Source organism: Magnolia sinica, chromosome 17 (genome assembly GCF_029962835.1).
Source record: "Magnolia sinica isolate HGM2019 chromosome 17, MsV1, whole genome shotgun sequence".
Lineage (NCBI taxonomy): Eukaryota > Viridiplantae > Streptophyta > Magnoliopsida > Magnoliales > Magnoliaceae > Magnolia > Magnolia sinica.
Window position 1 is genome coordinate 58,822,438 of NC_080589.1, and position 144,179 is coordinate 58,966,616.

The 144,179-nt window shown below is 39.3% G+C and overlaps 1 protein-coding gene across 3 annotated transcripts; it reads right to left on the bottom strand.

Moving 5' to 3' along the window:
- Positions 1–58,879: 58,879 nt before the first annotated feature.
- Positions 58,880–116,524, bottom strand: LOC131231886 (serine/threonine-protein phosphatase PP1 isozyme 3-like). 3 transcript variants are annotated; one of them, XM_058228232.1, is made up of 4 exons: positions 115,997–116,516; positions 77,155–77,735; positions 76,480–76,698; positions 58,880–59,218 (listed from the first exon to the last, which is right to left on the bottom strand). In XM_058228232.1, exons 1-4 carry the CDS (start codon positions 116,172–116,174, stop codon positions 59,195–59,197), a joined length of 1,002 nt encoding a protein of 333 aa, XP_058084215.1. In that variant the 5' UTR covers positions 116,175–116,516; the 3' UTR covers positions 58,880–59,194. The 3 variants fall into 3 exon arrangements, with proteins under 3 accessions (XP_058084215.1, XP_058084213.1, XP_058084214.1); XM_058228230.1 differs by lacking the exon at positions 58,880–59,218 and adding an exon at positions 65,228–65,290 and having other exon boundaries at positions 115,997–116,524; XM_058228231.1 differs by lacking the exon at positions 58,880–59,218 and adding an exon at positions 65,228–65,290 and having other exon boundaries at positions 77,176–77,735; positions 115,997–116,518.
- Between the last annotated feature and the right edge of the window lie 27,655 nt (positions 116,525–144,179).

Below are 144,179 nucleotides of genomic sequence, written 5' to 3' on the forward strand. Positions count from 1 at the left end.
ACCCTTTTATAAATTCCTTAATCGCTGTTACAACTGGTGGTTGAGAGGGTGATTGGATCCTTTAATTCAGTCTTAACCAGTCCATGTCAATGAAGGGGGCGCCAGTGTTTAATTAAACATTGAATCAAGTATATATGACTCTAGCACTCCCGCACATCCTAATTATACACGTTAACCAAATATAAGCCTTCACTCACATGTGTGCTCTCGTGTTTGATTGAATCGTGCAATCAGCATGATCCAAACAATGATATTTTTCCATAATTTATTAAGTCAAACGTGATCTATTAAATTTTATCTATTAAATGGTTCAAATTAAGCTACAAATATGGATAGTAATAATCACCAATTCAGTGAACGTTTCTTACTTAGGCCCATCTGGAGTAGAACCATAAATATTATCCACTCTGATCATATGAAAATCTCGTCATATGGGCTCAGTCGTGCAACACATGTTGATATTTTGAGATACACAATGTATGCAAAATGAACTATCAATGGATCCCTAACTATAAGGCCCACCGTGATGTATGTGACTTACATCTTCGCCGTCCATCCATTTTGATAGGTCATTTTAGGGCATGATCCAAAAAATGAAATGGATCTAATTCTCAGGTAGGCCACACCACATGGAAAAGTGATTATTGAATACCCACCATTAAAAACTTCTTAGGGGCCACCAGAATGTTTAATTTCCATCAACCTTTGATAAGGTCATAAAGACATGGATGAATAGACCACATAAATATCAACTTCGACCAAAACTTTTGTGGCCAACAAGAAGTTTTAATGGTCAATCACCATTATTTCCTATGGTATGGTCCAACCAAGATTTGGATCTACTTTCTTTTTGGCATGATGCCCCAAAATGATGTTGATTTAGGTTGGTGTCCTAAATTTGGCTACGATCTAATGGTCTGAAAGCCACAACTTTGGCAAAGATTGGATATAGAAAATTAACTGAAGTTCTTATTTAATTTCAGGAATATCCACACATCTCATGCACTAGCCTTGCGAGTCTAATTTGAGCGATCTGATATGCGATCTCGGCTCGATGTCCTGTGATGGACATCAAGCCCGCTAAGACGAATGTCTTTTTATAGCTTTGGGTTTAGTGGCCCACTAATGAGTGGTTTGGAGCTTATTTGGATAATCAATGAATTTTTAGAATGGATTAGGTAGCAATATTTCTTGTGCACGATGATTAGAGTTTAGATTAACTATGTTCATAGTGTGGCTTATTCGCAATTAGCAAAAATGGTTATTCGATCATAATCACCATAAATTATTGGTTCTTAGGCTAAGAGAGTAAATGGGTCAATTTGATTTATTAATTAAGATCCGGCCCCTATTTGTCTTAGCTTTAGGTAGGTCTTTATTTAGTTATGATTATCTTGTTAGTTAGTGATAGGTCGGCTAGATTTGGGCTCTAGATGAATAAATCAAGAGGCTGACTCGATATGTAAGTGATTAGGCGAATTTGTTACCATCTTACAATTAATTAATCAAATTTGTGTGATTGTGTGTGTAAAATCTTATTGATAATTTTGTTTCATGTGATCGTTTATCTTCATCTTTTTGTGACTTTCTTTCTTCTTTACCTTCTTCTACCCTACCTTCAGTAGATGATGCCTTAAAGGATCCTAAGTAGAAGGCTACCATTATTTATGAGATGCGTGCCTTTAAAAATAGTAAGGCACTTTGGAGTTGGTTCTTCTTCCTAAGGGGCACAATGTTGTTGGTTACAAGTGGTTTTATACCAACAAGTATAACCCTAATGAAACTATACTTGACATAAAACATGATTGGTTGCTAAATGTTTTACAAATATATATATATATGGAATTGATTATCATGATACATTCTTTCCTGTTGCAAAGATAAACTCTATCATAGTGAGGTTGCTCGATATATCCGTATCATCTTCATCTCTCAGAGGAAGTGCACTTTAAATCTCCTTGATAACATGACCATGTTAGCCTAGCTCCCCTCAAAGACTCTCATCGAAGTTGATTATCGATTGCTTGGTATTCAGTCATCTCCCCTCAATGATCATGATCAATATCAATGCCTAGCTGGAAAGCTTATTTATTTAGTTATCACTCGCCTAGATAGTGCTTATGTTATAAGTTTGTTAACCAATTCATGCAATAATCATGCTCACACCATCTTGAAGCAATCCACCACAATCTTAGTTACCGTGGGAGAGTTCCAAGATAGGGAATTCGGTATTATGATCATGGTCATCTTGACATTGATGCTTACCATGATGTTGATTGTGCTGGTTGTGCAAGTGATCACTGATCCATATCCGGCTTTTGTATGTTCGTCGGGATTAGCCCTTCATTTGCCGAAGCCAAGTATTGCTCTATGGGACATAGTACCATTAAGATTATCTGGCTTCATTCGTTTCTCCATAAACTAGGGATTGGAACCTCGTCTCCAATTCCTTTATTTTACGATAATTAAATTTCTATTCATATTAGCCTCAATCCCATGCTTCATAAAGGTAATAAGTACAATAAAGTTGATAGTCATTTTACGAGGGAAAAGTTAGCTAATAGTATAATTTGCACTCCTTACGTCTAGTTTAAAAATCATCTTGTGGACATTTTTACTAGGGATGTTATTGGTAGTACCAATTCAAAATCTACTTGAATATCCTCCCACCATTACAAATGGGGACCCTTCTGAATCGGCCGTCCGGGCCTATCAAGTGACTTCTTCGTAAAAAACTCCATAGGGCCAATGCTTCCTATCAACCAGTTATCCGAGTCTCAGCTGCAGTAGTAGTCTCGAGTGGCGGCATTTGGTTCTGGTGTTCGCGAATAGCCCAAAACTTCGATAGGCGAGAGGTGTAAGCACCACCAGGTGTGAAGCGATCTCGTACTAAACGAGACGTCGAACGTCAAATTGAAGCGAGCATATCTTTGTCAAGCGCCTAAGAGCGGGCCGGACATCTATTTGAAATATGTTATCTCCAAGTTGGCTTGTCTACATTCTTGCTCTAACTTAAGGAGTGTTGTTATATAAATTTGTGTGCTCCCGTGGACTATCTTTCATCTTTTATCATATTAGCTTTAGCTTGTATTCCACATTTGCTTGAATATTTACTAATTTTATGCACTTTTACTCTTCATAAATTAATGGGATATGAGAAATGAAGAAACCATTTCAAAATTATGAGAAACTCTAAGAGTTTACAAGACCAAAGATCCAACAGTTGAGATCGTAGGACAACATTTTAGGGCCTTCACCCATCCAAAGTGGGCCAACCATTCAATAAGCTGACCGTTTGAAATGGGGTGAAATTTTAAGGGTCAGTGCACCATCCAAGAGGTCCATCCATTATGAAATTGGGTCATCAGTCCGTTGATTTCCTGCTTTGGCCCAATCAAAAGGGTTTCCATTAACGGACGCTCTAGATCAGTGGGCTAGTGCACCTAAGAAACATTGGAGTTATTTAGATTTGATAATACATCTAAAAGACAAACAATTAATGCCGAGATCATTATCGAATCGATCATTTTTCTATAAAAAGAAATATTCATTGGAGGAAGCATTTGAATTTCAAACTATTAAACTGGGGCCACGGTTCGTTAATACAGACAAATGCACCGTTTCCCACTGGAGATGAATCATTCGCACAAAATCCTTTTCATAAGACAATCATAACCTTTCAATCTGTGGCCTATAGATCTGCAGTTAAGAAGAGAGCTGATATGAGTTCACTTTCAACTCAAAGTAGTACCAAGATCTGAGGATAAGATCATCCAACCTGGGAGATTTATGGGTTGTGGTTCATCCATGCTGGGACTCAACAAACCAATGGCCTGGATCGCTGTGACATTGGCCGCACGTGTCAAGCTTGCAGGTTGCGTATCAACTATCAACTAACGTCTGTTTTATCAAAGAGGGAGTGAAGTAAACGCATGAAGCTTTTGCTGTTTCTGTAGTTGTAATAATAATGTGAAATTGTGTTGATTCCTTCCACTTCTTATTTTAGAAAACCATATCTTTCACAAGATAATTTTCCTTTCAAGGCAGTATAGGCGCCAACAATGAAACCCTAGATAGAAGATCCAAGCCGTCCATCAGGTGGGTCCCACTTCAAGGATAGCTTGGACCATGAAACAAATGAATGGGTGAGAAAAAAATTTCTTTCTAGGTAAGCTGATTATTTCTAATATTGTGGCCCACCAGAAGGGTGCACAAACTTGATTTTTTGACCATATCCTTACACGTGGATGGACCCATTAAAAAATAGTAATAACTTTAAAAAAAAAAAAAAAAAAATTTTAAAAAGAACAACAAAAGCAATAAGATAATATAAGAATTCTTACTTTAAGTTCTGACCCTTGAAAATGCAAGCAGTGATTACAAGGAGTTGCCGTGTTTACCATGTAAAGGGAGGAAATGAAAAGGTGGGGAGGAGCTTGTCGCTTAGCAATTTTATTTGTAATTTATAGAAAATATGCATGATTGCCTTAGAGAATTAGTCCACCTTGAGGCAGAAACTTAGTTATTATATATTATATATTCTCCCCTACAAAACCTAGGTTGGGGTTGAATTTTGTATGAAAAAGATGAAAATGAGAGACTTAGATTGAATTTTCCATGAAAAAGATGACGAAATGGGTTAGGGTTTTCCTCTCCGTTGTTATTTATAATAATAAAATATTTTTAAAATATTTAATAATTTATTGGATCACCCAGTACAGTATACCCTCACTTTAATCATGATATAAGACTTTCGGAACCACAAGCTCGCCTGAAAGTAACAACTAAGAAGGAGGCAATGGACAGACCCTCTCTCTCTCTCTCTCTCTCTCTCTCTCTCTCTCTCTCTCTCTCTCTCTCTCTCTCTCTCTCTCTCTCTCTCTCTCTCTCTATATATATATATATATATATATATACACTTCTTTTTATTATATTCTCTATATATTATGGGGGAAGGTGGATGTATGTTGCAGTTTGAATATTGTGATTTATAACGCACCCAAACAGGCTAGCCACGCGTAGACATGGATAGCTACATACTTCCACATCCACCACTTTCTTTCCCGACGTTCAAACGCGCAAGAAATCAATTTTTTCCAAAAGGTGGGGAACACCATGAATATCACTAGGCATGAAATCATATATATATATATATATATATATATAGAGAGAGAGAGAGAGAGAGAGAGAGAGAGAGAGAGAGAGAGAGAGATGGCTCACACAAAACTAGTTGGACGCTTCATTTTCGTCCAACTAGCTGGGCATTTAATGAACAGTTAATGCTAGTAAAAATTTTCATATAAAAGTAATTTCAATTGATGAGAAAGGGTTGCTTATTTAAGTGGGCCCGACTGTAGTATTATGTAAAATCCACCCGGCCATTAGGTGAGCCACCTCAAGTTAGACCCAGTGCAAAACATCAGCCCCATCCCCTGCTCACATGAACCACATAATTGAAAAATGTGTGTAGAAAGCTCATCCTCCAAACTCTTTCACTTGGTGTGATTCACTTTAATCACTTATGTGCCAAATTTTTTAGTTCGAGTTCTAATTTTTGGTGTGGGAGCTAATGGTTGGAGTAGATTTTATATTCTCATCATGACAGGGCCTATCAAAATCAAGGGTGGAAGTCTCTCTCAATTATTTCAATTGATATGGTCCACTTAAATCATTGATTAACCTGATTTTTTTGGTCCTAGCCTAACATGGGATTATATAGCTAATGATTGAAGTGGATTTCTTAAAAAATGTCACAGTGGGGCCCTTAAAATTTTGAAGGGTGGGCGTCTGTCAAACTATTGTTGGTTCCGAGAAAAATCTTATGTTTCCCCTAAGTGGATTAGGTATTATCCGAGTAACACCTACGGGCATGTGTTTCCTTAACCGTGGGCTTACCATGATGTATGTGTCACATATCTGTGTCGTCCGTCAGTTTTTAAAAATCATTTGAGTACAACATCCTAAAAATGAGGCAGATCTAAATCTCAAGTGGACCACGCCACAAAAAACAGTAAACATTGAACGCCCACCATTAAAACATTCCTAGGGCCCACCATGATGTTTATTTACCATCCAACTTGTTCATAATGTCACATGGACCTGTATGGATGAATGGAAAATACAAATATCAGCTTGACCCAAAACTTCTACGCCCCCAATAAGTTTTCAATGGTAAGCATTCAATCCCCACTGTCCACTCGAGCATTGATCTGCCTCGTTTTTGGGCTCAATGATCTAAAAAATAATGATCTGGAAAAAAAAAATGGATGGACGGTTTGTATATGATATCATCGCGGGGCTTGCAAAATTTTTGCAACGTCAGTGCATGCATTACCGACTTGATCAACGTAGAGACACTTTATGAATTATTTTGAGAGCAGATTGTCTTTGAGACCTTACCCAACATGGTGAGTCCTTGACAGTGGGGACCACCTAGATGCATGTATTGTATATCCATGCCGTCCATCCATTATAACACATACTTTGGGCATGAATCCAAAAATCGAGTAGATAAAAATCTCAGACTGGTAGTATAAGAGTTTCACTAGCATGTGTCATTATCATCTCTGCTTCCTGTGATGTGGTCCACTTGAGCCTTGTATTTTCCTAATTTTTGGGCTTGTACCCTAAAATAATATGAAAAAATTAAATAGACAGTGTGGATAAAACTCATATGGCCCCTCTGAGCCCCTGCACATTCCTAGCTAAATGAGCGGGATTAGCAGTCCATCGGTGTTAAGCTTCTGTAGACATTCTCCATTGGTTTCCAATCACACAGGGTAGAGGCAGAGAGAGCATGATAATAAAAGAGTGTGCATTAAATGAGAAAGAGAAGGATTGTTTCAAAAGAAAATGGTATATGTACGTGTGTGATATATTCATGAGATACACAGCATGTGTAACAAATTCGATCAGTCAGTTAATTAGGTACAGTTTCTTATAAGCATGTGACGGATATAAAATATTATTTTTCTGTAATTAATAGCTAACTATTCTTTTATAAGAAAAGTGGGCAGTTAGAAATCTATTCTAATAATCTAGATTCAGCTTGCATATGTGTCTCTAATAACGAAGATCATTTACTAAATTTTGATAGATAAAATTAAATTAATAAGCCCAATTTGATAAACCAACTCGATCTATGATATGTATTTCTATCATATGGATATAAAACTGGGTGTCACAAAAATTCTGATAAGTGGATATTACATGTGAATAAAAAAGATATTCTTACCATTTAATTCGCAGCCAGTTTAACCAATATATTTTTTCTAAAATGAACTAGCAAAATATATATATATATATATATATATATATATATATATATATATATATATATATATATATATATATATATATATATATATATTGACCAAGAAATCAGTACAACTTGCAATCGATCTGGACCATCCAAATGATGGAACACAGATTAAGCGGACTCGCGATAGTGAGCCCTCCATTGCTGTATTGGGTGGTGGAAAAACTCCTTAGGTCCATCATGATGTATGTATTTTACCCACACCGTTCATCTATTTTCTCAGCTCACTTAATGGTGGGCATCATTATCGTCACTTCTTCCTATCTACCACTTTTTTCTGCTTATGCTCTGAAATGATCTGGCAAAATGGACGGCTTGGATTAAACACAAAAATCATGGTGGGGATAACTTTTCTGGGACCCGGATTTTCTTGAAAAGCCTTTCAAAGGAATTTCTTGTGACGGGCCACGGTGATGTTTGTGTGAAATTTACCTGTTCATACGTTTTTCTATACCATTTTAGACGTGGGCCCTACGATAGGAAATAATGAGGATTGAGCTAACAAGCTAACAAAAAAACAAAGAAGTGACGATTGAACATGCACGATTAAAACATTTCACAGGGCCATGGAAATTTTGGATCATGATAATAATTTTTTGCTTTCAGTTCATCTCAGTAGGAATAACCTTATGAACAGTATGAATGGCATACAAACATCACAGTGGACCCATGAAGGTTTCAACAGTACGCATTTCCCTACCCTCCGTTTCCTGTTACACACCTCGCCTGAGTTTTGGATCTACCTCATTTTTGTTGCCGTGTGCTAAAATGACTTATAAAAATGGATACATAAAGTAGATTTCTCACCAACATCACGGTGGACCCTACCTAGCTTCCCGTCACGTCGCGTCCTTTTGTCAGCACTGAGGGGTTACTACGGAATCCAAGTCCCCGACGAACCATTATCAGGAAAGTTTGTGGTTGAAGAGGAATTACAGGATGCGAGGTCCACGTACTTGTACACAGCATGCACGGGTTTCCGTTCTGACAAGTGGCCTCCATGGTATGGTGATCGCGACCATTGGTATGATGTATCCATTGGTGGGTGAACCATGCCTTAAAATCTACTTGATGGAGTTGTTGCTGCTATTTCTATGTCGGCCATTTGATTGAATGTATGCTCAATTCAAACCAAACAGCTATGACCCCAAGTGCTCATTTTTACTACTGTCATTCATACTTGTTTCAGATCTTCCAAAGCTAACGCGCACTCTTCAAGTACCACTTGTCTGGTGCAGATGATATTCATCCACATGTGCAGTGTTGTTTAAGATGATTAAAATGATAATCAAAAGATGGGGTTCATTATCTAAAAATGAGTCACACTTTTGCCTTCTCTATAAAAATAACCTTTTTTTATTATAAATAAAACAAAAGAAAAATTCTTACAAACTACCGTGAAAAACAAATGCAGAACGTCTTTCTGTATAGAGAATTTTGTTTGATATTTGAACAGAGTCTAGTGTATGAGCGTAACCTCGAATTACAGCTAAGATCAATGACTACTTAATTACCATTATAACTTACACTAAGGAATCTAGTAAAGGAATACACCACGAAATGTAAATAACAACTAAAGATAATGATTACACTAAAGAATGTAAATGACTGATAACGCAAAGGATAATTGAAAGATAAATTTAGTTTGGTTTGGCTGGTATGAGACCATTTTTCCTGCTGAATTCCTTTACTATTTGTAGCCTCAAACTGATTATCTGGATGCTTCCCACGTTGTAATAGTTGCTATAAATATTTCAACACTACTGATCTTCTGGAACCATCCTTCCAAGCCTACCACATGTACCAATAACCGCTACAAACCTCCGTGCTAACTCGACCACGTTCTGGTCGGTCACTAGTGCTTTATGGATGATGTAGCACCACTCAATAAATGCTAGCTATATACTCACAAATTCCTCTTTGGGTATATTAACAGATCTTAAAGACACTACGCATGTCAAGCAGCATTACATGCACTCTCTAATTGGTTTTTGAAGAAACAAATGGAAATAGGGTACAATATTGCCCCCACGCTGCTTCGCCTTTGGAGAAAAATGTGAAGGCAACGTGTGACCTCTCATAAATATGATCATTCTGTAGGACACCTAGCGACGCCTCAGTACCACGCATGACCGAGATATTTCTGAATGACGGTCGTGCTTTTCTTTTTTGGACAGATAACTATTCCCGTGACAATGCGTGTATGAGCATCATACCAAATGAGATCATGATTACATCCTCATTAATGCTCCCGATTTTGATTGATATATATATCTCATAATTTTAACACGTTCCCCATTTCTCAAGCTTTCTTCCATGTTTACTTACTCTTGAAACCCAAACATCCTCTTGCATTAGCGATGACAACTTCATCATCCTCGGTTTCTTCATCTTTCTAACAAGATGATTTGATTTATGCATTAGAAGGTCTTTCCAAAAAATTCACCAGCGACGCAATCTTCAAATCACCACTTGGCAATTTTCTCTACCTCGGCCCTGCTCTCTCAAAATTCACTCCATAGATCACTTCTTTCCAATCTGTTTAGGCGAGAACTTGTTAATTCAATCTTAGTCGCTCCTCGATCCTTTCAATGCTATTAGGGCTCCACGAACCTAGTTGAAACCTTTGCTGGGATGGCATGGCTGGTTCAAGAGTGTGGCTAGATAGAGTGAGATTTCTTAGAGAGAGTCTGACATCTATGAATGCATCAAGTTATCGTTGCAAGATTATTCATATGATCCCTGTCACACCCCAAACTCGAAAACCGGGCTCACAAAATTCCTGATCCTCAAATCCGGTGCCGACAGCCTCCGTAGTACCCCATTCTCGGCTCTCAACACAGCACGCGCCAGATTTCGATCCTGGGATCCTACAAGGAGGATTTTCAGAATGATTTTTTTTTTTTTTGTAATGGAGCATAACCACAAGTATACCCAATTCACAAAGGCAACATCATCATCATATATCCACTAATATAATCAATTGAATATAATGTTGAAAGGGAGATACATATATCAAAGCTCCAAAGACAGCTGCACACTCCAAGCTCAACGCTGCTGCAACCTAACGCCACCTGCACGCATCTATCGTGCATAAGCTTATAGAAAGCTTAGAGGGTGGTGAAAGTGTGTGTAAGGTAAGTGCTAAGTATACAATAAAGCTCATAAATCATACATCATCGAGATAAGCAGAAATACTGACAAGATCAGAAATCATACGATATCAGAGTAAGTGAAAATATACTGGTAGGTCCATGAATCATACAATAACAGAATACGCAATGCAGATCGGCTATGCAAATGTAGAAGCCAAATGTCAGATGCCGATGACGCAATGCAATATGCAAACCCTGACGAGTCACGAATACCATAAACCTCAGCTAGGCCATATAAGTACAAAAAATATAGTAACCCAAAATGCTAAGTACTGCGGATGTAATGTAATATGCGGTGCGAATGAAATGACCAAGCTGAAATGTGAAGTCGGGATGATAGTACGTAGTATCGCAGGCTACGGGGTCCACCATAAGGGTCTTCTATCTAAACCAGTCCCATACCTAAATTTGGATAGTCCGACGTAATGTGGTAAACTCCTGATCTCAGGTTAGTCGCGCACCCAACCGAAAATCCTGGCCATGCGATGGTACACGTAACAAATAGTTACGCACCACCGACCTGAGTGGATAGTGAATGAATGAATGAATGGATATGCAATTTTTGCTCAATAAGTCCACATATCAGTACGGTTGCTCTTTGGAAAAATCACCGGGGTCTATTACACTCGACACCGACTGCCTCCTCCCTAGCTGCACAGCCCAGCGAGCGGAATAGACCTCACTATCCGCCTAACCATTAGTTTGTCAATACCTACCCGGCTCGTCGATAGCGGACCCATTTACTAGCTGGTCATACTCAGCCTAGCTTATAGCCCCCTCACTCGGGCAGATAAGGCCACACTCCCTTCCAACCGACCACGACACAATGGGAGACACGACCTCATGGTATAGGCACCGGCGCTCATATTCCACCCGGTCTAGACGTTGGAGCATCTCCTGATACAAAGGAGGTTCTGGAATTTTCACCCAAGGACATCCTACGTACCCATAGTGCTAGAACCAAGCATTTTCGGTGTCCCATCTGACCATCCACGATGTGTCTGTGGAGGCCACGGCCCTGATGTCACTGGAGCATACAATGATCAAGTCACATATATGTGAGATGCATGAGTCACACTATCTAGTCATGCAGCAATCCTGTGCGTATTGCGCGATAATGTGGGCACTCCGTCTCATAAGGAGTCCCGTAAATAGTCTGCCCAATGACGTATGCTATGATCAAATATTCCTCATATCAGGCATACATATGATGCATATAAGCATGAATCATGGAGTTATACTAAGTATTTTATATAGTGATGAACTATCCTCACAACGAAGATGGGCCTTGATGGCCTACACACAACAAGTATGGGCCTATCAATGGGCCCTAGGGAGAGTTATAATACAGACATTTAACCAACATTATTCTTACAATGTGGACGTCAAACCAACATTGCTCTCAAGGCATGGCCCACCATAAAGGTCTACACACAAACCACGATTGAATCACATTCAATGGGTCTTATGTACATCCTATTGGGCCTTGACCCATGGGCCTCAAATACATCAAATGGTCCTCATACACATCATGGTGGGCCTCAATAATGGGCCTCATACACATTAAGGTGGGCCTTAATAACAGGCCTTGAATACATCACAATGGGCCCCAACCTATGAGCCCCAAATACATCACAATGGACCTCAACCCATGGGCCCTAATACACCACAATAGCCTCAACCCATGGGCCCTAATACATCATAATGGGCCTTAACCCACGGACCCCAAATACATCACAATGGGCCTCAGCCCACGGGCCCCGAATATAACTCAATGGGCCACGCCAAGAGGGGCCATAAATACACAACAGGTGGGCCCTACACATGGGTCTCATATGCATCAAACGGGATGCGCCAATGGGCCTCATGTACATCAAGTGGGCCGCATCAATGGACGGCATAGATATACAATACATTCATCACGGCAGTCTGCACAAAAGAACGGTCATGGATGTAAAACAGATGAGTGGCGTGGAATACACCACATAAATCAAGTGGGCGGCATCAATGGCCGCACCAATGCACAATAGGTGGGCCCCACACATGTAGCAAATGGGCCCCACCAGATGGTCGGCGTGGATATAGAATGCTTACATCAGGTGGGTCATACGTCCCACGGATAGTGTGGATCAAACATACATCGAGGCAGGCCCTGTATGATCTAGATGGTTAGGATATAACACATATCATGGTGGAGTCCTCACAGTCCCAACCTGAAGGACGGTGTAGATTAAATCATATGTCAGGGTGGACCACGTGCATAGGGTCCACGTCCAACACATGGATGGGACGGCGTGGATGAAACACTTACATCATGGCCGGTCCCACATACAGATGGACAGCATGGCTAGAACACATACACCAGGGCCCCAATTAGATAGATGGCTTGAATATATAATGCATGTATCATGATGGGGCCCACTGTCCACGTTGGACTGAATGGTGTGGATCAAAACATATATCACAGAGGTCCCATCTGGCAAAACAGGTGGATGGCTTAGGTAAAACACAAATATCAGGGTGGATTTCCATGTGATGGGCCATCTCACAGTCACATGTGTCACAGGTGTGGACAACACATAACTCAAGGTGGGTCCCACGTCAGTTGGATGGACTGTGGATACAAAACATACATCATTGGGGTCCCCTGCCGTCCAGCAGCCCAGCCAAGATGGCTGGACGGCATACATAAAACACATGCCTCATAATAGGTCCCACCGTCCACTGGTGTGGACGGTGTGGTTAAAACACATACACCGTAGTGGGTCCCACATGGGGCCCACCATAACGTTTGTTTGACATCCAACCGTTGATAAGGTCACACGGACTTGGATGAAAGGGAAAAACAAATTTCATATTAATCCAAAACTTCATTGACCAAAAAGGGTTTCAATGGCAGACGATTCAACCCCACTATTTCCTGTGATGTGGGCCACCTGAGTTCCAGATAGGGCTGAGTTTTAGGGGGCCCACTGTCCCAAAGGGGACCCAACAAATTCACGGTGTGGATGCTGCCACACATCACAGTGGGGCCCACGACTGGGACCCGTGGTCCCTGCCCGTCCGTCCACAGTGCAGCAGCGCCTGCTGCTGACGTCAGCGACAGCAGGTGCTGACCATTATTTTTTTTTTTGAAAAATTAGATTTTTCTGAGGTTTTTCATGCGTGGGGTCCACATCGGAAGAATCCACCCCACCCACTGGTTTCTACAGTCCATAACAAATCCATCAAGCCCAATATTGGACATATTTCGGTGTGTAGAAAAATTTAAGTAAATTTAAACGGTGAAAATCACTGTTTGCTAAGGTATGGCCCACCAGAAAGTTGGATTGGCCCCATTTTTCGGCTCAATGCCTAAAATGGTCTGCGGAAAGGGATGGACGGTGTGGATTGGGTTCATACATTAAGGTGGGGCTTACACAAGTGGCTCTCCCAAACACAAACCAAGCTAATAATATTTTTTTTTGCAAGGCACGTCCAGATGCTGACGCTGGAGTGCATCCCACTGTCTATTCACGCTTGACTTGGACCCACGTCCACTATGAATGTGTTTTCAAAGTGGGTCCCACATGGACGTGGTCCACTCAGTTTGGATCAATCTGAGATTTGTGTTTTCCCACCACCTTTTGGGTAGGGTCCACATGATTTGGACGGCCATGGGGTCCATTTGATGGACGATTTGGACATCACATCTATTCATTAAGTGGGCCACAAAATAAAGGAAGGAGAGGAAGAGAGAGAGAGTGAGAGAGACACGTGATGATGGAGGGCTCTGCCACTATGAGCCCTCCCTTTCCATGCATTCAATCATACATCAAGTGGATTCCATTACATGTGGGCCCACCAAAACAAAAATCAATGGTGGAGATCCCTTTTCCACCAAAATGGAAGGTCTAGATGACCCCTTTCAAACTAGAAAATAAACATCATGATGGGGTCCATGGAGAATGACCCCATCATGGAATGATAATGAGAATCAAGGTGGGCCATCGGCCACATCAAGGGTCCAAAGTGAGATCTATACCATCAATCGGTAGGCCTCACTTGGCCCATCATAAAAACATGAAAAATCTAGCCTATAGAAGCACCCACCGTTCGATCTTCTTGGTCCGTTGGAAAGCCAATCTCCTTGTGCTTCTCTTTGATGGAGGGTGATGAGGTTTGAATGACTAGGATGAGAGACCTTGGGATGGAAAGTAGGCCACACACATCTCACCTTCTCTCCTTAGAATGCATGGACGTCCATCACTCTTGCTAGCTTGGAAAATGTGTTGAGAAATGAGAGAGAGAGGGTTGTAAGGGAGAGAGAGTGATGAGTGATGTGAGGTTAGTGATGGATGTGAGGTGAGTGATGGGTGAGGTGAGAGGTTGGTTGACTTGGTGGTTGCTTGACTTGTGAAGAAAGGAAGTATGGGTGCTCTTGTACTTGACATGAGGTGATTGATTAATTGATTGATGGATTGATTGATGTGACATGTTGTAGAGATTCTCTTGGAGTTACAAACGCGCAGTGTTTTCTCGAAATAAAAGCCAGCTCACATCTTCTGACCTGGGTATCGGATCGGTATGCGAGTCGCGGCGTTGGAACCGCGGCAACGGTGCGGTCACAATGGTACAAGTATCAGATTAAGCCGACTCAAATCTACAGGATACGACTTAGGGTCATACGCAAACGTCGATTACAGGCGGTGGATTGCCGGAATTCAATGGGAAAGATCGCGGGAGCCGACGGAACAGTACGGGCTAGGATACGGGGCTTACAATACCCCTCTCCTCACCGAAGCATCCATCTTCTGGAACTCATCCATCAACACCTTCTTCGGTTGTGGCACTATGAGTCCAACAATCTTAGACATCCATGACCTCACCCAACTTAATCCCTTTGGCAAGGTGGTTTTCCCAACTTCACTAACAATGAAAAGAGATATTTTAGCAACAAGGTCAGCAAGGCCTATTCCCATTTCATGCTCGCCTATCAAAAACATAAAGACCCTATCAAGAATGAAGAACACACAACTTTCTTATTACTATGGATCTATTGGCATCTACTCTGTGTGAACGCGCTCCAGATTACCAACGAATATGTTCTATTGGCTGAGGCGGTCGCACAAGACAAAAAAATTAGCACTTGCACCCTTTGTGTTCGGCTACCTTTACAGAGGCATATACAAGATAACCACCAAAGGTCTTTACCATAATAGAGGACCACTATGGCTTCTCCAAATGTTGATCTGTGAATACTTCTAATCTACTCTTGTACATTCTCACACCTCCTTCGATGTTGTTTATATTTCTTATGGCCACCGTATTATTCATTCGCCCGAGGAGATCTGTATATTCTTTGGTTATATAAACTCATTATTCTTTCTTCTTAACGCTAACAAGTGGAACCTCACTTTCACCTCTTTTTCGCTAAAAGAATTTGGTCCAACCTGGTTCACTTGCGATTTTTGAAGAAACTGACTAGCAATCGGCTTCTCTGATGCTTCAAGGTTGGAAGAGTTACCTTATTGGTCGGGACCTCCCCTATGGCGGTACAGCGAAGACTAGCAATAATGCCAAGGCTGGAATCCAGCAATATTGTTCGAATTTGCTTGCTCGACAATTCAGTCTGGTTCAATGTATTCCATGTCCGTTTAATTAAAAGACTTGCAATCAACATCCTTACTCCTGGTCGATCATTAATAAGGTTGAGGTCTACCACTCCCTTCATTCTACTTTCCAGTCAGCCAACATGTCTTTTGAGCTACCCAAATTTCTGAATCGTTCCCAAGTGATGAACACATTTCTGGTATGGTGGGGGGAACATTATAAGCAGCTAGTCTCCACTTCTGCTGAACTTATCAGTGCTTATTTGTACTCCTTATTGGACTTGCGAGGAAATAGAAGAATTGCTCCTTAGTCGGCTATGACTTTTAGCTGACGAACAACTAGGTCGAGAGATACATCGATTGAAATAACAATAGTAAGAGTAACTCCAGTGATCAAGGCAGCTCCTAAACTGAAACACAAAAAAGTTTTAATGAAAGGACCTGCTCCTCAATCAACTTTAGTCCTCCAACCATCTCCTACTCCTACAAGGATTGCCGATCTAGGACCTTCTATCGGTCCAGCTCTTGAAGCTCCAATCCTCATCCTCGTCTGGCCTAACACACCAACGTAGTCAACAACAACAAGCTAACCATCCACAACTAGGACACGCAATTCACTATCGCTACAAATCTAGGTATTTATTCAACCGACGTTGTATCTTCTTTTGAAAAATATTTCCAAACTGAGTATTGGTGAGAGTTTTCCATTGAAGATTATGTCATAGAAATTGTGGATGGCCTCAAACGTCAGTTATCTCATCTCTGACTTTACTTTCTTTATTCGCAGTGACTCAAGAGATATCAGCTAATGAAACAGAGATTGTTCAAATAATCAATCAAGCTCAAATGCCCATAATTATCATAGACCAAGAAGACAGAGAGGACGATGCCGAAATGGACAATCCTCCCTTAACTGCCCCCCGAGCTCTCAGAAAGCATCCTCTTCCCAATCTACTCCGACATCTACTCAGAAAACATATCCAGTCTTGGAAGCTTACCTTAAAGAAGAACCACTTTAGTCGTGCATGGCACATATAGCCATCGTCTCTGACCAAACAACATTAGAAGTTTAAGTGGTCGATTTTTCAGCTCCTTACTCATAACCGACTCCTGATCCAGTGTGATAGTAGTCAATGATGCTCCAACATCTTCCATGACTACTGAAAATGCACTTCCAATCGAAGATATCCTCTCTTCTCTCCAACAAGCCCTTAGTAGTGACATTTCCATGGCCGAGTCTCCTATACCCTCAACCGAGCTATAACTTCTCAAAGAAGAAATCCAAACACTCATATGATTGAGGGTACTAGAAACTGCATCGATCGAACTGATTAAGAAACTTAATGAGTTGATCGACTGATATCAAGTCTTCTCTCATTCAGATAAGAGTTTTACAGCCAAACCTCCATCACTCAAGGATTTCCTAGACCTGATTAAGGAAAATCACAAGCTCCACATTATGATCGACTATCTTGAATCTAAGCATGCGAATGCAACTTCCAAAGTACCTACAGTTAGCGATGTTACTACAAAACTTTTGGCCGGACATGAAGAGCTGAAGAAATCTAAGGCCAAGTAAAAGGACATGAGTGTACAGATTGTCACTCTAAAAACACAATTGATGGTGCTGAAGAGGAATTTTAAGGAGAAGAGAGCTTAGCATGACTAGAAGAAGAAGGCAATCAGAGACCTGACAATTTTTTCCAAGGCCCAAACAGAGGAAATCGGCCAGGTTAGACTGTCAGCCTTGTGACATCAGACCATCTTGGCCAAGAAGAAGGGGAGACAGGAAGAAGTAAAAGCTACGATCGCAGGATTTTCAACCTTTAAATTTTAGTTTTCTGCGTGTACCTCTTTTTTTTTAATTCATTAATATAATAGGCCTTTGTGCCATTTTGTTTCCTTTGCTGTCTTTTCCTTGGTGTTTTTCTTACTTCTTGCAATCCATATAACTGACTGATGATGTGGTACGTAGAAAATGAAGAGTCATGCGCTGACTTGGATGAAATAATTGCCATGACGGCTACATGTTCCTTCTTTTTAAGAACATAAAGCATCACTACATGCCATAATTGCCCCTGATACTCCGATCATGGGGCTCCATTATGAAACTTACTGAAACCTAATTTTAGCCAAAATCGTCTACCCAGCCAATATGGCCCTCAGCCAACCCTCTCCCTCTTTCCTTAGTCAAGCTAAGTCCTACATGAAAGAGAGTTTCAACTACAGCCTTGTCGATTATGGTTAATCTCTCTACTATTTAACACTGGCCTCTTCATCAAGGATGCGTCTGAGGTTGCTGAATCTAATCCTCCTCTAAGGGAGATTTTAGAAGTGATGAGGAAGCTTCACTATCTCGAGAACTAATACTTTCAACTCGAATTCGAGTTCCAAAGGATTGTTCAATACTTGAGACAACAATCCGTTGCTTGGGAAGAGTCTTGTCCCATGGGTGATGCTTATGAGAGGGCGTGGAATAATAGTCTCTGATGGAGTAGAGTGCATTAGTTCAACTGCACCTTACTCTGAGTCCTTTAAGCAAAATGCATTGAGCTTATGGAGGACATCAAGGAGAAGGAACACGCTTATGCTGCAAAGGATTCTGCCATTCCGGAGGATCTCCTCTCTTTTCTAGATTTCCATATAATTGATTATCAGGGTCGATCGCAGGTGAGACTTGCTAGCAAGAAAGAGGCTAAGGGCAGAGTCTCCTCGACCGACATTCACGTCAACCAACTTCTGCACTTCCTAGCCATCTTCATGTAGTGCGGATCTAACTAGAAACTGCAAAAGGAGGCTATCAAGGTAGAGAAGTTGCACATCATTCAAGAATTTGAGGAAATAAAGGCGGCATATGCCTAAACTACGTCTCTCAACTAATGCTCGTTTGTCTCCCTTTTTTTTCTTTTAGCTTTGTTTTGTGTAAATTGGCCGATGACCCATTTTACTTTTCAAATTTATTTTTTATCATATCTTGCACACCACTCATACATTATTATTTGATTGTCTAGTTCTTAATATAGAATAACATTATTGCCCTTGGGATATCAGTACTTCGGAGAGTAAAATACCAAATAATTGTACCAGCATTGTGATCGGCTGCATTCAATTAGGAATACTTGGCCGATGAGGATCTTTTGGTCATGTGCATCATTAAATGAAAAGGAAAAAGATTTGCCGCTTAGATTGACCTCATGCAACGAAATATTATCGATCATGACGTTGGCCATCCTCATTCGATCACATCGACCGATGTCATCTTCTACACTCGGCCACAGAGAATACTTAGCATTTTTTCTTGTGTGTAATAATTGTTTGGCTGACAGGGTATGTGAAAGTAAGGGGGACGTATCCACTGTTTTCCAAGGAATCGACATTTATTTCAACCGCCCATTCCACTTTCCTTGGAATACAAATCGATGCCGCACTCTTTCAGTTATCCCACATGCCACATCTCATCACCTATGATCATCAAATGCCTCTGACGATGCTTATAAAATCATCATTCTTCTTCATTCTACAACCTACGTACATCTTGTTACTTCTGCTAACAGATCTCAAGCCTTCATGTCTTCTTTAATCTTCCGCTCGCAATTGCTGGTCCATTTGAAGGAAATCCTCACTATGGGGATTAAATATTTCTCCCATCCTTCATAACATTTACCCTTTCGTCAGAGATGCTATATAAGTATTTTGAGCTGACGAACCTCTCAAAGAACTTTTAAATGTTCTGATGAGACTATATCCCCTCAGGAATGTTTATTCCAATGCCGATATGGAGATATAAAAGAATGCCAGTCTGATAAGGAAGCGGTCTACCATCTACTCATAATCTAAAGCTCTCTCGGCCCGATATGATGCTTCATGGAGCCATCGCTTGTATTAGACCCATCAGCACCATTTCAACGAGGACATGCTGCACACGCTAGAAGCCCAGTGCAAAGAGTTGGTCAACGAACTCTCTGAGACTACATGTCTCCATATAGTCAAGGATCGGCTTGACTCCCATGAGCTCATGGCTTTCATTGATTCTAAGATAGACCTCCACTAGGTTTGATCGTGAGAGAGCAGCGCTCATAAGGATGAAGCTGACAACGAGGTTGCCACAATTGGCCACCGCATCGATGAAGTGAGAAGCTTCCTCGACCAATTCATGGCCGAGCGACCGACGTAGAGGGACCAACAGGCAATGGCAGAGAAGGCTAAAGCATCAGCACTAAAGGAGTTCTAGGAGATTCAAATGGCTAATGTTCGAATCCACGCAATTTCACATAAGCCTTAGAGTTTAGTGTTTTTGCGTTTTATAGTAGAGAATATGATGCTTTTAGACATACAGACATAGAGTTTGTCCTGCCATGTCCCCGGTAAGACGGAAGACTCTCACTGCACCAAGCACTAATTGGGTAACATAACCTAAAAGCCTTAACAATCTATTTAAAAACTTACATTCCATGTAGAGTGTGTATAAGGGCATGTGGTTGCCAGCCAATACAACACCCTACATGAACTCAGTACAAAATTCCAAAAACTGACATCCCATGCAGAGTATACCAGGGCATGTAGTTTCCAGCCAATACAATACCCTACATGAACTCAACACATATACGGTCTCAAAACAACAAAAAGCATGTAATATAATCAAATGTCAACCTCGAAGCGTTTGTTTAGACTGTGTTGTCCTCCCTCGTGCATTGTATTGAACATCCACATATGCCACCAGGGCATCGTTGATGTTTGTAAGGCCTCAAGACACAACTCACATCAACATCTGTGGGATTATCATCTAGGGTCTAACACGACCTATGAACCATCATAAATATAATATAGGGGCTGATTTGAGCAAAGTGCATGATTGTGCCTCCCATTAGTCAATATGGACTCTTGATGTGTTCCCCACATTAAACTTGGGCTAACCATCAAGTTACAGACCGATCCAATCTCTAACAGGTGAGATCAATCCACCAAGGATCCAATGGTCCAGATTCCACTCTAAACAAATCTGATGATCAAAAGTCATATCCTCAACATCTATAGACTTCCTCACAAGGAATAATACTTTCCCGTGGAATATGGGACCAAATGGCTAACTAGTGAGTGAGAACAATTCAAATAAGCACAAGTGATCAAAACCATCCAACATCCAAGGTCCGCACAAAAGAAAGATATAGGGTGATCCAATGACCAGATCACTCAGTGTCTAGGGTTAGATCATCACTCTATCAATCCACCCACATGTGCCCAAGCCCGTAACTGTAACCGGCCATTAAATAGAAATCTCACCAATCAAGCGGTTCTCATGATTGCTTGGGCAGGCTCATCAAAATGAGGCCCCACACGACCATCACGACTGTACATGTGATGTCATTATTCACCAAGGATGTGTGGGCCCATATATGCCACATGTATGGTCACTAATTGCAAATAAAAAAAGATCCAAACAATCATATACATGAATCATTAATTTTATATGAACTAACTGTCCAAAATGACTCCATGGACTAATCTAACCGGATCTCCATGATCAAGCACTCTATAAACTAGTCATTGGAGAAAACAATTTCATAAAAAAAGAAAAAATTTCTCATAGATTCATAGTAAAAAATCAGAAAATTAATCTATTTTAGAAAAAAGAATATTAAAAAAATATTTTCAGGTGAAATATAATAAGATAACATTATTTGGTTAAAGTTTTTTTTTTTTTTTTTTTAATAAATACCAAAAGAAGCCTTTAGAAAACCATCGGTTTCACAAGATTATTTTACTTTCAAACAAAAATTAAATCAATCAATGTCCATGAATATAACTTTTCTAAGTCTAGCTCATTTGTATGCCATCATGACCTTGACACCATGTGTGCATCTATGGCACATGGGCACAAGAACTAAGCCGTCCATTAGGTGGATCCCACAATAAAGATGCTTTGGCCTAAATCAGGCTAGTTCACTTGTCAACTTGGACATAGTTTTTGAATAAAATGGAAGGCTGAAAAGAACTTGGCAATTTTTTTTCTAAGAGATCTGGTGGTTTCTAACATTGTGGCCCAGCTATAGCTTGATTTTGGACCAGATCATTTACATGGTTTAGACCCATATGATGGATGGCTTAGATCTTACTCCAATATGTTACACTAGTGCATGTAATGTACCATTTCGAATTGCATTCATGAGATGTGATTTAAGTACTAGAGAGTTTAGTGACTTGCACATTTGAAAAGTGAAGTGGAATATGATATGCAATATTTCTTACTTTAAATCCAGACCCTTGAAAATGCTATTCATGAGTTCAAATCAAATGTCTACATTCAAAGGGTAGAATTGGAGAAGTGGGGAGGAGTCTGGAAGTTATGGCATTTCTTTTTGTAGAAAATATGATTACTTAAGAGCGTTAGGCCACCTAAATGCACTTAGTTATTATTCACCACGGAAAGTGTATGATGACCTAGCCATAAAAGGGTTATTCTGTATGAGGTCTCACACAACTAGTTGGACCCAGCTTATTACCATCCAACTTATCTGTAATTGCTTGCTTGTCACGAGTGTATTACATCCTACCCGTCAAATAGGTTGATCCAGATCCAACATGATGCAAAAATCAACCTGATCAGCTCATCATGTGGGGCCCATGTGTATTTTGGACCAAATTGGTATGTTGTTTACATATATATGGTACTGGACACATGATTTGTGGATCGTGTGCATGTGTATTTATTTGTTGTCTTTATTCTTAAAAAAATCATATATTCTTCGTGGTTAGGCCAGCCTCTCTGAGGTAGTTTGGATGTTTTATACAATTGATACATGGAGACTTAGTAGCTAGTTGGAGGATAGAACTAAGGTACAGCTAGTGTTTGAATTCTCGGAAATTTCGAAGTAGGTAATTCTAGGTTGTCTTTTATTTTCAGGAATATCCTTCAAACGGACGGAGACAGTCAGAGAGGCATTTAGTATTTGAAATACAAAGATGTCGGTTTCGATTTCATGCATACATGCCACGTGTTTAGAAATGATGTAAGGCACTAAAATGACATTTAAGGGTGACAATGGGCCGGGTAGCCACGCAACCCGGCCTTGGTCCGGGCTTGAACCTACTAGCTTGGCTTGTGAGTGGGGCTGGCCTTTGCTTGCATGGCCCGGTCGTACGTGTAAACCATTGGTTTCATTACATTAAAAAGTAGGAATATTCCATGTATAAACCATCTACTGTTTTTGTCATGGCTCACTTGATCAATGGATAAATTAGGAACTTCCGTGTAATATATATATATATATATATATATATATGTGTGTGTGTGTGAGAGAGAGAGAGAGAGAGAGAGAGAGAGAGAGAGATATGAGGTCGACAGTTCCCATGGGGTCGAACTGTGTGGGCCCCACCGTGGGGTGTATTGAACATCTACCCCATCAGTCAGATAAACCATTCCATGGTGGGCCACGGCCTTAAAAATCAAGTCAATCCATTGCTCAGGTGGGCCACACCACATACAACAGTTGAGAGGGGTTACTCTTCCATTAAAACATTCATAATCATTTCCTGGGTCCACCAAGATGTGGTTCACAAATCCAGGCCATCCATTTTGTGTATCCCACTTATATATATATATGTGTGTGTGTGTGTGTGTGTGTGTGTGTGTGTGTTTTGTAAAGTGGCACACGTGTCAAAGATACAGGTTATTCATCCGTTAAGATCCACTAAATAGAAATTATGTATCTAAAACTAAGAAACTACAATTCTAAGAAAAGTATGTATGCATGTTAAATCTAAATTGTTGGATTTTGATTAACAATTAACTCTTTTTATAAGTATTTGACATGCTTAATCAAAAGATTATCCAAAAAAAAAAATTGTCCCAAGCATGTTGATAATGTAATTTGTCTAATGCATGGATCTGATGTTGAGTTTGATGGTCCATCTATAATAAGTGTGTAGCCCATCCTACATTTACTCTCCCTTCATATGTCTCCTCTTCCCAAATATTTAGGATAAAGTTTGCATAGCCTTCCTTAGGCAGGGCATTGCTTTCCCAGACTTAGAAGGAAAGAGTTTGTGAGAGTAGATCTAACCTGTCCATCATGTGGGCCACCTCGTGTTTGGATAGGGGCATTTTTTTATTTTTTTTTTGTTAACTTGTTAGTACATCCACTGTCAGTTCAAAATTCACTGTTAGCCACCCCCACTAGGGAATTGACACCAAGACCTCATGGTTGAAATGAGGTATCTTTCACTCAGTCTACCACTTGAGCTATACATCAGAGTGTTTAGATAGGGGCTTAAAACTAAGGCTGATTCGACACTTGATTGGACTACACCAGGGTAAACAGTTAAGATAGAAAGTCCCACGGTTAAAATCATCTAAATTATGTGTGGCCTACCTATTGGAAGGGTTCAATGTCATATTTACATAAAAGGTTGGATGATATGTGTTGGCTGGACATTAAATGCTACTCTAACCCACTGAACTTAGACTTTCTTATTGGAAAAAAAAAAACTCTATCTTTTTTTTTAAAAAAAAATATTTTTATGGGGCTTACGTTGTGTCTATGAATGATCCACTCCAACCATTAGATGTGTAATCTTATGTCTGTCACAGAAACTAAAAGTCAAGCCCAACATGTGATTCGGGTGGACCACACCAAGGAAAATAGTTGGAATAAAGCCGTCCACCACTGATTTTTACAGGGCCCACCATGGAGATTATACCAAATCCACTCCAATCATGAGATGCCACACTACAACTTAGGCCTAGAGCCCAAAATTCAGGTCCATCCATCTTTCAAATAGGCCACATCAACGTAAATATTTTGGATGGTAAGCTTTTCTTTATCAACTATTTCCAGTCGTGTGGTCTACCTGAGCACGGATGGGCCTGCTTTTTCGGCCAGAAGTGTAACTTGAGGTGACCCATCTGATGTTCGGGGTAGATTTAAAATTAACACGATGATGAGCTAATTACCAAAATGATGCCACTTCTCTGCGGGCATTACGAGGATTAACTACCAAAATAATGCCACTTCTCTGCCGGCGTTATGAGCATTAATTACCACCTTAAATTAACCAAGTAGTAGTGTTCTTGGGAACAAGTACCACAGGACTCCCGCCTCTAACTTTTTATGGGCCCACTCTTACGTGTAAGTAAGATCCACTCAATCCATTAAATGTGTAATCCAATGATAGACCCAGATCCAAGAAATCAGGCTAACATATGATACAGATGGGCCACACTAATGAGAACAATTAGGAGAGATGAATCCATGCTTTATTTTTACAAGGCCCATCATGACGAAACTATGAAATCCATTCCATCCATTAGATGTTACACAAAAATTAAGCCTGTGTCCTAAAAATCAGGTCCATACATGATTCATGTAAGCCACACCAAGGAAAATATTTTAGAGGGTGAACCTTTCCTTGTACACTGTTTCCAATTGTGTGGTCCACCTAAACTAAGGATGGGGATGAAATCGGAGACCCTAATCTAACATGGGGTTAAATAGCTGATGGTTGGGGTTGATTTTACATTAACACAACGATGGCCCCACTCAAGCCGTGGCCCGTTTTACATGCCAAAATGAAATTAGTTTGCAGTGGAAGCATTTGCTTACATTAACTAAGAGATAATTTTTTCATTAAATGCATAGTTAATTGTATCAAAATGCAATGTCCAACTAATTGTGCGTGAGCACTTGAATTGCCTTGCTTGTATGCCAGGTGTACAATTTCTCAAGGCTTGCATACCATCCTCACAATCAACCAGAGTATCAAAGTTGGGTCCTTACTCTTACTCCATGGGTAGACTCTAGGAGTTTCAACGCCTGGTTGAGGGTTGAGTACCATAGGTGGTGAAATCCCACCATGGCGTGAGTGTGTGGTGGTGTGTGTGCGTACGTTAAAAAAAATAAAAATAAAAATAAAAAATCAGATTATCAAAGTTTTCAGCAGATTGCGTCCTGCCGCCGCTGGACCATAATCCCTCCAGGGGGGGATCTTCGGGGCCCACTGTGATGTATGGGTTTTATCCACTCCGTCCATCCACTTTTCCAGATCATTTTAGGGGATATACCCAAACATGAGGCAGATCCAAGGATCAAGTGCACCACTAATTGAGGATTGAACACCACCATTAAAAACTTTTTGGGAGCTGCAGAAGTTTTGGATCAAGCTGATATTTGTGTTTTCCTTCTTTCAGGTCTGTGTGACCTTATTAACAGGTTGCATGGAAAATAAACATCATGGTGGGCCGTAGAAAGGTTTCAACGGTGGTGGGCCTCATTGCTTCCACTGCCTTCTGTCATGTGGTCCACTTCAGCTTTGGACCTGCCTCAGTTTTTGGATCATAGCATAAAATGACCTGGAAAGGTGGATGAATGGAGTGGATAAAACCCATACATCACGGTGGGCCCCACAGAGTCCCTTCCTGGATGGATTATTGTCCGGGGCAGGACGCAATCCGCTTCAAGATAAGCAAGGTAGAGCACTGCCATTTAGAATACAAATAAACCATAATACTATCTATAAGACATTTTACCTGAAACTAACAATAAGTCTAAAGAATATTTTCTACAGATATCCGTTTACCTATTTTTTCCATTCTATATTAGAGGGTGAGGTGGAAGTAGATTGGATTTGAACATGAGAAAAGCTTTGATACTCTGGCAGAGTGTGATAGATGATACGCTGGCACTTAGAATTACTTAAGAATTGCATACATGGCATACAAATAATCAAATCAAACCATCTAATAGATTAAGAAAAAAATTAAGCTTATTTGATTATCTAACTACTACTGGATGAACATTTATTGGACGGTTAAAAATAGAAACATCCAACTGTACTATTTTCGCAAATAATCCACGATTTAGAGGTTGGGATTGTTAAACCAATCTGATCTTGGGATTTTGACTTGGAGACAATGAGACTGACAATTTAGTCAGTTTTATTTGAGTTAATACATAAAACGTGTGTATTTCCTGCGTCGTCATGCATAACCAGACTCTCAAATAACTCCAGCTTTAATATTGTAATTTACAAGGCATCCAAATAGGGCATCCAGGTGTAAAATAGTAAATATATATTTAATTTGTGATTAAGATATCCCGTTTGGGTCTTTATTTCCAAAATCATAATATAGAGGGGCAAGATTCCTATGATAGTTGACTACCATTTTAAAATTGAGGGAACTCTTATAAGGTTGGATGTTGTACAACTCAGCCAGAATTGATAATGGTGGATGGAGCCTAACCCCAAAATTACACTTGAATTCTGATAGTAAACATCTGACTGTCGTCCTTGGAATTCATATGGTGTTTCTAACCGGATGAAGAAGTTAAGATTGTTTGATTAGAGAGAACTTAGAGGTATGATCCGGAACATATTTCATATATTTCATGTAAGCCGAAATGCTAAAATATATGCTAATTTAAAATTACAATAACAAAATTACCTTGAATGTGTAATCATGATTATCTTTTTTGCATGAAGAAAATATGCATGGGGTGAAAGAAAGCCTACCATAAATATAGATTCTTAATCATGAAAAAAGAAAGCACTACATGTTACGGAATGTCTAAATTTGTTAAACTAGGATTTATAGGAATGAAGATATTTCTCCCTGAGTAAGGTCGAAGGGAAGATAGATAAAAATGCTTAAAAATAAAGCCTTATACACATATTTACAGACCTTCTTGCTAGAGAAATTTCAATTAGAAATTAACTCAACATATCTTTAGTTACAGCTATAATGAAGTGTATTGAATTGCCACACTTCTTTCTTATTAGAAAACTCAATCTATACCATCCAATCAAGTAAATCTAGTGTGAGACCCCTGAGAGTATAATCTTTAGGGAAATGACACCACACTAAATCCACAAGTTGACCAGAAATGATTTATTTCATCTCCAATTGATTGTCCTAGATCATTAATTTAATCACACTCAATTAGGCATGTTTGATTCCATATGTGTATGCGCAGAAAGCCTAATACTCCAATAACGATATATATTTTTCTACTTTTGAAATCGAACATTTTTTATTTTTGTAAACTTGATTGATCAAAGGTTGTTGAAAAAGTTAATATAATAACATATTTTCTTCAAACAGTTCGCAATAAAATCTATAGTAGCCCCACATTCTCCAAAGCCTTAAACCGTCGAACCTCTGTGAGCAAAGCCCTCTACTCCACCTCTCCTTTGGTGCAATGTAGCATGGCATCCCGATGATTTTCCGCATCAACTTCTTTGAAACCCCTTTCCATCTGTAATAGTGGTGTACCACCAATAGCATCGGTAGTGTCAATTAGTGTTGTGACAGCACAGCGCCTCCAATCGCCACCACCATCTTCCAGTCATGCCTCTGCCTCAATTGACACCACGAACACTCATCCCCTAGACCTACTTCCACTGAGAGCAGCTTCCCTACTCTGGCTCCTCCCTCTACTCCAATGTCGCTTAAATCCATCATGAGTAGACAGTTGTCCAAATGAAATGACCATCTTTGCCAATCACTTTGGCCATCTTTACCGACCGACTCTAATCCCTTCTGCCCTCTTCATAGTCTTCGGCTGCAGAATTTGAAATCGAATAGTAAATGAGGGTTCTGAGGCTCAAGTTTGAGATCCTCTGCTAACAGTAAATTTGGGGACTGAGCAACATCTCAAACCTATCTTATCAGTGGATTGATAGATTTTCAAACCCAAGTCGAACTCCTTAATTTACTTAAAGAGTTTGTCGATTGTTTTGCTTAGTAGTATCATGAGTTGCCTAGATTAGACCAACATCTGGTTGAACACAAGTTACCCATAAATGAGGGATATCAGCCACATAAGCAGCGACCTAGGTAGATGACGGCTGAAGTTACGCAAAATATCAAGGAGGAAATTGAGCAACTTTTGAAAGCAGGTTTCATTAAACCCAACAAATATGCTATATGGATTTCGAACATAATACTAATTATTAAGAAGAACGGTAAGCTTAGAGTGTGCATTGATTTTTAGAATTTAAATCTCGTTACACTAAAGGAGGAATATCCCATCACTACAGACAATTACTTGATCGATCAGGAAACTGAGCATCAAATGATATTCTTATGGACGACTATATAAGATATAATCAAATAAATATTAGAGTAGAGGATGTCCCAAAGACAACCTTTAGATGTCCTTGTCATTTAGGTATGTTTTGTTGGTTTGTAATGTCTTTTGGGCTTAAAAATGTTGAAGCTATTTATCAAAGATATATGGATGCCATTTTATATGATATGATTAGTCAATTCATTGAAATTTATATTAATGACGTAATGACTAAATCACCCAGCTTAGCTAAGCATATCGACCATTTATGAAAGTCATTCGAAAGAATAAATATTCATAAATTCAAAATGAACCATCTTAAATATGCTTTTGGTGTATTGCTTGAAATGTTTTGGATTTTATGGTACATTAGAGAGGAATCGAGATCAATCTGTATAAGATGGGTAATAGTAAAAGCTCGGCCACTAAAAATCAAAACCAATTGTGATGGAAAAACTAATGTGTTTTCTTCTTTGTTGAAGCTGAAACAAGGGAATGAGTTCAAATGGGAGGCAGAGCATCAATTGTATTTTGACGGCATTAAAGAGTATTTGTCCATGCCACCAGTAAAGAGTCGACTACTCAAATTGTATAACTTAACTTTCACAGAGTCAATTAAAGTTTTGTTAGCACAATACGACAATGACTGAAAAGAGAGTGTAGTTTATTATCTTAGTCAAACATTGTTAGATACCGAGATGGCATTCTACTATGAAAAAATTGTATTTATCATTGTACTTAACGGCTATAAAATAACGACATTATTTATTGGCCGAAACAGTCAATGTAGTTGCAGTAACTAATCTAATAAAATATATGTTAAATTGTCAATTTTGAATAGCTGAATTGGCAAATTGATTCTCATATTGTCCGAGTTTAATTTAGTTTATATGCCACAAAGGGCTTTAAAACGACAGGCTATAATATATTTTGTAGTCAATCATCATTCAACCATAGAAGGTTGACTTCCTTTAGAGGGCTTAGACTTGTATGTGGTATATCAGTCACCTTGGAAGCTGATTTTTTATAGTTCAACGATCGACAAATGATCAAGAGCAGGGATCATTCTGATTGATATAGTTGGTAGAAAATAAGAATTTACGTTTCAAATTGAGTTTAATTGTACCAATAATCAAGCTGAATACAAAGCTTTAATAATCGGTCTAAGATTGTTGACCAATTTAGGAGTAATAGAGTTATTGATTATGGGCAATTCTTTGTTGGTAATAAACTAACCCATTAATTTATTTAATTGTACAAATACATCTTTATAGTCATATTATCTATTTGTGATACAGTTGTTAAGTAGATTTGATGAGGATGAGTTAAGGCACATAATTCAAGAAAACAGCATTGATGCCAATAAAATGGCATAGTTTAATATCAGAGCTTCAAATCGCCTAAGAATTTGAAGAAACAATCGTGACTATTTAGAAGAAATCATTACCCTCAGTTTTTCAGAGGGAATCGACTAACAAAATTTGCCTAGTTGGGGCAAGTAACGATGATTAGAGAGTTCCAATTATATAATATCTTCGACCTTCATAGACAAATGTTGAACGAGATATTAGGAGGATGGTTGTATATTATATGATGATCGATAAGGAGTTATATCGAAAAGGGGCTAATAACATGTTATTACGATGTTTAAGCAAAACATAGTCTATTCTAGCCATGGATGAAGTATATAAAGGAATTTATAAAGTACACCAGGTCGGAAGGAAAATGAGACTTAAACTTTGATGTTGTAGGTATTCATTGCCAAACACATCTGTTGATTGTGACCAATTGCTAAAGGATGTGAAGTGTGTCAGAAACATGGGCTGATAAAACATGTATTTGTGACCGAGTTACATCCTATTATTAAACATTGGCCATTTCGAGGATGGACTATTGATTTGATTGAGAAGATTTATCCTTTATCATTTAAGGGACACAGTTTCATTATTGTGGCGATTGATTATTTCACTAAATGAGTAGAAGTGAAGCCGATGTTAGGAATAGATCATGAAGAAATTATTGAGTTCATTCATACTTATATAATTCATCAATTTGCAATTCCTGAATCGATCGCGATGGATTGTGGAGTAACATTTTCATCTAAGCAAGTTAAGGCGAATGTCGATGAGTATAAGATCAAATTGATGCATTCGTCACCTTATTATGCTCAGGAAAACGGCCAGGCCAAGGTAATTAATAATGTTATTAAGAATATTTTATAGAAAATGATTGATGAAAATCCTAAACAGTGACATGTTAAGTTGTCATAGGCTCTTTGGGCATATTGCAATTCGTTTCATACAAGTACAAGGATGAGTCCATTTAGATTAGTATATAGACATGATATTGTGTTACCATTAGAAGTAACTGTGCTATCATTACGGGTAACATATTAAGCTCATTTGATCCTGGCTGAGTTCACAAAAGCCATGTTAATTAAACTTGAAGGCTTAAATGAAATTCGGCTAAAGGCTTTAGATTCTATTGTGACAAACAAGGCTAGAGTTGCTCAAATATACAATAAAAATATGAAAAAAAAAAAAAAAAGCTTTCAGTAAGGACAATATGGTTTGAAAAGTAATATTGTCTATCGGGACTAAAAATATTGCATTCCATAATGGTTACCTACTTAGAATTGACCATACATAGTTGTAAAAGTTCTTTATGGAGGAGCATATGTTCTTCGTGACATGAATGGTAAAATTTTTAAAAATCTTATCAATGGACGATTTCTAAAAGCGTATCATTTCAGCTTATAGGAGATATGGAAAGATCAGGGCAAAAAGTGGTTAAAATAATCATAAATGGAAAGAAAAGATCGAAATCGGTTGAGATTCAAGAGTAAGAAAAAATATAAATGTTATACTAATGGCTAAAACTAGTAAAACATGGCCGACTGTCCTATTACATATATATTTTTTAAAAGAAGAATATTACATCTATATTTAAATATATATATATATATATATATATATATATATATATATATATATATATGTGTGTGTGTGAAGTCTCGGCCAAAGTATGAATTAGGCATACACAACATTTATCTAATCAAATTCTTTAACAGTACGTTCTCTGATGAGTTCGATTATTTTTCTTTGAGCCTTTTAGAATTCTCCGCTTTTCAGAACTTGGTCAAGAAAGTGCAAGACTTGGTCGATGTGGTAATCGATGACATCGGCTTTATGCTTCATTTTTTTCTTCTATTCACTGCTCTCACATGACCGAGCTTGGTAGAGGTCGACCTAAGAATTAATGAAGTTCAGGAGGGTCTGGAGTAGTCCGAACATCTTTCAAAATAGATTCGTTCAATCTCCTTAAGATCCTCAATGATTTCTTTGTGTTGAATTTGCAGAGTCCAGTGCATGCAGTTGTACCAAGGCGAATCATACTAATTAGAAAGTATGTTTGTCTCCATGTGAACGGCAGTGCACTCATTCGCATGAGCATCAACTTCTTCCAGATCTTTCTCAGCAACAAAGTATGCATCGCCGATGCTCTGGAGTTTTGTCAAAGCTTCAAGAAGTTTAGTCAAGGGAGCATTATCCATGATAGTGAAACAAAGGTCACAAACAAATGAATAAATGTCATATTGAAGGGTGGAATAAGCGAAAGTTTTGATATCTATGGGAGTATTTCTCTCAGAAACCTTTAAGCCCGATCGACAACAGGCATTGGTGCAACAGCCATTGGTTAAAAAAAAAAAAAGAATGCTTGAAGATGAGGAGAAAGAAAATTCGAGTGTGTAGAGGAAGCAAAAGAGATTCTTTTAAGTAGGCATTCAGGATGAATAATTTCACTTGAATATGAGGCGTCCTGTTGGTTGAAGCGCATCATTAATTGTATGAAATGTTTCCTATGGAGAGTAAACGAACGGTGCACAAATTCTCATGAATAGCTTGTTATAATTATACACATAAGAGGAAAAAAAAAAGGCCAAGTACTATAGAGATAAAATAATACAATGAGGAGTAAGTTTTATGTTCAATTGTGTTGAAAATAAAGAAGTTAAAAGACCGACAGCGGACAAGTATAAAGAAATTAGAAATTGAAAGACGAGAAAGATGCAATTGCTTCTTAAAGCTTGTTTCACTTGACTTCTTGTTAATGAAGAGCAACTTTAGTTTTGGCTTCTTAGTGTGCAATCTCACAAATTAATGGATTATGTTCTTGCATGAAGGCACCTTATTGATTGATTTCAGCCTTCTAACCCTGTCTACGCTCAGTCAAAGTTTTTTGTTCTTCTTCAACAATCTCAATTTATCTTCCATGACCGAGATTTAAGCCTTTAGATCGGTCAAGGATGTATCTGACTCTTTCAGGTTGTTGTATACTACAAAAAGTTGCACCCTAGCAGCTGTGATCATAGTCATTCTTAGGGAGATGGCCAAATGCTCAACTTCAAGTTTGTCGACTGTAGCAACTATATCCTGGTGTTTGTAAATCAAGCTTAGAAATTTATAAAGTACAGGTAGTTTGGCCTATAAGGATTCATCTGATTGAGTAAGAGTTTAGTATCGGTGAATGAGGAAGTTAAGTCTCTCAATCGATCTTAATGCAATGATATCAGTAGCACTGGAATGAATGAGGATTTATAATTCTTCCTGTAGTTGTTGAATTTTTGATGAAAATGCAGGAGACTCGACCACCAGGGTATCATGGGGGAGGTCTTGATTGAAGAAAGATAGTGTCATCTAAAAGAAGCAGTTCCTTTAAAAAAGAAGACAAGTTATGAGAATCATCGGCCAATGGGACCAGAGGAGTGGAGACGTCGAACTTTGGAATTTTTATACCTTAACCAGGAGTAGTTTCAATTGGTCGAGATATCTCTTGTTTAAATTTTTCTGCTTCATCTAGAGAATAATTTCATGTTCTTCTACCAAAGTGATTACTCAATCGGTCGGTCTTAAAGAAGAAGCAAATTGAATGAAAGATAAGATTATTGGGGTGACTTATCCCATAACTTCTTAATCCTAATTAGGTATGAGTGATGTGGTTATTGATTGTAAAAGAAGATTGAAGGACTCCACAGGCTGGTACATTATTACCTCCAATTGGCCTTCAATTTGATCCATTGATTGACAAATATCACTCGTGGTCATTATCAAATCAGAAACTTCAAGTGTTTCATACTGGGACTGAGTAGCGTCAACAGGAATGTCTAAAATAGACACCTCGACCTAAAGAGTTGATGTAATAATTGACTTTTCAGCAGCCGGGAATTCCTTTGTTATTGTAAAAAGAAAGAAAGTCAGTAAAGAAAACTACACAATCATTACAAAAAGGAAATGACATAATGTTAGATTGATATCCACCTATATCTGATCAAACAGCGACAGTAACAAATCGATCGTCCGCTGGTGAAATTTTTATAGAATCGACGACCAAAGTCAGAACTCGGTTAAAGCGATGAAAAAAATGAGGATTAGGACTATATGACTTGAGATATTGGTCAAAAGAAAAATTAAGATTGTTTAATCTTTTTTTTTATGTTATTATATATTAAATGTCATATTAAAGTGAGCATCTTTATGTCTCTTATACTCCTCTTCTATTTTCGAAGAATACTTGGCAGGTGGAATACCCAACTAGAATTTAGTTTTGTAATACTTCTTAAAGTTTGTGAGACCTTTAGCCAAAGAGAAAATATTTGAAGTAGTTTGACCAGATATTGTAGGTAAAATAGGGTGAGGTGTTACATGATAACATCTAAATATTGCATATTTACCCTCGTAATTGCATTAGTTTTCATGCATTCAAAGTAATTAATTGATTAACTAACATATATTTTGTACATGCGAGGTAATCTAGGAAACAAAGATAAAATTATGTTTGAAAATGAATATTAAAGCTCAAAAGATTAATCAAGAGAAGATTTAAAGATTTGAAAGTCATTAATGAATAATTTAGATGCCAAATAACTAAGAAAATCAAGTACAAAAGATGAAGGACTGAAAAATCACACAAATCAATAATAGAAATAACATATTGTTCGGTCCCACTTGAGGTTGGTTCAGTCCGACCGAATGTACACAAAACAATCCAATAAGAAACTATGATTTTCTAAGATAATTTGGCTCGACACTTAGGTCTGACCGAAACTAGGTTAAGTGCCAACGAAGGAGAGTTCGGTGCAACCTAAGGGAGATAGAGACTTTAGATAGATTTTTATGAAATTAGAATGTAGCCGAAGGAATCTTCGGCTAGAATTAGTGCGACGGAATGTGACTATCAGTGCGACTGAAGCGTAATAGAAGTGCATAAATTTAAAGTCAATTTCAAATCAGTGCAAACTTTTTCTATTTAAAGGGACATTATAAGCCTTTCTAACTACAAATTAGGGCTTAAGAAAGAGACCTAAGAGTTGCAGAGTTTCTTCGGAATCATCATTCATTTTCAATCCTTCGGTTCTAGTTTATTTTTCTAGTTTGTCTTTATGTTTTTGTTTAAGATGTTAGTCATGCTTGGCTAATTTCTTAGCAAAGGCTAAGAGATAAATATTTTAATGGATATTTGATTTAATTTGTTTCTTCAATAAAAATTAAGATTTTTATGTTGAATTGTAATTAGATATAATTGAATTCCTATATTGGAGAATGAATCAATCTGTAAAGTTGTTTAATCTATTATCACCTCCGGATATATTAGATGCTTTCAATTTCCTACCATGTGAATACCTACATCTTCATGAGAGATCAAGCCTATCATGATTATAATATATGTTGGATGTTTTTATTGATATTACTGTGCTATCTTCCAATTAGAACATATTATAATCAAATTCTAGTTGAGTTATCAACTCGTGAAAATGAACTAAATTTGAAGTCTATTAATTGGGGATTCTTATATCCTTAGTCCTTTTTTATAATTGTTTTTACAACTATTTTATTTTGCTGGATTAAAAATTCAGACCAACTATTTTTCTTAGTTTAAAAACATAGCATATTCTCATCAAATTCCCTGTGGATCGACCTTGGTCTTACCAAGTTATTACTGCATCACAACCCTATACTTGGGGTTATCAACTCTTGGGTTCGATCACTATAAGAGGTCTAAGGTTAGAGATTTTCAAAATGGTTGAAGGCATTGTAAGAGCTAGAATTAAAGCAATAGTTAGAACCATGTTAACTGGATCTACACGACGGTCTTCTGACACTTCAGTTTAGGTTGAACTGGCTCGACCATTTTTATTTTTATTTTTTAAAAAAGATTTAACAGTCTTTATTGATGATGGAGATGAGACAGTCGATGTGGTCGAGGTTGCCTTCCTTGATTATGTCTTTCTCTGGACAGGACGCACAGCTAACTGAGAAGCAGTTGACTTCTTGACGATTTCTTTATTTGTTTTCTTTTTCTTGAACATGGGTTTCTCTAACTTTTATGAAAAAGAAAGTTGACTATTAATTCATGAGACCTGCTGATCAAAGCCTCATAATAATTCCTCCACTAAGAGTGGAATTATTCTAGCTACTATAGATGATTGGTGAAAAGAGAGAGTGTGAAAGGTGAACTGATGGACTCAAACCCTTTATGGAGAGTCTGGTAGATGGTGGTCGAGTCTATGACTAGTCGATGAGTCGGAGGTTGGTTACAAGTCCGGTGAATGAACGAAAAAGGGATACCTTAAGCTAATGAAACTAGCATGCAAGAAAATTGGGGCAGTATTGTTCAATGTCGGCTTAGCATTAACGTCAATGTTTATGGTAACACCATATGGTAGGTCTCTGCAGAGTAAATAACTTTTTGAAGCCGCATCCCTGAGGTTTACCCATTCGGGGTCCGTCGATTCATATTCTTTAGTGAATCATGTCAAACTGAACTCTTTATCCTTGAAGGGGCAAAAAGTATGACAGGACTTGTTAAGAGTGAAAGAAAGAAAGAAGTCCATACATTTGGCAAATGAATAATGAATCTTGGAGTAAAGAATGTTGTGATGGCTGAAGGAAGTGAATTCGATCTCTGATGGAGTAGATTTCACGAATTTAGCTTCAAAATATTCATAAAACCACATTGGGACAATCCAGATAGTCCTACCAAAGTTGTAGAATCCATTTGTAGTTGCTTCATACATGTTGTGGAAAAGGTGGCCGAGTACGAAAGGGGCAAGGGCAAGCTAATGTTCTTGAGCGAATACCTTGGCCAAATGGATGTATTCCTTAGTGATTTACAGAGCACTTACACTCAAGAAAAATCGGCAGATCCACATTATCAAAAACATCGTGTGTTCCTGTTCAACAACATCATCCCAAGATTTGGGTTGAAGAGCCATGAAGGTATAATAGGTCATGCTGGTCCAGTTTAAGAGAGTGAATGGATATGGATTTTTCAGAGAGAAGCCTAGGTTGATTGATTCCTCAAAAGGGCAGAAAATGAGTGAATGCACATACATCCATGATTGATGGACCTACGGGGCACATCTAAAATGGAATGTATTGGTTGATTGACTTCAGAAAGTCAATGTTGTTGTAAGAATGGAGGAATTGGCTGGATATTCGTGCATAGAAAATTTGATGCATTCATAAATTCTTGCTAGCTTTTATGTATCTCAATGTTGTACTTTAACGCGAGCATACCATTCAACCTAACCATTCATCAATTTTGGTCATACTTGTGGAGACTTGAATGCATTGGAGAGGTCCAGAAGATTGTTTAATTAGACAAACAAAACTTCATCAGGGCATTTCGAGAAGCTGGGTTTGATTTTACAGAGTTGTTCATAGGTGACTATTGGATGGAAAGCAGGACCAAGCATCAGCAATGCCATGTCTAGTTCAGTTATAATGTTGAATAGAAGATCATTAATCACTCTGGACAATAAGGCATCAAGGTCTTTGATGAAAGATTCTAAGTGGAAAGCTGGAGCAGAAGAAGAAGAAGAAGAAGAAGATGCAACCATGATGACTTACGGAGAGGAAAACAAGAGGAGTTTGATGCGAGAGAAGAAAAGTGAAAGGGGAGAAGCACCAACTTAGGAGTTGTTTAGGTATCACCTACAATAGGTGTACATTAATGAAGAATTATCATGACTTCTCATACGATACGATTTTATGCGACGTGACACATGGACAGCCTAAAAGCGTAGGACAAAGGATATTTCTTCATACGGCATCGGTCGAGTAGAATCAATGAGGAAACAATATTACGTGGATTAACGACCGATTGTATTTATGATGTTGGGCAACGAAACAACATCGTTGTCACCTTTTTCCCAAAGGTGAAGCAACGTGGGGGCAATGTTGTACCCTATTTCTAGTTATTCTGAGAAATCCAATAAGAGGGTAATGTGTGGTATTCATGAGGAATTGGAAGTGGATAAAAAGATCTTCAAAGATTTGGAATGGCATAAAGCTAGTTATACACATCAGTGGATGGTTGACAAAGTGTTTTGGTCGACATATAAGAAACGTGGTCGATTTGTTTAAGATATAAAAAGGCGACCGCAGGCAACTGAAACAAAACCTTGGCCAACAAAAGCGAAGTGAACAGCCGAGAGGCATTCAAAATCAGAATGGAAGAGAAACAATCATAAAAGAATGATGTAGAAAGACTTTTTTACTGTTGTAACTGTTGTATTAATGGAAGAAAGATTTGAAAAAATAAGTTACTATAGAACTCTATAAATAGTAGAGAAAATCAATAGAGGAAAGGGTCTCACACCAATCAAACCAAACAAACATATCAATTTACTTTATCTCAGCCTATCCTAGAAATAGCAATAATCAAGTAGCAGTAATTCTTAACCATAATCTTTAGTTGTAATCCAAGTCTACGATCATACACTGGATTCATTCTTTATCCAATATCAAGTAGTTCTTTAAAAAGATGTATTCTTGCAGTCGCTCCTAGTGACCGATTGTGAGTTTTTCCTTTGGTTTGATTTGCACTAGTATTCTAAAAGTCTTTTCTTGTGAATGGCACAAAGTAACACATCTTCAAAGGAAGAACCCCACCCTCTAATTATCGCCTAATCATTATCAAATTCTGCAGGTGGCTGAGTAAGTGACCGATCTTCAAAGAATCTGGTCATATACATTCATATTGGACGTATTTGCTTATTTTGGCACTGGAGTTAAAGTTGATCGGTTTGGATCAAACCGTTGTATCAATTTTGGCACGCCCATGCACACTACGCAAAATAGAAAACAAACTAAAGTGTCAACAATATATATATATATATATATATATATATATATATATATATATATATATATATATATATATAGGGAAATGCTACTATAAGGTCAACCTCATGGTAACTTCCCATGAGGTCAAGTTATGTGGGCCCCTACCGTAATGTGTGTCGAACATCAACACCGTGCATTTGAAGGGTTCCTTTTTAGGTTATGGGATATCCCAAAAATTAGCCGTATATGGAACTCAGGTGGGCCATACCATCTAAAACCATGTGAAGACATGCCTAAAACATATAAAAGTACTTGGTGGGGCCCATGTAAGTTTGGATGAGTTTGAAACTTGGTTTGACCCCTCATCCAAGTGGGACACACATAATGGATGGTCTGGATTTGTGAACCACATCTCAGTGGGCCAAATAAATGATTATGAATGTTTTAATGGGAGGGTAACCCCTCTCAACTATTGTATGCGGTGTGCCCACCCTAGTCATGGATTGACTTGATTTTTGAGCCTGTGGCCCACCATGGAATGGTGCATTTGATTGATGAAGTAGATGATCGACCCACATCATCTGGTGGGGCCTACACAGCTCGACCTCATGGGCTTCCCATGAGGTCGAGCTGTGTAGGCCCCACCATGATGTGTGTCAAACATCAATACTGTGCATTTGATGAGTCCCCTTTTGGTTACGGAATATCTCAAAAATCAGCCATATATGGAACTTAAGTGGGCCATACCATCTAAAACCATGTGAAGACATGCCTAAAACATATAAAAGCATGTGGTGGGGCCCACCTGAGTTTTAGATGCTGCTGAAAGTTTATCTGGCCCCTCATCCAAGTGGGACACACACAATGGATGGTCTGGATTTATGAATGTTTTAATGAGAGGGTAACCCCTCTCAACTGTTTTATGTAGTGTTGGCCATCTAAGTTATGAATTGACTTGATTTTTAAGCCCATGGCCCACCATGGAATGGTTCATCTGACTAATGGGGTAGATGTCCGACGAACATCACGGTGGGGCCCACACAGCTCGACCTCATGGGAAGTTCCCATGAGGTCGACCTATATATATACATATACATACATACATACATACATATATATATATATATATATATATATATATATATTATGGGAAATGGTTCTATGCAACGAGCTGTGTGGGCCCCACTGTGATGCGTGTCGAACATCAACACCGTGCATTTGATGGGTCCCCTTTAAATTATGGGATATCCTAAAAATCAACCGTATATGGAACTCAGGTGGGCCATACCATCTAAAATCATGTGAAGACATGCCTAAAACATATAAAAGCACTTGATGGGGCGCACCTAAAATCTAGATGCAACTGAAACTTAGTCTAACACCTCATTCAAGTGGGATGCACATAATGGATGGGCTGGATTTGTGAACCACATCTCGGTGGTCCCAACAAATGATTATGAATGTTTTAATGGGAGGGTAACCCCTCTCAACTTTTGTATGTAGTGTGGTCCACACGAACTATGGATTGACTTGATTCTTAAGCCCGAATGGTGCATCAAACTGATGGGGGAGATGTTCAACACACATCACGGTGGCGTCCACACAGCTCAACCTCATGGGAAGTTCCCATGAGGTCGACTGCATATAAACCTAACGTACGGTCGAGTCGTGTTCCATTTTCCATCGTTGGATGATAAATTTGAAAAATATACTGGATGCATCCCGCCAACATAAACAAAGGCAAAACCGGCGGAACCAGCACTACCCGTTTACTACTTATTAGGTAAGTTCTCAATTCAGTGTGATATCCACACCGTCTATCATTTTAAATCATGAACTCAAAAATTAGGTAGATCCAGCTCTCAAATGAATCACACCACAGAGGGCAGTAGGGATAATGATGGCCACCGTTGAAAACTTCTAAGACGCACCATAATGTTTATTTGTTATCCAACCTATTCATACTATCACACAGACCTGGATGAAAGGACAGAACAAATACGAGCTTGATCTAAAACTTTTGTAGCCCTTGGGAAGTTTTCAATATTTTCAATCGTAAACACTCAATCTCTATTGTTTTCTGTGTTGTGGTCCACTTGAGCTTTGAATCTGCCTTATGTTTGGGCTAATCCCATAAAATAATCTCACCAAAGGATGGACGGTGTGAATATAACACTTACATCATGGTTGGGCTATGATGGCAACACAACAACACCAAGGTCGTTACAAATGGCGGACGGGCGTAGATTAATTTCCAGAAAAGCCTTTGGCAGTAAGTTCCTGTGTTGGGAACTAGGTGGGACCACCGTGATGTTTGTGATAAATCCAGCTTGTCTATCCTTTTTGTGACCTTGGTTTAGTTTATGCAACAAAAAACGAGCCAGATCCAAGACTCCAGTGGGGCATACAATAGGAAACAACGGGGATTGAACAGTTGAAACAATATTCATATGTCCACAAAAAAAAAAAAAAAAAAATGTATCAGGCTCAATTCTCTATGTTTTAAGTTCATCCCAATGGAAATGACCTCATAAATGGTTTGGATGTCATGTAGATATCAAGTTCAAACCTGGGAAGGTTTCAACGGCACTCGCGTGGTCCACTTGAGTGTTGGATCAGGATTAATTTTGTTTATATGTCTTAGAACAAGCTCGGTTGGATTTCTCACAAGCATCACGATGGCCCCACCTAAGTTCACAAGAACTTCCTGCAAAAGGCTTGGCATGAAATACACGCCCTAGCACACGAGGCATTCTGTTTCGACGCAGTGGGAGTAGATTATATGCAACCTCGGCCTCACCATTGACAGTACGGCCCTTTTTGTTGGGCCAACTTAATCTATTTATTTTATATCCATGACGTCCATTTGTTTTTCATGATCATTTTATGGTATGAGTCCAAAAATGAAGAAGACTTAAATCTCAGGTGGACTATATTATCGGAAACAATGGTGATTGAATGCCTACCATTAAAACTTCCTATGGCCCATAGTAATGTCCATTGTAATGTTTTGTTTCCATCAAACCCATTGATAAAGTCAACCATACATGGATGAAGGGAAAATTTAAAGACCAGATTAATCCAAAACTTTTGTTGCCCATAAAAAGCTTTTAATAGTCATTCACCTTTCTAGTGGTGTCGTCCACCTAACATTTGAATCCGCTTAATTTTTAGCATCACGTCCTAAGAATATATAATAAAAAGGATGGAGGGCATAGATATACAAAAAAATCATCAAAGTAGGCCCACACGGTAAGTGTAATAAAGGTGTTACCCGACAACACCTAATCCTCTCCCCTATTTTCTGTAAGTGGCTTGTGCAGTGTGCACCGCACCTCCGACTTAGTTGCTGCGACGACGTCACTAATTCTGTGGGCTCCACCGTAATGTATGTGCTTTATCCACACCGTCCATTTATTTGGAGAGGTCCATTTAGATCATGAGCCTGAAAATTATGAAGATCCAAAGCTCAAGTGGATCTCACCACAGAAAGCAATGGGGCACCATGACACCACCTTCAAAACATTCACCCTAACATAGATGAAGAGAAATAAACAAATATCAGCTTGATCCGAAACTTCTATGGGCCCTAGCAGTTTTCAATGATAATCATTCAATCCCCAATTCTTCCTGTGATGTGGTCTGCTTGAGCCTTCGATCTACCTCATTTTTATGATTGTGCCCTAAAATAAACTTGGCAAATGGATGGACGGTTTGGATACAACACATTCATCATGTGGGTCTAACGGCAACACACCGCTAACGTCACACCACGCAATCCAATGCTTGATCTCTTTCTTCGCGGGTGAGTAAAATGTTCCACCGGTTTCATTGGTTTACTTTTCATTACAAGCTATTATCTGAGCAGTATATTTTTAAAATTTATCATCCAACAATAGAAAACGGGACACAACTCAACCGTATGTTACGGTTGCATGTGCTCAACCGCATAGAACCTTTTCCATATATGTGTGTGTGTGTGTGTGTGTGTTAGGGTTGCATGCGCTCAACCATATGTGTGTGTGTGTGTGTGTGTGTGTGTGTGGAAAAGGTTCTATGCGGTCGAGCTCATGACAACTTCCCATGAGGTCGAGTTGTGTGGGCCCATTATGATGTATGTCGAACATCTACACCGTGCATTTGATGGGTCCCCTTGAAATTATGAGATATCGTAAAAATCATCCGTATAGGGAATCAGGTGGGCCATACCATCTAAAATCATGTGAAGACATGCTTGAAATATATAAAAGCACTTGGTGGGGCCCACCTGAAATTTGGATGCATCTAAAACTTGGTCTGACCCCTCATCCAAGTGGGACACACATAATGGATGGGCTAGATTTGTGAACCACATCTCGGTGGGCTCAACAAATGATTATGAATGTTTTAATGGAGGGTAACCCCTCTCAACTTTTGTATGTGGTGTGGCCCATACAAGTCTTTTAAGCCCTATGCACATCATGGAATGGTACATCTGACTGATGGGATGGATGTTCGACATACATCATGGTGGGGCCCACACGGCTCGACCTCATGGGAAGTTTCCATAAGCTCGACCGCATAGAACCTTTTCTATATATATGGGGTAAGCTCCCCACAAAATTCTGGGCCTCACTTATCATATAAAACCTGTATTGCAACAGCAGCTTATACAACAACAACAACAACCCAAAAAAAAAAGCGCACTAAAAAAGAAGGCAGACAACAGAAACGTAAGTCTGGAAAAACATGGGGGACCCATTATGTAAATGATTTGGTACATGAAATAGAAACGTAATGTTATATCAAAGGTTATGTGTGAACTACTTTAACAGACGTCTTTGTCTTGTGGACTTGGGTTCAATTATGCTGGAAAACCCGTTTCTCTTCCATCATTGACAAATGACTACAATGGTTGTATGTAAAAGATCACATGCAGCCATATCTTTCCCACCAACATCTCACATGTGCAGAATATCCTATCCGTTATAGGATCAAGTTGGTCCACTCGGAATGAAGATCAGGTTGACCACAGCAGTATAATTTGTGATGTCATTGGCTATCCGTTGATATTGATGTTGTGTCCTGCTCAAGTGGATCCTCTTGATTTTAGTTTCGGGCAATCATGGTGGTGTCGCCCACCTTTTACACTGCTTTCATATTCTACATGTCCGATATGTTAACTGGAAACCACCATTTGTACGTGAAAATAAACGTACAGCTGCTGGACTGGCATGTATATGACTAACTACCAAACTACATTTGATTATTTAGGGTCATTGCTTTTGAAAACTAGGAATGTCTTGTCTCTCTTGACCTGGGCTCAAGACTTTCGTAATTACCTTTTGATATGCTACAATTCTTTCTTATGTTTCGCTTTCATAGGTTTGCTAGGCCACACGTAATGTTAGATTGTAAATCTGTAGCTTAAATTACAAAATATGTAACTAGAAATTAGGATTTGTTTATATCTCTTGTACAGCCGATTCTAGATTAGGAATCTAATCATTATAGCTTGTGTCTCCTCTTCTCTTTCAATGGAATATATGGAGAAAATTCTCAAATTCACATGGTATTGCTGGAAATTCAATCAAACACAAGGCTATACATGTGAACGAAGGCATATATTTGGTTTTCATATGTGGGTTTAATGCGCAGGTGTATCAGAGTCTACTCGACTCAAGGTATAATTGAACTGTTGACGGTGTTCCCCCGGATTGAGATGGACTAATTAGAGACTAAAAGCAAGATCCAGGTATCCTCTCAACCACTGATTGCATTCATTGTTTAGGTGATTTGTGAATGGGTAGGGGTTAGCCCTTCTAAATGGATTCTTTTTGCCTTGTGACAATAGATTTACGTCTGCAGACTTAAAGACTTGTGTTTTCACCCATACTTTAACTTAGTATTTCTCAAAGAAATAAAGATGGACAGATAAATAAAAGAATGCTAAAACAATAGCGATTATTTGAATGTATGGCCCATTACAATCGACAAAATATCAAACAACCAAATAAATAAAATAAACTAGAGATAAAGACTTAATTCGTCTATCGGAACAAATAATTGAGACAGATGGTTAGCAGGATGTGACCGAATGGGTATGATCAACTAAATTGTACTCAGTTAATCATGATCCTACAACTTAAGGTTGTGGATATTTTATCCCTAAGGTATTGTAGCGGAAGTCATTAGGCAATAGTGATCTATGCTAAAACAAAGCTAGGTTAAGCTAAGATAAATTAAAAACTAAATAAATGTGTTTGGCGTAGGGTCGCAAGCTCTTCATCGCGTGCTCCTTTTATAAGCTTCTAGGGGTAGCCTTACGGTCTTCAGCATTGTGAAGGATTTGAATAATTGGTTGCGAAAATCTTCTTGATTTTTACACGTCAACGTAACCTACTATGTATAGTCATATGTACAAGAGAAAGAGACTATGTCTTCTTTGGATCGTGAGTTGGCTGGAACCCTCTGTCATTGGACTCCCGCATAAGAAAGTTATTGGAGTCCTTATGTCACTTAACTTTAACATCTATAGAGAGTATTTTTGGCATGAATATAGCATTTAATACTAAATAGAGACGTTTTGATAGAATTTTAGCATTTAATAGAGAGAGAGAGAGAGAGAGAGAGACTTGCTTTAATGAGACTTTTTTTTTAAAGAATACTTTTAATAAAACGGTAACATTTAATACTCTCTCATGTGCACATCTCTAATCTTCATCTTGAAATCATCTACACCATATATGGCGCAGATACTATGTAGCACCTTCTAGACCATTCGATCTGGGCATGCCAGACTAAGTATAAACATTCGTTACACGAGTAGGATTTTATGCATTATTTCGTACATAATGTCAACGCGTGGCAGCATCTCATTGATCCATGTAGGTGTGCCAAAAATAGGTGTAAACACATGGTATTAAAGAATATGTTATGTAAGGGAATCTTAGATCATCTTTCAATTATATGAACCATTGATATGATGGGTCTCACCTTGGATGGATATAGTCCAAGAATAAAACTCATAGATTGAAATATTTCAACCTTCCAATCATTTGAAGCCTCTTTCTTTAAACATGGATAATCGCCTCAGCATGAGAGTTTGTTAAGTGAGTCATTAGGAAAAACCCTAATCGGAAGGCTAAAGTTTGGACATATCCTATTACACTACATTGCCATGTATTCTGGCAAAGCTCCATATACAAATGGCAAAACACAAGGTTTCTCTGTGATAATTTGAGGGCTACATGGTGGAAACCTTGTCCGTGTATGAAAAGTACTATGAGGTCGAGCTCATGGGAAGCTTCCCATGAGATCGAGCTCTGTGTGCCCACCATGATGTGTGATGGACATCCATCCCATTAATCAGATGCACCCTTCCATGGTGAGCAATGAGCCAAAAAATCAGGCCAATCCATGACTTAGGTGGCCACACCACAAACAAAAGAAAGTGTATGCCCTCATTAAAACCCACTGATTATGTATAGATAAACATCTAATAACATAATCTACCTCTATTGTATTCTTTCGTACAGCCAGCTACTATGGTATCTATCCTCTAACAATCTAATCAATGGATGTGCCACTCCATGTGAAAAGAAGGGCCCATTGAAAATAATAAAAGGTTAAATTCCACATTCAACATACTTGTTGTCTTCCTGATAAATGGATGAGCCAGATTTTTTATGTGGTCATCTTCAATGTGGGTCCATCTCATGGACCGGTGGAATGCTCCAAGCATTTTCAGTTTGGCCGATGTGAGGTAGGTATTGAGAAGGGAGTGGTTGGAGGTAACAGATGTCTAATTTTCAATCATCATTATCTTTTTCTTTTGTTTCAATTTCAAAATTAAAGGCTGTATACATTTTTCAAAGCTGGGAATCAAAAATGGGATGGAGGCTTGAAAATAAGTCCATGATATTGGACTACCTTGACCTTGTGAGATCATACATGCCAAATTTCTCTGTGACGATCTTTTAATGGTCTCACAAAAAATCAGGCGATTCGATCAAAAGTTGGGCCATCGATTTGCAAAAGAAGAAGAAAGATTCGAAGAAATTAGGCGTAGTTTCACTAAGCCGTCTAAGTATTTCTAATAATGCACCTGACTGGTGGGGCCCACGTGTATAATAAACTGTCATCTACATATCCAATGGATTCCTGTGACAAATATTGCCAATATTTGGAAATCTCCCAACTTTTTTTCAAAATCTTTTGATATTTTCGTGAAACATTAATCAAAGTATATTAACATTTTGATTTTCAAAATCTTAGAATTTTTTATTTTCTGCAATTTTAATACAAAATTATTGTATATCAACACCAAATTTATTAGACATTGTGTATATATATACTCGCGCACGCTCAAAGTCACGCCAATCAGTGACTTAGATAGGCCACACCATAGACAACGGTTGAGAGTGGGTGTCTACCCATTGAAAACTTCTTGATTGTTTATATTCCCGTGAAGATGCAGTTAAGACATCTAACCCATCCAATACGTGTGTCACTTTTAAAAAAATAAAATAAATAAAAAATACCCCTACACACTCACGATAGTGGAATTTCACCACCTATGGATACTCGAACCCTTGATCAAGTGTTGAAACTCCTGAGAGTCTACCACCCAAGCAAGGGTAAGGATCCCATTATGTGTGTCACTTGGATGAGGGGTAACACCATGTTTTAGGCCATTGTAAAACTTAGGTAGGCCTCACCAAGTACTTTTAGATGTTTTAAGCATGATTTTATATGCTTTTAGATTTTATGGTCCAACTAAGTTTAAGATATGGCTTATTTTTTGGACATCCTAGAACCGAGAGGGGACCCACCAAATGCAGATGCCCAAAACATACAGATACAGGAAAATGGTGCTATGAGGTTGACCTCATGGGAGCGAGCTATGTGGGCCCACCGTGATATGCATCAGACATCTGCACCGTGCATTTGGTGGATCCCTCTAGGTTATGGGATATTCCAAAAATCAGTCATATCCTGAATTTAACTAGGTCATACCATTTGAAATTGTGTGAAATCATACCTGAGATATTCCAAATATCAGCCATATCTAGAACTCAAGGGGGTTATGTCATCAGAAATTGTGTGAAAGCATACCTAAAACATCTAAAAGCACTTAGTAGGGTCCACCTGAGTTTTAGATATAGCTGAAACTTGGTGTGACCTCTTATCCAAGTGAGGCACACACAACGAATGGACTCGATGTGTGAATCACATCTCAATAGCCCCTTTAAATGACCGTAAAGGTTTCAATGGGTGGGTATCTAATCTCAACTATTGTTTATTATATGGCCCACTTAAGTCATGAATTGACCTGATTTTTAAGCCCATGACCCACCACAGAAGGGTGAATCTGACTGATGGGGTGGATGTCCGATATACACAACTTGACCTCATAGTACCATTATATGTGTGTGTGAGAGAGAGAGAGAGATTTATTAATTCACACAAATATTTTTAATGCCATACTTTTGGCGGGTTTTCCCAATAATATCCCAAGAAGAAACTCAAAATCTGAATATCTCCCAGCTGTAAATTATATAATTATGAAAAAATCACCATATTTTTTGTCCAAATACTATTATCATGTTAATATTGTGATATTTTAACAATTTCGGCATATCTTGATTTCTCCTGATGTTGTCCACAAATGATCTTGCATCATGACTTTCTAGTTGAGTATTTGGAATGAAAACATGTAGATGTATCTTTTAACTTTAAATTTATATATTAACTTATAATAAATATTTTTAAATCTTTATTTCTAACAATATTTTCATGATAATATTCCATTAAAAAAAAAACCTTAAAATCTGAAAATCGGGAGAAATTGTCGAGAAAATATTTGTGACCATCCCATGCGACTCATCCAAGTCGACTCGGATTTGATCAGAAAACTATTAAGCTAGATGAAGCCACTCCACATCTCGGGATTGGAAGAGTAGTCCCAGAATCTTTTAACCATGACCTCAAAGGACTCACTTTAAAATTTATATCTTGTGATGAACCCAAAGGGGTTGGACCCATCAAACACACACACACACACCATATTGCAACAAAAATCCCAAGTGAAAAGCTATTGCTACATAGAAATGTGTACTCATCACATCGATTTGCATTAACTTGCAAGCAACCTTGCTAAATCCACACGCGTGTACAAGCCATGCCATCACATGTGCCAGCGTGGCAGACAGGTAGAATATCCAAGCCATATATAAGGGTTGGTTATGTAAATGTGCACATTTTCGGATGGGTCATTCTGCAGGTGGGCTACCATATTAGAAACGAGTGGATGCATGGATTAATAAAACTTGGGGCAATTTTTTCTCAGCCGTCCATTTGTTTCATAAACAATCGCCCACCTCACTTGTGAATCAACGTGATTGCTGGGCCAGGGCTGGTGAATGGATGGGACAACGTTCGTATGTGCCATGCTGGCACGTATGGTTTGTACATGAGTTGCCTTATATAAGTGTATGAGATTCATTTTTCGTAGTATCTTTTTCAAATAAATCATGATGAAAAATGGGGTCCCACCAAGTCTGAGTCGACTCGGACGAGCTGCACAAGACTCGTCTCCGCCTTAAAACCATCATCTCAATTTTCAATGGCAACGCAATGCGAGGCAAATGGGCTGGCTTGGCCCAGTCAGTGTTAAAATAAGAAAAATTAAACTAAACTGTGCTTGGGCTGAGCCTACAGGCCTGTTGGGTCCAGTCCAGCGTGTAAGATAATGAATCACGCATTAGATTGGCCAGTCTTTCTAATTCGTGTAGATGCAGGATCAGATACAAGTAGGGTTGTACACGAGCCAAGCTAGCTCGAAAAGTTTGCTTGGCTTGGCTCGATCTAGCTCGGATTGACCCCGCTAGAAAGATTACTCGAGGTAAGTCAAGATTCATATGACCCAGCTCATTTTGAAAACAAGATGAGTTCGAGGATAGTGGAGCTTAACTCGACTCAACTTGAACCAGGCTCAAGCTCGATCAGCTCGACTCGAATATATATTATATTATATTATATATTTAAAAAAAAGAAAAAAAAAAACTACCCTATCTGTTTGTCCATTTTTACCATTTCCCTTCCTTACCCAGCTTGTCGCACCCGAGCTCCTCTCTCTCTCTCTCTCTCTCTCTCTCTCTCTCTCTCTCTCTCTCTCTCTCTCTCTCTCTCCACTGATTGTGTGGCCCACAATATTCTTCTATATATATATATATATATATATATATATATATATATATATATATATATATATATATATATATATATATATATATATTGAATATTTGATTTGGGGGTTGGGTCGGGTGCTGGTTGGGTCAGTTGGGTTGGGTGGCTAGGTTGGGTGCAGGTTGGGTGCGGGTTGGGAGTAGGCTCAACTTGACTCGAGGTAAGTTCACCTTAACTCAATCCACTAGCTCAATTCGAAAGGTTTGGCAAACAAGCCAAGCTCCAATGGTAAGCTCGAGGCCGAACTTGAGCTCGAGGAGAGCACAAATGAGTCAAGCCAAGCTTGGCCCACCTCAACTTGACTCGGCTCGATGTACAGCCCTAGATATAGCCAACTCAATATTGGACGAAAAAATCAAGCAAGGTCACAACCCACGACTCTCTAGTGGGGCCAGTCTATCTAAAATGGGTGGAAAGCTAAAAATTTATTTGGGGACATTTTGGGAATATATTCGTAAATGTGGGAGAGACATTTTAGGAATAAATGGTGTCTTTAAAGAGTTACATGTTTGAGATGCATGCAATGGTGGACCACATTTTAGGAATGAAATGTATACATTTAGGGTTAGAATGGGAGGTAGCACATGCAACTACTTAGACCGCTAATTTGTTGTCCAACAAGCATATAATCGCAAAGGTGTCAATATATATATATATATATGTGTGTGTGTGTGTGTGTGTGTATGTATGAAATCCCATCCACCCCAAAGGTTGACCCCATTCTGAGGATCACTTGGTAGAAAATTCAGGTTGATCCATACATCAGGTGGGCCACGGGTGTATCTTTTACAAGATGCGTGGTTGTCGATTGTTTTCTACAGTATGGTTCACCTGGTTTTTCCATCAGGCGTTCTCCATGGTGGGTGTAATGCCTGTTTTTTTATATAAAAATTGAATTTAAAATTTTAAAATTGAATTTTGAGAGAGAGAGAGAGAGAGAGAGAGAGAGATTCATCAATCGCATCTTATTCAAGTCAGTATAATAATCTTTTCTTTGTTTCCTTTCTATAGTAGTTTAATTCGGTATTAGTCTATACAATGGATGGATTGGATCAATCAAACATCCATTGTGTATGTCTAATTCATCCATGTGAAAAAATACACTAATACGCATGGCTTTATGACTGATGTGTAGAATGTGTGATTTTTCTACAATAGATAGTGATCGATATGATTTGTACAATTCACAAGTTTTCTAAGACACAATTATATAATAATCTCAAGAATCAGACATATTCGATACTTTAATGGATCGTACCGATCATATATTTACCAAGGTTCTTCCTTAATTTAAGGAAATTGAATTAATACTGAAAGAGTAATTCTGTGCACAAGCTACAATTTATCAAAGAGAATTATATGAGATAATCTGAAATGTGTTATTAAATCCTCACCATTCATCATATTCTTAATAATAAAATTAATTAACATCCTAAATTACAGACCGATCTAACCATTAAATGGGCCGCATCGATCTAAGGAAATGGTAAACTATGAATCATATGTTGATTTATTATATGAAACTATTGGATAGTTGAGATATAACTTGATCTGGACAGACTATCAAAATCTAGATATCAGATGATGATGATATACAGACCTGATGATTGATTTGACCATCTAGCGATCCCCATTGATCAATCAATATGATAATTAGGAATTGTAATAAATTAATGTATGGATGATCTTATCAAGATAATCATCGGTTGTCCCTTGAAATTCATCTAGTGGCGATTAATGTTTGGCCTTTATTCATCTATTGAAGGTGATTTGAACTTTAAATTATCAAAGTAGATAAATTTCAAATTTTTCTTATAAATTATCACAAACTACATAAAAATTCAAAATTTCATAGCTAAAATACAATTTTCGTGAAGTCAAGGAGGTTGTAGCATAAAATTTCAAAATATTATAAAATGCCGCCCGAACTTTCAGAAAAAGCAACTTCTATGACTATTACTGAAAACATCCCGAATCTGTAGAAATTCCAGGGGGTTAATTCTAACCGTAACTTAATTTTACAATATTGTTTCCTAATTTATGAATTCATTTAAATAAGGTATCTTATTATTTAAATGGATTTAAATCAATCAAAGGTGGGCCCCATCATATGAATTAGTTAGATTAGAAAATAATTTTTATTTATATGATTTTAGGAAATTCTAATTCAAATCAAACCATTAGTTTACACAATCATCTCTACCGCATTAAGATGAGTAATCCTAATGTGTTTCACCTCTATTAAGTTAAAATAGATTCATTAGTTACGTGTTGTATGCATGTTTTAACATTGTTATTATAATCTCTTATTGAATTTGATTAAATATATAAACTTAATTGTTGTATTATTAATGAGGTGATTTGTTCAATATAGTAGTATGGCTAATGATATAATTTATCATATTGATGAACTACTTTATATGCTTGCGTATCTATCATTTTCATGCACAACATGTGTTGAATTCCTAAGAAACCTCCATAGATAGTTTACCTGGTAGAATCGTTACTAAAAGTTCACTATACTATTGAAAGCTCACTCAATGAGTATATGTGGGCATTGCTTATGCCTATCAAATGGTAGAAGCATACCAATAGGCAGATGTTGACAGGTTTCCAACTCAGGCAACTGGACGAATTCTCACTTAATGCATTCATCCATTCACGCATTATATAACATTTGTATTTTCTTTTTGAAATTATATTTTATATGATTATTGTTATTTTATTCTAATTTGATTTGAAGAAATGTTGGAACTTCTCACTAAGCCTGGGTAACTTACCCTGTATTGATGTAAAACTGTACAGATGTGATTGAGGGTGAGCCAATGGCTAGAACAGGAGTATGTGATTGAGTCAGAAAATGACCTAAAGGACACGTGGCCCTACTTGACAGAGGAAGAAGTTGTTGCCCTAGACTAGACATAATTATCATTTTAATTATATTTGATGTTATTGGATTATTAATTATTTCTTTCAAGTCTGTCGAACAATATTTATTTTATTGCATAAGACCCTGTATGGAGGGTCCTTAACTATGTTAATAACTGATAATTGAAATTTATGATCAATTTCTTATTCATGAGATGTGACTATGTATAAAACTTAGATATATGGTAGTATTATTAGATATGCGAATTCGTGTTAGCATATTAAATAGTTCAGGTACTGTACAAGTCATGACGTGGATCTCAAGTTGAAGTATACACCAAAATACCCCAAAATCTGAGTCGTGCCAGTGGGTCCAACCTTCTAGACTGGTTGGATGTTTTACATGTTCGAAAAGATGAATTCTAAGTGGTAACTTACAGGTCAAGTACTCAGCTAACGGGTATAAATAAGAACGCAACTTTGCAACAAAACCAACGGTGCAAATACGTGATTATATGGCCCACTACAACCAATGGATAGAGTTTTTTCGCAGCAGGCACCATAAAGCGAACATTCTTCCCAATCACCGTCGTTCATGTGTGCCGTCAAGGTCCTAAGAAATACATGGGTGATATCTTACAAGACGGTAAATGCACCTGTGACAAATCTAAACTACACGAGTCTGATGCCAAGGATCGTTTGGATCCACGATCAAATTGAATCGCGATTACTAGAGAAAAGTTTAAAAAAAAATGAGGCTACTTCCACATCCATGCATTTCACTTCCTCCCAATCAAACGGACGGTCTACAACTCATTTCACTTGCGCATGCATTGAAAGGTTTCCATTCACTTAGCCCACTGGATCATCTCTCATCAACTTGCCTAAGTAGAGGTAAACGCGAGCTGCGCCCACCACATAAATGACCGACCACGGACACGGATTTCCTGCGAAAGCCTTGCGCTGGGAGTTCCTGCAGTGGAAACCTATGCGGGGACCACCGTGATATTTGTCAGAAATCCACCCCGACCATCCGTTTTACGAGCTAATTTTAGGACTTGAGACCAAAAGTGAGCATGATCATATACTCAAGTGGGCCGCACTAAAGGAAAATGTGGCTAGGGAAATTTTTTACCATTGAAACCTCCCTGGGTCGACAGTGATGGTTACATGCCATACATACCCTTCATGACATCATTCCTACTGGGATGAAATGAAAACATAAATATTAGCCTAATTCAAAACTCTCGTGGCCTGGACGAGTATTATATCCGGTTCATTTTTGGCTTCATGTCCTAAAATGAGCTCACAAAATGAATGAATTTCTCACAAACATCCCGGTGGCACCACGTAGCTTCACCGTGCAGGAACTTGATGCGAAAAGCTTTCACAGGAAATCCGCTTTCACGTGGATATCTACGCCATCGCCGTCGGATGATCCAAGATCGCCACGTGCAAACTCACATGCTCTCTGCAAGGTTTTTAACTTTTCTAAGATTTCCTCACGAGCATCTTATTATCTTCCCATCCTCAAAAGCGTCCAAGATCAAAACACGCTTCTTCCACATCCAAAAGAGAGGGGAAATAGCCTAGAAATTAGTCTTCTCAAATGGATGACTAGAAGACACCACATGCTATGCTCGTGGGAGGAAAGGATCCTTGCAGCACACGTGACAACATGGTGCACGTGTGAGATACGGACCATTAATCATGTTATCACCCATGGAAACATAACCTTGTTAAGAAACTATGGAATGTAACTCATACGCTGAGGCGAGCACAAGACGGGCGCGGATTGGGTACTACCCCCAATCAGGACCTAGCTAGAGACGGACGGACCTGTCAAGGGCTCAATCGGGCCCACCTTGATGTATATGTTTTATCCATGCCATTCATCCATTTTTGACGAATCATTTTAGTTTTTGAGCTCAAAAATGAAGCATGTTGAATACTGAAGTGGACCACACCATAGGAAATTCTGGGGATTGAACATATTGGGAACCACAGAAGGTTTGGATGAAGCTGATATTTATGTTTTCCCTTCATCCAGGTCTATGCAATCTCATGAACAGGTTGGATGGCAAACAAACATCGTGCTAGACCCTAGCGAGGTTTCAACGGTGGTGGTCATTGTCACCACTGCTTCTTGTGGCGTGGTCCACTCCAGCCTTTGATCTGTCTCGTTTTGGGGCCATGCCCTAAAATGATCTTTTAAAATGGATGGACAGCTTGGATAAAACACATTATCAGTGGCCCCACAGAGCCCCTAACAGGACCGTCCGTCTCTTGCTAGGCCTTAGTGGGGGTAGTACCCAATCCGCGTCAGCACAAGACAGCGGAAAAGAAAATGATCAAATGGTCCATATTCATTGTGGCCTGCGCATGCAAGGCGATCTTTTCACTCACCAGGTTGGCACATGTATTCGTTGCACATGGGCTGTCAGATTTTTTTTCCTTTTTTCCTAACCATCTACTCTTCTCATACAAGTGTGGCCCTCCCTGATGAACGGCCGAGGCATAAAACTGCAACATCCATCTCAAACAGCCAAGATCTCACTCATCACCATCACAAAACCCAGCTCTCAAAACCCCAATAAAAAATAAAAAAACAAAAACAAAAACTCGACCCTGTCCAGCGGCCCAACTGTCTTAATTTGACTCGATTCATATCTAATAATTAAATTAAAATATTTAGAATCGCTATAGATATTTAAATTAATTATGTTACAACATATATGAAGTAGATAGTTTAGACGTATATGCATCACACAGCTCGATGGTCACAGGCATTCGCATGAGATTTCGACAATCTGGTGATTTTTTTTTTGCAAAAATTTTTAACAAACTGATATAATAATGAAAATATCATAATGTTTCAAAATCTTGTTGATTTTTAATTTCCATGATCTTAAGAAGGGTTTTTGAAGGGTTTTGCTAACATCCCCTCCTACATGGGAATGTTAGTAATATCCCCATGCCTTTTAACCAGCACATAAAGTGACCTATCATCGATCTGAACCATTCATTCATTCATACAACTAATTGCAAGCCGCCATGGTGCAAGCATCATGCCGATCGGATTATCCTAACCATTTGGATTGTTTACAAGCTATAATCACATGGTTAAAATCATCAAATCAAAGGGTTACTTTAGAATCATAAGAAATACAAAGTGGGATCTATCTGCTAGATGTTCCAAGATGATGATTGGACCTGTTTTGTTTCTCTGGCCAATCTTGACTGTCCATTTTCCTGCTATTGATCAGAAGCTTAGGATCACCCAATAGGCATGACTTTTGCCCCATGGCTTGCTCCTAGTTGTATGAATGAATGAACTGTTTGGATCGACAATGAATCACCATGTCTGCTATTTAAAAGGTTTGGGAACATTAGCATAACCATATTTAAAATTTGAAACAAAATCATTACATGCATGCAGTTTAAAAATATTTATTTATGGTAAATATTTTTGTTCAGTGAGTTTTTATTTATTTCTTTTTTATTCCCCTTTAAATGGTTCAGTAAGATTTTCCCAATAATATCCCAATAGAAACTTCAAAATCCAAAATTTTCTGAGAAATTCCTGAATAGAGAAATTTCCAAGAACAAGATTTGTCAGTATAACTTTTTCTTTAACAAAGAATAATTGAGTAGACGAGTGGCTTGGCTCAACTAGTCACATCAACTTAACCAAATCAACACATCAACTCCACAAATCATGTCAGTTGAAGACCTGAGTAACCCTCACAAGCAAGCTTCCTGATGAATGGGCTTGAAGTTGAATTAACTTCGAGAATTTTGAGTAGAGCCAAGTTCTAAAACTAAATAAATTAACCAAAAACTCAGCTGAATCAACTAAATGAGATTCAGAAAGTCACTATGAAACTCAGTTGGGAGCATGAGTTGGTCTTGACTTGGCATATGACCTAGAAATTGACTCGGTCAACTCAATTGCGACTTGAACCCAGTGTTGTCAAAATTCTATGATCTATGTTTACAATTAAGCGAAATGATTTGAATCCCACATTGAATCCCTTTTTAGATGAATCCTATGATTCTATGATTTACAATTCAAATTATGCTTGTTATCTTCCATTTTAAGCCTCACCAGGCTTTCGTTTTTGTCTTTAAATTGGTGGGGCATTAGGAATTATTTAGAAAAGATAAATTATTTTATTTTATTTTTTATAGGTGATTAAATGATATATAATCTCTTCAATGTTAAATCATGAAACTTTCTTTTATGATTTCTTACTTCTTAAATAGTCAAAACACCAAATTGATGTATGACTTATTTGGAATGCTTTTATGGATGGTTACGATCATGTTAACTATATGTATTGTGGAATGATGGTCAGAAATCAAAATATCTTTTTTCATTGGTCTACAAAATCAAATGCTACTTTTCCAACGTGTCTACATTCAAGAAAGGTAACAAGCACATAAATTATTAAAGGATCCTCGTATATTTTTTAAGGAAATTTTCTTAAAAGATGAAAAAATAAAGGTAAGAATCCCTAAACACCATCATGATATGGTATTACTTGGTGCATATTGATGGAAAAAGGATGATTTTATGAATTTTTAATTTTTTTTTCTTCTTTATTTATATTTTTTCATACTTTTTTCAATTTTTTAAGTAATCATAAAAAAAATATTAGGATTTATTATACGATTTTTTATTTGATATGAATCAACCACTATAAGATTTGCGATACGATAATGATTTTGACAACATTGCTTGAGCTAAGCCACTAGCCTGTAAACAGTTTCTGTATAATAATAAATAAATAAATGAAAAAGTTTTTGAACACAATACCTCTACCATGGGGTACTAACACACCTAACCAGCACACTAAGCATTTGAGTTCTTGGTACTTTGCAACCACTTACATATTTTACCTATATAGAGCTTCCTAGAATATTTATAAACATGAACAATTTAATTATTAAGTATCGAATCAAGTAAAGACTTAGATGAGTCGAACCGACCAGACTGGACAGAGTCGAGTCGAATTTTCCAAGTTTATGAACTATGGAGCTGAGTGAATAAGTTTTAGAATTACAGCAAAAACAAGTTAGATCATGATATGTTATAAAAGCATTGAGCTTTAGCAGCTTTCTTCCTTGCCTTGCTAGTGTGTAGCGAGCTCTTGCTCTTTTTGAGAAATCTATCCTTCCTTGTCTGTCGTAAACAGCTGACACCGACACCGACACCGTAACTAGCTGAAATGTGGTTCATTGATGGTTTTGTCGCACATGCAAAGAGCTTTTATGTAACTGGAAATAGAATTCTCTACCATCGCAATATCAAACAAGTGAATAAAAAATTGGAGCCAATATGCAAGCCATGAATGAAACATGCCCATCCAACAGACGGATCTTTCAGACCAAAATAGATGCTGTTAATGAGTTTCCGTCACCACATCCATATCTAAGGCTCCACAACAACGGTATCCATGAGTTCTATAGATTCCAAAGAAGAGCATATTACGTAATACACACAAGCAAAAGAGTGAAACGGAAAAAAAAAAAAAAAAAAGCCAGCTTACCATTCTTTCCCATGGAATGCTGCTTAGAATTGGCAACCATGACAATTTTCTCAAAGGTCGGTGAGTGGAACTAATCAAACCTTAAGCATGATTTAATCATCCATAACTAATGTACATGGAAATCTCAGCCACGCAAAGAAAAAATCTTTCACGTTTTTTTTCTCTTTCCCAATAACATGCATCAGAAGGCTTCTACACTTACCTTTGGTGCTGAAACAAACAGGATTTAGTTACTACAGATAACCACCATGGTGAGTTAAGCTGGCGTGGCCCGGACTCGGTGAAACATACTCTCATGCTTTTGCACCAAAGGAAGACTGGTAGAAGAGGAAGAAAAGAGTTAGTCTAAATTCATAGGACATGCAAAGAAGTAAAGGTTTATACTGGCAGATACCATAGAATAATTGGAATTGGGAAAATAAATGGATGTGAGATTTGCAAAAAATAATTAGGTAGACTGACAAGAGGTTTGCGAATTCTGCGTGTGCATAGTTCCCTTTCCTCTACATGCTGACACATGCCAATGAAGCACTCGTGTGAGATTCAAGCTGGCCATATAGTAGGTCCCACGGCTAAAAAGGCAGGTCACTCCACACATAAGGTGGACCAATGTAGGAAACAAATGGACAGCTTGAATCTTGCACCCATGTATCACGTTGGTGTTGGACACGTGTTGGAAGGGAACCCCCAGTGGAGCCCACCCATGTGGCAGAGGGCTGCCAGCCCTCCAGAGAGGGAGGGAGGGAGTGGGTGTTAGTGTGCGGTAGCAGCATAAAGGAGAGAATAGAGTATGTGGGGTATGTGTGTGTAATAGAGGAGAAGAAAAGAAGAGAAAAAGGTGGGGCCCACTCGCGTGCTTTATCAAAACCGCATTCACTAGCTACCACCGCTACTGTCAGATCAAATAAGTGAATCAGCTCGTCTTCCTGTTGTGTGGTTGACTTGAGCGGGACACAGAATTTCGTGTTTCAACTCCCTGTTTTGGTCATGTAATCGTGTCGCTCAATCCATAACAATAACACCCAAAACATATAGTGTCACGCCATCCGCATACACCAAACAGTGGTATCAAAGAGTTGATCGACACGATTCCAATGAAAAGAAATGGCAAATAAGAATTTTGAGACAACTTTTTTTGCCCCACACAAGTCACACCACACGAGAATATGCAGCACATGATGCATTTATAATCACCGCGACATGCATGTGCCATTGTGAGACACTGGCCCATGGTGATGGAACAGTTGTACGTCGTAAAATATATAAATTTACTATGCATTTCAAGTGCATTTGGATGTGCCCTATATTTTAATGATTTATTGTGGGTATCACCTGACCATTGCCACAAATGAAGTCTATTTATGCCTTTTCGACTTTGAACACTTATACTACACCCAATCGGGTAAATGAAACTTTTGGGTTGGACTAAAAATGACAGTATTGCCCTTGTGTCAATTACTTTGAGTGATGTCCATTGGGGCCACTAATAATGATTGCACATGAATAAACTAAAAATAGTCTCTGATGTGTTTCATGATTGACTAATATCGGACCCTCTCATTTGACGTAGTGACAAGCGATGGCATCCAATTAGTCATTGTTGATCTCTTGAAAAGAGAGAAATTTGATGGAAACAACTTTGATGACTAGCATAGGTCTATTAAGATTTTACTGGACGATGAGAACGTGTTGTACACACTAAAAATTGTTAAGAGATAGAAAACGGGGATATTCTAATTAATAGTCTGAAGCTCGCACAACGAAATATAAGAAATTAAAGAAAAACAACAGAGCTGCTAGAAATATCCTTCTAAGGTCCATGCACAGAGAACTAATACTCACATGAAATCTATAAGGCTGCTCAGGAAATGTGAGATGCCTTGATTGAATCTTATGTTAAAATATCGGATGCCAAAAGTAGAATGATGCAAATGGAATTTGATGCATATAGAATGCCAATTGAATGCTCCATTAAGAACCATATCAGAAAGATGGCATAAATGATGACAAATTTGCAAAAGGCAGGATGTACTTCAATAGAGAATCAGAAATTTATAGTGATGTTTGGACCTCTATCATATTCATGGGCTCACAATATAGACATCCCCGATCACAATGAGACAATTAAGGCCTTTAAGAATTTAGCTCATTACCTAGAACATGAAGAAGTTGAGTCAAAGGTCATTCAGTCTAGAAATAGTATGGTTTTTATTGTTCAAAGTCGGAAAAGGGACTCGTAAAAGAAAAAATTTAAGAGAATGGGAAGACAATGCTCCTAATGATCAACCTAGTCAACCATATCCTCTAACAATTCCTCCATGTTTCCATTCAATACTATCGACCGATATTATTGTTATCGCACCACTGCGAGACGAAACTCCTCCGATAACACCCGGAAGATACCAAAAATCCAAAACTTCAGATATCGCACGATATTATCGTCGATATCGCGCAATATATCGTCGAAAGATACCAAGTAAAAAAAAACACCAAATATCGTCCGGGACTCATTATCCAAAAAAAATTGGACAAATTAAAAAAATATATAGAGAAACTTTCAACAGGTGGATTTCGATACCTGTACAAGAGATTTTTATGATCGGAAGCTTCCCTTTGGTGGGCCATTCGAATCAAAGCGTCGTCCGTAGGTTAGTGCAAACAAAATCTCCAATTTGGAAGAGAAATCCATCAAAATCTGGAGAAATCCAAGTATTTAGGCAAAATTCGGCGAAATCTTACTGAAATCCGGAGAAATCCTTGCCAAAATCTGAAGATCTGTGAGATTTTGGAGAGATTTTAGGTTCCGGAAGGCCGGAACCCTCTCTGCTTCGAAAAAAAAAGGCGTCCGATCCCTTTTTTTTGGAAATCAAGGTGGCAAGTGTACCGCACACCACCGAGTTGACTGGTGTGTTGACGTCACCATGTTTCGTGGGTCCCATCATAAGATATGTGTTATATCCAAACCGTTCTTCCATTTGGCAAGCTCGTCGTAAGGCTTGAGCTGAAAAATAAGACAGATCAAAAGATCAAGTGGACCACACTGCAAATAGGAGTGGGAGATTAAACGTTTACCATTGAAACCCTTTTGGGGTCACGGGAGTTTTGGATCAATATGATATTTGTTTTTCCTCTTCATCCAGGTCTGTGTGACCTAATGAACAGATTGGATGGAAAATAAACATTATAGTGGGCCCTACAAATATTTTAACGGTGAGAATCAGCCCCACTGCTATTTGTGGCGTGGTCCAGTTGAGCTTTGAATATGGCTCATTTTTGGGCTCATGATCTAAAATGATCTCTCCAAATTCATAAACAGTGCAGATATAATAAATACATTATCGTGGGACCATGTAATTTTGAACCGTTGGTACCACTCTAGTTGTAGGAGCGTCACTGCCTTCTTCATAGTGTGGTAGGAAGTGGGCGTAGTGAGTAGTGTACTACATAAACTCTGTGGGGCCCACCATAATTCATGTATTTTATCCACTCCATCCTTCCATTTTACAATATAATTTTATGATTTTTAGCCCAAAAAATGAAGCATACCCAAAGCTCAAGTGGACCACACCACAGAAAATAGTGCGAATTGAACATCTACCATCAAAAAAATCCTTGGGAGCCAAAGAAGTTTTGGATCAAGCTGATATTTGTTCTTTTCCTTTATCCATATCTTTGTGATCTTACGAAGAGGTTGGATGAAAAATAAACATCACTGTAGGCCCTAGGGAGGTTTCAACGGTGGAAATCATTATTCCTATTGTTTCCTGCGATATGGTCCACTTGACCTTTGGATATGTTTCAAAGTTGTGCTCAACTCCTAAAATGAGCCGGAAAAACAGATGGATTGCATGGATAAACTATGTACATTTACGGTGGACCCAATAAGTTTACTCAATACTATAGGAGCGGATTAGGTGAGACCCCGCTTCACCCAAGACCATACAACCGTACCGTGGGGCCCAACTTGACGTGTGTATTCTGTCCACCCCGTCCATCTATTTTTTCAAATCATTTTACAACATGATCCTAATAATTAAGAAGATCCAATTATCAAGTGGACTATACTTAAGGAAACAGTATTAGTTGAGCACGGTACCATTAAAAACTTTTTAGGGTGAACCTTAATTTTTCCTATATTTTATTAGGCATCCAATCCGCTGATAACTTCGCATAGGTTTGAATGAAGAGAAAAAACAATTATCAGCTTGATCCAAAACTTTTGTGGCCCACTAATGGTCAATCACCATTGTTACCTATGGTATGGTCTACCTAATTATTGGATCTGCTTCAATTTTTGATATGGAAAAACAGATGGATGGGGTGGATACTGAATATAGTTGTCTTAGTTCAATAGGACAACGCATAGCTTAGACCCTATACAAAGGAAACCTATTATGTGCACTTCTTTTTTGAGATTTTATGATTTAAAAGTCTATATTAGGGTCTTTTTTAATAATCCCTTAAGTTTCGTTGAAAAATTCAACAAAATTTCCAATGTTTCCCAAAAAGTGCGATAAATTTCGCGATACAAACGATATATCCCATGCGATAACCGATACATATCTATATCCCAAGGGTGCAATACATTGTGCTCCTAATGATCAACCTAGTCAACCATATCCTCTAACAATTCCTCCATGTTTCCATTCATACCCACCTCTTACCAACAACTAGAGCTGTACACGAGCCGAACCAAGTCAAGCTGGGCCCAACTCGGCTCGGCCAGCAGGCTACCCCAGCTTGAACTCAGCTCAGCTCAGCAGGGTCTTCGAGCCTGACTGGCCAGCTCAGCTCGATCAGCAGCTCAGGCCAACTCGAGCCAGGTTCAAGCCGAGCTTGAGCTCGATCTTTCGAGCTGAGTTCGAGTCCAGGTTTTAAGGTTTTTAATGTATATAATATATAAATATTTACAAAATATTTATATTAAGTGAACACAATCTGAATCAAAATGATCCAAGCCGAGCTGAGTCGAGCTCAGTCTAGTTCAGACTCGGCTCGAAATTTTTTCGATCTCAAAAAATCAGCTCGACTCGGCTAGAACCCAGTTTCGAGCCGAGTCGATTCGAGCTTTTTCGAGTCGAGCGAGTTTACCAAGCTAACTAGGTTCGCATTCAACTCTAACGACCACCCTGATACCAATCATATCTACCTTATAGTTGACCATATCCACCTAGATATCAACCCATGAAATATCGACTCATGAAACCTCCACAACTACCACAGCCATGTGATGTGTATGTTGAACCTATGCACCCAGGGAAAGATATTAAGAAAAGAACCAGAGTTACAGGATGATGGTTCCTGCTTCATGTGTGGAAAACAAGGCCACTGCGCCAGGGGTTGTTCCGAATGTAAAATAGTAATTTTTCCTCCAACCATTAATTGTGTTTGCACAGTATTGATAGTTGATGTAAACTACAATGAATGGAATGTGAGCTCGAGCAACAAAGCATGTAAACAAAAAAAAAAAAAAACAAAAAAAAAAAAAAAAAAAAAAAAAAATGAAGAAGAAGAAGAGAGAGACAAAGAAGGCTTTGTGGACTTTCGGATTATCCCACTTGAAAGGCAGAAGCCTTAATGTGGGAAACAAAGATGTAATCAAAGCTAGTACCTATAATCTCGAGTCAAAATAAGACACTTTCTACTACTTAAAAACTCTTTTTGCTCCCAGGATGAGAAGAAATCTAATATCTGTCACGTGACTAATTAGAGAGAATTTTTATATAAGATTTTGTAAAAGTATAGACTCAACTTAGAAAAAACAATGTGATACTTGTTTGGGGTGAATTGTTAGAAACATGTTTAAGCTATATGTTGTAACAGTTTATCATCAATATCAAACAGCTAATCTTTTGTTGGTATGTATGATGTTAAGTGTCTGAATCTATTACGTGGCACAAGAGATTGGAGCATGTATAGGAAAGGATCAAATGATGACTTAGCACAAGATGAATTATTGGGAACATTAACTAGAGAGATTTGTCTTTTTGCAAATTTTGTGCCAGGAAAGGCAACCAAAAAAAAAAAAAAAAACCATTCCCCAAGGCAATAATATCTTAAAAAAAAAGCTTTTACAGATTATCCATAGTGAAATATGTGAACCACTGAATGTGTGAGCTCAAAATGGTTGCTAATATTTCATTATTTTTATTGGTGACTAATCATGACATGGTGTAATATATCTAATTTCTTAAAAGTTAGAAGCACGCAACTGTTTTCAGAGACACAGATTCGAAGTAGAGACTCGGCTGGATAAAAAAATCAAAGTGTTGAAAACAGACAACGGTAGCATAGCAAGTACACGGAAAATATCTTCAAATCGAATTGTGAAAATGCCAACACTACTCAACTGTACACCATGCCTTACACCCCTCAGCAAAATAATATAGCTGAAAAGGAAAATTAAAATGTTATTAGCTATGGTCAGATCTATAATGACTCATGGAAATCTGCCAACCACTTTCCGAGGAGATACACTGCTCACAGCCATTTATGTATTAAATAGGGTTCCTACCAAATCAGTTCCTAAAACACCTTATGAATTATAAATTGGTAGGAAATTGTCATTGGGTGATTTACATCCGTGGGATTCATTGGGTCATGTTTTAATTCCTACTCCGAACAAAAGCAAGTTAGACTAAAAACAATTGAATGCATGTTTATTCGATACCCTGTCCATTTGAAAGGATATATATTAGTATATAAAGACCACAGTAGATGGAATGAAATTGAATCATGATATATGGCATTTGTGGAAGATAGATATCCCAATAGAAAGAAGCTCAAGATAAAAATAAAACTTTACACGATGTCGGAAGTAATTTAAGAATGTGGAAGTGGTAATTTAAACAATGATAATCAGCGCATCCTATTATTGGTAAAAATAGTGGGAGCATTGTCAATTAATGTTCCTGAGTTGCAATGAACTTTACAAGGTAGAATTACTAAAAGGCATTTTAAAATATAAGGTGAATTATACTCCTATATTGCAGTAGATGAAGATAAACCTAATTAATATCAGGATGCACTGGTATCCCCAAATTCTGAATATTGGATTCTTGCAATGAACGATGAAATTGATTCGATGAAGAACCTTGGAAGCTAGTTGATCTTCTAGATGGCCATGAAGTAATTGCAAATAAGTGTGTATTCAAAAGAATGAAGACAGTTTATTTGATAAGTATAAAGTGCATTTAATGTTAAAAGGCTCTACACAAGTAGAAAGTATTGATTATGGAAGCAAATTCCACGCAAGTAGAAAGTATTGATTATGAAAAAAAGAACTTTCTCACTTTTGCTAGATTTATATCAATTTGCATGATGTTGGCTATTGTGGCGTACCTTGACTTAGAATTATACCATGTGGGTGTACAGACAACGTTCTTGAATAGAGATTTAAAGAAAGAGATTTATACGGAACAACCCGTGGGATACGTTGAGAAGTGTTAAATGACCAATATAAGCTCTTAAAGTATATGGCCCAAAATAATCATCGAAACAATGGTACATAAGATTCGATAAAGCCATTATTTCTTTCAAATTTTACATATGCGAAGAAGATCATTATGTATGTGTGAAGCGATCTGGGAGGCAGTTCTTGATATTATCTTTATATATCCATGATATTTTATTAGCAAACAATGATAAAGGAATGTTGCACTCAATCAAAGAATGGTTGTTTCGAATTTTAAAATAAAGAACCTTGATGAAGCAAACTTTATACGTAGAGTGAAAATCACAAGAGATTGCACAAAGAAGTTTTTGGAATTACCACAGGCATCTTATATTGAGAAAATCTTAAAACAATTCAAAATGCACAATTCCACGCCAGTTGAAACTCGATCGATAAATACTCTAAATAAAATAGAAGTATGTCTCCCTGGTCAGATACTGAGAGGCAATCTACGCCAAATGTGCCTTATGCCAGTGCAAAAGGTAACGCTTACGCATGTCATGCTATGCACTAGGCCAAATATATGTTATGTTGTAACTTTTGTGAGTCGACATCAAAGTAACCCAGGACAGCTACATTGGTTTAACGGTCAAGAGGATGCAAGCTTATTCTAATGCATCTTAAGGAGATGGTCACTATGAAAACAAATCCGCTTTAGGTTATGTTTACGCTGAATGGAGGTGTCATCACATGGAGCAGTAAGAAACAATATCTAACTGCCCTTTCAACTACGAAAGCTGAATATATTGCATATTGTGCGACAACTCAAGGTGTGTGGATTATGAGATTTTTTAGAGTCTTGGGTATTGTTACTGTTGCTAAAGGTCCTCTCATGATAAGATTGGACAACACATCAATTGTGAACCCCAAAAGGATCCAAAACACCATAAGAAATCCAAACACATTGAGATTCATATTATTATGTCAGAAATCAAGTGAAAGATGGGGTTTGTGCTCAAGTATATTATCAATAAAGAGATGTTAGCTAATCCCATTACTAAATTGATTGCTAGAGATATATTTAAAATATATGTTAGGCAAAGGAGAGCTTGATATCTTTCCTAAATGTAGGAGTGTGGCAATTTTGTGTGAGATTTTTAGTTATATTGCCCACTGGTTATGATAATAGAGATCCCATTATGCAGTATTTGAGAGTTACAAACGTGAGTTGAGATGGAGTCCATATACTCCCAAGAGTGGGTGATGTAAATTATTGATGCTTCGTATTCTAGACCTATTTATAAAAAGAGACCCACACATTAATTAAATATTTATGCAAAGTTAATTTTAGACCTTAAGATAATCAGTGGTGGACCGTGTACTCAGTGTCAGTTCTTTATTTATTTTTCATCGGCAAGCCAGTCTTCACCACTCGCACAGGAAATAAACACCCCTGATATGAACATGGAAGGCATGTTCAAGATGAGGAAGCATGCTAAGGTCCAACCACCTTCTATAAGATGAGGAAGCACAAGCTGAGTGACCGCCTCACCGTAGGTTTGGGTGAATGGTCTTCACCGTAGGTTTGCTCCCTACAGGTGAGGGTTCGATTCCCCTCCTTGGCTTTACCCGATACACATGGTTGTGGGTGATTGCGTGTATCCGCATGGATTAGTCTCACTTCAAAAAGAGGTGGGGACACCCCGTGTCTTCAAAAAAAAAAAAAGCTGAGTGACCGCCTCTTTTTAGAGCTATGTGTGCATAATTGAATTCCTGACATGCTAGCATGTTCAAATGAATTTTGCACATGTTAGAGTTTATTGGCTTGAGCCACAATACAATGAATAACTTTGAGTACTTCGACATGAAACTTTGGAAGTCGAATGACATACACAGTTGTAGTGGGGTTAGGAGTTATTGTGTTGAGTCCGCACTCACACACTTTAGACAGGACCTTTGTTTGCCGAGGTTAAGAGTTGTTGCGCTAGTACTCACGTGCTTTAGGCAGGACCTCTGTCTCCTGGTGATGACATGGCCCATATGAAACAAGGCTAAGAGTTACTGAGCTAAGTCAGTACTTATGCGCTTTACGCGAAACTTGTGCATTATTGACCCGATGTATGCCTAGTAATATCTAGTTTGCGTTGTAGGTGAGCAACCATGTGCTCGGAGCATTGAGTTGGACTCCGCTTCAAGACCAATTTACCTACTAGTGCTTGATTTGATTTTATCAATGTATTATGCGAGCAGGCTAGTCTCTTAAGTGATCCATGTATCCTCATTTGCCCACCTTTACATATGGAGGGTGTGATCGAATGTCTTTACTTAGTGTACAATACGATGGTCATGATTAATCCGACCGGGGATCTACTGCTAGGAAAGCGGCATAGTAGATTTGTCCTAGGACCAAAATTACGCACTTTAAGATTTGTCCACCATAACATTATCGAGTTTCTTTTTTTATGATGATTTACAAATTGTTTCTTAAAACTATATATATATATATATATATATATATATAGAGAGAGAGAGAGAGAGAGAGAGAGAGAGAGAGAGAAACAATTGTGATTTGAACTTAATAAGAGGATATCTGTATGTGCTGGTAGAGGCATCTTGGATTGAGGATAGTCTCCATCTAGTGTGATCATGCAGGTCTAAGGTAGGCCTCGGAGTGCGAGGTTGTACGCTAGTTTAGTGGTCATTTAGTGTACAAACACCATTTTCTAGTGACACTAGAACCCCGATTGGCCCCGAATTTAGAACCATGCTCTCCCTTCCCAAGGGGAAACCATTCCAACAACTTACAGATGGATTTGATCATGCCATCTCAAAAGAGTCTATTGTGTACAACGAGCTATCAATATCAAATTGAGGTCGTAGACTAGAGAGATCCACAGCACCAATCAGCTGATCCCTTTGATTGAACAGACATCTTCAAGAAACCCAGACCTAAAGGACGACCAATCCGCCACCATTGCAATGGATGACCTTTCTAACACCAACGCCAACACACTTCACTCAAAAGCTCTATACAACCTCTGGTAACACCCTCACTGCTTCCTTTCCTCAGATTTTTGATCCACGCATAGCTCCAAGCAACTGGATCTTCTATCGTATTGCTAGCTACCAATGTTTTAAATATCAACGATATCGGCCGATATATCCCACGATATATCTTGTATCCCACCTGTGCGATACGAAATGCACAGGTAGTGCCGATTTATCCCACATGTTCGATCTAGTGAGCATTTTCAATTTTCGATCCCTTTTTTGTTTTAATTATGTTAAATCAGTATCAAATGGTTACAAATCTATTGGTTCTTCATGTTTTGCAAGAAAATCATGGACTTGGAGCTTTGATTTCGATATCCACTAGTTTTTCATGTTGTGCATGTTTTTTTTCGAAATTTTCTTTCAACCAACTGTCAATTGAGACTAATTTTAAAGTATTTAGGAGTATTCGATAAAATGATCATTACATGCACTCGAATTTCAAAATTTGAATGTAAGTGGTCCGATATGGGGAAAATTGGGAAAATTTTGAAAATTTGCCAATTTCTCCTAAATTGCTTGCAATGTTGCACTCCAAACATGAAATCAAGCACGTATGAGGGTTGATCTACTGATTTATTACGTCCTTGTCAATTTTTGAAAAAAAAAAAATATTTTTAATTAAAAATTAATAATAATAATAATATTTCGAAATTCCCCTTCAATAAGCTGTCAATTGAGACTAATCTCGAAGTATTTAGGAGTGTTTGATGAAATGATCATCACATACACTCTAAATGTTATGCATTCAATTTGAATATAGTTGGATTAGTTCAGTTAGACAACGCATAGTTTAGGACGCTATACAAAGGAACCTATTATGTGCACTTCTTTTTGAGATGTTATGATTTAAAAATGTGTATTAAGGTATTTTTTTAACAATCCTTGAAGTTTCATTGAAAAATACAACTATTTTCCCAATGCTTCCCAAAAAGTGCAATAAATTACCCGATACAAACGATACATCCCATGTGATAACCGATACGTATATGCATCCCAAGGATGCGATACATAACACAATACCGATATTTCGAACGCTGGCTACACCCTTGTCATGGGATCATTAACAATCAATAAAAGAGCATCCCAGAATAATTTCCTATCCTCTGACTGATGCCCACTGGGTAAGCTCTCTGTTATGATGTTTCGACTAGGTTGACCAGCAGAAGAATAATGTTGGTCCCTCTTCTTGTTCCTATGCAGAACCGCTGGCCCAAATTTAGTTTTATGGACCATGATCCACCAGCCAAAAAAAACACACGCCAATCAGTTAGGTGTAACTTCCTCTGCCGCTTCAAACAATTCAAATCACATAGACACCAAACCCTGAAAGATGGCCGATCAATGCCTCTCTGGAATAACAATCTCTTTAAACCTGCCGAACTACCCAAATACCCTATAAAATTTCACCCTCGAGGTTCTGACTGTTCTTACAGAATCCACGAACAGTCAGAAACACCCCAGCCTTCGAGTCTTCAACTGAGATTTACCTTTTCCTTTGAATCCCATTTTTGTCTCCAACTTTCTCACCAAAGTCCATTCACCTTCCTCACTATTTAGGCATAAAATGCATATCCTACAATATGACAACAGCCCGCACACTCACAAGCATTTCTTGTAAAATGCAAGCAGTAATAACGTTTAGGGAGCCAGAGTCCAACTGTGGTGCAGATTGTTTTCTGCAATCTTCAACTGTACCAAGTCCATGAAGGTGTTTTGGGTTTTGAGTTACCCCCCACCCTCTCTTCCACCATTTCACCAAATAATCTTCTTTTCTCTAGAATGATGATAGCCGTGACAGTATGGGTTTCACATTATAGGTTCTCATATCCCCATAATGTTCCAAAATTCACAATGTGATGCGACACAGCAGCCATCTGATCCATAAAATGCCACATGCACAATGTTGTCTTTGATTATCTAAATGCATTTGAAGAGAGGGTGCATGTCTACCATAAACACACTTACTGCCATAAGCAGGCTGCATGTCTAATGTTCCAAACAGCTCACAATTGCTATTGACAGTTGCTAGTGGCCACCTTCTGCTTGCATGTAAGGAGGGAGAAATGAGCAGGACAACCTTGCCTTTATTAGTTGCGTGATCTTTCTAAACAAGTGCTGCCTCACAATTACCACCGGCGCTCCCCTCCCGATTCCAAATTGACCATACTTGCTAATGTTTTGAAACAGACAATTTGCCACTCCCACACCTGAATTTATTATCACTTCACACTTCATGCAACTTGTTAAAAACTTAAATAAAACTGTGAGTCAATCATTGTCATTGATACATGTCCAACGTATTTTCAACAAGGAATGTACTCAGTTGTCAATTTTACCTTGGTCAAGATACCACTGAAAAGATATTGTCCTAGGTCCATAGAGGGTAACTGCAAACTGTTGGATTGCAAGGCTGGATAAATCCTCACGGTTGATCAACCTCGCCACAAAATTGAGTGGGTCCCAGCAAATGAGTTATGTGAAAGGTCATCAAAGAGTTACCCGCCACTGGGCATCACGCATGCATCATGAGCTTGCTCTTTTGGCGAGTTTAGTGTAGCGTGGATCGACAGCTACTGAATATATTTTGGAGGCGTGGGCAAGGAGGCCTCCCTCACAGGAGATTAGATCCTTTGGAGGATTCATTTAAGCATGGTTTTCTGACAAGGTACGCATGGCATATACTAACTCAAAATAATCAGATTAAATTGTGGGACCTGCTTTTCTCAGTCACAATCCCAAAATCAAATTTGCTTAAACGATCCCTGCCACTGATTTGCGGACACTTGTTTGTTGAAATAAGACCACCGGATATTTTTCATTCTTTACCATCCAATAAATGTCCACCGATCTGATAGTCCAGTCCACTGATCTAACCAGCCCAATCCATTGATCTTGACTATTCATTAGGTCCAACACACATTACATGGGAAGCATGCAAAGACAAAAGCCCATGAAATGTTGTGGACTTCATGGACAGTTCAAATCATTCAACTAGCATATCCAAGTGATTAGGGATATGCATTAGAGGGATGAGTTCCACAGATTACATGAATTTCACACCATTTTGGGGCATCTGAGTGGGGTCTTAAATCAGCCTGACACTATTCATCCAAATTTATTTATTCTTTCGTCAAATTTCTTGAGGAGAACAGTGTCAAATGGCTAGGGACATGCATTAGTGGTATAAGTTCCACAGTTTGCATGAATTTTGGATCGTTTTAGGGGCATTCAAGTGATCTAAATCAGCCTGACATTATTCTTCGAATTTAATTATTAATGTTTAATATTTTGCCTCAAATTTCTTGAGGAAAATGCTGTCAAATGGTTTGGGATATGCATTAATAGGATCAGTGTCATAGATTGCATGAATTTGGAGCCAATTCAGAGGCATACGAGTGGTCCCCCAAATCAATGAACTCTTCAACTGAATTTTATTTTATTTTTTCTTATAATTACTTGAAGAGAATAATGTCAAATGCTTAAATATATGCATTAATGGGATGAGTGTGATAGATTGAATGGAATTTCAAGCCAATTTGGGGCATTCGAGTGGTCCCCTAAATAGACAATAATATTCATCCGATTTTAATTTCAGTTTTTTTTAATATCTCCATAGATTGCATGAATTTCAGGTTGACTTTAGACATACAAGTGGTCCCCGTCCCCCAAGTCGGTCACACTATTCATCCGAATTTAATTTAATTTTTTTTCTTAAATTTTCTTAGGGGGAATAATGTCAAATGCCGAGGGATACACATTAGTGGGACAAGTACCAAAATTTGCATGAATTACGAGCCAATTTGGAGGCATTCGAGTGGGATTGGACCCCCAAGTTGGCAATACTATTCATCCAAATTTAATTTCATTTTTTCTTAAAATTACTGGGGGGGGAGGGGGGGTAATGATGTCAAATGCAGTGCGAATAGTGCTATAGATTGCATGAATTTTGGGTCGATTTAGGGGCATTCGAGTGATCTCTCAAATCGACGTCAATCTAAGCCTGTCAGGTTAATAGAATCATACAACAGCCCGAGACGGCATTCTTATCAAAGAATGGACTGTTATGCCGTCAAAAACATGATCAAAACCATAAAAGAATATATATTTGGAATTCTCTCAATTTTTTAGATTTTCAAGTATTTTTACGATTTTTTCTTCTTTAAAAAATCGACCGTAACAGAACAATTTTCACGGTGGCCATTACAGCCACCATTACCGTTATTGAATACCTTGTTGTCCAGTCTATGTGGAAGGAACATGCAAAAAGGATCTTTAAAGGCAAGAATAAATCTATGAGTGTAACAGTGGCTGGAAGACTGCGTCCTAAAATGAGCTTTCATTCACAAACAATTCTACAAGCAAATCGTGTTCCTCTTCAAAGGCTTTGGAAAGCTATCATAGAGATAGACAAGAGGAGGTGGAGAGATGGTGTTTGCCACTAACTAGCGACTTTAATCACTATCCTAATGGAAGGCTCAACTGATAATATGAGGATTAGCAAAGTTTGATAATCACTCGGGCAAGGTGAAACTTTTTTCTTCCCTTAGATTCAAGGTTACGAATGAAGCAAAGTTTGATGTTCTAGTGCATGGGTTAGAGCATTTTCTAATTATTTCTAGGAAGGTATGATTCTCCTAATGGCATTAAATAGGTGACGAAGGTGAGCCAGGTGATTCTCTCAACGGCATTAGATAGGCGAGGGAAAAAAAATATTGATGGAGTTACCATAACAAGTAGAGGTGATTGAGGATCAGGTCACAACTCCCATCATGTCATCAAGAAGATAATATGCAGGCAATCTTGCAAAGGAGTTTCTAGACTGTTTCTACTGTTTGAGCCACAGTAGCTGCTACTGTAATCTTTTCTTCCCACAGCAAGCTTCTTTTTATCATTAATAAATCAATGTTGATATGAAGTTTTTAAAAAATGAAATGAAACGACAAACCTAAGAAAAATGCTGTAACTTGTAAGAGAAGTTCCTAGTGCAAATCCCATAAGAAAATATGTATACATAGTCAATCAACAGCAATGCCAGTTGTACTTCCCAAAAAATTATTAAATTTTAGGATTAAATTGAGGGAGTTAAGATGTCTAGTGTTGACAACTGTGACATAGAACTTGTTTAAAGAAGCAAAAGCAATGGATTATTGGCAACATCTCTGGTACAAGAGAAGAGTGAAAGGTCTGCTATCATTGGTCATCCTAGCACACAAAAAATGGAAAGGATCAGCCCTTGCAAATCAATCATGGTTGGTGTAGGTATCAATTCCCTTTTCATTAGAATTAGTAATGTACTATGTCAATTCTGAAAATGGAAAATGGATGAATGTGATCAATCATGTTTTATAGGTAAACTGGGCTTGAACCCAAGATCTCAATGTTCAAACGCACCCTGTCTACCATTGAGTTACGGACTTGAGCCCTGAATGTAATTAATCATGGTGGGTGTAGGGATCAATGCCCTTTTTATTAGAATTAGCAATGTACTATTCAATTCCAAAAATGGAAAATGGGTGAGTGCAAATCAAACAGGGTGGGGTGTAAATGGTGGCTGACAATAAAGACATGCAGAAGACCCTTTAGGCACAAACCAGATACATAAAATGGTCAAAACACCCTTTAGGCACAAACCAGATAAATAAAATGGTCAAAACACCCTTTAGGTTTTAATAAAACAGCAATGAAAGAAAGTGAACCCATACATATCCTAAAGATAAAACGAAGTGACAAACAACCAAGACACCTGTTAACAGTTTAGATGGTCAACTGCTTATTCCTCTTATCTAGTTTGTAGATAGTCTGAAATACATCATACTTTAGTATTCTGCCTTTTAATCAGCTTTTGTCACTCTGCGAGAATATGCATCCCCAAAAGGGAGAACCTGGATTTAACAGGAGAGGGGATCCATAATTTTGCACACACACTAGTCCATCACTCCGTCATGGAAATTATTGGACAAAGTCATTTCTTTCAGAGCCTTTTCATATGGATATACAGAAATTGTGTCCTAAAGGCCCCTGAAGTAGTTATTATAGAAGAGGAAAAAAAAAAAAAAAACTGAAACTTTATAAGTAGGAGAAACTTCAAGCTCTATCCATCGTGCTAAAATATATTTTTGTGCTAACCTACAGGATGCTGATTTCAATTTTTAATAGAACATAAAACAACTAGAAAGACCATATATGAAATCACAAACATCACCACATAATGGAGGGAAACTGTCAAACATACTACTCATTAACATTTCCAATGCAAATAAACTCCTTGTTACTCTTTACCTTAACTTGAAATTATCTCAAGGGTGAGATATATAATGAGCATCAAGATCAAATAGATCCACATCATTAATCATAAATAATCTCAACATGTTATGGCACTACATATAACCATCTTTCTCATCAGCACAACCAGACTTCTTGATGCATGACCATAATGAAAAATTCAATCAACATTGTCAAGGGTAACAAGAATTTTAACAGCACATAAAGGCGGCATCCACAGAGCCTCTACATTTCAGTCTGAGAGCTGTGCTGAGGCCGCGGCCTACACCTCTACATGTGGCCACATATGGCAACCTCACACATTCCAGGGGCACCTGAACTATGCATCAGGTGAGCACTGCTATGTTAATGCCCTGGCCCAAAAATCTGGTATTCAACTCATACGGTGGGGTATACGTATGGAACTAATTGAAAGTTAAAACAAAAACTGCCAATGGTCCAAATTCAAGTGCATGTATAGTCCACCAAACTGGTGAACTGCCATGATTATTGCGCCAGTGGGAATACCCACCACATGTGCCAGGCTGACTAATGCAATCATGTCTAGAGGTGCATGTGGGCTAAGCAAAACTCCAGTTCTGAATGCTAATGGCATTTGTGCATTGGAGTTGAAACTTCAGTTTGACCACTTAAACGAATGCAACACAAAAGACACAGGAAGAGAACAATGGACAGAACTTTCAGGAATTATGATGAAATACAAAATGACTGATTAAAAGTTAGCTCAAGAAGATAGTGCATGTGCAATGATACTCAAACAATAAAAAATCAGACCACGATCCTTCAATTTCCTTAGGCATGCATTAGTTCACGACATCATGTCTTCCAAGTAATCGAGGGTGAATATACCTTGAATCCAGAAGGGGTTCCAGGCTTTGTAGTAGTCGTACTGCCAAAGTTGAACTTTGATTTCTTTTCAGCAGGCTTTAGTATCTGAAATGAGCACATCAGAGTTTCATCCACACTCATCATAGCACCAGCATTGTCGAATTCCCCACAGTAATTAGGGGCTGAAAATATTGTCACAAGTTGCCTGTCAGCGAAGAACTCATATCCATCCTCAACAACCTGCAAAATAAAAGCATAAGACCATTTAAACAACTGCATCGGTTTAAGCTGATAAAATAACGAATATGGATCCTGTCCAACAGCAAACATATCATCTGCTAATGAAAAGGATCTGTACATAAGGGGGGGGGGGAATGGTCCGATAATCAAAACTGTTGATCTGATTGCTCCGCCATGTGTTGGGCCTGTCCTGGGAATCTATTGGATTGGAAGATCCTAACACTTCATTATTTGACCTTTTCCCTTAAATATGGACGATTGTTGTATTTTTCTCTTAACCATCAATTCTGTAGGTGTCAGCCTAAGGGTTACAAGAGATTTTTGGGGCACCCGCACTAGTGGGATTGCCATCAGATCAACAATATGGATCACCAGACAATGGCCCCTGCACAGAATCCTGTGTGAGAAAACCATACATTTGTTGCTGAGACCCTATAAATTCTCTAAAATGATTACATTGAAATGGTAATTTATAACCTGGTGAGCACGGCAGATAAGGTCAAGATCATGCTTCTGAAGAAACTCCGAGACCTTATCAGGACCAAAGGTATAAGAAACCCCCCTATCATTCATCCCCCATCCTTGAATGTCTTTGCTAGGATCAGACCAAAGAAGATCACAAAGCAAACCAGTGTCCGGGACATCAGTTGGACGTGTTAGATTCCGTATCTGATTCAAATTATTCAGGTCAGGAGAGAGGCCCCCGTGCATGCAGAGAATCTTTTCATCGATGAGAGCTGCCACAGGTAGGCAGTTAAAACAATCTGTGAAAACTTTCCACAGCCTCACATTGAATCTCCGCTTGCATTCATCATAAAATCCATATATCCGATTTATAGAAGCGCATTCATGATTACCCCTCAAGAGAAAGAAGTTTTCCGGGTACTTTATTTTATATGCAAGGAGAAGGCATATTGTCTCTAGGCTTTGCTTGCCTCGATCCACGTAATCCCCTAAGAATAAATAATTGGCTGCAGGTGGTAATCCGCCGTATTCAAAAAGCCTTAAAAGATCAGAGTACTGACCATGAATGTCACCTGAATATCAGAATAAAGTACATGTTAGAGATGAAGAGTCAAACTCTTATTCTTTTTTCCAGTGGATCAATGAATTCAAGTAAAAAAGCATTGGTTTTACTGATGGAGCATGTGTGGACAAGAATACCAGGATATGGATATTGATACTGACATGATACTAGAAATGGGGACAAAACTCCCCATCTACCAAATTTTCAGGACATGGATATTAACACGAGTTATTTCTTTGAATGGTAACTGAATTTCATTAGACCAAAAAGAAGCATAACAACTTATGTAAAAGCGTAAAGGATGAAGCAATAAGAAGTGGGGCCCTCTCGTCACTCCCTCCTTCACAAGTTATCAGCAATCTGTTGCATCCCACAGAAACCAAGAGGCGGTTACAACTAGACTGTGAGCAAGAGATATAATCCCAAAAGTAATAAAAGCTACTTTCCACAGCCCCAGATCCATGAAAGACATCCATTTGCATACATTTTGAGCGCTTCCTTCGACCATCAAAGACCTGGAAAAGTAGTCTGCAAATATTTTCAAACCCTTGCAGAGAGCAATTGCTTGTGGTTCAAGAAATCCAACTTCACCACATAACCTAGAGATGGCCACAACAATATTTCCTGTCACTTCTCAACACACCTCGAATTCCTGATGACCCACATTGCAAAGGGAGTATACCATTCATAGGATGGTATTCATATTATTTTTAAAATTTTGATATTCACCCATGCAATTCTATTTTAGTTTTACCAAGAAAATTATTGTTGTTAGGCCATCAGCATGCAGCATTTCATAAAACAGATGGTATCTTCCAAGGGCCTGTCCGTGTACAAGAAACAAAAAAAATAAATAAATAAATTTCAAGTCCTTTTGGTAGCCTGCCACTATTGATAACGCAGGGCCAAGGATTCCACAGGCTTTACTTTCGAAAAAAACTCCAAAGACCTTTCTTATGGAGCCGTACTGAAACAAAATACATTTCATTCTCCAGGTCTCTTCCTGCAAAAAAACCAAAAGGAAAACCCATGGTCTGTGGAGATCTAGGCCCCACATTTTTAGTGGTTGGCTACCAAAAGTGGTGCAGCTCCGATACCAAATGATGTCCATCCAACACACACAAAAGGGAAAATAATGGACACAAGCAAGACGTAGAGAAAGAAAAAGGAAGATTGATTGCTTTAATTGAAAATGGTAGTGACAATACACTAAAAATGGCTTGGGGATTCACTCACTCTCAAGGATGATCAAGAGATATCACAAAAGGGGAAAAATACATTGGTGCCTTTTCTCCACTTACAAAACTATATTTATAGAGAGAGGGGGGAGATTAAATGGGGTGGGTGGGAGAGAGGGAAGCACTGAATGGAGAGGGGCCCAAGGTGACAATTGGCATCTTCAAAGCCACACTTGAATATAATATAGTGCTTCTTGGTGTACAAAGGGCAGCATCAAAAAGAATCAACATTGATTTGGGTTTCTTCTATGCACACATGCCATATGTTCCTTCCGGTAAGACAATTTACAACATTTCATTCAATTTATTCTTTTAAGAACATTTTATAAGAAATTTGTTACAGTTTGAAAATAGTGAAGCAAGAGTTCATGGTTCTTGTATGCAGTTAAAACACATCCTCTACAAGCAGACTGTTGAGCATACACTTCTAGTATTTATTCTTTTATTAACATATTATTAAAAACTATATATTTATTGAAGCCTGAAATAATCAACCAATACCACAGGATCCAGTTAAAACACATCCTACCCTTAGAGCATCCAGTTCTTGATGCAGGACAATTAACCACTTGCTCTGAAAGCTCAAACTGTTAGAGAATGGCGAATCAATCCCTTTATCTCATAGCCCAGGCCCCACATCTCATGGGTTAGGACCTCGGCCGAATCCCCCTCGTGGGCCCAAATCACATGGGTACCACCTCACACGGAACCCCCCTTGTAGGCCCCAAATCACATGGGTACCACCTCACACGAGCCACCCAAGTCACACGGGTGGGGCCCGCATCTCAGCCTCACACAGGCTGCCCACCCCGAGTGTGCCCCTGCATCCCACAGGCGACCCCACTCAAGCCCAGTGTGAAAATGCCCCTGCATTAGTTCTTGTATCAGTATTGTATATTGCAAGGTTACCTAGATCGCAGGTTGGTCCATTATGCAGTACAGGAATAGGTTCACAGTATGATACTTCCTCGAATACTTGGTATGCTAGGGCCAGGATCATGTGGAACACCCAAGTACATATAAAGAATGCTAGTGTATTGTATTTATTGTGTGTCCTTTTAGTGTAAGTGCATGTGCACACTTCCCTAGCGTACAAAAAACGCTACGTAGCGTGCGGAATAGCGTAAATACGCAGTAGCGTGCGCTACCGGGGCTGCAGCGTACGCTACACATAAGTAGCGTGTAGCGTATATAGCGTACGCCTCAAGACTACCGTAAGAATTTTAAAATAAAAGTCATTTTAGTTAAAAACTTGTTTTTAAATGGTGGTGACTGGCCATCTTTCCTTTTGAGTAGGTGGTGTTAGACTCATATTATAAGACTTTTTTTAAAACTTAAAACAATCGTATTAGGGCTTTCGAACAGCCCTATTGCGGTGCCGCAGCAGCCGCAGGTTCCTCATTTTTGAAGCTTTGATTCCAAGATTTCGAAGAGCCCTTTCTCAAATCCGATTTTTGGAGTTCAATCGGAATTACAAGAGCATCATCTTGCTGGAATTTCAGAAGCATTGAAGCCCAAACAAGTGAGAAATCGCGTATCCCTCTTTTCGCAGCCGCGCGGACACGTAACTCCCAAAAATCAATTTTTAGTTGATTAAATCTCTATTCAAGGTATGTTTTAGCCCTTTAATCATTGTTAATGAGTTTTATTTTTATTTGTATTGAAATGTTGTGTTATTTTTTCATTTTTTTTTCAGATTTTTTTCTTTTTATGGGGGTTGTGGTGTCTATGGCATGGATTTGACTCATCCAACTATCACGTGGGACACATGCGTGGGGTCCACTGTAGTGTTCTATGCCACGGCCCACGTGTGGGGGTCCTCTGTGGTGTTTTATGCCATGACCCACATGCGCGGCCATGGCCCACATGCGTGGGGTCCACTGTGGTGTGTGTATGGCATGGCCCACATGCGTGGGGACCATTGTGGTGTGTGTATGGCATGGCCCACATGCGTGGGGTCCACTGTTGTGTGTGTATGGCATGGCCCACATGTGCGGGTCCACTATGGTGTGTGTATGGCATGGCCCACATGCGTGGGGACCATTGTGGTGTGTGTATGGCATGGCCCACATGCGTGGGGTCCACTGTTGTGTGTGTATGGCATGGCCCACATACGTGGGGTCCACTGTGGTGTATGTCTTTTTGAAGAATGTGACATTTATATATTTTGCTTTTTTCTTACTATTTAATATTTATCACACATATATATATTTTTAAATTTAAAAATAGAAGTATTGTGTAGCTTACGCTACACGCTACGCTATTTCGCTACACGCTACGGAGGGTTGAACGCTACGCAACACGCTACCGCTATTTAAAACACTGGTATGCATTAATACAATAATTATATATAAAATGATACATATTACTATAGATCCCGCATGCATAGTATTATATAATATGCATGAGCAAAACTAGCCGCATGAATCATCAAACAAGTACGGGAATTAGAGAGAGAGAGTAAGAGAGTGAGAACCCACTTGATAGAAAAAGAAGAGAAGGTGAGAATCCACTCACAAGAAAAGAATTTCCAGGTTTAAGAATAATCCAAAAGAATAACAATACTTTATCGCTTCATGTCTATTTATAAGCCTAGTACATAGCGATCCTAATCACACTCAACTATTAATAAAAGAAAATAAACTACTAAGGACTTCAATAACTTGTATAACAAACCAAACCAACTAAAACTTAAGGAACTTATGTACCAAGTCAAACCAACCAAGAAATTTATTTAATCAAGGAAACATGCTAACCTAGCTTAGATTATTGTATTGTTGCTGTAGAGTTACTGTAGCACACTATAATAGCATTATTGCACCATTACTTTAGCACACAATTATAGTGGCATTATACCATTATTGGAGCGCGCTGCTATGGTTGATTGCGTTAGTGATGCAATGCATCATTCTCCATGGGAGGTAAAGATTCCATCATCATGTTTAAAGTTGGCACCAATCCATCACAACAATCCGCCTTTGTCTCACTCCTTTGCAGACTTTGGTTGGATTTAATGATGGAAGCCAACATGTCTGCTATGAACCTCTTTTGCCAGTTGAAAATGTAGGGCATGACAATTCCACGTATGCTTCTTCCCCATTTGCATCCTCCAAGAGGGCTTCAGCTTCTTTTGTATAGTGGATGCATTGGTTTTGAACGTTGGACTGTAGCTGGTGACTGTCTCTTGCACTTGATCAAGGTCCTGACTCTTGTGCAAGGTGAGAGCATGGCTGAATGAAAAGGACGCTTTGGCAACTTTGCACATAGGTTCTCCAATTAACCCATCAGCAGATCCATAGGTGTATTCAAGAGTCGATCCATCAGTGGAATCATTAACAAATCCAATATTGGATTCTTCACATTCACCATCTTGGATCATTATACTTCCTTCAGAAACCTCATTAGAATTTTCAGACCAATTCTTCCACAAGGTGCTTTGATCCCTCAGTAATAATGTTTTCAATTTTGGGACTGAAATATCATGGGAAACATTGGGACATAACACATGTATCACAGTCTAAGCAAAACATAAGGAAAATTGTGAAATGTTTCAATGAAAATTCAAGAGATATTAAGGACATGAAATAACACGTGTATTAGTCTAAGCGAAACACAAGGAAAATTGTGAAATTTTTCAATGAAAAATCAAGAGATATTAAAGACATGATTGTAGACTTAGAAATTACAAAAAAAAAAAAAAAACAAAAAGAGAATGCATAATAGTTTTCCATCTTTTAGGAAGCAAAACCATCTTGTCAGCCATAAGTAGTGCAATTATATCCAAAATGAGTTCATGTCATCCGAATGTCATACAAATATACAATACATGCAATAAAACACAAGCACTCAACATATATTTCTTCCAACATAATGATTTTAAAGGGATGAAAACAGATTTCCCCAAGTTTTGTTGTTTTTCACCTTCAAAATAGAAATTTCTTAATTGAAATCCACATAAATGCATGAAACTCACGCATATATACATGGATTTCTACTTGTTTCCATGCTAACCTATTCAACGGAATAAATTTAAATGAACTATTCTCACCTTTAGGTTTCAACCCAAATCTGCTCCCAAATAATGATTTCTCCACCAAATTCGTGTTTTGATGGGAAACAACTCGAGTTGATTTGTTAAAACCAACGTTACCTGAATCACCAACCCCGTACGTTTTCCATTCCAAATCCCGCTATCCAAATTATGGGAAATTTGCAATCCAACTTGCTATTTTTACCAATGTATCCCATAAAAGTAACTGTGGCAATAGCAGCCACTGCCGTTACAATTACAATTCAAGCCGTAAGGCTTTTTTTTTCGGGAAAAAAAAAAAAAAAAAAAAAAACCTATTTCGGCCCCATAACAGGCCATTACGGCTGTTGCAAGACTGTTACAAGTCAATTTTCCCATAACCGTTGTTCCATTACATAACCGTTTTAGGATACTTTGATTTTACCGATCCGAGATTATGGTTCTATACTCCTAGCATATATTAGATTGTTTGGAGATTCAGACTTGATTTATGTAACAACACGCATATTTATAATATTATGCACACAGGAAATATTTATATTCATCATTTAGCATATAAAACTATATTGAGCATACGTTGTGCATGTGCTAGAGCAACACACATAATCCGATCCCTAGCATACCACACATTGGAGGAAGTAGCATATTGCATACTTGTCCCCGTGTCACGATCCAAGTAACCTTGGGGCATGTTTGTTTCACCAATTACCCCAGTAACATAAAGGAAATTTGTCATCATTATGATTTTACCACAGCCAAACCAAATTAGGGAATCATCGGTCAAATGCAAATGTACTCATGATACACCTAAAGGAATTTGTAATCGTTGCACTTTTTTATGGCATTAACATGAAAATCTCGAATCCAAACAACGACATTAGTGTATTTTTGTGATAATTTGACATTAAAGTAATGCAAAAATGTCATTATTAAGATTTTACTGCTGATAAACCAAACATGGGAATTGGCAGTCAAATGCAAATGTTGTCAGGAGATAGGGAAAGTAATTTATAATCAATGCACATTTCCCTTACATTGTCGTGATAATTGGTGAAACAAATAGGCCCTTGGTTAAAATAAGCAAAGAAACACAGTCCCTGAAAAAATGGGCAATAAAGCCTTTTTAAATTTTCTAGATTTTTATTTTTTTTTTTGGGTCAAATATCGACATTGTGTCACTTGATAATTGAATCGGTCAATACTATGCATCTATAACACATCCTTTTTTTTCAAGACACAAGGTGTCCCCACCTCTTTTTTGAAGTGAGACTAATCCTTGCAGATACACGCTGATGAGGACATCATGCACACGCACGCCCGCACACCACCACCCCTACGCACGTACGTACGCAGAAGGAGGACCCCACCATCGATCTGGCTCGATGACGACGTCCAAGGAGAGTCTCCTAGTTAGAAGAGAAGTTTTGGTTCGAAAAAAGTGGGCCCGATGGTCAAGAAAAGCCCATCATGGGATCTCATGATCGTGGCTCACTCGTCGGATTGATTTCATATTTTAGGTTTTTCTTATAAAGACACAATTTGGTATGATGTTGTTCCTATGGATGTGGGTCATATCATTCTGGGTAGGCCGTGGCTCTATGACAGGGATGTTACCATATTTGGTCATTCAAATGTATGTACATTCTAGTTTGAGGGCAAGAAGGTCAAGCTAAATCCTCTGCCACCCAAGAATACAACTAGAAAAGAGTTCACCACACAGAGTGGTGTGAGCGGCCCAAAAGAAGTGGAGTCGAAGTCCAAGTCCAAACCACTCCATATTTTGAATGTCAAAGACTTTGAGCGAGAGACGGATGCGGACTCGATGATATACGCCCTTGTGGCTAAGGAGAGTGTACCAGAGACTAGCATAGAGTTATCCACTGAGGCCATTCAGGTAGTACAATTAGGGATAATATAATCTAGGATGGACTCCAAACCTCCCACATTACAGAATGAACCCGAAGGAGCACGCTGAGTTGAAGAGGCAGAGTGATGAACTTCTAGAGAAAGGTTTCATTCGAGAGAGCATGAGTCCGTGTGTCGTGCCCGCCCTTCTTACACCTACGAAGGATGGCACATGGAGAATGTGTGTTGATAGTAGGGCCATCAACAAAATCACAATCAAGTATCGGTTTCCTATACCACGTCTTCATGACATGCTAGATATGATGGCCAATACTACTATCTTCTCAAAAATCGACCTCAAACGTGGGTATCACCAAATCTGTAGTGCGGGCGCACGTGCGCCTGAGGCTGGCCGCACGTGTGGTGGGGGACGAAATCCAGAAACAGATTCCTAGGCCTTGGTCGGCCAGGCTTGACTGCAAAACCACCAAATCTGACGTCGATCCGAGCTCTGGTCTGAGTGCAGTGCTCCGCCGAAGTTTCAGCTCGCTCACAACCACGTGTATCGGGTAAAGCCAAGGAGAAGAATTGAACCCTCACCTATAGGGAGCAAACCTATGGTGAAGACCATTCGTCCAAACCTCGTTGGGTATCTATAACACATCCTTATCGCCAACACATTGCAATAATATCCATATCACCATAAATTAGCATCATCATCATCATCTAAGCCTTATCCCAATTCTCAATTAATTGGGGTCAACTACATGAATCATGTTCTGCCATTCCACTCTATCAAGGGTCGTACCTTCCGTTAGACCATAGGTCAAGTCTTTTCTTACTACCTCCATCTAGGGGTGGCAATGGGCTAGCCTGGCCTAGCACTTGAGACCCAAGGCCTGAGCCTAGCATGGGCCTAGCACAACAGACCCATCCTGAGATTGAAAAATTTTGGTTGGGCCCGAGCCCAAGGCAACCTGACCCGTCAGGACCTGAAAATTGATAACATATTTATTTCTCACTTAAATTTTCTTTATCTACATGTTGATCAAGTGGGCCAAAGATGCACAAAGAAATAAACATTTTGGAGGAATGAACCAACTGTTACATTCAAGATTGATGCGGACATCAGAGTATACCAGCGTCGCCGTAGGAGAGCCCCAGGCCCTGGCCCAACCTAGCCCACACTTTATTTGGGTGATCACTACTTGGGCCTGACCCGTGGGCCACTTTGAAGACCCCATGTGCATAGGGTGTGCATCATGAAGGCCCCAAACTGGGAGGATGCACATGGGCTGCATTATTTGGAGTGTCAGGATAGTTTTTGAGAGTTTTGGTTTAGATCCGACCGTTGGATCGCGTCCGATCACATGCTGGCCCACCATGTGATCAAGTCCTTTTTCAGTTTTTAGCATCCATTTATGTTTTGCTATTTTCTACACATTTTGGTTGGTTTGGATTTCTTAGTGGGCCCCTAATTTGCTAGATTTTAAAAGGGGCATGTTGGTCATTTTACTTTTAATGTAAAAACTCTATTTAAGGGAGGGAAACGTCCAACCCTACGGTAAGGAAGAGTACACGTTTGTTTTCTAAAGAGAAGCATTTCTTTCTTCCATGCGACTTGGAAGAACCCTCCATGAGACTTGGAGCAAGGTGGTGAGATTCCATCTTTTTGGGGGCATGCGACTCGCTCACGTGTTTATCTTTTGCAAGGTATGGTCTTTCCTTCTCCTTCTACTCCTTTAAAAACACTTCTTTGATCCTATCTAGCCTAAATCCTTCAATCCATTACGCTCAAAACCTCGACACCCTATGTCCCTGCCTCCCACATAAAACCTACCCTAGACCCTCTCCCAATTTCCTCCCACAACCCTCAATTCCCAAATTACAGATTTATCCCACCCCATATCCCACGTGACCTTCATCTCCCCTAAACATAGTTTATGTGGTGAATTAGTATGGTAAATTCTATGTGTGTATGAATCAGCCCATGAGTACTTTGTTGATATTCTGTGCTAAGGGATTGTTCTAACAACCTTGACATCCTCCAATTTACCCTTTATATGAATGTGTGCATGTGAGGATGATTTCTAATGAAATGACATGCATTTTTGCTTGCTGATATTACTATTTGGTGAACTGTTCTGCTGAAATTATTGTTTAGTGGGCTTGGCCCATAACCTATGTGCTTGGAATTGTCCTTTGAATAATCTCCTGTATAACGTGACATCCACACATGTATCCTACATCATTTTTGGTATCAAAGCCAAGTTTAGCATAGAATATTTGTGAGTCTCATATAATGTTAGGGTCTTTTGTGTGCATGCATATAGGTTGAGATTGCATCTCATATAGTGTTTAGGCCACACCATTAGGATAGTAAATCTGAACTAGAGTCTAAGGTTACATTGGGTACACCCCGTGCCCCATCGAATCAGTTTTCGTGTCAGTCCTAGAATTAGTTTCTTCCTTTTGAGTAAGTCCTTAAATTAAAGTTGTCTTAGGTGTGTCACGGTATGGCAACCGCAAGTAATAGTCGTGATCCCGACCTGTTATCTCAACAGATCCTAGCACAACTACAAGCCATCACGTCTAGGCTAGATCGTCATGAAACAGCCGTTGAGGAGCAGCACAAAGCGACAGAATCCAATAAGCAGCGCCTTGCTGACCTTGAGGATCCTGGTGACGAGCATGAGCCTCAGGCTGAGATATTGGAGTATGGTGCTAGGAGGGGTCCCACACCCCCAGTAGAGCCAGCTAGGGCTCCCATAGCACGTCCTACCCCTCAGAGAGAGCCTGTTAAGGATTATGTGAGGGGGCATGGCCCAATAGTTGGCTGTGCAGGGGTACGTCGTCAACCACCCCGGTTTGAGTACCATGACCGACATGATGTTGAAGACCGTGTCATGAGAGGTGTAAAAGTCGACGCACCGAGCTTTGATGGTCAGCTGGACCCCAAAGTCTTTGTCAACTGGTTGGCAGACATGGACCACTTTTTCGAGTGGCATGACATGCCCGACGATCGTTAAGTGCGGTTCGCCAAGATGAAGCTTGTCAGTCAAGCTAAGTCTTTTTGGCTAAACTATGAGCGCCGACTTGAGAGGTCTAGGCAACCTCCCATCACACTATGGGCCGAGATGAAAGAGGCCTTGAGGGAGAAGTATCTTCTCCTGTCATAGCAACAGAAGCTCCTGGATCAGTAGCAGTCCCTTCGCCAGGGGAACATGTCAGCCACAGATTATATTGCTAAATTTGATGAGCATATGTTGCGGTGTAACATCCAAGAGGACCCCATTGTGACACTCTCTAGATTTAGGATGGGGCTCCGACCTGATCTTCAGCACGAGCTGCTCACTCGCAATGTTGGCACCTTGGATCATGCCTACCAGTTGGTGCCTGAGTTAGAGCGGTATGTAGCACTCCAGCATTCTCGATGTATGGACTATCAAGATCCCAGTTCTAGGGCTCCATCTCAGGGTATGAGACCTAATTATGGGACTCAGTCCAAACCATCCTCCTCTAGTTGACCCAATCCTAGAAATTTCAAGGGTAAGGCCATTGAGGGATCTAGCTCAAGAGGAGGTGAGCCTACAGAATGCTACCAGTGCGGCAAAACGGGTCATTTCGCATGTGAGTGTCCCCAAAAGGTGTGAAGAAAGGCCCTCCTAATTGAAGATTAAGGGGAAGATCATAATAACCAGGGCGACTATGAAGAAGAAGAGTATCGCCCTGATGTGGGTGCTTGTGATGAAGACAATGAGGAGACTATCCCACTTGCTATAGTCAGAGTATCCTAACTCAGGCTAAGGACCAGGATGACTGGCGTCGTTATACTATTTTCCATACTTACGCCAAAAGTGGGGAAAAGAATTGCAAAGTCATTGTCGACAGTGGAAGTTGTGCAAATGTGGTCTCCGCTAGCACCTTAGATCGTTTGGGCCTGAAGCCCACTCCTCACCCTCAACCCTATAAAGTCTCTTGGGTTGACGACTCTTCCATGCCAGTGTCCCAGTGTTGTCTGGTGCCTTTAGAGTTTGGATCCTATAAAGACACTGTGTTGTGATGTTTTGCCCATGGATGTGGGACACATCATCTTGGGTCGGCCTTGGCTCTTTGATAAGGATGTCACGATATATGGTCGTTCAAATGCGTGTACATTCTTACACGAAGGCAGAAAGATTATTCTGAAGCCTCTGCCTCCCAAGAACACCCAGGCAAAAAGGGGAGACATCAAGAAGAGTGATGGAAAAGAAGTGAGGAAATCCCAAACTAAGCCTCTTCACATTATTAATGCGAAAGAATTTGAGAAAGCGGCTACAGAGTTTGGAGGTGTATGCCCTAGTAGCAAGAGAGGTTACACCAGAGGTTAGGGCAGAGATCCCGTCTAAGGCGAGTCCAGTTCTAGAGGAGTTTAATGATATATTTCCTGAGGACTTACAAGATGAACTTCCACCCATAGGGGACATCCAACATGTCATTGACTTAGTCCCTGGGTCTACTCTCCCGAACCTTCCTCACTACCGAATGAACCCGACCGAGCATGCCGAGTTGAAGAGGCAAGTCGATGAGTTGTTAAGAAAAGGGTTCATTCAAGAGAGTTTGAGTCCATATGCAGTGCCTGCACTCCTCACACCCAAGAAGGATGTCACGTGGCGCATGTGTGTGGACAGCCAAGCAACTAACAAGATCACAGTCAAGTATCCACACCGTACAAAAACAAATGGTGGTTTAGATCAGACCAGCCTACAGTCGGATTCAATGCACACGTGGGGCCTACTTGATGAGAAATTCTGCCAGTTTTTTACTCAGGGACCTTCATGGTGGGACCCACCTTATGCTAGATGTCCCAGATATGTGCATGTCTGGGTTGCATGTGAAAGTCATGTGCAATGTTTTGCACCATCTTTCCTCATTGTTTGTTTGTTATTGTTGGTGGTGAAGTGATTTATTTGGATATAATAATATAATTCGTGCTCAGTCAGCCAGTTTTACAACTTGGAAATGATGTGATACTCTGGCACAGATGGACATGGTTGATACATCAGCACTCAAAAATTGTACGAGTCTCATACCTTTACTCAAATCAAACCATCCAATTTGTGGGGCTTTTTTATCGTACTGAGTAAACTCTGTTGGGGTCCACCGTGAATGCATGTGGTTTATCCACTCCGGATCGAATCGGATCAGATCGGATCCATTCGGATCGGATTGGTCCGAATTGACCACGATTCGAACTCGATCCAAAAAACATTCGGATCTAAATGCTCCAACTCGATCCGCACCGATCCAGGCCGTCAGTTCGGTTCGGATCGGGTTGGATCCACCGGATCGAGTCAGACATGCCCAGCTCTAACAAAGGATGGGTTGTACGAATGGTTGGTCATGCCCTTTAGCTTGACTAATGCCCCAAGTACTTTTATGTGAGTGATGACCCAGGTGTTGAGGCCCTTCATGGGCAAGTTCCTGGTGGTTTATTTTGACGATATTCTCATTTGTAGTACCACTAAGGAACAACATCTCCACCATTTGAGACAGGTCTGTGAGATCCTTAGGACGGAGCAATTATATGCGAACCTGAAGAAGTGCGCTTTTATGTCAGATCGAGTTATCTTTTTAGGGTTCATAGTGTCGTCCAAGGGTATGCATGCGGATCCTAAAAAGGCCCAGGGCATAGTAAGTTGGCCAAAACCACGGAACATTCATGAGGTGCATAGTTTTCACGGCTTAGCTACCTTTTATCGTTGGTTCATTAAAGGCTTTAGTTCCATTATGGCTCTCATTACCAATTGCATCAAAAAAGGGGAGTTCCAGTGGACCAGTGCAGCCTCTAAGGCCTTTAAAGACATAAAGGGCAAGATGGTTGAGGCCCCTGTAATGCGACTTCCAGATTTTTCTAAAGTCTTTGAAGTGGCGTGTAACGCCTCAGGTGTGGGAATGGGGAGAGTACTAAGGAGGGACACCCAGTTGCCTATTTCAGTAAGAAACTGAATTAAGCAAAACAGAAATACTCCACCTATGACAAGGAATTTTATGCGGTGGTGCAGTCATTGAGGCATTGACGCCACTATTTACTCCCGCATGAGTTCATCTTGTTCTCTGACCACAAGGTCTTGCGATATTTAGGCTCTCAGAAGAAGTTGAACCCTAAGCATGCCAAATAGGTCGAATTTCTTCAAGAGTACTCGTTTGTTCTCAAGCACAAGGCCGGAGTTGAGAACAAACCCACAAATGCCCTTAGTCGTACGGTTGTGACTCTCCATTCTCTGAGAGTAGAGGTTACGGGTTTTGAGCAGTTAAAAGACGAATATCCTAAGTGCTCGAACTTTGGAGAGAGATATGTGTCAGTTCTAGAGGATCCCACAAGCAAAGACGGTGAGTTTGTCATTCATGATTATTAGCTGTTTTGTGGAGATCGGCTCTGCATTCCTCGCACATCCCTACGGGATTTCCTAATATGGGAGCTACATGTAGGTGGTGTAGCTGGTCATTTTGGAAGGGATAAAACGATAACCCTTGTTGAGGACCGATTTTACTGGCCAAGTCTCAAGTGAGATGTGGCTAGAATTGTAGGGCAATGTCGTACATGTCAGCTAGCAAAGCAAAAGAAACATAACACGGGATTGTATACTCCTTTGCCTGTGCCATATGCCCCTTGGGATGATCTTAGTATGGATTTCGTGTTGGGCCTTCCCAAGACTATCAAGAAGCACGATTCCATATTTGTCGTGGTGGACCGTTTTTCCAAAATGGCCCATTTCATTGCGTGCTCCAAGACGTTGGACGCCTCACACATTGCTCGGATCTTCTTTGTTGAGGTTGTTCGATTGCATGGTTTGCCAAAAACCATAGTGTCTGACCGGGATGTCAAGTTTGTGAGCTATTTTTGGAAGACACTGTGGCATATTATGGGAACTCGTCCGCAGTTTTCTTCAGCATACCATCCTCAGATTAATGGCCAGACCGAGGTGCTGAATAGGAGCCTAGGCGACTTGTTGAGATGTCTGGTTGGTGATCATATTAGGACTTGAGATGCAATCTTGCCAACTACAGTGTTCGCATATAATAGTTCAATAAATAGGTCTACGGGTAAGAGTCCGTTTGAGATTGTTCTTAGTTATAAGCCTAGGAGACCTATAGAATTGATTCCCATGTCTGTGTCACATCATCCTTCTAAGTCTGCTGAGTCCTTTGCACATTACATGCATGATTTACACAGGGAGATTAGACAAAGGATTAATTCAAGTAACATAAATTATAAACTACAAGCAGACATGCACCGTCGATTCAAGGAATTTCAAGTGGGTGATGAGGTCATGGTCTGTATTAGGCCAAAGCGGATACCACCTGGTGCCGCTAAGAAATTACATGCCATATAAAATTTTAAACCGTATGGGTCCCAATGAGTATGTTCTCGAGCTTCCACCTACATTGAATATCAGCTCTACATTCAACGTGGAAGATCTCCTGCCATTTAGAGGCCCACCTCATGATCCACACCTTGAGCCTCCCACTGATCAGTCCCCTGACCCATGGCCTATACCTGAGCCTTCCTCTCAGCCTACACCCCACCCCGCATACCATCTGTACACATGAGAGAGCAGATCGAGGACATTCTGGATGAGCACATAGTGTTTACCCGCCACGGTGGATTCCAGAAGTTTCTCGTCAAGTGGAAGGATTGACCTACATCAAACTGCACGTGGATTATAGAGGCAAAGCTACAGCGGCTTGACCCCGATCTACTAGAGCATTATAGGAGTTTTGTCTCACCAGCGGCGAGACTTTCTCAGCCGGGGAGAGCTGATGCGGACATCAGAGTGTACCAACGTCGCCGTAGGAGAGCCCTAGGCCCTGGCCCAACCCAGCCTACACTTTATTTGGGTGATCACTACTTGGGCCTGGCCCGTGGGCCACTTTGAAGACTCCATGTACATAGGGTGTGCATCATGAAGGCCCCAAACTGGGAGGATGCACATGAGCTGCATTATTTGGAGTGCTAGGATAGTTTTTGAGAGTTTTGGTTGAGATCTGACCGTTGGATCGCGTCCGATCACATGCTAGCCCACCATGTGATCAAGTCCTTATTCAGTTTTTAGTGTCCATTTATGTTTTCTTATTTTTCTACGCATTTTGGTTGGTTTGAATTTCTTAGTGGGCCCCTAATTTGCTAGATTTTAAAAGGGGCATGTTGGTCATTTTACTTTTAATGTAAAAACTCTATTTAAGGGGGGGAAACGTCCAACCCTACAGTAAGGAAGAGTACACATTTGTTTTCTAAAGAGAAGCCTTTCTTTCTTTCATGCAACTTGGAAGAACCCTCCATGAGACTTGGAGCAAGGTGGTGAGATTTCATCTTTTTTTGGACGTGCGACTCGCTCACGTGTTTATCTTCTACAAGGTATGGTCTTTCCTTCTCCTTATACTCCTTTAAAAACACCTCTTTGATCCTATCTAGCTTAAATCCTTCAATCCATTATGCCCAAACCTCGACACCCTATGTCCCTGCCTCCCACATAAAACCTACCCTACACAAGGTATCCCATATCAGTATCGGTTGGCGTAACGGTACCCTCCGATACCGATACGGATAGGGGGCGTAACAGCGATACGTGGGCGTAATGGCCCGTAATGGTGCAAAAAAAAATTTTGCCAAAAAAATATGAAAAAATTTGGATTAAATCGGGAATATTCTTAGCACTCCAAATATGCATTCGTTTATAAATTGGAACATATTTATGGTGATGTAACGGTCCACTTTTTGGTGAGTTGTATCGGACTGTCTGATGAATTAATGAACCAGATAACCTAGATTTGACTGCAAAACTCATATATTTAATTTTCTAACTATCTACTATCAATGATAGATATATTAGAATGAATGTAATATGAAAATATCTTACAAGTGTAGGTGTGTGGGTGTTTGTAATTATTTTTCATAATTTATGATTAACATGTTCTACTATGATTAACACATCATATTCTACCATTAAAACAGCAAAACATTCAATAAAAAATAATTTTTCAAATTTTAAAAAAAAAATAGCCAAAAATAGTGCGTAAATAGAAAAAAATTATTAAAAAAATATAAAATGACATCAACAATCTGTAACATGGACATTAATATCTTCCAGTATAATTAACACACATAATCCTTCGAATCAAGAAAATCCTTAATATAAGTTGTTTTTATCTGAAATATCAAGCTAAGATTGGTCGAAAATAGCAATAGAATGATTTAGGAAGAGTTTTGAAGAAAAAAGTTTTTTTTTTTAAAAAAAAAGGTGAAAAAATGGACATTAAAAAGTTTTTTTAAAAAATGAACGTTTTCTAACCGTTATGCCTTGACCCGTTACGGCTACAAAATAGGGGGGGTGACCGTTACGGCCCCGTATCGCGTAACGGCCACGGCCGTTACCGATACGTATCGGCCGACACGCCCGTATCGTAACGGATACGGGACACCCTCACCCTAGACCCTCTCCCAATTTCCTCCCACAACCCTCAATTCCCAAATTAGAGATTTATCATTTATCCCACCCCATATCCCACGTGATCTTCATCTCCCCTAAACATAGTTTATGTGGTGAATGAGTATGATAAATTCTATGTGTGTATGAATCTGCCCATGAGTATTTTGTTGATATTCTGTGCTAAGGGGTTGTTCTAACAACCTTGACATCCTGCGATTTAATCTTTAAATGAATGTGTGCACGTGGGGATGATTTCTAATGAAATGACATGCATTTTTGCTTGCTGAAATTACTGTTTGGTGAACTATTCTGCTGAAATTATTGTTTAGTGGGCTTGGCCCATAACCTGTGTGCTTGGAATTGTCCTTTGAATAATCTCCTGTGAAACGTGACATCCACACATGTATCCTACGTCAATAAGTTGCCTAACCTAAGATTGAAATGACATATTTGTGAAATATAACACGTGAACATAAGGTCAAGTCTTGTCGGGCCGGGTTGAACCAAGCTGGGTCAGGCTTAAATGACTTAAACCCAAACCCGACCCGAAAATTGCTCAGGCCATGCACGTGAGAGCTAAGGCTGACCCACGGGCCAATCTAGCAAGTCCAAGTTCGGCCCAAAGCTCAGTTGAGCAACCTACCCAACCCATTGCCACCCTTACCTCCATCCACGTCTAGAGTTGTACACGAGCCGAGCTAGCTCGAAAAGCTCGCAGCTCAACTTGGTTTAGCTCGGATCACCTTGGCCCGAAAGGGGGATTCAGGACAGGCCGAGGCCTGTTTGACTCAACTCATTAAAAAATAAATCGAGGTCGAGCAGCAGGTAGCTTGGCTTGGCTCAGCTCAACTCGGACCTCAACTCGGCTCGCTCTATAATACACACGTGTGTGTGTGTAATTTGTGAAATTTTCGCCCGCGCAAATGATGCGCATGTCTTGCTCACCATTTGCACTCGTTTGCCAAGAATCGTTGGATTAAACATATGTTTCTAAAATATTGGTGTTGAATGGATTACACTTTTGGATTTATTATTCTTTAAATTACATGTATCGTTCATATTTTGTTTTTAAGCTTTTAGTTATTACTAAAGACAACTCAGCTTGACTCGCCTCGACTTGATCCAAGCTCAACTCAACTCGAACCATTGGGCCGAGGCGAGATAGCGTGTTAAGCTCGAAGGCTGAGCCGAGCTAAACTCGAGCTAGGGTTAGAGTTGGGTCGAGCTAAGCTGATCTTGGGAGAGCTCGGCTAGACTCGGCTCGATGTACAGCTCTATCCACGTCCTTTTGGGCCTTCCCCATGCCCTTTTAAAGCCTTCAACCTAGACCAACTCACTCCTAACCACCACGATTCTTGGTCTCTATCACGCATGACCGAACCATCCAAGTCTATTTTCCCTCATCTTATACCTATTGGTGCTACTTCCCTCTAATGCATTCATTTCTAAGTCCATCCTTCCTCATCTTGTCATTCATCCATCTCAACATTCTCATTTTTGCCACTCATCGTCATATGAACATGTTGTTCCCTAACTGCCTAACATTTTGTCACATAAAGCATGCCAGGTCTTATAGCTACTTATAAAACTTCCCTTTCAATTTACGTGACAATCAAATAAAACTCTAGAGGCATAACTCCATTTCTTCCACTCAGTTTGAATTATATGGGCACCATCCTTCTCAACATGTCTACTCTCATGAATTGTTGACCCAAGGTAGCAAAAGTGGCCATTTAGGTAAACTTCTTGGTCAACAATATTAACTAACTCCTCGTTGTAGTCTGACTAATTTTAAATCCTTTAGATTCTAAAGCATCCCTCCATAAATATAGCTTGTGTAAACCCTCCTCCATCTTGTCAATCAAAACTATGCCATCTGCAAACAACATACACCACAGGATCTCTTCCTACAAATGCCTCATTAACTCGTCCACAACCAATGGAAAAAAGGAATGAGCTCATTGTTGACCCCTAATACAAGCCTACAGTAATTGAGATCTCATTTGTCTCTCCACTAGCCAAACCAAACAATTTCAAGTTGGAAACAATCCTAATCACACTCATGATTCAACTACTGATAAAAGAAAACATGCATAAACCTAGGACTCCAATAACTTGAAAAACAAGCCCAGCCAACAATGAATTCAATTTGCTGTGCAACAAATCAAACCAACAGTGATACTTATTTCGTTAAGGGAACTTGCTAACCAAGCTAAGATTAACATATTGTTATCGTAGCATTATCATGCTATAGTAGTACTATAGTGCAATGTTTGAAATATCAGTATCGCATTACGTATCGCACGCTTGGGATACAAATACGTATCGGTTATCACATGGGATATGTCAATTGTATCGCGTAATGTATTGTTGTTGTTGGAAACATGGGGAAACATTGGAAAATTGGTCGAATGTTTCAATGAAACTTCAGTGATTGTTAAAAAAGACATCAATACATATCTATAAATCAAAACATTACAAAAAAAGAAAAAAAGAAAAAAACAAGTGCACATAATAGGTTTTCTTTGTATGGGATCCTAATCCATGCGTTGCCTAACTGAATTGATGCAAGTATATTCAAAGTTTATTCCTATAATTTATAAATGTAAGAAGACGTGTGTGGAAACACAAACAATACATTCAAAAGCAAAAGAAGAATTACTAGATTAGGATACATACATGTTTGATTTTATGATTGGACACGGATTGCAATCGATTTGCGAGAAATTGGGAATTTTTATTTTTTTTTCAATTTTCCGCAACTCAGCCCATCTCCTCCAAATCTCAAAATCGAAGCTCCCAATCCATGATTTTTCATGATTTGGAACAATTTGACACTGATTTAAGATGATTTACAAGGGGAAAAAAAAAAGATCAACAATTGAAAATGCTCTGTGGATCGAACATGTAGGATATATCCCACTACTTGTGCATTTCGTATCGTATAGGTGGGATACAAGATATATCGTGGGATATATCGGCCGATATCGTCAATATTTAAAACCAATGTTCAAAATATCGGTATCGCGCAATGTATCACACCCTAGGGATACAAATACGTATTGGTTATCACACGGGATATATCATTAGTATCGCGTAATTTATTGCACATTTTGGGAAACATTGGGAAAATGGTTGAATTTTTCAATGAAACTTCAAGGATTATTAAAAAAGACCTTAATACACACTTTTAAATCATAAAATCTAAAAAAAGAAGTGCACATAATAGGTTTCCTTTGTATTGGGTCCTAAGCTATGCGTTGTCCGATTGAACTAAGAAAACTATATTCAGTATCCACCCCATCCATCCGTTTTTCCTTATCATTTTAGGACATTATCCAAAAAATGAAGTGGAAATAATCAGGTGGACCATACCATAGGAAACAGTGGTGATTGACCATTAGTGGGCCACAAAAGTTTTGGATCAAGCTAATAATTGTTTTTTCTCTTCATTCAAACTTATGTGAAGTTATCAACATATTGGATGCCAAATAAAATATAGGGAAAAGTAAGGTGCACCCTAAGAAGTTTTTAAGGGTACCATGTTCAACCACCATTGTTTCATTGAGTATAGTCCACCTAATGATTGGATCTTCTTAATTCTTGGGATCATGCTATAAGAATATCTAAAAAAACGGATTGACGAAGTGGATATATAATACACGCGTCAAGTTGGGTCCCACGATAGGGGTCATACGGTCTTGGGTGAGGTCGAGGTCTCACTTAATCCGCTCCCTGCACCACACTAAAATACGCTCTTATCATACTGAGTAAACTCTGTTGGGCCCACCGTGAATGTACGTGGTTTATCCACGTCGTCCATCCATTTTTCCAGCTTATTTTAGGAGTTAAGCACAAATTTGAAACACATCCAAAGCTCAAATGGACCATACCGCAGGAAACAGTAGGAATAGTGATTTCCGCCGTTGAAACCTTCCTAGGGCCTATAGTGATGTTTATATTTCGTCCAACCTGTTCATAAGATCACAAAGATATGGATCAAGGAAGAGAACAAATATCAGCTTGATACAAAACTTCTTTGGCCCCCAAGGATTTTTCGACGGTAGACGTTCAATTCGCACTGTTTTCTATGGTGTGGTCCACTTGAGCTTTGGATATGCTTCATTTTTTTGGGCTAAAACCATAAAATTATCTAGTAAAATAATGGATGGAAGGAGTGGATAAAATACATGAATTACAATGGGCCCCGCAAAGTTTACTCAGTACCCTACTCACTACGCAATCCGCTTCCCACCACACTGCGAAGACAAGCGTTGATGCTCCTCGAGCTCGAGTCGTATGAACGGTGCAAATTTACATGGGCCCCACAATAATGTATTTATTATATCCACACCGTTCATCCATTTGGAGAGATCATTTTAGATCATGAGCCAAAAATGAGTCATATCCAAAGCTCAAGTGGACCACACCACAAATAATAGTGAAGAGTGATTCTCACTGTTAAAACATTCGTAGGGCCCACCATAACGTTTATTTTCCATCCAATCTATTCATTAGGTCACACAGACCTGGATGAAGAGGAAAAACAAATATCATATTGATCCAAAAATTTTGTGACCCCCAAAAGGGTTTTAATGGTAGATGTTCAATCTCCCACATCTATTTGTGGTGTGGTCCACTTGATCTTTGGATCTATCTTATTTTTCGGCTCAAGCCTTACAACAAGCTCACTAAATGGACGAACAGTTTGGATATAACACATACCTCATGATGGGACCCACAGAACTTGGTGATGTCAACACACCAGTCAACTCGGTGGTGTGCGGTACACCAACCAACCCGATACCCATGAAAATGGCTAGGACGCCCTTTTTTTCAAAGCATAGAGAGTTCCGGCCTTCCAGAACCCTAAAATCTCTCCCAAATCTATCATATCTTCGAATTTCGGCGAGGATTTCTCCAGATTTCGACAATGATTTCTCTGAATTTCATCCAAATATTCGGATTTCTCTCCCAAATCAGAGATTTTGTTTGCACTAACCCACGAACAATGCTTCGATTCGAATGGCCCACCACATGCAACTTCCGTCAGGGTGATCTCTTCTACAAGTACCGAAATCCACCTGTTGAAAGTTTCTCTTTTAAAAAAAATTTCCAATTTTTTCCGATAATGACGATGTCCCGACATCCAAGCCCTTTTATCGACAAATTTGCCCCATGAACGGGCAAGTGTTGTGCAGCCAAATTTCTCGAAAAAACAAATAAATTCCCAATAAAAGTGATAGTACCGAACGATATTCAGCAAAACCGAACGATATTTAACGATATCGAACGATATTTGGCGATATTAATCGATATATCGATCGATACAAAGTATTCTGTAAATTTTTATACTCTCCTAGTCTCTTCCGAAGGGTTTCGTATCGTTAGACCGTGATACCGATAATATCAGCCGATAGTATCGATATTCCGAACACTGCTTAAAACCCTGCAATAGTGTTACTATAACATGCTACAGTAGCTTATTGCATTGCCGGTGCAATGCATGGTATCATGGCAATTTTTTTTAACTAATACCAATTGACAAATAGTATCCCCATGTTCTATTGTATAAATCAAAGTACAAACCTCAATAATGTAAATAACATTTAATTCGCAACTTAAACAACACCAAGCAAATATATATATATATATATATATATATATATATATATATATATAATTTTGAGTGGTAAAAATAGCGTGTTGGGTGGCAAATGACCCTTATTTCAAATCACATTTTCCGAAATGAAAAACATGAGGCTATTGGTGATTTAATATCAGTATAGTGTCAATACAAATATGCTCATCATACACAAATATCTACATATTTTAGGTGTGTCCTCCTTTGATGGAAAATGTATGGGAATTATCAGTATTGAGGACCCTATGAGCTTCATGGATCCTACGTCAATTACCAATATGGAGGAATTCACATGCGATGGCAGCATGGGGCCTCTAAAGGCGAAGGTGTTTGTATGTGCTCACCTACTTTTGTAGCTTCTCTCTTATTTTAATAAAACCTGTCACTTTCAACCCAAAAAAAAAAAAAAAAAATCAACAGGTTCAAGCCAACATGCAATTCCATGTGGTATTTAGCCTACTGACTAGTCAGTTTTGTTAGAGCTCAAGAATAAACCAAATCCATCTGTGTAGGTTACGATAACCTGTGTTGTGCAAATTTTGTGTGATTCCATGTGTTTATTGACTAAATTTGAGTGAATTTGGATTTAAATTTGCTGAACCGAAATGAATTTGGCCTTAAATGTGTATTACTTTTTTATTTTTCTGTTTTTTTTTTTAGTTTTAAAACATAGTAATGTTTTCAGCCATCGGTTTCCAGACTCGCCTTGTTCTGGACAAGTCGTATTGATTTTGGTGATACGAGTCGATTTCAGTCAGCAGAGAGTCAGGGACATAACCTGTATTTCATAGCTGGACTCCACTGGCCATTTCCCTTAATCAAGCCTCGTAAAATCACAACAAACTTGAACCATGCTAAATAATCATTTGCAGCTGCCAATTCAAATCTCACTAACTAGAACTGAATCATAATAAGAAGGGCAATGAGTTGCCCATTTTTTCCACACCATTGAACAATCTAGGACCAAAACAATGAAGGATGAACTAAATTTTCAGTGTATGCTATTAATACAACACTAAATCTCCACCATGATTGCCACCCATCTGGAAAATGGAAACCCCCCTATTAAACAAACAAATGAAGAGCATAAAACCCATCCTAATGATCTTTGACCCTAAACCCCCATCCTAATCATCTTTTACTCCCTCTATTTATCTCAAAGTTCAAACCCACTATACCGAGCCTCCCACGGATTCCCAAGAGGGTACTACCCATGCTAAAAATGATTAGCCATCTTACTACATTAAGTTGGTCACTCTTCAACCACAAGTGGTTTCCAGATGTATTTGTTATCAAAATCTTCTGGTCAATTATGCTTAGCAAGCTTGTTTAGTATTGCATGCCCTAAACCCTAACTGTTTTCAAATTATCCCTGTGTAACAAGCAATAGTGAGGCTGAAGTAGTCATCATCATAATCATCTAAGACGCTAAATGAATCCTTCCCCACCATTCCACTCTATCAAAGGCCATAACTTCAGTTTGACCATACGCCTTTCAAGCCTTTAGTTACTACCTCCACCCATATCCTTCTGGGCCTTCCCCTTTCCCTTTAGAGCCTTCAACTTGTACGTACTCCTAACCTTCGCAGTTTTTGGTCTCCGTTGCACATGATTAAACCATCTAAGCCTACTTTCCCTCATCTTATTACCTATTGGTGCTGCTACTAAATTCCATCGAATTCATTCATTTCTAATTCTATCTTCCTTGTCTTGCCACTCATCCATCCCAACATCCTCATTTCAACTACACTCATCCTATGGGCATGTTGTTCCTTAACTACCCAACATTTTGTCCCATAAAGCATGGATGTTCTTACAGCCATCCTATAAAATTTCCCTTTCAATTTGAGTGGCACACGATAATCACATAAAACTCCAAAGGAACATCTCAATTTCTTCCACCCTACTTGAATTCTATGGGCTACATCCTTCTCAACCTCCCCACTCTCATGGATTATTGACCCAAGATATCAAAAGTGGTCATTTTGGGAAACTTCTTGGTCAGTGACCTTTACTAATTCCCGTTCCCACTCCTATTGTTAGTAAAATTGCACTCCATATGCTCTAATTTAGTCTAACTAATTCTAAATTCTTTAGATTCTAAAGCAACTCTCCATAATCTAACTTTGTGTTTACGCCCTCCCTCATCTTGTCAATCAAAACTATATCATCTACAAACAATATACAGCATGGGATCTCCTCCTACAAATGCCTTGTTAACTCGTCTATAACAATGGGAAAAGGTACAGACTCGGTGCCGACCATTGGTGCAAGCCTACAGTAATTGAGAACTTACCTATCTCTCCACTAGAGGTCCTCACATTTGTTACTACACCAGTGCTCCCTCATATTTATCCTTAATCATGTCAATATATTCTCTTGAAACTTCTCTCTCAATAACCACCAAATTAGCTCCCTAGGGATCCTATTATAAGCTCTTTACGTCAATAAAGATCATGTGGAGATCTTCTCTCACCACATGTCTCCATCAATTGTTTAAGTAGGAAAATAGCTTCAGTGCTAGACCTCCTTGGCACGAAACCAAACTAATTTCCTGATACATTCGTCCCATGCCTTCGTCTTTGTTCAATTACTCTTTCCCAAAGTTTCATAATACGAGTTTAATCCCACGACAGTTAGGACAGCTCTATATGTCTCCCTTATTCTTATAAGTAGGTACCACGGTACTTTTCCTCCATTCATCTGGCATTTCTTCAATCTAACAATCTTGTTGGAACTTTGTTAACCAAAATAACCTAGTATCTTACATACATTTCCAAACCTCTATTAGTATAACATCATATCCAAGGGCCCTTTCTGTTTTCATCTTCTCAAAGCTTCTTTCACTTTAGATATCATAATCCTACGAAAGTATCTATCAACTCCATGTTCTTTGAGTCAATGATTCCTTCCATCTCTATGCTCTCAAAGTGTGTCATCTGATAAGTTTTCAAAATAGCTTCTCCACCTTTCATTAATCTCATTATCCTTGACTAGTACCTCTTGTCACCACTCTTAATGCATCTAACATTATCTAGGTCCCTACTCTCCCCCTCTATCATTTTTGAAAGCTTGAAGACATATTTCTCACCTTCTCGTGTCCCCAATCTATTGTAAAGATCATCATAAGCCTTAAGTTTAACCTCATTACTATCTTAGCAATCATTTTTTGGCATTTATATATTACTCGAGATTTTCATTGTTTCTAGTCCCTTGTTGCGCTTTGAAACATACACGTTTCCCGTTGTAACTTTTTGTATATCATCATTCCACCACCAGGTTTCTATGAAAGGAAATAAAAAGGTTTTTGAATCAAAGAGTTTCCACGAAAGGGGGAAAAAAAAAAAAAAAAACAGAAAAATAGAGCCCAAAATGCTACAGTTGTTAGAATATACTGGCATTTGATATATTTAGTTTATGTTCTAAGAATCCCTTTATGTTTTTAAGGATCTTTTAAATAAGAAGTGGCCATCGTAGGCATGCCATCATAGACTTATTGTCCTACATGATGTAACATTTCAAGGCCATTACTTTTTTGTTCTTTTTCTTTTTTTTATTTTTTAATGATCGTATTCCTTTAAAAAAATTATAATAATAATAATAATAATAATAATAAAAAGAAAAAGAAGAAGAAGAAGAAGAAGAAGGAAATAAGTAATACACTATATAAATGAGAAGTTGCACCATCCAACTATAGGAAATAGACCTTAGGGACCCTTCGAAATTCCTCTTTTGCAAGCACCAATTGATGATCATGTGGAGAATCCTTCCTTAAATACCAGCCAAACGTTCTAGAATTCCTCTTTTTCCACAGTCCATCCCAAAGAAGCGCATCTTCCAAAGAGAGTTCTTGCAACTATCGAACAATTGAGCAACCCCCACGCCATTCCACCATCGCATTACCTAGTAAGGTGTTAAGCATCCATACCACCCTAGATAAAGAGAGAGAAAGCCCACACCTCCGTAGCAACCAAAGAGTGGAAGAAACGACTCTTCATCATTCCTACACATTACACTATTGGGAAAAGCCATTTCCACTTCTTTAAATTATCTGTTGAGAGGATCGTGTTCACCATTTGATGCAGGCTAAAGGTTGTCTAAACCAAAGTGATAAATGAGATCAATTTCCAGATTACTACAATTAAATCAAGCATTAAAAAACATGTACTCTAACACAAATCAGGAAAAAAAAAAAAAAAATCATATTTAACTAGCTAAGTTCTCACCAAAGTTTCTCACCATGCATAATCAATATAAAACTATAAAAGAATTGTCCCTACGAGATGTGGGAATCCCCTTTTAGAATAGGATAGCCTCAACGCTAGAGTAGTTGATGCTTTCAAGCCTTGGACACAATTTGGGGCTAAGGGTTCAAAATAGGAAACCTAGGGTTAGGGTTTAGGGGAAGATTAGGGTTTGGGTTTCAAAGAGGGATGGAATAGGGTGTTAGGGTTAGGGTTTTATGGGAGAAACAAAGCAAAAAACAAAGGGGAAGTAGCTGTCCACGTGGATAGCTAAGCACGCCCATGCGTGTGGCCACAGGAAAGGGTGTACGGCTTAGGATTTTGGATGGGTTGGGTGTTTTGGAGGATTGAGGAGAAGAAATAGAGAAAATAGATGGGGTTTAAGGTTTGAATAGGAAGAGAATGAAAAGAAAGACATATTGGGACTTACCTTTAAAAAGAAGAATAATGGATAAATGAGGATCAACCTTGAGGCTTCGCACGAGAAAAGAGAACAAAAGAGTTCCAACCCCCCCCCCCCCCCCTTTATAGTCTCAAAAAGTAAAATTTACTATAATGCCTCTAGTATTAAAAAATGTGCAAACTGAAAAATAATGAATCTAAATCATCAAATCCCAATCCAATTATTGCAATCCAATGGTCGAATGCTCCTTTAATAACAACCCCACATGCATCTTCCTAGTATAGGGTCTTCCAGATGCACAATCCATGCATGTGGGGTCTTCAAAGTGGCCTGTTGTGCCCCATATAGATGTCGTCTATCCATAACATAACTAGAGCTGTAGTCTGGGACCTCCTACTCCTCTAGTAGACCCTATATGATAGTCTGATGTCCTCATCAATCCTCCCTGCTGAGAAACATTCGCCTCTAGCAAAGAAAAACTATGGAACCACTCGAGAAGGTCAGGATCCAATCTCTAAGACTCTGCCTCTGTGATCCATGTGTTGTCTGATGTCGGTCTATCATTCTATTCGACAAGAAATTTCTAGAATCCTCCTTGCATTGTGGAAACCACGTGGTGATCCAACACATCCTCAATCTTATCTCTTCTCTTAGGTAAGGATGGTTAAGAAGGTAAAGAATGGGATAATGGGCCAGGAAAATGCCAAGGACTAGGGGACAAATCTATATTCGGGTCTATAGGAGGGCTAGTGGGTGCAATAACAGGTCCATCACAAGAAACCGAGTCATCTACGTTGAACGTGGAACTAATGCCCTTGCTAGATGAGATGTCCACCACATATGCATTAGCGCCCATTCTTTGCAAAATTTTACAGGGACCTGCGCTGCGGGCATGCAACTTTTTAACAGCTCCATGGGGAAACCACTCTAGTCATATACAAACCACGACATAGCCACCCACCTGAAAATCTCAAAACCTGCGGTGAGAATCAGCATGAATCTTACACTTTTCATTACTTGCATTAATCCTTCTTTTGATCTCAACGTCCAAATCGTGGATATGTTGTGCAAATGCAAATGCTAACTAAGATGGCCTATGTGAGATGGGCTTGGGATGAGATCTATTGGTTTCCTAAGTTTATACCCATGCACGACTTCAAATGGACTCATACATATGAACATATTCCCAAATTGTTGTATGCTAACTCGGCTATAGGTAAAACTGCATCCCAGATCCTAGTATGGTCTCCCACAAGACAACGCAACAGGTTTCTTAAGCTCCTATTGACCACTTCTGTCTGCCCATTAGTTTAAGGATGGTATGCCGACGAGAACTGAAGTCTCATGGCCATCATATGCCAAAGTGTCTACCAAAAGTAACTCGTAAAGCGTACATACCTGTCAAACATTATGGTCTTCGGCAAACTGTGCAAGCGAACCACCTCCTCAAAGAAAATCTTGGCTATGTTGAAGGCATCCGACGTTTTCGAACACGGCAAAAAGTGGGCCATTTTAGAAAAACGGTCCACCACGACAAAAATGGAATCGTGCTTCTTGATAGTGTTGGGAAGCCCAAGCACGAAATCCATACTATTGTCTTGCCATGGAGCATGAGGTACTAGAAAAGGCGTATATAACCATGTATTCTGCCTTTGTTGCTTTGCCAATTGACAAATCCTACATTGCCTAATAATTTTGGCTACATCTCTCTTGAGACTTGGTCAATAAAATCTGTCCTCTACAAGGGTAATAGTCTTGTCCCTCCCAAAATGACCAGCCACCCCTCCGGAATGAAGCTCCCAAGCAAGAAAATCCCGGAGAAAGGTATAGTGAATGCAGAGTCTATCACCTTTGAATAAAAAATCATCAACAATGACAAACCCACAATCGTTCCTCATCTAATCACCTAATAATGACGCATACACCTCTCCAAAATCTAGGCATGATGGATATTCTTTTTTCAACTGCTCAAACCCAGTCACCTCGATACTCATGGATTGGAGTGGCATCACCCTGCAGCTATGGGCATCGGCTAGTTTATTTTCAACCCCGGCCTTGTGCTTTAACACAAACAAATACTCCTGAAGAAATTGGACCCACTTGGCATGCCTTGGGTTTAATTTCTTTTAGGAGTTAAGATAGTGCAAGGCCTTATGGTTAGAAAATAAGATGAATCCTTGCGGTAGAAGATAGTGACGCCAATGGCGCAAAGACTGCACAACCGCAAAAAAATTTTGTCATAGGGAGAATATTGTTGCTTTGCTTCATTCAATTTCTCACTAAAGTAAGCAACAAGGTGCCCTTCCTAAGTAAGAACCCCACCAATACCAACGCCTGAAGCATCACACGCAACCTCGAAGACTTTAGAAAAGTCAGGAAGGCGCATGGTGGGAGCCTCTGTCATATTGCCCTTGATCTCTTTAAAAGCTCTTGAGGCCACCTTAGTCCATTTAAACACCCCTCTTTATGCAATTTGTGATAGGAGCTCCAATGGAACTAAACCCTCTAATGAACTGCCTATAGAAGATGGCTAAGCCATGAACAAGGTGTTCTGTAACGGTAACGGTGGCCGTAATGGCCACCACCGTTACCTTTACGATACGGGGCATAACGGCTGTTACGGCCCCATAACGACCGTTATGGTCTCTCTTTTTTAATTTTTTTATTTATTGAAAAAACCCCTGAAAAACCTGTATCTACCCCATGACGTTGATTAAAAAGCATGAAAAACCTATATGTCCCATACTAGACCATTATGGGGCTATTATGACCTTTATAGGAGATGTAATGTGTCGTTAACGGCAATTACGGGTCATTTTTTTCCATAACGATTGTATTGCGACCCCGTAACGTGTTGCCACCGATACCTTTATGTAACGGCCTTTATGGCACACCATGGCCGTAAAAGTTGGGCACCTCATGAATATTCTGCAGTTCAGGCCAACTCACTATGGCCCTGACTTTCTCGGGGTCCGCAGATATGCCCTCAGGCGACACGACAAACCCTACGAAGATGACTTTATCTGACATGAACGTACACTTCTTCATGTTCGAAAACAACTTCTCTACTTGAAGGAACCCGCAAATATGCCTCAAGTGGTGGAGATATTGTTCCTTAGTGGTATTATAAATAAGAATGTAATCAAAGTATACCACTAGGAACTTCCCAATGAAGGGTCTCAACACCTAGGTCATCACCCTAATAAGCGAACTCGAAACATTAGTCAAACCAAAAGGCCTGACCAACCACTCGTATAGCCCATCCTTTGTCTTAAAAGCAGTCTTCTATTCATCTCCTGGGAGAATACGTATTTGGTGGTACCCACTCTTGAGGTCAATCTTTGAAAAGATCGTGGCATCGGCCATCATATTTAACATGTCGTCAAGACACGGTTTGGAAAACCAATACTTGGCCGTGATCTTATGGATGACACGACTGTCCACACACATGCACCACGTGACATCTTTCTTAGGCGTGAGAAGGGCGGGCACAGTACATGGACTCATACTATCCTGGATGAATCCTTTTCTAAGGAGTTCGTCTACTTGCTTCTTCGACTCTACATGCCCCATAGGATTCATTCGATAGTAAAGAAGGTTCGATAGAGTTAACCCAGGGACCAAATCTATGGCATGTGATATGTCCCTCATGGGTGGAAGCTCGTCCGGCAAATCATCAGGAAAAACATCTTCAAAACTCCTCGAAAACCAAACTCACCTCACGTGGCAACCCTGCACTAACCTGGGGTGTAACCTCTCTAGCTACGAGGGCATACACTGCCGAATCTGCCTTAGTCTCTTTCTCAAACTCTCTAGCATTTATAATATGTAGAGACAGAGGGTGGGATTTCCTCAAAACTTTAGGATCGCTTTTCTTAACATCGTCCTCCTTTTTCGCGATGCTCTTGGGTGAAAGAGGGTCCAACTTGATCTTTTTGCCCTCATGTATGAATGAACAAGTACTCGAACGACTGAATATTGTCACATCCAATGTTTTAAATATCAATGATATTGGCCGATATTTCCCACCTATGCGATACAAAACGCACAGGTAGTGCCGATATATTCCACATGTTCGATCCGGTGAGCATTTTCAATTCCCCCCTCCCCCCTTTCTAAAATTATGTTATATCAATGTCAAATGATTACAAATCCATTGGTTCTTCATGTTTTGCATGAAAAATCATGGAGTTGGAGCTTTGATTTGGATATCCATTGGTTCTTTATGTTCTCTATGTTTTTTTCGAAAATTTCCTTCAACCAGCTGTCAATTGAGACTAATTTTGAAGTATTTAGGAGCATTTGATGAAATGATAATCACATACATCCTAATTTCAAAATTTCAGTGTAGTTGGTCCAATTTGAGGAAATTTGGAGAAAATTCAAAATTTCCCCAATTTCTCCCAAATTGCTTGCAATGTTGCACTCTAAACATGAAATCAAGCATGTATGAGGGTTGATCTACTAATTTGTTAAGTCCTTGTCAATTTTCAGAAAATAAAAATCATTTTTTAATTAAAAAATTATTATTAAATTTTTTTTCAAAATTTCCCTTTAACCAGCAGACGATTAAGACTAATCTCCAAGTATTTAGGAGTGTTTGATGAAATGATCATCACATACACTCCAAATGTTATGCATTCAATTTGAATATAATTGTATTAGTTCAGTCAGACAATGCATAGCTTAGAACCCTATACAAAGGAAACTTATTATGTGCACTTCTTTTTTGAAATATTATGATTTAAAAGTGTGTATTAAGGACTTTTTTAACAATCCATGAAGTTTCATAAAAAAATTTCAACCATTTTCCCAATGTTTCCCCATGTTACCCAAGAAGTGCAATAAATTACCCGATACAAATGATATATCCCATGTGATAACCGATACATATTTGTATCCTAAAGATGTCATATGTAATGCGATACCGATATTTTGAATACTAGTCACATCACAATCAAACAGCCAGAGCCTACCCAAGATGATATGGCCTACGTCCACAGGTAACACATCACACCAAAGCCTGTCCTAATAAGATCCAAACTCAATAGGAACCTGACACTGCTACGAAACCGGTAGCAACGTCTTTTCTACCTAAAAAACTTTATAGGGCTCATGATGGGGACTAGCTTTCAACCATAAGCGATCCGGGGGTGCTAGCGGAGATCACATTTGAACAAATTCCACTATCTATGATCACTTTGCAATTTTTCTCTCCACACTTGGCATAAGTATAGAAAATTGTATTCATGCGCCAATCATCATTACCCTTAACCTGTGCTAAGGCACATCTGACAAATGCAAGTGGCAAGACCTCAAATTCCTCTTCTTCATCGCTAGAACCTCCGACGGGCTCGTGCACTTTCTCGTCATGCTCACCTTTTTCTTCATCATCTACCTCTCCAATAACAAGTGCTCGTGCTCTTTTGTGGGGCAATGGTGCGCAAAGTGGTCATATCAACTTCCACTATCTATCTATGATCACTTTGCAGTTTTTCTCTCCACACTTGGCGTAAGTATAGAAAGTTGTACTCATGCACCAATCATCATTACCCTTAGCCTATGCTAGGGCACATCTGACAACTACAAGTGGCACGACCTCAAATTCCTCCACTTCTTCATCACTAGCACCTCCAACAGGCCCGTACACTTCATCTTCATACTCGCCTTGTTCTTCATCATCCGCATCTCCAATAACAAGTGCCTTACCACGCTCTTTTGTGGGGCAATGGTGCGCAAAGTGGTCGTATCCTTGGCACTTGAAACATTAGGTGTACTCATTGGTCGTAGTACTAGTACTAGCTACCCCTTTTCCTTTGACATCTCTAAGACTGGGTTGCGTACTAGTGAGGGCCTTGGTTTGATTACTAATACCTGGCCTGGCTTCGTGAGGAGTGGGACTAGTATTCGTATCAAGCCACCTCATGAAATGGGGTTTAACGTACTGCTTCAATTCTTGCACCATCTGATAGGAATGCTCTAAGGTGCTTACATCGTGAGGAATAAGCTCACGTTGAAGCTCAGATTAGAGGCCCGTCCTAAATCGAAATAAGGTCATGGATGGGTCCTCCTCGACGTTACATTGCATCATATACTTGTCAAACTTAGCGATGTAGTCCGTCACAAGCATTGTTCCTTGCCTTAGGGATTGCCACTGATCCAAGAGCTTCTGGTGGTAGGAAAGCGGAATGTACTTTTCCCTTAGGAGCTCTTTCATCTAGACCCAGTGTACAACTGGCTCTTCTTAACGCCTTGCCATGGTGCGCTCCACGTTAGTCCAAAATAGTTTCTCTTGACCCACTAACTTCATCATAGCGAATCTGACCCGTCATTGGTCAGACATGTCATACCACTCGAAGAAGTGGTCCATGTCTACTAGCTAGTCCAGAAAAACTTTGGGGTCCAAGCAACCATTAAAACTAAGCATGTCAACCTTAACACTCTTCATCACTCTATCCTCAGGATCATAGTGATCTTAGAACACTTTGCAATGTGGTTGGGCACACACCCCTCCACGACCTACTCCCTGACCTTGGTACCTCATATGTTCCCTATCATGCCCACCTTCAGTTGGTTCCTCAGCTTGAGAATGGCGATCTTCCCCAATGTTGGGGTTAGCCGTACGAGACGCTTCCAACTGAGCTATGCATTGGGTGCTAGCAGTTACCTGGGTGGCAGTGTGATGTAGAGCGGATCGCGAACACTTTCATGTCCAAGATGGATCAAAAAAGGCCCGATCAGAGGCAAAAGTCATCAAGACCGTCAGAACCTTAAAACAGGCATATCTCGCAAACTGGAATGAGTTACTCGACATACCATATGTGATTTTGGGGTAGGACGAACTACTTTAGCAAACCAACCCGGCTTTGCCGGGTTGCCCACGCCAAATTTGAGAGATTCCATCATATCAACGGCCAAATTCCATGATTAATTCCGCTTTTACTACAAATAGTAAGTCTTTGTTTGATTATAACTTTTCATCCGTTGGCCTTTAGGAGTTGTGCCCAACATGAAAAGTGTTTAGAAAAAATAGGAGAATAACGTGGTTAAGCCACATAAGACACTTAATATAAATAGAAAATTTAGTATTTATAGTAAGTTACGAATTTTAGGGAGTTTTAATTATAGTTTAATTCTTAAACTTCTTCCTAGTCTTAGTATCCCTATTTAAAGGGTTGTAGACTCGTTTATTTCATCTATCAATCAATCAACAAGTTTCTTTCATATATTTTAAAATTATTTATATTTCTTTTCCTCGTAGATTCAAGAAGTCTCTGTGAGGAGTCTAGAGAAGCTCCGTGGATTCGGGGTAGTTATCCTTGAAGAAGACGGTGATCGACCTCATCACATTCATCCCTGCATCACAGTGGTCCACTGGTTGTTCTCAATATTTGTGAGGTGCCGGTTGATATTTTCAATAGCCTCAGAAAATTGTTCCTGTTCATCGTGGGGGATAGACCAGAACCACGAGCCATGCGAGTGTGCATACACCAAGAACTCTACTAAACACAACCCTAAGGACTACTAGACAAATGAGGATTGTGATGACAAGAAAGAAATCAGATTGTGTACTGAGTTACTCAATACGCTCTTATCGTACTGAGTAAACTCTTTTGGGCCCACCGTGAATGTATCTGGTCTATCCACAGCGTCCATCCATTTTTCCATCTTATTTTAGGGGTTGAGACAAAAATTTAAGCATACCCAAAGATCAAGTGGACCATACCACAGGAAATAGTTGGAATAATGATTTCCACTGTTGAAACCTTTATAAGGCCCACAGTGATGTTTATTTCTCATCCAACCTGTTCACAAGATCACACAAACATGGATGAAGGGAAATCACAAAATACAAGCTTGATCCAAAATTTTTGTGGCCCCCAAGAAATTTTCAATGGTAGATGTTCAATTCACACAGTTTCCTGTGGTGTGGTCTAATTGAGGTTTGTATATACTTCATTTTTGGTCTTAAGCCCTAAAATTATCCGGTAAAATGGATGGCCCGAGTGGATAAAATAAATAAATCACTATGGACCCCACAGAGTTTACTCAGTACGCTTAGGGTACTGAGTTACTCAGTACGCAATCCGCTTCCGACAAGAAATAACTCCTATGTCTAGACACTACAATATGATGCACCTACACTCTATGTATGATGATTTTAAATGCTCTAACCGAATGGACAGCCTTGGGACACTTCTAATAATGCAAAAACTGAAAATCCAGCAACAAGGAACTTTAAAAGTCACCAAATCTGGAAATTCCAGCAATATGGGAGTTGTAAAGTACGAAGTCAGAAAATTCAGCAATCTACCTAGGGTCCATATGGTCCATTATGAACTAGGGAACTAGATGGGACACTACCTATGCTAGACCTAGGCTCTAATACCAAAATTGATGCAGGATAAAGGTTGTCTAAGCTAAAGTGATAAATGAGATCAATTTCCATATTACTACATTAAATCAAACATTAAAAAACATGTACTCTACCACAAATCAAAAAAATCAGATTTAACTAAGTTCTAACCAAAGTTATCATCCCACCATCCATAATCAGTATAAAACTTTGAAAGAATAGTCCCTAAGAGATGTGGGAATCCCGTTCTAGCATAGGATAGTCCCAACACTCAACTAGATTGATGATTTCAAGTATTGGACACAATTTGGGGCCAAGTGTTCAAAATAGGAAACCTGGGGTTAGGGTTTAGGGAAAGATTAGGATTAGGGTTTCCAAGAGGGATGGAATAGGGAATTAGGGTTAAGGTTTTATGGGAGAAACGAAGCAAAAACAAAGGGGAAGTGGTTGTCCATGTGGACAGCCTTGCACGACCGTGCATGCATGCGCGTGGCCATGAGAAAGGGTACACAGATTAGGGTTTTGGATGGGTTGGGTGTTTGGAGGATTGAGGAAAAGAAATGATGAAGAAATAGAAAAAAGAGATGGGGTTTGAGGTTTGAATAGGAAGAGAATGAAAAGAGAGAAAGATTGGGACTTACCTTTGAAGAAAAACAAAAAAGGATAAACGAAGATCACCCCCGAGGCTTCGCACCTCCTCTCCAATCCCTAAAGAGTCTAAATCTTCACCAACAAATCTCATGCAAGGAGGAGAAGAGAGAACAAAAGAGTTTTTTTCAACCCAATATGTGTCTTCATTGCTTTGCATGCCTCAGAAAAACCAAATGATCGAGAGGTCTCACATGATGTAGTAACTTTTTTTATAAGGAGTCATCTCGTAGGAGTCTCGCGACTCCTCTCCATTTCTCATCTCCCAATAGGACTACACTCCATTGAGATCAATGACACATATGCATGCAACGACACATCCCAATTAATGCCCTACCTATCAAACCAACATGTATATACCTTGCTTAGGCACACGTCCACCCCATGTGAATACCCTCTTCCCAACACCTCTCCTTTTCTTTGACAATTATTCAAACCAGCAGTAGGTGTATTAGGTCTGGGAGAAAACCTATCCCTCCAATCAAACAGGTGCCAGGTGGCCATCATAGATGACATGGCCCTCAAACAAGTGGGCTGCCTCTTCACGTCAGCACTCTCCTTCTTCACCTCTCCTGCGTCTATAATCGCTACCTCCTTCCACCGCCTTCCATGAAAACTGACATCAGTAGCTGAGATTACCACCAAAACAGAAGATGAAACCATCCATTTCTCAACATCATCTCCCTACGCTCTAATCTTCGCATTGTAAGTTCTACCTTCTACCATTGGAGGGATTATTGTTTAGAAGATAATGATATCGTCAAAAAGGATCTCCACTATATTCACCTCTAAATCTTCTGTTGACTTTGGATCAACCTCCAAAACAAAGCCAATGCATGATCCTATGGAGAAAGTCTCCACATCCAAGCATGAAGAGGGACTCCCCATATCTTGAACCAAGGAGATCTCCCTGATGAAGCCATGGCATCACCCCACCGGAAGAGACTCATCATAACTCCCTCCAAGCATGCCCATCCTTCCAATAAGATTTTATCCGCATCCCTCTCCTACGACAACATGATGAGGATTGAACACTAGTCTAGCCTTTTTTTATCCCAGTGGGATAAGAGTCTTCCAATTCTCAGATGCCCACTGCCTCACCTCCTCCAGGCAAAACCTGTTGAAGTCCACCTTCCCTACAAGGGTATGCATGGAGATGATATCTCATGAAAGGATGCCAGAATACTGCTTATCAACACCCTCGTTTTTCCTTTGAGCAAATCTTTCCAAACCCCTCAGTTGCATGATGTTCCCCCTCTATGAACCTCTTCACACAAACTTTTCCCCTCCACCTAACTCTCATTGGGATTCAGATTCTTAGATTCCACCAGTCTTCTTAGCCACAGTTTGTTTATTCAAATCTCCTGGAACACCTCATCTATTTCATAACCCCATTTTCTACCACCCCATCTCTTGCAATATTCAATGTAAGATGCCACCCACCTATCCTCCTCCCAGGTAAGATTTCAACTAACTTCTCTGCCTCATCTTGTTAAAGAAACATCAGTACATCATGATACGAATCTTATAAACTTCCCAGTTTCTGTCTCTAGGTACAACAGTCTCTGTGATTTTTCCAAACTCTTCACATTGTTGGTACACATCCTTCACAGACCACTCATGATCTAAACCTGCCGGAAAGGGCCCTTTCTCCCCTTACCAAACCCTCCTTCATAGGGATCCAATCTATGCAACCCATTAGACTAGTGATGCAGCTTCAGAGTCTGCACATCCAATCATCAGACTACACCAATCCTAAAGATTATCTGCTGAAAATAGGTGTAATCACCGTACTCTTCTTGCTGCTTTAGGGTGTTCTGGATATAAATTTGAATTCAATTCCAAAAGTCAACCCGATTAAGAACTGATGGAATTGAAGTTGCCCTCCTTGGAATCAATCATGTAGGATTAGACTCCAAATTGCAATTATGTTACTTTCAAGTTGGACTGAAAAATGAATGTAATCATTCTGAATAATAGATATTTCCTCTTCTTTAAACCCAATGTTCATAATTTAATTCTCCTGTGCAGCCTTGTAATTTTGACTGTTTTTTTGTGAGAGAAGGAGAGAGAGTGAGAGAGAACCAAAAAGAAAGAAAAATGCAATCTTAAAATTGACAACCACCATCCAATCCTTCACACAACCCGGCGGCATGAATACAATTCCAGAAAGAATTGCCCGCATGAAAGTGGCCAAATTGCAATAAAACCACAAAAATTCCAACTCTCAAAAGAAGTTCCTACTGAAAATGGAAAAAGAAAAGAGAGAGATAGAGAGAGAGAGAGCCATTTCAGGAGGGGAAAAAACAGAAAAAGAAAGCAATTTAATCCATGCACAGATCAGGAATTCCGCAAAAGAACAATGAGAAGTTGGGGGGTTATGTCGCAAATACCGCAGATTTTGATGGGGGCTTCGAGCTCGAGGAGATTAGGCTGCATCATGAAAATGTCCTTGGAGACGACGCAGAGCTGCCGGATCTCCGACTCCGACAGCTGCACCTGCTTCCCTGGTTTGCTCCCCCTCACTTCCAGAAGCCGGTTTATGATGTCGTCCAATACACCAGAATCCATCTCTCTCTCTCTCTCTCTCTCTCTCTCTCTCTCTCTCTCTCTCTCTCTCTCTCTCTCTATTTATATGAAGGGGAGAGGAGAGAGGAGACGATCTTCTTCGGTTTTCTTCTACCTCTGCTGCTTTTTCGCTTTGGATTTGCCTTTTATTGCACCCTCTCTGAGAGAGAGCTTTTGAAACATTCTTCTTCTTCTCTCTCTCTCTCTCTCTCTCTCTCTTTATTCTTGTGGCGATCGCAGATTTAAAGAAAAAGAGAGAAAGGAGATTCTTTTTTCCTTTTGAGTGAGGGAGAGAGAGAGGATGGGGGCGAAGTGGCTGACCTAAGAGACGGCGTGAAGGGGGGTGTGCGCACTGTGCACACGCGGCTGCCGCGGCGCTCCTTACTGGTGGGCTTCGATTCGAAGAGAAAAAAGTAGATCTACTTTGATGCTCGTGCCGACCATGATGAATGATACGCAGGCACTTACAAAATGCTAAATATTGTATATATCGCATAAAAGAATTTCAAAATAGACTGTCCAATATGTGGGTAAAATCTTCTATTCATCACGAACCAAAATTTACCTTTATTTAATTATCCAATTATTAGATTGATGGACATTTCTTGGACGGTCAAAAATGAAAACATCCGGCAATCTTATTTCAAAAAATAAGTAGCCAAGAATCACAGGTGAAGATTTTTTGAATGGTCTGATTTTCAGATTGTAACTTAAATACAGTATGTTACACAATTTAATTGATTTAATTTGAGTTAATTTACTCCACGTGTACCGTTTTCAAGATCCTGTGTATCAAGCATCACAGGCAACAAGAGAATTATAAAACTCTTCTAGAAAAAACCGTACTCTGTTTGACTGTAGCTGTTGATGAGCAGGCGGCACTAAACTACAGACGTGGCATAAAAGTACATCGAATGAAATAGCTGAAATGGTGAGACACTTTAAATGGATGAAGAACCAAAAACTGCATAACTTAATTATGTAAAACTAATAATTCAGACAACATTTGTTGAATGGCTGATATGAGATATGGCCGAATAATGGAATAAGTTTTCTTGAGTCAGAGGTTGGGATCTTTCTATCGGCTTTTTTTTTTTGGTACCGTGACTTGTCTAACAGTGGGGCCCACAATTTGGTTTTACATGGACTCGGAGTGCATGGTGTACAACACACCGCAGACATTAATAATGTGAATGAGTGGCAAAACTTTGAGGGCCCCACCACGATATATGATATATGTATTTTATCTATGTTGTTTATTCATTTTTTCAAATCATTTTAGAGCATGAGCACAGAAAATGATGCAAAGCTCAAGTGGACCACACCACAAGATGCAACGAGGATAATGATAACTGCAATTGAAACCTTTCTAGACTACCACGTTGGTTATTTGCCATTCCACCTTTTCTTAAGGTCACACAAACACGGATGAAGGGAGAACACAAATATTAGCTTGATCAGACTCCTGTGGTCCTTAAAAGGTTTTCAATAGTAAGCGTTCAATCCCTGTTGTTTTTTGCAGTGTGAGCCACTTAAGCTTTGGATGTACCTCATTTTTAGATTCATGCCCTAAAATAAATTGAAAAAAAAATGAATGAATGAAGTGAATAAAACACATATATCATGGTTAGGTCCACAGTTTTTCCACTTTAGATCAAACGCAATCCTAGTCCATTTTGCGCATGTCACATGTCATGTGTGCAACATTCATCCCTCTCCTAATGCTTTCCTTGACACGGGCCCACCTTAATTTATATGCATTGTATATCCATGCCATCCATCCCTTTTGCTGGCTCATTACGGCATGGGCTCAAAAATATAGCAGGCTTACATATGAGGACCACATCACAAGGAGGATTAGAAACTGCTTGTTGTCCACAAAAGTTTTAGATCCCATTGATGTTTATTTATTTTTCCTTTATTCATATCCATGTGACCTGATTGACAAATTGGACAATAAAAAACATTCAGTGGGCATTATGGTGGGCCTAGGATATTTTTTAATGGTGTGCATTCAATCACCTTTTTTTTTTTTTTCTGATGGTGTGGTCCACTTAAGATTTAGATCTACTTCATTTTTTATTTGATACATAAGAACAACATGGATACACAATATTTACACCAAGGAGAGCACTATGGTCCCAACGGAGAGGGATCCGCTACTCAGCCAATGGCTAGTGGTCAGTGCTCCATGGGCCCCAACATGATGTATGTGTTTCATCAATGTTGTACACCCATTCTTCCATATCATTTTATGGTATAAGCTCATAAATGAGGTTGATGCAAATTTCAAGTGGACCGCAAGGTGTTGATTGGGCGCCCACCATTAAAAACTTTTTGGGGGCCACTAGAGTTTTGGATCAAGCTGATATATATATTTTTTCCCCATCCATATGGTGCTAAGTGGTGGTAGAGCCACACCTAATCTGATCCTCCTACGTGAATGGACGCACATTGTCAAAGCCTTTCCCATGAAGAACTTGTAATGTGAAAGTAGGTAGGTCATCTTGATGTTTGTGAGAAATCCACCAATTTATCTATTTTGTTTTTTCAAATTATATTAGGACATTAGCTTAAAAATGAGGCAGATACCTAACTCAGGCAGCCCACTTGTCAAGAAAAAGTGAGTAGATAAATGCTTGGCATTGAAATTGTTTAGGGTCCCATGTGTTGTTTATGTGTCATTTATGCCATTTTCAAAATCATTTATACCCGGATCAACTAAATGTATTTTAGTCTGACCCAAAACTTCCGTAGCTATTCCCGGCCTTACAAATGTTTCAATGGTGGATGTTCAGTCCTCATTGTTTATAAAATAATGCTACCAGGTGGCGCGACAAGCAGTTTAGAAGGTGAATGGCGGCACACCTGAAAGTGGGGCAGATGGGGAACATGCATGGTCGCTAAATCAGGCATATACAATCATCAGTTCAATCAAAATTGGATTCTAAAATGGACGGCCATAAAAAATTCCCAACTTATATTAATCACATTTGTGGCCCACCTGACAGCCAAACTGCCCTAGTTTTTTTTGACAGGGTAACATCACATTGGGGGTTACATTGTAGATGGTTGGGATCTCGCACACGAATGGATGCTTGCTGCTGTTCACGTCTTCAGTCCTCCTCATGAAGATGCAATCCAAACCGTTAAGATGACATATCCCGACTTGATACGGAACCAATGATCGGACTCCCATCTCCCTGTCACGAATGTCCTGGTCACCCACCGTCACCTCATATCCCAATCCAACTCTACCTATCAGAAATCACAGTGTACCGTGATTTATCCACGCCGTCCATCCGTTTTTCTAGATCATTTTAAGGGTTGACCCTAAAATTGAAGTATATCCAATGCTCAAGCAGACATTAGGCAGGAAAAAGTAAAAGTATTGATTTCCACCGTTGAGACATTCCTAAGGTTTACAGTGGTGTTTATTTTTCATCCAACCTGTTCATAAGATCACATGGGCATGGATGAAGGGGAAAAAAGAAAAAGCAAATTTTAGCTTGATCTAAAACTTCTATAGCTGCTCCCAGGAACTTTTCAACTATAGATGTTCAGTTCACACAGTTCCATGTGGTGTTCCGCTTGAGCGTTGGATATCTTTCATTTTTGGGCTAAAACCCTAAAATTATCCGGAAAAATAGATGGACGGAACAGATGAAATGCATGAATGAGGGTATACCCCACAGAGTTACTCAGTATGCAATCTGCTTCCTATTTATCAACGATTAATGGTCCCTGTCTGTACAAAATCTCACGGATGGACTCCGCTCATCAGATGGGCCAATGTTTAGTGATCCAGACCATTAATCCGGTAGGCCTTACCATGGATAGAAATTGCATCTGAAAATCCCTACCTTAAATAGGTGGGTCTTGGGTTACTGATGTGGGAAATAGAATGATGGCGTGGATGGCCCAGCACGCATATAAATCATGGTGTGATATGTACTCGCCAATGCAGAATCTTGCAGCTAACAGCCGCCTTTTCAATTATAACACCAGCTATAATGGTAACAGCGACTCATCCTTGAAACCCACTGATGCGGCCAGAAGGATTGGATTCCCTTACAAAACTTTCTTAACTTCACCTCCACTATCGAATTTTACGTGTCTTCCACCATACATGTGTGATACTTAGAAGCTAAAGCTAAAGCCATGATACTCCGGGTGTCATGGCCAGTACAGAGGTGAGAGGAGATCATTGTCCCTAATGTGGGGGCTGCCTTCAATTTACATTGCCCATCATGTGGAGCCCACATTTGATGTGGATAGTCCATCGTGTGTGCCATACCTTCGATGTGGGCCGACTATGATGTGGGGCCTGCCTTAGATGTGGGCCATGTGGGATTTAATCTATATGCAGAATAGGCCCATGGATCTGTCCGTAAATAGAACATGGAGATCAAGGGGTCGGATAGCTTACCTAGCTGTGACGCCATACGAGCCGGATAAGAATATCAATACCAGAATACCGATAAAGCTAGGGTCTTCCTTTCCTTCACACTCTTTCTGCAAAACAGTAGATGGGACTCGAATTTATGCCGCGGTGTAGGATCGGAGACTCAGCTCTCTAATATAGAGTCTGTGGAGAGAGAGTTTGAAACCCATCACAACTCCCTCTCCTACGCTCCACATTGTTGTGTCCTAGTTCGACTTAAACTGCTATCTGCTTAAACAGTCATAGCATTCCAGCCCTAGTACGCAAAGCTGCATAGATATACTGCGCAACGCATCACCTGAAGTGGGGCCCACCGGTCTACTCAATCATCCAGTCCAATTGAATGACAATCCAGACCGTTGATCAGTAAGGCCCACTAAATAGAGTTCTTACATTCTCCCACTTGGGCCTCATTGAGCAACGTCAACGATAGTCATATAGAATAATTTTGGAAACAAGTTTTGATCTTTTAAGAAAATATCTAAATGGTTAACCAATAAAATAGTTGGACAATATGAGTAATGTTATTCAATCTGGTCCATTAAGACTGTCAGTATCGAAACGCGGTAGTTGTCACAACATTTAATTTAGGCGAAGTGAGACTAAGCGCGATCACAAATACTTTCAATCTTAACGACATAGATCACGAACTAGAAAATGTGGTATAAGGATTACACACTTTAGTGCGACTATATGTGTCTATCCTTAAGAGGTCCTAAAGCTTTTACATTCTCCAACGAGACACGACTGTAGTTTTACTTACTCAAAATTTGCGCATATATATAGAGAAGCAAAAATAAATCTTTATATCAAAATCATCCAAACAAACTGTATAAAACAAGATCTCTAAGTATCTGTGAAAATCAAAACACGCTCAACTCCCACTAACTGAAAACATATGTGGGAACAATGACTCCCATAGATGTTACATGATCCTGAAATGGCGTGATAGGGAACCCTTTAGTAAGCGGATCTGCAATCATCTAATTAGTGCCGATGAATTCCACGGACACTTGATGATTCTGAACCATTTCATTTACAACAAGATACTTGATGTCGATATACCTCGACCTTGACGAATGCTTGTTGTTACTAGAGAAGGAAATAATAGCCGAATTATCGTAAAATATTCTCAATAGTTTCAGGATATGCTCCAGTACCCACAAACCTGAGAAGAAACTCTGTAACCATAGTGCCTGATTAGATGCCTTATGGCAGGTAATAAATTCAGTTTCCATAGTGGATGAGGCTGTGGTAGATTGTTTCACGCTTTTCCATGACACAGCTCCTCCCACCATCATGAAGATGTATCCTGAAGTAAACTTCTTAGTGTCAATGCAGCCTGCGAAGTTTGCGTCTGAATATCCGATCAACTCTAACTGATCAGACCTCATGTATGTGAGTCTGAAGTCTTTCGTTCTCTAAAGATACCGTAATACTTTCTTCGCAGTTATCCAATATTGCATTCCTGGATTAGATAGATATCTTCCCAACATTCTAAGGACAAAGGCAATGTCCGGTTGCGTATGGACTTGAGCATACATGATGTTCCCTATTACTGATGTGTACGGAAATTCTTTCATTCGATTCTTTTCTAAATCATTCTTTGGACACTGAAATAAACCAAATTTGTCGCCCTTCACGATGGGCGACTTTCCTGAAGCACAATTTTGCATGCCATACTTTTCGAGTACCCTAGTAATATAGGCCCTCTATGACAGGTTGAGCAGTCCAAGTGTTCTGTCATGACGAATCTCAATGCCGATGACGTAAGAAGCTTCACCAAGGTCTTTCATTTTAAATCTTTGAGATAAAATTTCTTGGTGTCGCTCAACATCCTGGTATCACTGCTAGCCAACAGAATGTCATCAACATACAAAATCATCATAACGAACTTACTCACACTAGTTTTAATGTAGATGCAATCATCTGCAGTGTTTTCTACAAAGCCATATGAGGAAATTACTTCATAAAACTTAAGCTACCACTGTCGCGATGCCTGTTTCAACCCATAAATAGACTTCTTAAGTTTACAAACCAAATGTTCTGAGTTAGTAGATACAAAACCTTCGGGCTGTAACATGTACACATTCTCATTCAGATCCCCATTGAGAAATACAGTCTTTACATCCATTTGTTGTAACTCTGAATCATATGAGCTACAAGAGCCATTATGATCCTGAATGAATCTTTCTTGGATACTAGTGAAAAAGTCTCCTTATAGTCAATGCCCTCACGTTGGTTAAAACCCTTGGTAACAAGTCTGGCTTTATATCGTTCGATATTACCTTTGGAGTCCCATTTAGTTTTAAATATCCATTTACAACCAATTGGCCTTATTCCAGTAAGTAACTCTATAAGATCTCATACTTTATTGTCCTGCATGGATTTCAACTCATCTTTCATGACATCAAACTAATGAGAAGGATTAACACTTTGTTTGACTTGTGTAAAGGATTCAGGATCCTTTTCCACCCCTATATTAAAGTCGTGCTCCTGTAAGTATACGATGTAATCGTCTCAATTTACAGGCCTTCTCTCTCTTTCAGATCTTCTCAATGGTTCAGCTTGTTGGGTCTGATCTTAATTTTCCTCATCAGTGGTTTGTATATGAGGTTCTACGTGGTGCTCTGCAGTGACTGCAGAATCGACTGCATCATAAATGTCCACGTGATCTGAATTGACTATGACTGGAGTCACAGTCCTTTGTTCCTCAAATACAAAATTTCTTATGTTCGTGCTCCCATCGTTTTTAGTGTCCTCAATGAATCTGGCATTCCCAGTCTCAACAATCCTGATGGAGTGGAAAGGACAGTAGAATTGATAACCTTTTGATCTTTCTGGGTATCCAATGAAGAAACAACTTACGGTTCTAGGATCAAGCTTCTTTTCATGCGGGTTATAAACTTTGGCCTCAGCAGGACAACCCCAAACATGTAGATATCAGAGACTTGGTTTTCTCCCATTCCACAACTCAAAAGGAGTTTTGCTTACTGCTTTGCTGGGAACCCTGTTTAGTATATGAACTGTGGTTTTGATCGCATCACCCCACAGAGATTCTGGCAATGTCGAATTGCTGACCATGCTTCGCACCATATCCATAAGGGTGCGATTGCGTCTCTCAGCCACTCCATTCTGCTCTGGAGTACCAGGCATAGTGTACTGAGCAACAATGTCATAATCCTGCAGGTATTTAGCGAATGGCCCTGGATTACGTCCTGATTTGTCATATCTGTCATAGTATTCACCACCACAGTCAGATCTGACAACTTTAATTCTTTTATCGAGTTGATTTTCAACTTCGGCCTTATAGATTTTAAAAGCATCCAGGGCATCTGATTTCTCATTAATAAGGTATAGGTACCCGAAGCGAGAGTGGTCATCTATAAAGGTAATAAAATATTTGTGTCCACTCCATGATGGTGTAAGGAATGGTCCACAAATGTCTGTATGTATCACCTCTAATAGACCTACACTCCTGGTTGCACCTTTCTTTCTAGTTCTAGTCTGTTTCTCTTTTATGTAATCAATGCATACTTTATAATCAGAGAAGTCTAGAGAATGTAAAATTTCTTCTCGGACAAGCTTGTCTAATCTCTCACGAGATATATGGCATAGCCGCCTGTGCCACAGCATGGAGGAATTCTCATAGTCTAGTCTTCGCTTAGATCCAACTTTATTTTCATGTAAGGTATTAATATTATAGACGTGAGAGGCAATTAAGTCTAACTGGTATAAGTTGTTTACTATAGAGCCGGTTCCAAATTTAATCGAATTAAAGTAAATACTAAAACTTTTATTTCCAAAGTGGAACGAATATTCCAACTTATCCAAACAGAAAATTGAAACTAAATTGCGCCTTATAGACGGCATACAGAATGTATTTACTAAATTGAAAAAATGACCAGACTTCAACTTAAGCCTATAGATTCCTATTGCCTCCACATCTACTTTGACACCATTGCCTACGTATACTGAGTGCTCCGCATCAGTTGGTGGCCTGGCCTGTAGTAATTCCTGCATAGAAGTGTATATGTGAATAGTAGTTCCTGAATCTATCCACCAAGAATCCACTAACACATCAGTCAGATTAGATTCAAAACAGATAAGAACAGAATGATTACCTTTCTTTATGAGCCAATTCTGGAAACCTTCGCAGTCTTTATTTAGATGACCCACCTTTTTATAAAAGAAGCACGGTTTACATTTAACCCGTTTGCGTTTAGATCCATTTCCAGATTGATTCTCATGGTTTCCATATGGAGGACTAGAGAATCCATTATTAGAACCTTGTTTCCTTTTCCTTTTACATTTATTCCCTTGCCCATGTCCATGACTGGATGTCACCATATTAACATTTTTGAACTTTAACCATCTGCCTAATCCTGTCTTCTTCTTGGACGCACTGAGTGATGAGTTTATCCAATGTCCACATGTCTTTCAGAGTGTTATAGTTACCAGGAACGTGTCGAATTGGGGAGGTAGGTTGTTCATGATCAAATGAACCAGTTGATCATCAGTGAGTACAAGCCCTAGAGCACTGATCTTAGAAACAACCTCTATCTGCTCTACAATGTATTCATGGATGTTGCCTTTTCCATCGTAGGACGAACGAGTCAATTTATTCAGAAGAATGCCTACTTCAGATTTATCAGATTTCTTGAATCGTTTTCCCATTTCAGTAAGGAAAACTTTGGCCTTATCTGTTTCAGGTATGGCACCCTTCATCGATTCGGAATTGAATACTTAATGACTTTCAGGCATGTATCATTTAATCTAAACCATGCAACCCATCAATTATATTCAGCTTCAGTGGCATTATCAGATAGCTTTGGCGGTTCTGGTATTATCAAGGCAAGATCTAATTGAAAATAGCCCAGTACAACTTCAATGGCGTTCTTCCATTGAGCGTAATTAGATCCATTAAGGGTAGGGACTTGATTTTGATTAGTTGGAATTGAGACTGAAATAAAAGAGATGTATTTATACTCACATTAGTATATAATTTCACAAAAGCAATTTAGTGAATGTAAACAAAGAATATCAGGCAAATTAAATCAATTCAGTTGTTAAGAGAGACACCAACTGAATCATCCAAGATGAAGATGAGCCCAACCATCACATCCTGGTGAGAATCTGTTACATCATCATCATTACTCCTGTGGGAGGTAATAATAACATGTTAGTGATCCTCCTGAACATGAAGCTAAGTGATGTAAGTCATGTAAATCTGAGACACTCAACACCTGTGGGTGAGATGGGTCTTTCAACTTTACATTACCAGCACCATTTACTTTACCCGTTCACTTGACTGCCAAACGGTAAACGTCTGTGTTTTCGTTATCGTACGCATGAAAATGTGAACGCAACTGTATGCAATCTGCTTATCTCAATGTTACAAGTTGTATTTGTAATATTTTTTCATCGATTGAGGTCACTATGGTGGAAACTACAAATATAGACTTTAAAATTGCTGTTATAATCCTTCCTCTCTTTGGATTATATCTTAATCAGTCCGATGTGGCTCATAAGCTGGTCGGTATTGATCATTGGAAAATGTGTGAACCTTAAAGTGAAACATGCGGATAGGTTTCATACGATATATTCCAATGGTCCATATCAACTCTTAAGGATGGGTGATGGGCCAACAATAGGGCCGAATCAGAATTCTGTATGACCAGAACGTGTCTAATGAGCATGACTGAACCAGTCCCTGAATAGCACAGAGTTATATAATTAGATGGGTAGGTCCGTGCACAAGTGTTCATAATATGGACAGATTAGTCTTAATGCTTAATACTTATCATATAAAGTTTCACAAATATCCAGTGCATGAATTAGTTAATATGCCCATGAGATAGCTCAAATCTGATAAACATGGAACGTTATTTGAACGGTCCAAAACTTGGCATTAAATGTTCTAGATTAAAATCATGGCCCACCATCAAAACAACATATCGGGCCCACTACCAGCGACAGGCCCACAAGAGAGTGGGAATACGTCCCGTTCGTGGGTACTGGGGTTGGACCCGAATACATATAATCGGGTCCAAAGACCCGAAACTAATTAAGTTCGATTTCGACCTAATAGCTGTTGTATACGACCGAGCAGCAGTCGTCTTTGACCGACTGAGGGTAGCAGCGAAGGAGAGAGAGAAAGAGAAAAATCTCCCCTTCCTGAGATGAATCTCCAGCCAGATGAAGATCTTTATGCCTCCATCATCCTCGACACCGATTTGAGAATGATGACCATGAAATCCTCCTCGGATCTGGATGAGGAGCATGTCAATATGAGGATGATGGTCATCGTCAGACGATGTGGCATCCTCAAGGTCACATTGGCCATGAATGGAGATGGATATACAACGTCAGTGCAAAAATCATTCGGTCATGACTTCCTCCACCAATGCATAGGTATGGGCATGCAAAACCCTAATAGACTGGATTCAGAATTCAGGGATTCGAAACTTCCTAATATTGGATTTGGGATTTGGAAAACCCCAATAGCCATCTTGAGTGGAAATCCCCAATGGGATTCGAAAATCTGTAATTGTTAACTGGATTTGGAGTTTCAAAATTTTTTATTTTTTTATTTTTCGAAAATCCTAAATTAATTTAGGGTTCGAAAAAAAAACCCCAATTAATATCTGGATTTGGGTTAACTGAATCCAAAATCCCTAATTGGTTGTGGATTTCGATTGGAAACCCTAACTACAACTGTATGTGGGGTATAGGACTGAAATCCCCAAATTAACTGGATTTGGGGTTCAAATAATCCCTAATTATCTAGATTTGGGGATTTGAATTCGAAACCCCTAATACTGGAAGTGAGGATGAAAATCCCTAATCGGATTCGAAATCTGAAATCCCAATTTACCCGATTTGGGAATTCAAAAAATCTGATATGGAATTTTGAATCCTTTGAGGATGAATCTGAATATGTAATAGATAATCTGATCATCCATGCCTTTGTACAGTGTCTTTGATACCAACTGTGGGATTTAATCTATATGCGGAATAAGCCCACGGATCTGTCTGTGCATAGAACATGGAGATTAAGGGGTCGAATGGCTTACCTAGCTATGACACCATACAAGCTGGATAAGAATACCAATACCAAAATACCGATAAAGCTAGGGTCTTCCTTTCCTTCACACCCTTTCTACAAAACAATAGATGAGACTCGAATTTCTGCCATGGTGTAGGATCGGGGACCCAGCCGTCTAATATAGAGTCTGTGGAGAGAGAGTTTGAAACCCATCACAACTCTCTCTCCCACGCTCCACATTGCTGTGTCCTAGTTCGACTCAAACTACTGTCTGCGTAAATAGCCATAACATTCTAGCCCTAGTACGCAAAGCTGCGCAGATAGGCTACGCAGCGCATCACCTGAAGTGGGGCCCACTGGTCTACTCAATCATCCAGTCCAACTGAATGACAATCCAGACCGTTGATCAGTAAGGCCCACTAAATAGAGTTCTTACAGGCCATTCATCAGTATGGGCCGACCTTTGATGTGAACCATACATTATGTGAGGCCCAACTTCAATGTCCAACACCCTTCAAGTCAAGCCCACCTTGGATGCAGACTATATACACTATGTGAGGCCCACATTCAATATCTAACACCCTTCATGTGAAGCCTACCTTTGATGAGGACTATCTATCATGTGGGTGCCACATTCAGTGTGGGTTGTTCATCATGTGAGCCCCATTTGATGTGGCTCATTCATCATTATGGACCTACCTTTGATGTGGACCAAGGTTCACCTTAACGCGGGTCACCCCTGTGTGGAGCCCACCTTCAATGTCCACTGCTTATCTTGTGGAGCTTAACTTTGATTCAAACCATCCATCATGTGGACCCCACCTTCATTGTGGTTCGCCCATCATCCGGGTTTACCTTAGATGTGGGACATTCATCATTAGGGCCAACCTTTGATGTGGACTACCGTTAGGTGAGGCCTACCCTGACGCGGGTCATCCATCACATGGACCCATCATTAATGTTAATTGTCCATCGTATGGTGCCCACCTTCAATGTTCATTGCCCATCATGTGGAGCCCACATCCCACCTTCAATGAGGGGTCATTCGATATGTGGGGCTATTTATCATTAGAACCAACCTTTGATGTGGACAACCCATTATGTGGAGCCCACCTTGATGCGGTCATCCGTCATGTGGATCCCAAAGCTATGTTTGGGCAAGCAGGGAGCATTAAGTTATGTCCGTGTGGAGAAGGAACTCGTAGTCATGTTTGTGTGGGAGTGCATGGTTGTATTTATGCAATATGATGGCAAAAGTAACATCGAGCATGGATCTGTGCTCCATCGGGATGTTGATGGCGTGTGTTATCTCGGTAACTTGGTGGGGTCGTCGCATAAGCCCACTAACATATATGAGTGAGTGGACATCTCTTCTCCCTAGTTTATGAGCGGGCATAGAGGAAGAGAGAATACTTGTAGAAGGTCTTCAAAAAGGTTTCTTCTGAATTTCTGAAATGGATACCCCTAAAGGGTATTTATTAGATTTGAAGCAATTTGCCTCATGTGGGGTCTCGATAGCACTGATGTCAAAGTGTCATCACCGGGTAACTCCAATGTTACATTACCATAGGTCCGCGGTGGCCTAGAGGTTGGGGTGCTGCTGCCAAGCCACTATTAAGCTGTTGTCGTGCTGCAGTGGTGCTGATGTTAGGCTGTGGCGGCATTATATTACTGCCAATTGTAGTGGCATCGCATAGGGGCACCACTGAGCCAATACCTCGATGTGCGCTATCAAGGGGCTATGGCAGTGTAATGTCAAGGTGCCGTCAGGACACCTTAGCACTGGGCCGTCATGGCCCCATGGCACCAGCCCATTATGGTGTTGTGGCTTCATGGGCTGAGCCGAAGTGATGTTGGGCATGCGAAATGAGTGGTAGGAGTACATACGGTTTGGTCTGGTCCGGTTCTGGGGTGAAGCCAGAACCAAACCATTCCTAACGGTTCTAAGAAAATCGAAACTGGAACCGGACCGTTTGCACCCTAAAACTGAACCAGAACCAAACCATAAAAACTGGTTCAGTTCTACGGTTCTGGGCTTTTTATAATATAACCCAATTGCATGTTTTTTTATATAATCCAACCCATGTCCATTCGTGTTGTGATTCATTTGATGAATGGTCTAGATATTATGTAAGGTATACAAAAAGAGATTTACGGAAACAATTAAAGGGTGCATTGTAAACTATAAATCATGAGTCAAATAAACAAGTAAAATATATTGTAAACTCATAAAATAGCTTTAAGACAAGTCCAGTTAAGCATGATAATATACCTCATAGCATAGTAGCAGACTAACAATATGTTGCAAAATGTAAACTCGATATGGAAGTTCACAAATAGAAGTTAGGACTGTAAAAATATAATAATTTATTAAAATCAATAAGAATAAAATATCTAAAAGTAAATTATATGACAAATCAAATTGATCAAATGAAAATTTACTTAATTTAAGACCTTCAATTTTAGCCATATTTTCTTCGACTTCAATTGGGAGATGTGAAGCATGTAACCATTCTTTACACAAATTAAGCATTCCACAAGCTTAGAGGTAAGATAACTACAAAATTGATATAGGACACAACCTCCGGTACTAAAAGTAGATTCAGAAGCAGCAGTAGATATAGGAATGACTAAAATATCCTCTGCAACTTGAGAAAGAACTTTATACTTTAAACTATTTACGTTCCACCAACTCAATTTTTCAAAGTTTGGATCATACTTTTCATAAGATTCCTCTAAATATTTATCGTAACATACCTAATTTTCACGGTCAGAGTTCATACTCGTGCCCGAGGAAATCAGGTGTTAATGATGTATAAATTGATGCTTTGGAGGATCACACCCTATTTTATTTTATTTTTTCATTTGGATCATATCCAGATACATTCATAAAGGTAACATTCACAAGAATAAAATCAACTGTATTGATTATCTCATTAAAATAAAATAATAATCAAATGCCCTCATAATGGTAGGTTTATTACAACATCAGAGTTCACAGCGGAAGTATAACACTAATTCCTAAAACTATTTTCTTATTCTTTCAGCGTAATCTTCTATAGGGAAGCGCAGTCTTCTAAGTATTCAATTTGTACGTCACCTGCATAATTTGTACGGTCGGGAGAGGGTCAATGCCTTTCTCATAGTGATGGTTATCTTTTAAAATTAATAATAATTCAAGAGATTCATAAAAAGTAAAATAATGGTACTGATACGTCTCGTACTCCACTAATACATGAGATATCAGTATGCGCAAACAACCTACATAAGATGCATGCTTAGCATAGTGTGTGTGGCTCATCATACGTAGTGATTATCATAATGTGGAATATAATTCATAGAAAATCCAACTCGACTCACACCCCATAACTATGGATATTCACCGGCATAACCAACGCTAACGCGGATTTATGCGAACATTTCAAGGCAACACAACATGCGATTAGGGAATTTACGTAACACGATGTGTTCATGGAGCTGCTATTTGCGACATCCAATCCTGAAAAGTTGATGTAACGCGTATGCCAATTTACATACATTGATTGTATACCACGTCAACCAACCCACGGAATTACATGCCGACCAAGAGGGTCGCTACCCGTAACGCATTGCGTCCATGATAAGATAATCGATTCACTAGTTGTGATACCTCTTAACACATCACTTGCACTTATAGATAATATAACTGAATCATTAAGAATATAACTGAATCATGAAGAGTATAATTTGATTCATGAAGAATATAAACTGAATCATGGAGGCTCTGAAATAACAAGACACATACCCAAGCCTTAAAGATAGACGACACAAAGCCAATATAATAAGAGAAGAGTGACAATGGTCAACTCAACAAAAGTGGTAATAGCCAACATAATAAGAGAAGAGTGACAATGGTCAACTCAACAAAAGAAGAGTGGCAGGGCCAACTCAAATAAAAAGACGAATGGCATAACCAACTCTAAAAAGAGACGAGTGGCAGAGCCAACTCAAATATAGAGACAAGTGGCAAAGCCAACTCAATAAATTTGATAAGGCAGGGGTAAGACTTATATCCATGGCCTCACATAAATTCAGAGAATTCACTTGTATCTCACATCATGTCATAATCCCAAAAAGGGCAATGATATAAAATGAATCAATTGATAGGATAATTCTTAGAAAACATGTAAACATGAAATACATGATAATTTATATCGTAAAATGCACGAATGAGGCCAAGTGAAATAATAGGAATACAGATAAAGGACAGAATAAATAAATTAACTTAAAGTACTGTAAGCTTAAAGGATAAAACCCTCACCTTTAAATCAAATCATCCTCAATCGAGGTTAGATGTCTACGTATACTCCTGTATATCAGATTATATCCTAAATCACATGGTTTGAACAATTAGGATTTATCTAGGGTTCAGTTTATGTTGATGTGAGAATTAGGTTTAATAGTTGTAACCCTTTTAATTAAAAGATGGAAATCTTACCTTTATCCAAACTCAACTCTGACTCAGTGAGTCACAATACAATGCCTTCTATCTCTCTTTCTCTTCCTTTTTTTGGATTGCAAAGATCTGAACATCAAGGAGATGGGCCGGACTTGGGTAGGACAACCGAATCAACACTCCAGCTTTCCAGACTCAGATTAACTCAGCTGAGTTGACTCGGCCAGTCAGAGCTCTTCTTCTTCTTTCTTTTTCCTTTCTTTTCTTTTTCTTTCCTTTACTTTCTTTCTCCCTTTTCTTTCCTTGTTCTTTCTCTCTTTCTTTTCTTTTCTTAGTACGTCCTGCAGGAGGGGAGGCTGGCCGTTGGCTGGATTTCTCTCTCTCTCTCTCTCACTCGTTCTCTTTCTTTCTCCCTATTTCTCTTCTTCCAATCGCTGGACAGAGGCCGTTTTTATAGGGGTTTGAGTCTTCTAGATTCTTCTGTGAAATTACTTGCGCAGGTCTGTTTGGAAGTCTCGTTGTTTAGCCTGCGGTGGGTTTGGATTCACGACCTAAATCTGCTGTGTTTCCCTAACGTGTTGGGGAAGGTCTCCTGCTTGAATGACCCAAAGGTGCTGTCATGCCCCGAACTCAGAAACCGGGCTCACAAAATTTTCGATCGCCGAATCCGGCGCCGACAGCCTCCGTAGAACCCCATTCTCGGCTCCTGGCACCCATTTACTAGGTTCCGATCCTGGGATACTACAAAGAGGATTTATAATCATCAGTCTGATTCATAATGAGCATAACCAAAAGCAAAACCCACGAACAATAACCACAAGAACACCATCACAAAATTCACTATGATAAAAAACTTTTGGATACAGTGCGTATGAAAGGGAAATACAATATGATGAAAGTAACAAAACTCTAGAAGCTCGTCTGCACGCTCCTGCTGCTACTATGCTACGGCTGCGTCCTGGCGTCACCTGCACGCATCAATCATGCATAAGCTTATAGAAAGCTTAGAGAGTGGTGTAAGTGTGTGTGCAATATAAGCGTGCTCAGAATACAAGGTCAGAGTAATGCGGAATCATGGTGATGAGTACATGAATGCAATCAGCCGTACCAAGGCTATGCGGTGCAAGATATGAATGCTATCGGCCATAACATGGCCATCCGATGCGAGATACAACTCAAGCATGCCAATCCTCATCATATATCAGTACAGTTCTCATTCTGGATAACCATCGGGGTTCAGTACACTCTAAATGGCACTGTCGATCTCCTAACCGCACAGTCCAAGTAAGCGTAAGAAACCTCACTATCCGCCCGGCCAATAGTCTGTCAATACCTATCCGACACGTCGATAGCGGACCCATTCACGAGCTGGTCAAACTCAACCTAATATTGCCCCCTACCCTTGGACGAGTAAGGCCACACCCCTTTCCAACCGACCACGACACAGTGGGAGACGCGGCCTCCTGGTATTTGGCCCTTGTGCGCTCATATATCCACTCAGTCTCGACATTGGAGTCATCCTCTGGTACCATCGAGTTTAGAAATTTTCACCCAGGGACATCTATGGCGCCCCAATGCTTAGTAACAATATTTTTGGTATCCAATCCAGCCACCCACGATGTGTCTGTGGAGGCTTTGGCCCTGATGTCACTAGGGCATACAATGATCACAATCACACAAATGCAAGTGCATGAATCATACCATCAGACATGCAACAATCCTACGCGTACCGAGCGCTCATGTGGGGCAACTCCGCCTATTAGGGAGCCCATAAACGATTAGCCCAAAGGCATATGCTATGATCAGTCACTTCTCATATCAGGCATACATATGATGCGTATGATCATGAATCATGGATCTATGCTGTACATGTTATGTGGTGATGGGCTCTGATCAAAACGAAGATGGGCCTAGACGGCCTACACACTACAAGTATGGGCCTATCAATGGGCCCTAGGGAGAGTGACAATGCGGACATTTAACCGACATCATCCTTACCATGTGGGCCTCTAACCATCATTGCTCCCAAAGCATAGCCCGCTATAAGGGTCGACACATATACCATGGTGGAATCACACAACAATGGGCCTTATGTACGTCCCATTGGGCCTCGACCCATGGGCCTCTAATACATCAAATGGCCTCACAACATGGGCCTTATATATCTCTCAGTGGATGGGCCATAACTACATTAAGATGGGCTTAATCATATGGCCTCATATACGGCCATATGTACATTACAATGGGCCTTGCACACATCACAATGGGCCTTGTACAAATCAAAGTGGGCCTCATCGCATGGTCTTAAAATAATTTCCAAATGATTGGATGGGTTGGATGAAACACATGCATCATGGTGGGGCCCACACTAATGGAGGGTGTGGTTTACAATACATACATAAGTGGGTCCCATGTGGGGCCTACCATAATGTTTATTTTCCATCCAACCCATTGATAAGGTCACTCAGACCTGGGGCCCACAGTAATGTTTATTTTCCACCCAACTTGGGCCCACTGTACAGGGTAGGGCCCACTGTAATATCTATTTGCAACAGGTGGACCTTGAGTAGGGCCCACTATAATATTTATTTGCAATCCAATCTATTCACAAGGTCACGTGGGCCTGGGTAGGGCCCACTGTAATATTTATTTACAATCCAATCTATTCATAAGGGTCACGTGGACCAGGGGGCCCACTGGAACGTTTATTTGCCACCCAAACGGACAGGGGCCCATGGTGATATTTTTATTTATTTATTTATTTTTTAATCACGTGGACAGGGAGCCCACCGTGATGTGGTTCACAAATCCAGCCCACTCATTAGGTGCGTCCCACTTAACTGAGGGTTCAGGCCAAGTTTCAGCCACATCCAAATTTCAGGTAGGCCCCACCAAGTGATTTTATATGTTTTTGGCATGTCTTCACATGATTTTAGATGGCGTGGACCACCTGAGTTCCGTATACGGCTGATTTTTGGGGTGGCCACCTGGTCCGTGGGTACCCATCAAATGCATGGCGTTGATGTTTGAAACACATCATAGTGGGGCCCACAGCTGGACCCGTGAGGCCCAGCCCGCTGACCGTCCGCCAGCGCTGCCTGCGCACCTTTACAGCAGCAGCGACTGCTGCTGCCTCTTTTGTTTTTTTTAAATTCTATTTTTCTACTGATTTTCTTAGGTGGGGCCCACATCGGGCAGATCCACTCCAGCCATTGGATTACACGGTCCAAGACCGACCAGATGAGTCCAATATGCGGCCTATTTTTGACGAATAGAAGGATCAAGGTGCGTTTCAATGGTAATACCACTATTTCCTATGGTATGGCCCGCTAGAAAACGGGATCAACTTCATTTTTCGGCTCAACGCCTAAAATGAGCTGAAGAATGGAATGGACAGCGTGGATCGGCCCCATACATCAAGGTGGAGCCTACAATGGTAGCCTATCCCAAAAGCAACTTTTGTTAGCTTTATTAGTACACACCCATGTTAGCCATCCCTCTGCCTCACGTCCAGTGTCCAGACGCTGGGATAGACACAGCATCATGGTGGGTCCCACATGTACGTGGCCCACTTACACCTATACACATATATAATATATATATCTTATATTATATATATATATTATATTATATTATATATCATATATATATTATATAAAATATAACATATAACAAGAAGGGTATTGGATCCATTTCAATAGTAGATTGTGTGGATCTTCATCTACAATAGGGTGGGCCACACCGTCTGATGTTGATGGACGGAGTAGATATAACACATTTTGGTGGGATCCACACCATCACAATGGAAAGAGGGAGAGAGAGAAAGAGAAAGAGACAAGAGAGACGGTGATGGGGAGGAGGGACCCCGCCACTATGGGCCCTCCATTGATACAACACATACACCAAGTGGGTCCCACAACAAGTGGACCTTAAATTTTGAAATTAACGGTGGATCACCCACCTCTAGGCCTCCTCCTTACTCCCTTAGCCTTCTATGCTCCTTGCCTTGCCTTTTGATGGTGGTTGATGAAAGATGAATGGTTGAGATGGGAGATGAGAGAGTGGGCCACACTTGGAGTTGAGAGAGTGTTTGGACGTTGAAAATTTTGGGTTGCTTGAGAGATTTGAGAAATGAGAGAGAGGGAGTGAGGTGATGAGAATAATATGGATGGGGTGATATAAGGAAGGGTATGGGTTGGGTTGAAATTTTGTAAAAGTGGTATGGTTGTGGTTGAAAATGGGAAAAAGAGGAATGGTGAGGGGAGAGAGAGTGGACTTTTAAAAAAAGTAGGGATGGATTGTTGTACTTGGGGTAAGGCTTGTACTTGACATTGATTGATGGAGATTCCCTCAAAATTCCCAACGCGCGGCGTTTCTTTGAAATGAACGCAAGCCCACATCTCCTGGCTTGGGTATCGGTTTGGTGCGCAAGTCGCGGCGTTGGAACCGCGGTGACGGCGTGGTCTCTATGATACAAGTTTTGGTTCGAGCCGACTTCAGTATATGAGAACTGGCTTAGGATCGCGCGCAAACGTCGAATATGGTGCGAAGGTTGCCGGAATTCGACCGGAAGGACCGCAGAAACTAACAGAACGGTACGGACTAGGATACGGGTCTTACAGGTGCATGGTTTTAATCCATGTTTTGGGGCCAGAACAATCCTCGCTGTTCAGTGATCGTTTGAGGAAGATGGGTCATGCTCCCATGGTTAATCTTAGTCTGGTCCATTTTCTCCCAAAGCAAGGCTTCCAGATGGTTTGAGATTGCCATCTGACGTGTCCTGGCCCATCAGATTGATGGTCGGTGTGAGATCGTTGGCCCTATTGCGAAAGGAGGTTCCTCCGTATGGTGTGGTGCGGCATGAAGACTGGCGAAACAGCGGAAGAATGCCAATTGGTCCGTCCGTTGGGTCAAGTGGAGCCCACTTGTAGTGGCTGTTAGGGAGATTTGTTCCCTTCATCAGTTCTCCCAAGCCGAGTTGTCTCAAGACGTGGAGTATGAGGATGATCCGAGTCCTAGATGGGCCACACCATCAGCCAACGTTGGCATCGAGCTAGGCTCCTGTGTTTGTGCATGACAAGAGCAGATGTGGGGTCCAGTTGTGATGTCTCTTGGGTGATCCACTCCGTCCATTAGCTTAAGCTGATCTTCTTGTGCCACAAGCCCAAATATTAAGTAGATCTGAGCAGTGGGCGAGACACAACACATTTGGTAAGATGATGCCTCCCTGTAGTTTGAACGTACATGAAACCTACGTATCCTGGGTTGCTCACTACACAATCTGCCTCCGATTTTGCTAAGGCATTAGGTGGGGTCCATTCTAATGGTTTTTCAAAAAATCCACTCCGTTCATTTGTTTTGTGGAGAGACGTTAGGCCATGAACCAAAATATGAAGTACATCTAATCCTTAGGTGGCCCACACCACTAGTCCGTGTGTAGGCGTGAAAACTGTGATATACAAGTTTTGGTCTTATAATTACAATTATGCCCTTCTTTCTTATTACAACTTCTGAAGTAAGTATCTCCTAGCTGCATCGTGCAAAACAAATGAAATTTCACCAACATCTATTACTTTTCTCTCTCTTTCTAATGCCTGAGTTTGAGCCTTTATTGCTTACGAACGACTAAGATACCACTTCAATGGACTATACTACTCCGGGGTTTTAATGTGACATTTATATATGTTTAGTTGTAATATTATCAGGTAGTTTGGACTTGTGTTCTAAGATCTTCAAAATGACCAATTCATCCTAATATTCGGGTGACCCATTTGGCAAATCTAAACATGATGGATGGTCAGACGACTTACTAAAAATAAGGGGACTTGATGGTTAGAACTTTATCCATGTATGTAGGTGAATATATGGTCATTTTAGTAAATGAATGGACATAACGTGAGTTTCTGGAGTGATTAGGGGTAAAGCATGTGTATCGTCATATTAGAGTATTTTATTCATATGTGTAAGTTTCTCAGATCGTAGTTTTGATGGTGGGTTAAGCATATTCATAGGTGATGAACAAAAAAAACGGATCAGAATCTTGATTTAATAAGTGTACGAACGAATGTAGAGGTCAAGTAGCTAGTTTACAATGATTTAAGGGCTGAAATTCGACGTGTACGGTTAATTTAGGATTTATAGGAATGGTGTAAATTCTCATATTAAATGGATAGTGGGAACCATGTGATCTAGAATCCAGTGGTCTAAGCTAATGGCATTTTCGTAATTACTGCTGATTCGTGAGTTATGGGCAATCCAAAGGCTCCACATGGTTCTAGGCATGTTTCTAAGAAATTTTTATAAAAGAATGTATATTTAAATCATTACGGATAGGAAGTTATTCATCGTGTCATTCATGGGAAGGTACCTGCGCCAAATCACGTGATGGATGGTCTTACCTTAAAATCAATGGTTAGATGGTTGGATTTATTGAATGGATGTAATTCCCAACGGTTAGATTTGTTTCAGGGTAAGGATGTAAGGCTAGGATAGTTGGATTGGTATCGTACACGTGTACACATCAGTTAATTTCTAGGTAATGCTCGAGGACTTTCAATACTTGGGCATTGAAATGTTTGGGGCGTTACAATCTACCCCCCTTAAATATAATTTCACCCCTAAAATTTAGTACTTCTATTATATAAGTCATGTTTCAAGCCTCTAAGGATTTCTTACTTCCTGCGTTTGAGGTAATATGAATAGATGGTTGTAGTAGGTTTGTGCCCGATACATAGATCATTTGTCTGCGCAGTACAGAGGATTTACTGGTATCAATTCATAATCCTATTGAATCTCGATCCTTTGCTTGATTAGGGCATTGGAATCTTTTGAGATTTTCTAGGATTTAGAATTTAAGTCAAACCCCATAAATTTCGCTTAAGTATGGCTCAATCAGTTCATAATCTCAATTGGGGAATATCATGAAATCTTATATTCTCGTTAGGGGAAATTATCTTCACTAATTCATTGTGCTTAATTTTTCCAACTTGTTACCTGTAAGGTAGGTATGTATATATCTAGGTGCGGATAATTGGCTATAGGAATCAGGACGATACATTTATCCACTTCTGACCTGCCTCAATTATTCTCTTATTCTTTCAAATGTTTTTGAAACATTGATTTGAAAGAAATTAATTGCTCACTTATACTAATATTTGATTGGTCAACCTGTATGTCATTAACAATTTGACTTGAAGAATCAATTGACTGAAACTTTTGATACTCATCATAAATACGATTGAATATCTCTCTTACCGTTTTAATGAGCCCAATCACCATTGTAGGTTTGTAAATTTCAGAATAACAAAACTTTACATATTTCAATTTATAACGAGGATCTAACACAACAGTAATCAATAACATAATATTCACTTTTTTCAATAACATAATCTTTATTTTATTAGACATGGTATTTAAAGTAGAATCCAAACTGATTGAGCATTCGGATAAGAAACTTTTAATGCCACAAACTTCATGAAAATATGAATTAAAGTGACATATAAAGAACTAAACATGCGAACAGTGGCATCATAGAATTTCTGCAAATTTCTGCAAGAAATTTGTAAAAATTCGAGCATCATCCCAATCACTAGTGGTGAGAAGTTTATCATGAAGTTTTATGGTGAAATATGGATCTTCCTCTTCTAATATCTCAAGTACCTTTTGAAACTTTGTTACAACATCTAGCATAAGATATGTGGAGTTCCACTTATTTATAACATTTAGGCATAAAGAACTTTTATATGTTATCCTCTTCTTTTCTATACATGCCTTGAAGAATTGTTCTCTTTGTGGAGAACTCCTAACATACCTCATTGTCCCACGAGTTTGAGTTAGTGAGTCCTTTAATTCAATTAGCTCATCTTTCACAATTAAAATCAAGAATATGTACACAACACCTCGTGTGAAAGAATTCGCCGCCTAAAATAAAAGTGTCGCTCTTCTTAGACATTTTTATCTTGAAATATGCAATAATAACATCATTGGAACTTGCATTATCTACAGTAAGCGTGCATAGTTTCTCTATACCCTATTCTATTAAACATGCATCCACCACTTGACCAATTTCCTGACCTTAGTGACTATAAATTACACAAAAGTTTAAAATTCTTTTATGTAATTTTCAATATCTATCAATAAAATGAGTTGTAAGGCATACCTTCTGCATTGAGGTTCATGAATCCGTAGTGAGACAAAGTCTTTGATTTGAGTTCATTAACAAATCCTTCAAATTTTTTTTATCACTCACATATACTATCATACAATCCCTTATCATTGTAATATGTGACACTATTTTGAAATTAGGTTGCATCATGCTACAAAAGTAACAAAAACATTCGTGCTCAACAAACTTAAAAATGCAACTCATCTACGATTATCATTTTTGTAAGTGCTTCGCTATATAGATCTTGGTCAAATTTCCAAACACCAATGATACTACCATCATCTTCTGCTATTAATTGCATTAACAAAAGTCTTTATTTCTTGTCTTTATTGTGGGAAATCTTGGGATACTTTGAAATATGTTTTCTCAAAGAGCTAGACCCATTCTCACTCAACCATGCATGACTTAAATTACAATAGTTACATTTAGCACATTTCACTTTTCCATCACCTTCATTTACAATTTTGGTAAAATGATCACAAACGTCATATTTATCACCCTTTTTCTTTAGAAGGGCATACCTTTGTGTGAGAGAGAGGATTAGTAATAGTGGGCTCTTGAAGATTATTTGTCTCTTCGGTACTTGACATCTAATAAGAAACACAAAAACAATAAAATAATTATCCAAAATCATTAAAACACTCAAAATTCAATAAAATATTTTCCAAAAATCAACAAAATTGATAATTACTATCACAAAGAATAATGATGAAGCCGTTGTTGAAGTTCACAACGAGATGAGAGAGATAGAAAGAAGTCAGCGGTGGTATGGGGCCGGTGATGGCTGTCTAGTGTGGAAAACAGAGATGGAGAGAGGGAGAGAGGTATCGATGGTGGTGGGTATAGACGAAAGAGTGAGTGAGTGAGAGAGAGAGAGAGAGAGAGAGAGAGAGAGAGAGAGAGGTAGATGCAGAGACTGAGAGGTGTCAGTGGCAATGGGTATAGACGAGAGAGAGAGAGAGAGAGAGAGAGAGAGAGAGACCGTGAGTGAAGGTGGAGCCATAGCCAATGAGGGTCACTGGGTGTCAGGCGATGGCTGTCTTGTGAGAGAGAGAGAGATGAGAATGGGGGTTGCGTGGTGTGAGGTGCTTGAGAGATTAAGGTTTTTTTAATACTTTTTATGTTTTTTTTTAAAATATTTATTGACTAGATGGTCTGGTTCCAAGTTCAGTTTAATGGTTTAGTTTTACGGTCTGGTTTGGTTATACAAAACCCCAAACTGAGAACCGAACCGGTCTAATCTGTTCTTTGATTTTTGGAACCGAACTGATATCCAGTTTACCGGTTCTATCAATTCCATGTGCACCCCTTGTGAGAGGTGAAATTTTAATATGTCAACAATATTTTTGGGTGAAATCCATTTATAAGATTTATTATTTGGTGAATCGTTCTCCTACAATTATACTAGACTGTAAATTCAAAATGTATATGATCTGAAAAAATTAATAACTGATTGTTCTTTTAAAGTTTTTATTGTGGTGCTTATGTATGAAAATTTTAAAAACAAGAACTACGGTGGATGCGTGGTCGAAAATTATATTTTTTAAAGCTATTTATAGAGATAATATTACAATATCAGAAATTTATTTAGTTACAAAATTAGATATAAAGGATTTGAAAATCGTTAATCTTATTCTTAGGGTGATCATGTTTAAAGGAAAAAAAGTTCTAGATAATTCAAAAGAGTTCTATATTGATTTACATATAAAATTCCAATCTAATTAATTCTTTATTTTCTAAAATTTGTAAATGTCTTTAGATTAATTTTACAGTACAAAAATGGAAAAAGGAAATACGCTTTAAGTAACATATTCATGAGCACTTCAAGTCTTATATTTACCATAATGTGCACTAAATTAGGCATTATATAAATAGCGAAAGCATTTAATAAATACATGACGATTTCAGATATAGATCATTTGACTATATTGAATAAGATCCTTCATCACCTGAAATTATAGTTTTATAATTGTTATGCATTATAATAACTAAAATTTATGTTTATGTAGGTTCTTGAATGTAAATTATGTAGAGGATTAAGATATAATAAGATCATCATTTGTTATGCTTCTCTTTAGCTAATGATGTAATTAACAAGATGTTAAAGTTGTAATTTTTGATCAACCTTGTTTACTATTAAACAAATTACACTAAGCTACGCATATATGTAAATAAAGTATATAGTAAAGAGGTTACTAGAAAAATTGATAGGGGAACATGTGGTGATGGCGATTTATTATGATGGTTAAAGTACATTACACTCGGGGGTCATTTGACATCTCTACTAATAAGAGCTTATTGCTTATTCTAAAAAAAAAAAGCTCTTATTTTAAAAATAGACTATTTAGTAAAGCTCTAATTTTAAAGCTTATTTTTAAAAAAATAGCCAAAAAGCTTTTAAAAAATAAGTGACAGGGAAGTTACTTTTAAAAAAAACTTATTTGGCTTAAGCGGGTAAATAATTTTGATTAATTTTTAGACAAGTTTGACTTCAACTTTTTAAGTAATTTACACCTTACAATCCTCTCTTTACTTTACAATCTCTCTAAGGTGGACCTGAAATTACATGTGGTGTACAGTACCATGGCTATGCACAGAAGCTTGGTAGAGCTATGGAATAAAGGTTATGACCTAGAGGAGGGAGGGAGAGTATGATTAGCAACAAATATATATTTTTGCCAGTTAACACGCAATTACTTTCTTAAATTAATATGCTAATTTAAATTAAGTAAACCAATTTAACACTGAAGCTTTTAAGCCAATAATTAGTCCAATCACATAAACTAGGGGTGCACACGGGTCGGTTCGGTCCGGTTTTGGGGTGAAACTGGAACCGAACCGTTCTCAACGGTTCTAGGATATTCGAAATCGGAACCAGACCTATCACGCCCAGACTCGGTAACCGGACTCACAAGGAACCCGATTACCGGTTCTGGCCGCAACAGCCGCCGTAGTACCCCATTCTCGGCTCCTGAGGTAGATTCTGATCCTAGGATTCTACAAGGAGGATTTTCATAACAGTATAATCATTTCCAATACGAGCATACCCAAGATCACAGCAAGTACATCTGAGAATAACAAAGGCACACATCGCAAAATCCACTAAAAATTTAAATTTTTACATCATCCATAAGGTCCAAAAGGACATATATGAGAATAAAAGGAAAAGAGAGAGAAATCAGCAACACTGGAGTCCTCACTGCTCAACTCTACTCCACGCTCTGCTGCTACGGCGCCTACCTAGAGTTTCCTGCACGCATCAATCGTGCATAAGCTTATAGAAGCTTAGAGGGTGGTGTAAGTGTGTGACAATGGTGCACAGAAGAATAGTAGGAGGTATAAGGAGAGAAGCATGATCAATGAGCATATCACTAGCCTTACCAAGGCTTACCATGAACGCGATGCAATGAGTAATGGGTGCCATACCAAGGCAATGCATGAAGGGGGGCTTGTACAGCCAATGCTAATGCGATGCAAGTAATGTCGGTGCTCATATCCAAATCATAAGTCAAGTACATTTTCAATCATAAGGAAGTCACCGGGGTCCATTACACTACTGAATGACTGCTGCTCTGCAGACCCCGCACAGTCAAACGAGCATAAGAGACCTCACTACCCGCCTATGGACAACCAATCACTAACAAGGCCTGAAGGTAGCAGACCCATTTACGAGCTAGTCAGACTTAACCTAGCAATGCCTCCTCACACCAGGTAGGTAAGGCCACACCCCTATCCAACCGACTACACGACAGTGGGAGTCGCGGCCTAATGGTATAAGGCCCTCGTGAGCTCATGTATTCCACCCAGTCACGACGTTGGAGCACATCCTTAGTACCATGAAAGTTTTAAAAATTTCACCCATGGGCATCCTATGCACCCGGTATGCTTAACTAATATTTTTGGTGTCCAGACAAACG

Coding starts and splice junctions, on each gene's coding strand:
- LOC131231886 (XM_058228230.1), bottom strand. CDS start 116,174: ATGGATTCTGGTGTATTGGACGACATCATAAACCGGCTTCTGGAAGTG. Junction 77,736..115,996: donor AGCCCCCATCAAAATCTGCG/GTATTTGCGACA, acceptor TCTGATATTCAG/GTGACATTCATGGTCAGTAC. Junction 76,699..77,154: donor TTATAAATTACCATTTCAAT/GTAATCATTTTA, acceptor TTTATTTTGCAG/GTTGTTGAGGATGGATATGA.